A 144,179-nucleotide genomic window follows, 5' to 3' on the forward strand; every position below is an offset into this window, starting at 1 on the left:
CCAGACACCAGTTAAACATTCAGGTTCTTGAGATAAAATCTAAATTTAGAGGGGCGCCTGGGTGGCTCAGTCGGTTAAGCGTCCGACTTCAGCTCAGGTCATGATCTCACAGTCCGCGAGTTCGAGCCCCGCGTCGGGCTCTGGGCTGATGGCTCGGAGCCTGGAGTCTGCTTCCAATTCTGTGTCTCCCTCTCTCTCTGCCCCTCCCCCGTTCATGCTCTGTCTCTCTCTGTCTCAAAAATAAATAAACGTTAAAAAAAAATTTTTTTAAATTTAGCAACACTTCTCACAAATGGATGTTGGCAATAAATTGAGGAGTGTCTTATTGTTTGTTTCAATTGGAAGTGTCTAGGAACACGTATATGTCATTCTTTTTGATAGATTCCACTGTGTGCAAGACAAGAGACTGGGAAGCACTGTTTGGGTTCAAAACCAGTACTGTACTTTATGACAAATGTCTTTAAAATGCATATATAATAAAGGCTTAGTATCCAAAATCTAAAAAGAATGTATCAAACTCAACATCCCCCCAAAACAAGAAATTCAGTTAAGAAATGGGCAGAAGACATGAACAGACATTTTTTCAGGAAGACATCCAGATGGCCACGAGACACATGGAAAGATGCTCAATATCACTTATCATCAGGGAAATACAAATCAAAACTACAATGAGATACCACCTCACACCTGTTGGAATGGCTAAAATTAACAACACAGGAAAACAACAGATATTGGTGAAGATGCAGAGAAAGGGGAACCCTCTTACACTGTTGGTGAAAATGCAAACTGGTGCAACCACTCTGGAAAACAGTATTGAAGTAAAAAGTTACAAATAGAACTACCCTATGATCTAGCAATTGCACTTGTAGGTACTTATTCAAAGGATACAAAAATACTGACTCAAAGGGGCACATACACCCCAATGTTTATAGCAGCATTATCAACAATAGCCAAATTATGGAAAGGGCCCAAATATCTATTGCCTGATGAATGGATAAAGATGTGATACACACACACACACACACACACACACACGCATATACACACACACTGGAATATTTCTCAGCCATCAAAAATGAAATCTTGCCATTTGCAATGATGTGGATAGAACTACTAAGCAAAATAAGTCAGCCAGAGAAAGACAAATACAATGTGTTTTCACTCGTGTGTAGAATTTAAGAAACAAAACAGATGAACATAGGGAAAGGAAAAAAAAAAAGAGGAGGCAAACCATAAGAGACTCTTGATAATAGAGAATAAACAAGGTTGCTGGAGAGGGGGAGGAGTGGGGAATGGGTGAAATGGGTGATGGGTATTAAGGAGAGCACTTGTTGGGATGAGCACCGTTATATGTAAGTGATTGAATCACTAGGTTCTACTCCTGAAACCATTACACTATATGTTAACTAGAATTTAAATAAAAACTGGAAACAAACAAAAAAAGATGAACTTTATTGTTTTTATTATGCAATAATAATAGAAAATTAGGATTGCATTCAAGATTTCTGTGCAGATCCTTAAATGCCCACCCAACCTTCTGACAAAATTCAAATCCTTTAAATTCTTACCTGGATTCCTTCCTGAGAATTTACCACTCTCTTTGCAAACGTGACAAATCTACCACAAGAGGGCACTGTGCTCCTAACCGGCTCCAAAAAGAAGCTAAAATCAAAACCGCATTTGGCATTCTGTCTTGGCTCATACACAAAGGTTCCAGCTGTTGCAAAAAAAAAAAAAAAAAAAAAAGTTTACATGGGTCTATTGTATCTGGATGGTGATAAAACAGATGCCATTATGAACTCAAAAGTTCCAAATGCAAGGAAATAAATATGTAATGAGAACTTTTGGCTTTTCTACACTTCAAATCATTTTTCATTTGTACCACAAGATGGCGCCTCCTTCCTGCTCATAGCTATGTTGACAGCGCTGAGCCAGCAACAATTTCTTTTTTAACACTTTGGGTTGAATAATCAGCACTGTCATTCTGAAAGTATTTCTTACAGGTGGAAGTTTTATTAAGAAACTTTGTTAACTGTTACTTCAGCTTTTTCGCATTTTTCATCTATGAAAATGTGTTATTTGTAGAGAATGTGTTTCTGTTAAAGATGAGCAAATGTTAAGACAATAAAATGGAACTATTTACTATGTCTGAGGGATTTTCACTAGTCCATTGAAAATAGGCAAGGCTGTGTTTCACGTGTCTTTCATGTCCAGTATTAGCTTTAAAATCTGTCCACAAAACTGATAGAAATCTTTCTTTCACACAATCAGCAAAAATTCTTCCATGAACCATGAGGAAGATAAATTATTTTTTGAGGAAAATGATTTCATTTCTTGGTGTTGCAATTGGATTTTGGGCTCTGAGTTTCTGGATCGTTTTCTAACTCAGAAGGCTTGCCCGTGTTTTGCCTTTTCACTTGCGTGGTCCATTGTTACAGTTCTCAAGCTTGAGGCATTTCTGGGTTGTCTTGCAGCATCTTGAACTGTGACTTCTTTTTGTAGCATGAAGGTGATGTACTTTCCTCTCTAGGAAGAGGGAGGAAGAGGGCAGCATGAGTGTGTGTATGTTTATTAGAAATATAGACCAAGGGGCGCCTGAGTGGTGCAGTCGGTTGGGCATCCGACTCTAGCTCAGGTCATGATCTCACCGTTCGTGAGTTCGAGCCCCGAGTCGGGCTCTGTGCTGACAGCTCAGAGCCTGGAGCCTACTTCGAATTCTGTGTCTCCCTCTCTCTGTGCCCCTCCCCCACTCACACTCTGTCTCTCTCTTTCAAAAATAAAGATTAAAAAAAATTAAAAAAAAAAGAAATATAAACCAAGATGATATAACAATAAAGAATTTTGATGAGTATTTTTGAGAAGCTATCACATTGCTTTAATTAACCAATTGTGAGCATTCCAAGCCCATCCTCTGAGATTACGCTTCAGTAGGTATGACATAGGGATGAGACTGGGAAGTTTTATGTTAACAAATTATTCCAATATGATTCCGACACATCCAGGTTTTGGAATCACTGACAAGGTAACTGGCAAAAGACCAAATAAAAGATAATAAGAATTTGAATTGGGGATGCCTGGGTGGCTCAGTCCATTAAGCGGGCTAAGCGTTGGACTCTTGATTTTGGCTCAGGTCACGATCTTGCAGTTCGTGGGTTTGAGCCTCCAGTCAGGCTCTGCACTGACAGCTCAGAGCCTGCTTGAGATTCTCTCTCTCCTTCTCTCTCCCTCTCTCTCTCTCTTTGCCCCCCTCCCGCACTTGTGCACACCTACTCTCTCTCTCTCTCTCTCCCTCTTTCTCTGTCTCTCTCTCAGAATAAATAAATAAACTTTAAAAAATACAATTGAACTCATAACACTCAAGGATCTATGAGACACAGGGACAGATGACTGTGAAAATTGAAGAGGTGGGTGAAATCTATGATGAGTTCAAATTTTCCAGTTTAGGTGAGTGAGAAGACTGTGGGATCTGTTCACGAAAAGGAAATAGATAAGAAGATGGACTTTTTGGAGCAAGATGAGTTGTAATAAAATTTGACCTAATATAGATGCCATATATATTCTTACAAAATATAGTATATACCTATATAACATAACATATAGTATATGTTATATATTATATAATATATAATGTAACACCATATATATAACAATATAATTATACACACACACACATATATATATATATATATATATATATATATATATATATAAATCCATGTTGCTGTACCTAGTCCAATATGTTGGAGGCCAGGAATTATCATGATACAAACAATAATGAACCCCAAGAAGGACAGAACCCTAAAGAGCACCAGCATTTAAGCCTGAAAGTTGCTAGATCACATAAATCCATTCTGTATGGCTGACTCAGCATTTTCTAAATTTAACTTAATTTTAAAAAATTGAAACTTTTAGTTTAGGCTTGTGTTCTTTAATTTGACCAGAGACTTCTTCTTTCCAAATTTCCTAATAATTGGCAAGTACAATGCTTATTTATATTACTGGCTTGGCCACCATAGTTACTGAATTTGCCACCTTAAATTCAAGGAGTGGGTAGGGTTTAGGAAAAGATGGAAGTCTGGGGAAGAACATGAAGAGAAACTCTGAAGAGAGAAGGAGGTAGTGATCCTTGCATTAAATGTGATTGGGAAGTGAGATGAGACTGGTCTTGGAAGCAACCTGGATTATCGTCTAATAATTTGTAAAAGAATCCATTTATTCAACAAGTGTTTATTGAGCACTTTCTCTGTACCTGGTAGTATGTTGGGAGCAAGTGAGAAAACAATAAGATGGTTAGAATTCTTATCTTTGTGGACTTTAAAGGTCAGAGGACGTAGAAAATGATGCAGGGAATATATAGTAATGAATCTTCTGAAAAAGGGAGCACATGATATTATTGGGTAATAGAAGAGGAACCACCAATCCAGATGTGAGGGATGGGAAGAGTCAAGAGACCCCTGGAGAAGTGGACACCTACAGCTGGCCCCTTCTGTCTGGATGTCTGACTTCCTGTGGCTTGAACCAATCTGCTTCAAACTCAGAAAACTCAAGAGGTTTCTGCTCCTCTTGCTTCTACACTCTTCCCTGACCTTACTGTTCCCTTTTCAACTGGGCCCCATGAAATGGATGGAAACCTCCCATTCCTGCCCCACACCCAAGGAACCCCGTTGACCAGGTAGGTAGGATTTTCTCCTTCCTTGTGGGAAAAGTAACAATTCAGGCAGAAACAAAGTCATTTCAGATATCAACCCATAATGAGATTTGTTGACATATAAGCTTACCAATTTCATAAGTATTTATCTAGGCTGTCCTGTTCAGTGTCAAAGGAACCCAGTAATCTCCCTGAGTTGAGGAGACAGAACGGGGCTTACAAGAAAGCCAAGGATGTTAGTATTCACAGGAAGGGTATAGAGTGGAAAGAGATGAACAGAGAGAAAACCCCAGGCATCTGCAGGGGTCCTCATTAAGCATTCAGTTGACTACTAATCAGCTCAGCTGAAGCCAGGGGAAAAACCATCTGAATTGTTTGGAGGGAATAGTGCCTGGAGGTTACACTACACTGAAAGTAATGCTAGAGTCTGTTTCCACCAGTCAGAGTGAAAAACTCATAATTAATGGGGGCATTGGTTAAAATGCTGAGACATTTCTTGCTTCAGAAGTGAGGAAAAAATTAACCCTAGGCTAGATGTTTCCACCAACAAAACTTAAAAGATCTGGGGATTGAACTGTTTCCAAGTAACTTAAGAGTGATCCAGAACAAAATTCAAGAATATTCATAATAACACAAAAATATCCAGCAACCACTACAGTAAATTTCAAAGTGTCCAGCATTTAATCAAAAATTGCTGCCAAGAAAGTCCTGTAAGGATACAAGAAGATACAGTCCATAGTGGGGGGTGGGGGGGGGGTGGAGTCAATCAGTTGAAACTGATCTAGAGAGGGGAAGGTCATGGGATAGTAGCCAAGGGCATTACAATAGTTATATCTATATTCCATATGTTTCAAAAACTAGAGGAAAGATAGAGCATGCTAAATAGAGAAATGGAAGATATAAAAGATTCAGTTAAAATTTCTGGAGATGAAAACTATAATGTCTTTGATGAAGAATACAAAGAGTGGTAATAGAGGGGCGCCTGGGTGGCTCAGTCGGTTGAGCGACCGACTTCGGCTCAGGTCATGATCTCATGGTCCGTGAGTTCGAGCCCCGCATCGGGCTCTGTGCTGACAGCTCAGAGCCTGGGGTCTGCTTCAGCTTCTGTCTCCCTCTCTGTCTGCCCCTCCCGCTCTCTCTCTCTCTCTCAAAAATAAATAAACATTAAAAAATTATTTTAAAAAGACAAGTAGTAGTTAATAGAGTGTACATTACTGAAAAGACATTACTGAAAAGACATAGCAATGGGAAATGACCAAAATGAAGCACAGTGAGAAAAAAGACTGATCTGAAAAAGTAAATACATAAAGCACCAATCACCGTGGTACAATTTCACGAAACCTAATATACAAACAATTGGAGTCCCTAAAGGAGGAGGCTGGAAGACAGAAAAAATATTTGAAGAAACAATAGCCAAAATTTCCCCAAATGGGATGAAAACTCCAAATCCCAGATCCAGGAATCTCAACAAGCCCCCAGTGCAAAAAACATGCTGAAAAATACATCAAGGCATATCATGATCAAATTGCTCAAAACTAGTGATAAATCAAAACCAGAGAAAAAGACCCACTATGCACAGAAGAATAAAGATCATGATAGCACATTTTTGTCAGAAGTAATGTCAAGAGCAACCTGTTTAAAACACTAAAAGAAAGAAAAGAAAGAAAACTAACAGCCTAGAAATCTTTACCCAGCAAAATGTCTTCCCAAAAGAAGGTGAAACATAGACTTTTTCACAATATAAGCTGAATGAATTTAATGCTCGAAGACCTGCAGTGCAAGAAATGTTCAAGGAAATCTGACAAGCAGAAGGCAAATGATACCAGATAGAAAGCTGGATCCACATAAAGAAAGGAAGATACTGGAATGTTGATTGCATGGGTCGAATGCTTTTTCTTATCACCGAAATTTCTTTAAGGGTAATACACTGTTAATGTCACATATCATGGGGTTTATAATACATGTAGAAATAAAGTATATGACAATGACAAAAAGGTCTCAAGAGAAGAAATGGGAACATACCGTCGAGAAGTTCTCACACTATACACAAAGTAATGAGAAATCACTTGAAGGCAGAAGGAGAAAAGTTAGAGACACACACTCTACCCCCTCTAGTAACCACTAAAACAACATAACTAAGAGTCCTAAGTCGCCAGCAAGAAAACAAGGTGAAGCTATAAATAAGATTCAGTTAATCCAAAATAAGGCAGAAAAAGAGAAAAACGTGAACAAAAAACAGATGGAACAAGTAGGAAACGGTAAGGTAATAGGTTTGGAACCAACCATATCAATAATGGTATTGAATGTAAGTGGTCTAAAGACACCAGTTACAACACAGAAAGGACCAGATTGGATAAAATAGCAAGACCCAACTACACACTGCCCCAAAGAAACCCACTTTAAATATGAAGACGCATATCAGGGAAAAGTAAAAACACGGAAAAATACAACACCATGCTAACACTAACCATTATCAACTAAATAAATGAAAATTACTTTGCCAAGAATAGCGTCAGTCTCCTGACTAAATTTATTTATGTGAGGAACAATATATAAGGGGGCGGGCCATGGAATATGTGAGGAATTTCTGTACCTTCCTCCCAATTTTGTTGTAAACATTAAAGTGGTCTTTATTTTTTTTTTAATTTTTTTTAACGTTTATTTATTTTTGAGACAGAGAGAGACAGAGCATGAACAGGGGAGGGGCAGAGAGAGAGGGAGACACAGAATCTGAAACAGGCTCCAGGCTCTGAGCTGTCAGCACAGAGCCTGACACGGGGCTCGAACTCACGGACCGTGAGATCATAACCTGAGCTGAAGTCAGATGCTTAACCGACCGAGCCACCCAGGCGCCCCTAAAGTGGTCTTTAAAAATAAGGTCTTTATGGGGTGCCTGGGTGGCTCAGTCAGTTGGGCGTCCGACTTCAGCTCAGGTCATGATCTCGCAGTTCGTGAGTTCGAGCCCCGCGTCGGGCTCTGTGCCGACAGCTCAGAGCCTGGAGCCTGCTTCCGACTCTGTGTCTCCCTCTCTCTGGCCCTCCCCTGCTCACACTCTGTCTCACTCTCTCTCTCAAAAATAAACATTAAAAAATGTCTTCTAAATAAAAGTAAGGTCTTTAAAAAAAAAAAACAGTATCTACAATTAAGTGTCTTCTGTTAAGCACTTCTGTTTGTCCCTTAAACATCATCCAAATACTGTTTCATATATTTCCTAACTGTAGGAGAGATGAAAATGTTGTGTTGTTAGGGCGTAGTGACATTTTAGAGCAACCACGAAAGGAAACCGAGTGTTAAATGAGAGAGCGGACCTGAGCAGCGGTATATGTACTGTTGGTATCCAGACATTATCAAGGGAAAACGTTGTTATTTTGCCCCCGTACACTCTGACAGAATCAAGCTGGCAATGGTCTTTGAATAAGAAAGACTGTTCTGCAGAAGTTGAGAAAGTCTGGCTTTCGGAGGGAAAGGTTTTCATTAAAAATCACATCAGCCCTGGCAACGAGGCTGAGACCATGGAACATTCTCAGACACACCAGGGGCCCTCGCAGCTTCAGCTGAGATGAGTCACCAGACAGCAGAGGCGGCACAAATGAGCTCAGCCGAATAAAAGGGCGCAGCGGCCCCCGTCCTCGTTGTAACTGCAGCTGGCCCCAAGCTGGAGCAAAGCAGACGTTCCAGATGATGTCTCTCAACTCCCATTCCTGAAACTGAACGTTCTCCTGACACTCCGCACTCCCCCACTGAGGACAGATCCCAACCCTAATAGTATTTATTTGTGTGACTTCTCCAACAAACACGCAGTGAAATGCTTCTGGTACTTAAACATTTTTCATGTACACTTTTTTTTATTTTGGAAGAGCTTAAGATTCACAAGGAGACGAAAAATTAGTACAGATAGTCTGTGTACCATTCACCCAGCTTTCCCGAATGACGACACCTGACATGACCATAGTGCATTGTCAAAAGGAGCAAATTGATGCTGGTATAATACAATGAACTAAACTACAGACAATGTTGGTATTTCGCCAGTATTTTCATGTTTTCATGAACTTTCTTTCTTTCTTTTTTTTTTTTTTGGAAGAGAAGGGTACATCGACTGAGAGATCTCATCACATGTATATATTTGTGTAACTATCACAATCAAGAAGAAACAGAACTACTCGATCACCACAAAGAAACATCCTCACTTTATTCCTTGATAGTCAAATCCTACACCCGACCCTAATTCCTAGCAACCACTGGTCTCTCTTCCACCGCTATGGCGGTGCCATTTTGATAATATTATATAAGTGGAATTGTACATTGTGTAACCTTTCTAGATTGCCTTATTCGCTGGGCATAATGACGTGGAGAACCATCCAAGTTCTCATATAGCAGCCCATTCCTTTTTACTGCTGAGTGGCTTTTACAGTGGTTGCATGTACCCCAGTTTGTGTTTCCATTCATCCATTTAAGAACATTTGGGTTGGGGTGCCTGGGTGGCTCAGTCTGTTCAGCGTCCCGCTCTTGATTTTGGCTCAGGTCACGATCTCATGGTTGGTGAGATCGGGCCCCACATTGGGCTCTATGCTGACATCGCGAAGCCTGCTTGATATTCTGTCTCCCTCTTTCTCTGCTCCTCCCCTGCTCGTTCTCTCTCTTTCAAAGTAAATAAATAAATGTTATAAAAAAAAGAACATTTGAGTTGTTGTTTCCAGGTTTTAGTTATACTAATAAAGCTGCTACGAACATTCATGTAAGTTTTTGTGTGAACACAAGGTTTCCTGTCTCTACTATAAACACCCAGGAGTGTGAAGCCTGAGTTATATATTAAATGAATGTTTCCTTTTATAAGAAACTAACTGCAAACTTGTTATCAAAGTGGCTGCACCATTTTATATTCCTACCAGCGATGTGTGAGTGATTGATACATTTTTGCTGCATATCCTCATTGTCATTTTCCCAGTGTATTTTTATTTTAGCCATTCTAACATATGGACAGGGGTATTTGTATGATTGTTGTTCATTATATTTCTCTCCCATTAGGTGGTCGGTTCCAGAAAGTTAGGAAATTTGTCATGTTTCTGGCCTGATCAAGTTGGTGCTAAACACATACTATCCAGCTGAGAGGAGGTAAACAAGAAGAAAGACAGGAAGGGAGAGTCCTTCTTGTTTAAGGTAGAAGGTAGCAGGGAGGGTGGGGAGACATCAGGAGGGAAGAAGAATGACGAATCTAAGGGGCCACAGTGTTGGCTCAAATGGCTGGATCCCCCAGTAATGGAGAATGTTCCTGCCGCTGGCTGGGCATCTGTTCACACAGTGGAGGCCACGTCCCTTAAAAGCAAAGGAGGCCTTCGACAATATGTGGCTCCTTCCGTTCTTCGGTAGGAAGAAGGTCACACCTACCCCCAAGGGACAGGAGGGAGCCCCTCTTTTCCCTTGACCTCCCTCTCCGTAACTTTGTTCTTTATTAGTCAAGCCCATTTCTTCTTACAGCAGACTGAAAGACAATGCACCTGCTGTTTAGAGGGCGCCCGTTTTCAGCTTTGCACTAGATTCTCCTCTTAGGATAGAAGCCTCTTGTTTTCCTTCTTGTTTTAATACGGATGCCGCTTTTGTGGGTGACAGGAGAGGATGCATTAAGGGCTAATTATCTTGCCAAACCTTGGGTATGGCTTATGCACACACCTACTGCGGACGAAGAAAAAGGGAGAGAAGTTTGCTTTCGACTCCTTTTTAGCGCCTGTTACCTCTTGTAGGAACACACGTTCGTTCTTTTACCGGAAGACCCCTCCACCCAGCACATCTCCTCAAATCCTTTTACTCCCACCACATCCTACTGAATTCCTTCTCTTTTCGGAAGGAATAATAAGGTTGGCTGTATTATTTTCCCCGTGACCAAATACTAATGTTCTATTTTTGAAATTTTAGGCAGCAGCCAGGGGGGCAGAGTTTTTCCCTTCATCCCATACACCTTCGAATTCATGAAGCTGGATCACATGAATGGTTATCAATTTTGCCTATTTACAGAATGAGCCCTGCCTATAAAACCTGGCCTTATACTAGTTTTGTTTGCTGTGTTTTTCCACCAGAAATAAGCTATCCCATGAAAGAACTTCACACGAAAACTATTTATTTTGTCTGATGTTACATGCTTTGTGTTACATTCGGTACAAAACACTCTAAGTTCAGAATTTTTTTTAGAATTTTAAATACTAAATATATTTAGCTTCTTGGGATTTGGCAACCTACTTTAAATTTTTTTTAGGGGCGCCTGGGTGGCTCAGTCAGTTGAGAATCTGACTCTTGATCTTAGCCCAGGTCGTGATCCCAGGAGCATGGGATTGAGCCCTACATCAGGATCTGTGCTGAGTGTGGAGCCTGCTTGATTCTCTTTCTCCCTCTTCCCCTCTCCCCTGTTTGCTCTCTTTTTCTCTCTCTAAAATATTTTTTTTAATTTTTAAAAGATTAAAAAATTTCTTTAATGTTTATTTTATTTATTTTTGAGAGAGTGGGCAGGGGTGGGGCAGAGAGACAGGGAGACAGAGAATCCCAAGCAGGCTCCACACTGTCAGTGCAAAGCCCAACGAGGGGCTCAAACCCATGACTGTGAGATCATGACTTGAGCCCAGATCAAGAGTGGGACACTTAACCGACTGACCACCCAGGTGCTCCAAAAAATTAAAAAAAAAAAAAAAAAAAAAGCATAATTGGAGAAACTCTAATCTACATATTTCACAATTATTCAACAAACATTTATAATGAAAGGACTAAAGACAATTCGCTGTGCTAAAGTCTAGAGGGGTTACAAAGGGAAACGATAAAAACTTTTCGGCTAAATCACATTCTACAGTCTAGTGGATGTGGATTTTTCAATAACCATCATAAGAGGATTTTTTAAAATTCAATATTGTATCATACCTTTTTCATTGTACTTGGGTCACCTTTAAATCAACCCTTTGTTCATTGTAATGAAGTAAGGCAAAGATTTAAAGTCAATTCCTCACGTCAAAATAGGTTCTTAGAGCTACTGTGAGCTTCAGACTAAGCATGCACAATTGTCTTCTGTAGATACACAATATTGGCCAAGGGACACAGTCCAAGCTCTCTTCCCCTGCAGGCTCTCTGCTCACACATCCCGGCCCCCAGTTCCCTTTTCATTCTGGTAGGTAGAGTGTTCAAGAATATAATTTATAAACTAGATAGAATAGGATAGGACCAAATCACATGAGAAAGAAAATTTTTATTAGAGATCCAGGCATATCTTACTTAAAGAAAGCTCTTTTATTTTTTTAAGTTTATTTATTTATTTTGAGACACAGAGAGAACATGAGTGAGGGAGGGGCAGAGAGAGAGGGAGAGAAAGAAAATCCCAAGGAGTGCTCTGTCAGTGCAGAGCCCGACGTGGCGTTTGAACTCACGAACCCTGAGATCATGACCTGAGCCAAAACCAAGAGTCAGATGCTTAACTGACTGAGCCACCCAGGTGCTCCAAAGAAAGCTCTTTTAAACTATTGATTTAAATAAATTCATCTACAGATAATACCAAAAATAAGTTAAAATTTCTAAAAATACCACTCACATTGAGGGGAAATAGAAAACTTAGCTGTATACAATATACCTGTCAAATATTGCAAGTAAAGATGTGTACTATAGGTGAAAAGAAACTATGTCCTATGGCCATCAGAATCGATGCTATATTAGCTATAAAAAGGGGCTCAAAAATTAGAGTCATAAAAATCCAACCTACAACCTCTGTTTTTCTCACTATATTTGAGTTTCAGCTTTTTTTGTTTACCAGTGTATTTCAAGTCTGTAGCAAAGTGTCTGACTCAAGGTTGAATGACTGATGAAAAGTTAAATTTGTTTAAAGGATGCATAGAGTTCTTGCAGAGCCCATATGTACAACCACATCTCAAGTAAGAAAAGACGGACTGCAGGAAATCTCTGTTAACCATAAAAATAGAGATTTTAAGAGAAGGAGAGAGAGAATTTCTGTAGCTAATGAGGAATCACAAAAGCAACAGAAGAAAACTGGCAGCCTGAGAAGTAGGCTCAGTATACCGTATTTGTCCAGTTCTCCAAGTGCAATGACTGTATATGGCTCCTGACCAGAGTATGAAATTGTCAAAATTAACTCCAAACCCTGTGGTTTTATAACTTGGAGACTATGGAGTTTTAAAGAACAGAGTACTTCATATGAGGACTGAATGGATCTATGGAAAGCAACACCATTCTTACAAATCCATTGTGCTGAGTGATGGAATCTATGACTCTAGCATCTGTGACATTAAGCATTGGGGAATTTTCCTCAATCCCTGGGAAATCCTTTACACGGAGCCAGTGATGTAGATTCAGAGAGTTTTAGGGGGGAAATTCCTCCACTGCTTCTTGTTTGCAAAGTGCATCCTCACAACTGCTCATGATTTCTGCTGAAGGGCTTCAAGCTGTTAAAGTTTACTTTTAAAGAATAAAGAACTAATGGACTAAGTAATAAAGAGACTGGGAAGTAGTGATCAAGATGGTTAGATTCAAATTAAAAGTGGAAATTAAATTAGAAAACAAAACCAAAAAAGTGAGAAATAAGAGAACAAAAGGTTAAAGAACCAAATAATTTCAAAATGGAAGGTGAAGTATGAAAGGCAAGCTACAGTAAAACAGCAATTTGGAAATTTTAAAAGGAAGCTTAGAATCATCTCTGTAAAAGCTTAACAGACTTAAGATTGATCTTGGAGCTAAACCCTCAGAAAGAAAGTTTAAGGTTCAGGTAATTGAAGTTAGAATTAGCTCCGATAGGAGCACCTGGGTGGCTCAGTTGGTTAAGCATCCACCTTCGGCTCAGGTCATGATTTCGTGGTCTGTGAGGTCTGTGCTAATAGCTCAGCCTGGAGCCTGCTTTGGATTCTGTGTTTCCCTCTCTCTCTCTGCCCTCCCCAGCTCTCTCTTGCTTGCTCTCTCTCTCTCTCCTCAAAAAATAAATTAATTAAAAAGAAAGGAAGAAAGAAAGAACAATAAAAGTAATAGGGAAGGAAGTAGAGTTGGTGTGAAAAGTCAGGCCAGGTTCTGTAAAGACCAGCAGATACACGGAACGCCCTCTAGTGGCTAATAGAGAGAAATACTTTCCTTGTAATACAGATCCCTCCCACACCACTCTTTAATTTCTCCTATCTTTCCTTATTCTTGCTTAACAGAATATCACTATATGTTTGGAAAAGCCTGTTTTTCCAGATATACACTATTAAAAGAAGACAACTTATGGAATAATTGCTCAAGGTGACATGAAGTTACTGGTAATCAAATATGGAAGAAAACGTTTCACAAAGCAATAAAAGAGCAGAATTTATAGCCATTCACATACAAAACTAATCATATGAAAGACAAGAAAGGTAAACTGGTTCATTTTAACTCTGAACTAGCATTTCAGTGAGAACAGATTATTTCCAAGAGGAAAAAAAAGCAAAATATGATGTTTTTCCTCCTCAGAAACATAAGACATAACAAGCAGTCATTAGAGATTCTTTTGAGTGAGTGATTGTCAAACTCACTCATATCTAATATTCATTTGATTAAGTATCATTCACTCAGCCAAAGTAGTTTGGGTAAAGTCAAATTTTAGTTGATTATATCTGAAAAGTAAGAGAAAAAAAAATCTCCATTTCTTGTCAGAGAGTGTGCATCTCAGTGTGAGATCTTGAAAAGAGAGGAAGAAAACTAACCTTGACAGCTCGGTGTGCCAGGTGCTATATCTTCATCACCACTTTTAGTCCACAAGCAACTTTATAAGGTTAGATATTATTATTCCCACTTTATCAGTGAGAAGACAACAACTTAGTAAGTCCAAGTAATTTGGGTCTGACTTATCCACGTGTAGTTTGTAAAGTGATTGAAACGGGTCTCCCATGATTCCATGCTGTCTATTTAACTTTTCTGAATATAAGCAATCACTTATAAGAGCAGTTGTAATTAAATGAGAAATGTTGTGAAAACACTGCAAGTTCCAAAGCATTATATAAATGCACAGCATTATTTTGCTTGTGGATATTTAATAGGGTTATTTAAAATTATTAAGGAGGCAATTGGTTCAACTCAGGCTTGCATCCTACACTTGTAGATTATTCCCCACCTTTTCCAATATCTTTTTTTTTGTATTCCGTCAGTTGCACACCATTAGTCTATGTCTATCGATCGTGAACTTTCCAAAGACATACAGCCTTATTTGTCAACTTTCCTCAAATACCTTATTCATCCCATGTAATTCGTTTTAGTATATTTCATTTTACTATTTCCTCTTAAATTCCTTTTTAAAATTCTCTCTATGTATTACACTACCTCTAGATTGATAAAAATGTAGTGTTTGTGTGTTGGCAAAATAAGAACCGGAAGGAAGGAATAGACCAGTGGGCACACATGAAAGGCCTAGGACTGTCGGGCTATGTTTTGTAGTTGCCCATGAACAGTTTGGAATCTTCCAAAAACTTGTTACAGAAACCTGAAGATGTTCTGCCAGGAAGGTAGTGTGCCCCAAAGCATGTTTCTTGGTGAATGTTGCTTCACCACAGCATGGTACATTGGGAGATGTTTCGTACTACACAGCTTCTCTTGGACTTTCAAATGTAGATTTATATTTTATTTTATTTTTTTAATGCTTACTTATTTTTGAGAGAGAGAGAGAGAGAGAAAGAGAGAATGCAAGTGGGGGAGGGGCAGAGAGAGAGAGGGAGACACAGAATCAGAAGCAGGCTCCAGGCTCTGAGCTGTCAGCACAGAGCCTGATGCAGGTCTCGAACTCGTGAATCACGAGATCGTGACCTGAGCCGAAGTCAGTCGCTCAACCAACTGAGCCACCCACGGGCCCTTTGTGTATTTATATTTTAAAGACTCTGAAGAGTTCTGTTGTAAGCCTGTTTAAACCCTGAAATAGTTTTCCCTGACTTTTTATATTTTCCAGAGAACACAGCTCTAGCCAGGGGAGTAAGGGTTGCTGCCATCAGTCTATTCAATTATCCGTTTTCTGCTCATGAAGTACCAGCTTGACTATGCTGGACTTGGGAGATGTTTCATAGTACACAGCTTGATTTTGTAGGGCTTAGATGATCAAACTAAGATATAAACTAGATTCATGGTCCAAGTCTATGGAAAAAGGATGGTCCTTGATGATGAATAAGCTTTTCACAAAGCTCAATCTATTCAAGTGGAAGGACTGGCGTTTATTCTGAATACTTCCGCTTTTCAAAGCCAAATGTTGGTGATGGGAGATTTTAGCTGACTCAGTCAGCTATGAGCCTCATCACAAGACTATCATCTCCATCACGGCAGAGACAATATCTGCTTTTGAGTTCTGAGGCCAACACTCTAGGGTAGAGCCTGGTTCCAAGCAGGCTTTCAATGGCATTTGTGAAACAGCAGTTATTCTGATTAGTGCTCCATTTGACAAAATGTGTAGTTGGCACCCCTCTACTGGTCTGATTGTTTCCAACTCAAAACTCTTGGAATCACTGAGCTAGATGAAAGTCAATTGTGCTAAAAATATATATTTCAACAGAGACAGCTTCTCCTCTATTTTGCTACAGGCAGCTTATAATTAAGCATTATACACCCAGCCCCTTTTACATCCTAGTGAGGCCATGTGACTAATTTTAACTGACAGAGTGAATCTGGAAGTGATTTGTGTCACTTTTAGATCATGTGTCTCTCCATTAGCGAGGTGAATGCACAGGACCCGTAGGACCTGGGGTTGACGGAGTCACCAGCTCTCGAGTACCTGAATCACCTTAACAAGTAGAGTCCGTTACCAAATGAGTCACATGCATTGAACTATTAAATAAACATGAAACAAACCTTGTTGTGTTAAACCACTCATATTTTGGCATTTGTTGCATTAGCTAGTGCTAGCTTGTATCAACATACGGATTCCCACAGATATCCTTTCATGGGCATATACTAGAAGCGTATGCACCAAAAGGTTAATTCTCTAGGTAATAGGGCTAACAGATTTTGCTATTTCCTTTTTCAAAGTTACCATATTTTCTAGATTTCCTTCAGCGAATAGGCATTATTACACATTAGGTTTATAATCAGGGAAAAACACAAATAAATTATAAATATTTTTGAATGATTCCAAACTCCAAGACCTCTTGCTCTTTTGTTTTGGGGGTCCTTCTTCACTCCCTGGATTTTTCAAGCCCTTTGTGCTGGACCTCCAAACTAGGCATATGCCCATCTGTAGCCAGAACCGGCAAACTGAGGAATAATCCCCCAGCGGCATGTGAGGAATAGTCCCAACCCAACTTCTCTTCTCGCCTCTCCAAAATGGTGGGCTAACGCCTAGTGGAGGAAGACCACATGGGTCACTGTACTGTCGGTGGATCCTTAATTATTTCATTCACATTTGTAACTTTGAATTCTGAAATAATTTCAAACGCCAAAGAAGAGATTTTTAAAAACCCTTCACCCAAAGTCTTCAATTGTGATCATTTTACTATATTTGAATTATCATTCTCTTACTGTAGATACATAGATAGATAGATAGATAGATAGATAGATATAGACAGATGATAGAATTCTGAACCATTTGAAAAAACTTAAACAAGTTGAAGACATTTGGCAATATTCATCTAAGTTCAACTTACAGTTACTAGTTTAAAATTCGTGAAAAATACAACTATTAATTCTGTAATTTCATTCAAAGTAATTTATTGGAAGAAGATACTTATAATCACAGCAAAGTTTATCATAGTGAAAAACAGATGGCCTATGTGTCCAACAATGAGTTTGGGTGAGCAAATCGTACAGTGTCGTCATGTACAGAGCACTTACAGTGCTTTTCTACGTCGTCCTGTTTGCTATTCATCATTGGTCTCCATAGCCATTAAAATGAAGTTCAAAGTTCTTAATAGGTCTGCCTCTGTGCATTGCATCTCTTTTATTATCACTTGGACTCTCTTGATCCTGCCTGAGACCACCTCAGAAAAAAAATGATCACCCCAAATACCCTCAACCTCACATGGCTTTGATGAATATTGGCCTTATCACATGTTTTTCCCACCCTTCCTGCATTAAGAATCAAAGCAGGGATCACCAGATGTGGACACTCCATCCTCCACTGGTCTCAGGCACTCCTTCCTGCTGGCCTAGGAGACAGGTAATGCAACTTGGCCAAGGGCAGCAGCAAAAAAGCCGGGGCTGTTCAGGAAGGTCTGCTCGTTGTAAGAACAAACTAATTTAGAATTGATCAGAATCTTACCAGATTTTCAACAGATAGCCTATCCTAATTTCAAATAGAGAGTCCTGTGCCTCAAACACATACATATTCATGAGAATTCCTAAGAGAAAAAGAATGTCAGCTTTATTCTTTGCAACATCAGCTGAAGAAGTTGATTCCCTGGTTCCACCAACGCAAGCGGCCAAAAGCTGTGTATCCCTTTCTAGCCTGTAGATTCACCTTCCTGACTCAGAACACTGAAAACAAACATATCATTATGGAAGTTCCAAAGGAAATCACTTTACTCTGACATCTCAAATTCAGACATTCTGCAGTAAAATAAACACGAAATTTCAAACAGGGAGAGTTTGGGATTATCGTGTTCCTTGTATAAATATCTGTATGGAAAATCACAGAATTCGATATAGCACTTATGAAATAAAAACAAGTAAGCTATGAGATACGCCTCATAAATAGTACAAACATTTCAGTAAGTGGATAAATTCTGACAACCAGAAAGGAAACACTCTAAAATACGGTATTTATTCAAAAGACGATATTGTTTGCAGGAGAGAAAGGGCTTAAAAGAATGGAATACAAAATGCAACATTTTCAATCAATTTGGCTGGAAACGTCAGTACTGAATCTCTTGGTTCTCTCAAGGAGCGTGCAAGATACCACACAAAAACTTAATTTTATTGAGTGTATTCATACGATCCCGAAAGACTTTGCTTAAGAAATGAGGAAAGGACACACAACAAGATTTGGCTGAACTATACCAAGGGAACCTAAAAGGAGACAAGATCTTCCACTGGTGACATTCTACTAAGGAAAGTTAGTTCATTAACTAATATAAAAAATAAACCTACAACAGCAACTGCGACTCAAATTGAGCCAGGATGCGGCACGTGTGACACCCAACGTGGTCAGGGAGGTACTGCAGGGACCTCACGCCCTCCTAGGTTGGCTCAGACTATCCCCCTTTGACCTGACACCTCATAAAGGACCCCTCACAGCATGGGGTTTGCAGCCAGCTACATCTTCTCCTCGGCCTACAGTCCACCATATACCATTTCCGTGTTTCTTATAGCTTCTTTCTTTTTAGAGAGTGATAGAGCTCAAGATAAACTCACCTGTCCAGTGAAGGATAAAGAAATGCTTTGAGATGGGTTTGGGGTCATTTGGGGGTACCAAGAGACTCAGATAAACCAAGAAACTAGAATGGGCATCTTCAAAAAGCACAGAGGTAAGGGGCCCATTGGTTTTTCCCAGAGGAAGACGGAGCTGGATTGACAATGAAACACAGAAAGAACCATTGTTGCCCTGGGGAAGTCACACCCAAAGAACAAGAAAGAGGAAGGAACACGGGAAGAGAGAGTGCTTCCTTTTACGCTGTTAAGATGGAAGTCTTCTGAGAAAGGAATATAGAAGCCAAATGATGAAGTAAAAAGTGAAATGGCGATGATGAGTGTTTACATAAAATGAAATATGGAAGGAAATCAGACACTCTGTCACTTCCACTTGACTTTGTCCGAATTTTTTAGAAGGTGGTGTTAAGTCAGTCCAGTTTTGCTTTATTGGCAATGGATACATTTTATCAGACGTATCTGAGCAAAAAAAAGAGAACCCAATCGGCTTCTCTCGGGTAGACGGGGAAGGATGGTGTAGGGAGGAAGGGCGTGTGTGACGGGAAAGTCTCCACACTCCTCACGCTCTGCTCTTCATGTCCAAAGTGTCTTTGACCTGACACGTTCGGATCACAGAAAACCCTGTCCCCCAGCACAGAATTATGACCACAAGTGTGTGCTGTGCAACAGACTGCAGAGTACCATGAAACACACGAGCAGCTCAAGAGGGTGGTTTCTGGGCGGAGAAGAGGAAGAAGAGGTTCCACACACCAAGGGCTCTGCTTTATACGGTCTTTCCACGTGTGGAGGTAATGCTGTCATCCCTTGAATCTGAAAATGAAAAAGTAAACAATGCCAGTGATTGAAGAGCAGGTTCGCGGCCAGGCTCGCTCAATACCCCCCCCTCCAACTTCTGCAGGGTAAAAGGGGTGGGTGGCATGGGTGGCTGCTTAAGGAGTCAAAGGTCAAAGGAGTTGGAGCCTGAGGGATTCTAAGGGACGTGGAGAAGAAAGCCAGATGCGCCTTTGGGATGGAGAGACACAAACCAGGCTCTGTCGCTTTTCGAAGCTCTCATCTCATCCTATCCCCGCTTCATTCCAGCCTTAGCTTAACAGCCAATCTCCCTCTTCAAAGGGAGTGGAATCAGGAGTTTTCGGTCAACCCGAGCAGTTATGGAACAAGTAAATTATCAGACATATCAAACGACAACTGAAACATCGGATTCATGGATATTTGTCCGTTCCTTAGATTTTGCCTGGAGGGGATTAGGTAACATGTGACATCTGGCTTCTCCGAAGATTCAAACAAAGTAGGGCTCACCGACCACTCCGCGTTGTCCGTCTTGGAGCATCTCACGTTCACCGGCAAGCTAAGGACAAGCTTGTTGAAGGAGAGACCTTCCTTTTTAGCCCATTTAAATTTATTCATTGCGTCCATGAAAGAGAGGTTTTTATACTGCTTGGGGCTTTTGATAATGAAAGGCCAGGTCCTGAAATTCAAATAACCACAATTAGTCAGGTTCAGAACAAAAGCATGACACGTTTCCAGCACTTTTCAACATTCTAAAATAGACCTCACGCTGGTCCATTTTTACACACATAGAAAACCTAACGCGAAGGATTGATAAACCCATCAGCAATTGCCAGAAGAAATACATGCCAAGTAAGGAGTCTTTTGGAAAGAATGAAATTCCTTATTGTAGTACCAGATGGGTAATACCCTAGACAAATAATTTTGACTCAGAAAGCTTCCCCAGCCTCACAACTCCTTGCTTATTTGTTTTGGCTCTAGGTAACAATGTAACTCAGTACACGTTCAGTTCTGCAGAATGTAAGGCGAATGGCGTAATGAAGAAATCTGTAGGCTTTTTTGTAAGAGACAGAAATTTCAATTCCACACAGTTGAAAAGCCTGACCCCTGCTGGCTGCCTTGTTTTGGCTTGCCTAAGAGATAATAAATGTAACAAATCTGGAACTGAACCAGTGTTCTAAAAATTCTACTGAGAAAAAAAATACTCTTGCTTCTACTTGCCACTCTAAAAAAACACATTAATGTCCAAGAAAGAAAGAAGAGATCCCAGAAGAATGACACGATCTGCTTGAAAAGATACTCTTCAAGTGATGTCTTTGATTAAATGTTACGTTTTGTGTTATTGATTCCTGAAAAAAAGAAGTGTAAGGAAGTGTTGGAACACCACCAGGATTTACATGAATAAATCCATGGGTCTTCCCAGAGATTATCATGGGTAACCAGCAGGTATTTGGCTCCCACAACATCCCAAGAAGCTATTTCAGTGGTTTTGGTAATTGCCAACCAATTAATTTCCAGTTGAGGCATTTACACTTTTAATATTGGATCTTCTTCATTTATTTATGCCTTTAATTACTCTCTCTTACACACACAAGCTACTCAGGCACTTGGAATATTAGCTTTTTAATTAAATTGAACATCTTTTATTGACCTTTTAGAGAAAATAAATTTTTAATGTCTAAAATAAAATTATTTCCCCCTTACTCTAATAAGTGAAACAATGAGTAAAACATTGGGTAATATACAAGGACCTTTACATTCTTCATTTCTAACTTCTTTTTTCTTTTAATTAAAATCAGTATATCTTTGTTGAGTTTTAAATGCATTATTTTGTGCAGAGACCTTAAAGTACCTAACTTTAAATAAAGAAAAAGCATTTGGCATCACACTACACTAAACACAGCTAGCAATGACCTAAAATCTGTAGCATTCAAAAATTAAACATCCTGTGAAGACTTGTAGAGATGTAAATCAGAATTCGTATAAAATAATAACTTGAAAGGGGCCCATTATGTTTACATACAAAGTCCTTTTAAACACACGAAAAATTACAGCTAGGTTTTATTAAAAATAAAAGTTTTAAAATCAAATATTAAAGGGGCATCTGGGTGGCTCAGTCGGTTGGGCATCCGACTTCAGCTCAAGTCATGATCTCCTAGTTCATGAATTGGAGCCCTGCGTTGGGCTCTGTGTTGACAGTTCAGAGCCTGGAGCCTGCTTGCGAATCTGTGTCTCCCTCTGTCTCTGTCCCTCTCCCGCTTGCGTTCTGTCTCTCTCTTCACAGAAATAAATAAACATTAAAAACTTAATTAAACATTAAAAATAAAATTTGCTTTTCAAAAAAATAAGATGTCTCTCTTGAAAAAAAGGAAATCAATTTCACAACCAGGGAGAAATGCTGGGAGGAAATCATCAGCCTGTAATTCCCTAAAACACCACAAGGTGGCACTGGAATCTGTACTAAGGCGCTAAAGCGGCTTAAATCCGCTGCGCTGTCTGCTGCCTTGCAGGTAAGAGTGAATAGAGTATTACACGTAGATGAAATCTTTAAAAAGCTTTGCTGCTAGAATAAATCAGGAAACTAGTTGTTGGTTTTTGTTTTTTTTTTGAGATTTCACAGCATAAAGTAACAGAAGTGCTGTCAGCGAACTTGCTAATTTACTGTAAATATATGAAAAAGGATCTAGAAAAGGGCAAACCTAATGGCTCACGTGGAGACAGCATGACTGGGGCTGGTGACCTCGGGACATGGCTGTGAGCCTCTCTCGTATGGCAGCTTGACTCATATTTATTGTCTCCTCTCCATTCCTGCTGACGTCGTTCAGGCCTCTATTCTATAATGACATCACCCCAACAAACCTCCCACCCTCTCCAGCCTACACTACCCCATATTTCCTGATTACCCCTGGAGAAAAAAGAAGAAGAGACAGAAAGAGGAGAAATCCTGAAAAGGTAAATATTTTTCCTTAAAAGACTAAGCTTTAAACCAGAAACAGGTAACTTTGAAGTAGAAAGTTCTGCTCTCACCTGGGACCGGGAGCTGGTTAGGAATATTGGGAATGGTCTAGAAATTCAGTTACATTTCTGCATATCTGAGCAGTGTGTAAATGTCTACCCAGATGCATCTATAAATAAGAGGGTATTATTTATATATCACTGTAGTTGATAAAAACAAACTATATTAACATGATGATTTATTATGGGTGAGAAGTCTTCCTTCGCAAATTTAATTGACAAGTTGATTTAACTATATATATATATATATATATATGAAATGAACTTAGACTACCCTAAATAATTCGGGGAAAAGGAAAAAAAATGACAAAATTTTGGGACTTACATGCTCTTATTTCAAGATCTATCATAAAACTATGATAACAGAGTGATACAAGAGAAAGGCTAAATATGAACATCAGTGAAACAGAATTCAGAGTCCAGAAATAGCCAGTATATGATCTAATGATTTTCAACAAACATTCCAGGGCAATTTAATAGGAAAAAGGTAGGTTGTTTTTTTGTTTGTTTGTTTCTTTTTTTAGTCAAATCGTTCTTGAATAACTTGATATTCATGTGAAAAACAATGAACCTAGATATTTACCTCTTAACACACACAAGAATTTACTCAAAATGGATCATCAACCTACATATAAAAGCTGAAAACTGTAAACTTTTTAGTGAAAAAAAAAAAAGGCTATTCCAAAGAAAGCTCCTATGAGCATTATTGTATTAGTCTTTGTTATGGACACATGTTTGGCATTTTCTGAGCTAGCACGTAGTGGCTGAATGACTGCATTGGATACTAAATTTATGTTTACCTCATAAGACTCTCAAAATATTCTCCAAAATGATGTACGCTTTACATTCTTTACATTCTTTACAAAAAAAAAACAGGAGAAAGAAATCTTGGGTAGGCAAAAATTTCCTACACAGAATATCAAAAGCACAAAATAAACAAAAATGATAAAACGGTCTTCAAAAAATACAATTAAAAAATAAAAATGAAAATCTCCACAGACTAGGAGAAATTATTTGTAAAATGTATCTGACAAGAAGCTTCTATCTTAAGTATAAAGAATTCTTTAAAAATATAAAGAACTTGGGTGCCTGGGTGGCTCAGTCAGTTAAGTGTCTAACTCTTGACTTTGACTCAGGTCATGATCTCACGGTTCCTGAGTTCGAGCTTTGCATCAGGGTCCGCACTGACAGCACAGATTGTGCTTGGGATTCTCTCCGTCTCTCTCTACACCCCGCCCCCTTTGCTTGCTCTTGTGTGTGTGCTTTCTCAAAATAAATAAATAAACTTAAAAAACTTAAAAAAAGAAAACAAGTAACCCAATGAAACAATGAACAAAAATTTGAACAATTAAAAAGAAACATATATAAATGACCAATAAGCATATGAAAAGTGGCTCAACACTGTTAGTCATTAGAGAAATGGAAAATAAAACCACAATAAGGTACCACTACATACACATTAAAATAAATAAAATCTAAAGTATCAATAATACAAAACACTAGGCATAATGTTAAGCAATAGGAGCTCTTACACATTATTGGTGAGAATGTAAAAGGTACATCATTTTGGAGAATATTTTGAGACTCTTATGAGGTAAACATAAATTTAGTATCCAATACAGTCATTCAGCCACTACGTGTTAGCTCAGAAAATGCCAAACATGTGTCCATAACAAAGACTAATACAATAATGCTCATAGGAACTTTCTTTGGAATAGCCTGAGACTGGAAACAACCCAAATGCCTTTTTTTTTAAATTTAATGTTTATTTACTCTTTGAGAGAGAGACATAACAGGGGTGGGGGAAGGGCAGAGAGAGAGAGAGAGAGAGAGAGAGAGAGACAGAATCGGAAGCAGGCTCCAGGCTCCGAGCTGTCCGCACAGAGCCCAATGCGGGGCTCGAACCCACGAACTGTGAGATCATGACCCGAGCCAAAGTCAGATGTTTAACTGACTGAGCCACCCAGGCGCCCCAGACCCCAAATGCCTTTCAACTGGTGAGTCAATAAATGAATTTTGGTGTGTCCACACCAAGGAATAGAACTCAGCAATAAAATGGAATGGAATTCTGACACATGCACCAGCATAGATGAATCTCAAAAACCTCCAAATCAAAGAAGTCAGGCATGAAAGAGTACATGCTATAAGATCCCATTTTTATAAAATCTAGAAAAGATTGAACTAATGTGGCGACAAAAAGCCAGTTTGCTGTTTCCTGGGGTTTTGTGTGGGAAGTGGGGTTGTCTCCAGATAGCAGAATAGAACTTTTGGGGGTGATGAAAATGTCCTATATCTTGTCCGTGCTGGGGTCAAGTAGGTATACACATCTGAGAAAACAGTATAGTTAAAACAGGTGCATTTTGTCGTGTGTAAGTTCTACCTGTAGCAATTGGACGTTAAAAAATAAATAAGAAAACAGAAATCAAAACATACCAACAGGCCGATGAAAAAAAGACGATAGAATGCCATACATTTTATAATCTAATTGTTAAAGAAGAAAGCCAGGAAGTCTGACCTAACAAGATATAACTTCTAATCCTTTTGACACCCCAAGAATATATGAATATTGGGAAGCCCACAGTAAAGTTGTCTCCCTAACTGTAGAGAAGACCCCATGATGTGAGGCCTCAGACGTTCCTCTGTGAAAGGGGATTCAATCCCAACCAGTTAGAAAACTTCCTTGGGGCGCCCCTGGCTCGCTCGGTAAAACACGTGACTCTTGATTTCTGGGTTGTGAGTTCGAGGCCCATGTTACGTGTAGATTACTTAAAAATCTTTAAAAAAAAAAAAAAGAAAGAAAGAAGGAAGAAAGAAAGAAAGAAAGAAAGAAAGAAAGAAGAAAGAAAGAAAGAAAGAAAGAAAGAAGCCTTCCTCAGTAGATTTTCTAAAAAACATCCGAGAAAGGAATAACCCATGCACTGTAATACAAAGTTAACAGTCCCACCTCTATACCCACAGCCCTTTACCCTCAAAATATAGTAAGGTGTGTACATAAAATATGTGAGCTGAACCTCAGACTGTGGTGTAGAAAGATAGAAAGCTACTGTCAGATTTGTTTAGAAGGCAGACAAGAATTCACTCATTTTTTTTCAGACCAAAGAGAAGTGTTAGACAGAATTAGCTCAGCATAAGCAAGAAATGACATAACAACCCTGCAAACATAGGGTAAAGAACTTCTATTACATTTCATGAAAAGAGACAGAAAAAGTTGACTCTAGTAGAAAATATAAACCAGTGATACTGGAGAGAATTCCCATAAGTGTTTCATGTTGTAAATTTATTTAATAAAAACATGAATTGAATTAAATAAGAGCCTGCATACAAGAATTTAGAACAACTGAATGAGATGAAAAGGGAGATAGCAGACCAATGGAAATAAATTTAGGACAAACCAAATTTAACACCAAATAAATCAGAAAAAGCAAGAAGCAGAAGAACCCTTCCAAAAAAACTACAAGAGAAAGTACTTGTGAAAAATTCCAAATAGATTTTCAAAAAACTTGGTAGATATAATATAAGAAAATTTCCCTGAAATGGAAAAAAAACAAGTGAATATATGAAAAACACTTCATGTTTCAGGAAAATTGAATGCAGATGTTCCACACTGAAGTATGTTCAGTTTAACTTATGAATTCTACAGGTAGACGAAGAATGCTCCCATTCATCCAAAGAGACTTCCCAAGGGAAGGGGAGGGTATGACCTCAAAACGTTATATCCAACCAAATGCTGTCCAAATATAAATGCAGAAATTCTCAAATACAAAACAAAACAAAACAAAAAGCCCCAGTCATAAAGCATCTGGAAGCCCCTCTTGATTAACTAACTTGCAGATAACATTCTGATGAATCCAACGAAAGAACTCAGAAATGCAGAAATCCTATAAGATTAGGGATTACCGCTGAATCTATTTAACTTTAAAATTTTCATTAAATATTGTGGGACTTTGGTTTGAGAATTATATGCATAAATTTAAAACCTTGCAAATACAAAATTATAATATGAGTAATAAATACTTGGAAGTACGGAAAGGGACATGGGAGAAAATATAAAAGTATGAATGTCCTCATCTTTTATGATCTAAAATCGAAACATGTAAAGTGTGTGGGACATTTTAATGTCTTTTACAATCTATGTTCTCAACATTTAAGACCCGTTTACAAAATATTACCCCTTGTGGCTAAAACCAACAGCACCAACAGCATTCATCTGAAGTTCAACAACTGTTCAGTTTTAGTTTAGTGGTTTTTAAAAAAATTTTTTTTAATGTTTATTTATTTTTGGGACAGAGAGAGACAGAGCGTGAACGGGGGAGGGTCAGAGAGAGAGGGAGCCACAGAATCTGAAACAGGCTCCAGGCTCTGAGCTGTCAGCACAGAGCCCGACGCGGGGCTTGAACTCACGGTCCCCGAGATCATGACCTAAGCCGAAGTCGGATGCTTAACCAACTGAGCCACCCAGGCGCCCCTAGTTTAGTGTTTTCATATAAATTAAACAAAATTACAATTTAATGTTTTTATTTTAAACAGTACACAAATTATAATCTTTATTACAGTTAATTTATTCATCTTTATAGCAACATCTCCATAGAAAGATATCTGTAATAACCTTCAATTAATGTTAATATTGTTTATTTATTTTCTTATGTATTAAAGTTTATTTCTTTTGAGAGAGAGAGGGCGCGTGCACATGCACATGTTGAGCAAATCAGGGAAGGACAGAAAGAGAGAGGGAGAGAGATAATCCCAAACAGCCTCCATGCTAGCACTGAGCCTGACTCAGGGCTCAATCTCACAAAGCATGAGATCATGACCTGAGCGGAAATCAAGAGTCGGACACTCAATGAACTGAGCCACCCAGGAGCCCCAGTATTGTTTATTTCTAACAGAATTTGAGATGATTGCTTGTGTCTTTTTTTTTAAAACCTTTTCTTCTGCACTCCTTAAAAGCCCTATAATAAGCATGTGGGATTTTTACACATTGTAAACATAAAGTGACTTTTCCTACAAAGAAAAATACAAACACGACCCTTGATTCTTTTTTAGAAATAGAATAAATTATATCAAACTTTCCATCACATAAGCCTCACTGGAACTACATCGTGTTGATGTGTGGTGCAGCAGAGAATACAGAATTTATCTAAACTCATGATCTATTCTGTTATCTGATCTTTATGAGTGTTTTGTTTTTCCTTAAGCCTCACCAGATCTGTAGGAGGCAGAGAAAAACTGCATCCCTTAGAACAGACAAATCCTGAGACAGGATGTAGTTGTCTCTATGTTTCTATCAGCTCCTCCTCTAATCCTAGGATTGTTACTGAATGTTTGAAATAAGACAAAGCACCTAACTAATCATTATATTCAAAGCACAGAATATGAGATTTGGGGCTACGTTTTAAGTGATATTCCTCTTGAGTACTGTATCCTGAAACCAAATTCACAACATTCTCTTAAATAAAACAGAAAACAAAATCACCCCAATTGTCTCTCTTTCTGATCTTTGAGCCAGCGCCTTGTTGGTTTGGCTTTCAATAACATTTATGTCAATGTGATAAGCTAACTTGAAAGACTGATTTAAAGCCTAAACATAATTTTATAACAGAGCCTCCTTTTCACTTGTATTTTTGAAGAATGCCTAAATTTAACCATGTAGTTCAATGGTTCTGTGTGGGCAATGACATCTCAAAACTGGTCTTGTTCTGTGAAGCAATTCTCCTTGTCTTTTTAAGAAATGAAAAACCCAGCTTCAATATTTCCTGGGGGAGACCAAAGGTGTGGACTCAGAGCTCTCTGTAACTTGGAAGCGGAGCATTTTCAGAGGATCTACACAAGTTGAACACCAAAGAAAATAATGAGGCCGTAGAATACACTTTTGAACCTCATCGCTTTGTAAAACAAACAGCTTTCAATGTCCATGTGTTTTCAAGATTCTCTCAGATTAACCCTTGAATAGGAAAAGTTTCTAGCCAATATGTAAAAACAAAACAAAACAAAAACCAATATTCTAAAGGGGAAAAAAAAGACTACTAAGTCTTTGTAAGAGATAATGATATTTTAAACAAGACTATCCCCTAGTGTTTTTAGAATGACATTTTACATACTGTTTTGATATTCACTACTATTTTATTTTTTGCATATGTAATTATTTATTTTGAAGAAACAGGCAGATATCTAGCTACCTACCAGAGGTAGGCAAAAAATGCAAACACTAGCTCCTTCATTGCTTACGTAGATATGATGTTGAACAGCCTCTTAATCCCTGAATTTCCATTTCCTCTTCTATAAAAATAGGATTGTAAGCCCTACTCTACCTATTGGAAGTGTGTGAAAACAAATTAAACGAAATTATACATATGGAAATACTTTATAAACTACAAACTAATTTACACAAGCATTTTGTTATTTGTATTTTAGTAGATACAGATTTCTGACGGTCATTGGGTTGTCTGGATAGGAACTCACTAGAATGTATTCACAGATAGTAAGTATAATTCAAAAGAAGAGTGCTCTTAGTTCATAATCTACAATCTCTATAATATTTTGGAATAAAAAAGTAGACCATAATTATATTCTACTCAGTGAGTGCATTTACCACATTCTCATTAACGGTTTTTTAATCCTTAAACACACTCCCTCAAAGATCTATGTGTTTCTTTTGCCCAATTTCATCAGTCTCTTCTATTTTGAAAAGTCCTAATCATTAGAAAATTCTTCCTTATATTAAAACAAAACCTATGCTCCAAAATTTCTACCAGCCACTCTAATTCTTCTTTGCGCTATTACCAAGAATGAATAAAATCATTTTTCCTACATCAGCCCTAATATATTCAAAGCAGGACTTTTGATTTCTGCTTCAAATCTGTTTCCCTACAACACTCACACATCCTCATTTTCCCCTTCCTCTTTTTTTCCCCTCATCATCTCCCTGAAATGCCATCAACCAACAAGTCCAGTGTGTGCTATCTTGAGAAAGTAACCTGCTTGCAACCATTGCTCATGAGTTCTACTGCTATCACCTTGGTCCCAGACACATTCACCTCTCAACTGGGCAATCACAACAGTCTCCTGGTTGGTATTATTATTTCCAATCTGGTCCTCCTAGAGTCCTTTCTCAATTCAGCAGCCAGATCAATTTTGTTTATATCCAATAGCGTTTTCTTTGCACTTAAAACCCAAAGTCTTTATGTCACCTATAAAGTCCTACATGATCTTTGTGTCACCTACAAAATCCCACTTGAAGTCAGACCTCCTCACTTATTCTCTGCCGTGTTTCACTCTGTTCCAGCCAAATTCACTTTCTGGCTGTTCTTTGAACATGCTACCTTCATACCCACCATAAGGTCATTACAGTGGCTCTTCTGTCTGCAAACAGTATACTTTAGATCTTTCCATGGCTGGCTCTTCATCGCTGAGGTCTCTGCTCAAACATCACCTCCTGCCATGGATTGAATGTTTGTGTCCCACCCACCACCACCGCCCCTGCCCCCCTGCCGCAAATTCATATGTTGAAATCTTAACACTCAAGGTGGATGGTATTATGAGGTGGGGTTTTAGGGAGGTGATTAGCTCATGAGGGCAGAGCCCTTATGGGATTAGTGCCCTCATAAAAGCAGCTTGAGAAACCTCCCTTGCATCCTCTGCTATGTGAGGTTACAGTAAGAAGATGGCCATCTCCATCTACGAGGAAGTAAGTCCTCACCAGACACTGAATCTGCTGGCACCTTGATCTTGGACTTCCCCGCCTCCAGAACAGTGAGCAATAAATTTCTATTTATAAGCTACTCTGTCTATGGTATTTATGTTACAGCAGCCTGGACAGACTGAGATATCTTCCCAGAGAGGCTTTTACTACCCTACTGACAACAGCTACATACCTTCTTCACTGTCTCAATTATTTTCATAACATTTACTAATATCTAAAATTTTATATTTATATTATTTATTCCCTCTCTCCCTCTGTAGCGTATATTCCCAAGAGGGCAGGAATAATATGTATCTTGCTAATTATTTATCTTAAGTAGTTTCTATGATGTGCAATTGTGCAGACAGAGTGAACCTAGCAAGCCTGAGACTTCCATCCTTAGAAATGCCCATTTGGAAGGCTGGCCTTTGGCTGATGTCAAGGAACTTAATTAGTAAACAATTTCCTATACTGATATAAAACTTTCTCTAAATGAAGAGTGACTCATTGCGCCTAGAGTATTTGTACAAACAATGCAATTTATGTTGACCATCTGCTTTCCTTCTAAGAGTCTAGATTTTGGTACTTACTAGGCATAGAACACCTATGTAACCAGCCCTTCATAAAAACTCTGAGTATTGAGTCTCCAATGAGCATCTCTGGGTGACAACATTTCATGCATCTTGTCATACTTTGATGCTAGTGTTATTAAGTACATTCTGTGTTATTCCACTGGAGAGGCCCCTTGGACACTTGTACTGGGTTTCCTCTGGACTTGGCCCATAACCTTTTTCCTTTTGTTAATTTTGCATTGTATTCTTTCTCTGCAATAAATGTCAGCCATGAACACAGTAATAGGCTGAATCCTTTTGGTCCTTTTAGAAAATCACTAAACTTGGCAGGAGTCTTGGGGACCTGGACATGCCAACCAAGAAGCTCACCTTGTCACCCAGCTAAAAAAAAATTAAATAGGATAGGACTTGAAAAAATTCTATAACATGGTGATAAATCCAATATGAAGACAAGCCCATCCTTCTCTGAAGTATACTATCCCACTACGAAATCCATTTACTACTTACGTGACTGGCCTATAGATCTCCTTAACGCCAATGAACTGAAGTTGTTCCATAATGTCAGGAATACTTGCACATCGAGTAAGATTAATTCTTGGGTAATAAAGAAGGTATGAAAGACACATTTCATTCCTGGTGCTTAATCCTCCCTGAAAATGGAGATGTTTTATTTAGAAAAGTATATGTTCCACCAACTTTGACACAGCACCCAAGCCACCAATGTCATACAATTCCATCCAGCTTTAATAAATCTTAACCTGAAAAATAATAATCTCCTTGACAATTTGATTTTTAAAAAAGGTAGACACACGTTGAAAAATTAATAGAATTATTTCCATCTCTTTAAAAGTTGCCTTTCTTTAACAACCTAATAATCTCTTTCAAGTTCTGTTCATATGATGTGAACTTCTCACCACAGTGAGGATTATGGGGCTGTTTGATTAACAAACAGGTTATGAATCAGTCAGTTTGATGGAATCTTTGCCCTATTGCACTGAATTTTCTATAATCTTGTTTTCATGTGTATCGACATCAGCAGATGTATACCACAGGGAAGACAGGTTTCACATTTTGCATCCAGGTAATAAACTATCTACTGAAATTAAGATCAAAGCTTCTCAGAAGAACAGAGTCTAGAATAGAATCTAGAGTTGCTACAATATATTATCCACAGTGTTGAATTTTCAACCAAAGTTTATTAAATATAAAAAGAAACAGGAAACTGTGATCTGTGCTCAGGAGAAAAAAAAAGTTAGCAACAGAAACTGATTGTGAGAAGATACAGATGTTGGATTTAGTAAAAACTTAAAAACACATATAAATATGTTCAAAGAGTTAAAGAAAGATGTTCAAGTACTTAAAGGCAAATACGTTAAAAATGAGTAAACAGAGAGAGAAAAAAAAAAAGTACAGAAAATGAAAATATCCCAGAAAACATCTCAAAATGCAATATTAAATGTTCTAACATACATGTAATTAGAATTCTACAATGAGAAGGAAGAGAAAAAAAAGGTAGGAAAAATATTTGGAAAAATAATGGCTGAAATCCTCCCAAATTTAGTGAAAAACATGAACTTACAGAGCCAAGAAGGTCAACAAATTGCCAAAGATAAATATGAAGAGAGCAATACCTAGACACATCAGTCATACAGATGAAAGACAAAGAGAACATTTTGAAAGCATCAAGAGAAAAATGACACATAGCATACAGGCGAACAATAATAAAAATGACAGATGACATTTCGTCATAAGTGATGGAAGAAACAAAAAGATATTGGGATTATAGGAGCTCCTGGGTGGCTCAGTCGATTAAGTGTTTTTCTCTTGATTTTGGCTCAGGCCACAATCTCACGGTCGTGAGATTGAGCCCCATGTGGGACTCCTCACTGGGCATGGAGCCCGCTTAAGATTCTCTGTCTCCCACTCTCTGTCTCTCCCCTGCTAGTGTTCTCTCTCATATGTATACCCAGATGTGCTAATATTCTTTAATGGAAACTCCATCCTTTGCCACTTAAATCAATGCCATGTCTATTCTAAACCAAGTTTCCGTACAGGGGGTTTATAGGCCAGTCTCCAAAGTTCCTATTATGTTCTACTGTTCTAACTCTGGACCCAAGTACACTATCGATCACCATAGCTTTAAAATAGTCTTCATATCCAATGGCTTGTCTCCACCTTTTACTTTTTAGTAGTGTCTTGCCTATTATTAACCTTTGCTCTTCTAGGTAGATTTTAGAATCAACTGGTTCCATATAAAAGCTAAAACTAAAATTTTTAGAAATACATTTTTTAAAAAGAGAAAATCTTTGCAACTATGACTAGGCAAAGATTTCTTAGGATACAAGAATCTAAAGTCATAAAATTTCTGTGAATTTTTTATTGGAATTACATCAAATTTTTAGGCCAATTTGAACAGAAAGATTACTTTATTGGGCTTTTCTATCCATGAACATAGTATCTCTTCATTTCTTTTGGTGTACTGTAGTGTTTTGCAATCATGATTTATAATTTTTTCCAGAGACCAAGTAATATTAGATTTTAAGTAAATATTAGGTTTTATTTCTATAGAACTTCTTGAGATAGTTTCTTATATACTAAAATACAGTTAATTTTAGATACCAATTTTCAGGGGGGTTTTGATGTAGAAAATTACAATGTCTGTGAATACTGTATTTTGCTTTTTTGCTTCTTCCTTTCTGATCCATAGATATTTTTTTCTTTCCCAGTAATATGTTGCATAGAAATAGTGATAATAAATACCTATCTTCTTCCTGATATTAAATTAGTACTTCCAATATTTCATTTAGTTAGATATTTGCTACAGATTTTTCATAGGTAAGCTGTATCTGGTTAAGGCACTTCTCTCCTATTCCTGGTTTGTGAAATGTTCTTTTTTTTTTTTTTTTTATGACTGACTTAAATTTTATGAAGTCTTTTTCTGCCCCTATTGACGTGGTCACATGTCTTTTTCCTTCAATCTCTTAATGTAGAATGGTATTAATATATTTTCTATTTTAAACCAATTTTACATTCCTTAGCTAAATTAATCCCAAATTTGCTCTAACATTTCATTTTTATATGATGCAGAATTTGGTTTGTCAATACTCTGTCAAAGATATTTCCATCAGGTGCATGTTGCTGACCTCTTTCATACTGTCATCATCAAATTTTAGTATTAAGAGTATGCTGACTTCATAAAATGAGTTGGTGGGAGATGTTCTCCGGAAGAGACTGGGTAAGGCATGAATGTTTGTCAGGACTCCCCAGTCAATCTGTTTGGTCAGAAGATCGACCTTAGGGTCATACAATTCATTCTTCCTTTTGAAGTCTTGATTCATCTAAGTCCAGACTCAAGCAGATGGTCATTTGTGATCACAGGTCTTTAATAAGTTTTGGTGAGGAAAAACTAAAAGACTAGAGATAGCTTTTCATGAAAGAGCAAATAAATTCTACTGCAAATATTGCTATAGTATCACTAGTTAACCTGATAAAATGCTAAAACAGTTCTAACTTCTCTTTTATGATGTTTCATGCTCAAGAGGTTCAGGAATTTTGCCTCTAAATTGGAATGCTTTTTACTTTTTCTCCTTCTCCACAAATGAATTTTAATAATAATAAAAATTTTCTTACCCAAGTCATCCGGGCTCTATCTTTTGTGTTGTAACGGCACTCAGTAATGAGATTATCTCCCTAAAACATAAAAATAAAAGCTTTCAGATTGGAGTTTAGTTTGCTTTATTTATGTAATCCATTTGTAGGCCAATAGTTTTATTTCCTACATGAGTAGATTCATTAAGCAATTTGATTCAGGGAGACCTTTGATCTACTTAATTCTAAGAATACTAGTATAATAAACAAGCAAACAAACAAATAAGGCTCTCTCAGGCCATACTCCACCATGTTCTAGCTGAATGACCTTAAATAAGAAAAGAATTAACTGGGCAAAATTTATTTATTTAAAAAGTAATATAGGGGCGCCTGGGTGGCTCAGTCGGTTAAGCGTCCGACTTCAGCTCAGGTCATGATCTCGCGGTCCGTGAGTTCGAGCGCCGCGTCGGGCTCTGGGCTGATGGCTCAGAGCCTGGAGCCTGCTTCTGATTCTGTGTCTCCCTCTCTCTCTGCCCCTCCCCCGTTCATGCTCTGTCTCTCTCTGTCTCAAAAATAAATAAAACGTTAAAAAAAAATTTTTTTAAATAAAAAAAAAAGTAATATATAAAATAACTGTTATTTTTGCACAGCTGTTGTGAGGAGATTAAATGATACAACACACACTTAGCTCTTAGATTAAACATTTCATAAATGTTAGCCATGGATACTAGTCATTGTGTTACCTCTTCATTTATATTGTTTTCTTTAAAAGTCTTTAGTCATGTCTTTATTTCCTTACAACAGAATTCTGAAGTAAAATAATAGTAATTTATTGCTCCAGTGTTTTCTAACCTTTTGAACAATTCAGTACGCATAGAAAATAATTTTTTTTTATGGGTCACCCCTCAGGTAAATGGACAGACGGCTATTCATAGACCAAAGACAGCTCGCTCTGGGTGTTGGTCCCTAGATTTGCTCTCCCTGGCCTACTGCTCAGAAGGTGCAGAGATCACTATCTCAACACATGCTCTTCCATAAACCCAAGTATTGTTGCAAGCTGGATTACAGAGTATAGTATAATTAGTTCTGTCCAAAAACTGTCAAATGAAAGAATTATCCTTATATTCATTTTCACTGAACTGTAACTTCCCCAAACCATCCTATGGTACAAAAAAGATCTCTGATTTTTCCCATCACCAGAATTGCCATGCAAAGGTTTCCTGGAAAGTTAAGTAAGAAAAGAGTAATGTTTGGTACTCAGAAACCAAGTTTTCATTTTCTTCTTAAAACAACTTGAATTGCCCGTGGGAATAGTAAGAAAAATGAGTTTTGATTTTGGAAAAGAGATCAAACACATTCCATCTGGGTTGTGCAATACCCACAGTGGGTGGTTTAAAGAATGTGAATACGATGAGCAATTCATTTTACACATAGAAACCTTGCTAAGTCTCAGCTGATATATGTCTTGACTTTTCTAATATTCAGTGAAAGAGAAGAAAGCATTCATACTGGTAAGATTGTTTGTTCTTCCTTTAGATACTGAAACTCCTGAAAATTGAAGTCAAAATCATCATCATAAGCCAGTAATCTCAATTCCTCCCCTTTGCGAAAATGACGGAGCCTGATGCCCCTGCCCGCCAGGTGAGCATGAAGAAGCACAGCAAACACATGGATTCCACTTGGCTTTTCAGCTTCCAGAGCCTAAGGGCAGGGCACACAGAGGAAGACACAATTAGCCCAAACAGGCGCATGTTCAGACAGTTCACAGTAAAAGAGACTTGGAGGGACAACTAAGAAGAAAATCTAAAGCAATTTAAGTGAATGCTTGAGCAGCCAAACATTTTGAACTTGGATTTTTTCATGACTTATTCCTAGCAGGGTTATTAGCTTTGTGAAGTAACGTTTGTAGGCAGAGAAGAAAGGGAACGAATGCTTACTGGGGGCCTACAGAACCACTCCTAAATATTATCTTTCTTTTTCCTTCTTTTAGGAGGTGAAGAGTCAATCAAAGCTCCTGGCAAAAAGACTCCAGTATGTTAGTGACCTGTAAATGGAAACTCTTAAAAGGACAAGTCATTCCCACTTTTTAAGATAAGAAAACCAAGTGGAAGGATGGAATTATGTGAATTGTCCATGGTCCTACAGCGAGCAAATGATGTCATGGCAATTTGCATCATGGTCTAAATAACTCAAAGGGCTCAATCTTTCCACTTCGTCCATCTGCCATCTGTCTACAATTCTTTATGGTTCATAAAGAATATGATCGAATATGATTGAAATATGTTTGCTTAAGAAAAAAAGAACTATAAATGGAAGTAGCCATTATTAAATACTTAAAATATTTTTTTTCTTATCCAATATGTATTTTTATATTAGGTATTCTTGCTCTTTGGTTTAAGTAGGGAAACTATAAGCAGAGAAAAGGAGAAAAAATTGGAAATGAATAATGGAAAAAAAAACAAATGTAGATGAAAGGTAGAGAAATGCAAAAGACACTAGATAACTAAAGGTAGAAATTGTAAAAGAGAAAATAAAGTGTCCAATATGAAATAAACAAAAGAAGTAGGTCAGGAAGAAAAATATCCTGGATATTAGTCTTGTCCAGAATTCTACTCCTATAGACTTCAAGATTTAAAAAACCATCAGATGTCTTCCCACAATGATAAATAATGGCTTTAAAACATGACAACAAGAAAAAGATTGGTAATAATAAACATGAGATTTTCCAAACATAGTTTTCTAAGAGCATTATTCTGTAAGTGGCAGCTTGCAGATTCAGATGTTCCACATACCTCTTCTAGGCATTCCAGAGTGCAGTGACCCTCAGACCGAAATTCAGGCATCCCTGGAGGGATGGTATGGAAGAGGCTTACCCAGAGGCCAGCCTCAATCACCCCAGCATCGTATTTCCTTATATCTGTTGTATGAAATAACCTCAGTCCAGAATTATCTATTAAGCCTGGAATGCGAGCATATAGTTAAAAGTGAGTTTGTGTTCTTAAAAAAATAAAAATAAAGGTTCTCCACATTCAGTTGAAATGGGTTTATTCATTTTCCTTAAAACTTCATAAGGGAAAGAATTACAAGTAAAGATCACTGAAATACAATATTCAGTTTCACAAATGGGAATTAAAAGACAAGTCGCCATACTGTCTGCAATCATTTTTGATTTCCAGAGCATACCATGGGAAAAATGTTTGTGTGGTCTAGCTGATATAGTCCACAATTATCTAACATAAAGACAAAAGGGAAATTCTAAAGTCACTCAATAGAATGTAGAATAACTCAACAAAAGTTTTATTTTATATTGTTTTCAGGTAAAGTTCAGTAACATTTCTACAAAGAGAGAAGCCCCTTGGCCTAGAAACCATCTGCTAACAGAATAAATTACTAGTGATAACGTTCTTTATAGTTTGCCACCATTCTTTTAATCATTCAACAATGGTCATTCTATCAACAAAAAATAGTAAGAATCTATTATGTGAATAGCATGCATGATAATAGGCATGGGGGATCAACAATGAGTAAGACACATTCCTTACTGTGACAGTTTTCATAGAGGGGAAAGTATGACCCAAACCCTTCATAAATTTGTTCCACTGACTTGGGAATTAATTGACTCCTTTCTGGAGGGTTGACTTACCTACCTGTGACTACCAAATCAATGGTTTGGAACAACTGACATATACATAAATTTACATTAATTGGTGTGATTAGTTTTATTGTTTCTCTTTCCCACCACACTATAATTTCCATGAGGGTGGTTTGGTTTGTATCATAAAGCACAGACCCAAGACAAAGTTGGTGCTCAGTATTTGCTGAATAGTTGCATAAATCAGTGGAAAATAGTAACTTTCATTTGCTTCTTTTGATAGCTTCATATTGAATCTTTCAACTTTTTGGTTTTGGAATATTACATAAGTCGATTTAGAAAAGTAGATTTAGAAATCAAATGTAAATACGCTCATCTCTTCATTTCAATATCATATTACGCAGTGTCACTGCATAAATATTTCTTAAGCATATTTATGGTTTTCCTACCATACAACAAAATCTTAATATTATCTAGTGATGAATGGCAGCTTTTCATACGTGCAGTTAGAAAGAAAATGTTTCATCAACACTGTGTATTTAGGACTAATTTACATCGCAAATAGAAAAATCTATTATTCTACTTTCTGGAAAGTAGCATGCAAATTGTTTTTTTAAGATCAGTGACCACACATGCCCATTTGCCTGGTACAGTGCTGGTTAATCACTTTTGTCCCAGTATAATTATTAATAGTACCCTCTTTCGCTCTAAAGAATATCCTAATTTGGATGACAAATATATAGGTTAATTCTTTCTAAAATGATGCTAGTTTATTTCAACTCTGTTAAGTTAGGTGTTCTAAAACTTTTAAAAATCAGAGGTAGAATACACGAAGAATAAACTCACCCTCCTTATATGTCGGATTGTCATAATGGACTTCCAGGAGCACATAACGAGGATCTAACGGTGTGCCAAGGGACAATCCAACATGAGGTGGGTAGGAAAAACCCTAAATAAGGAAAATTCCATGAGACGTGCCCTATGAAAGTCCCTACAAGCTCTGTTCTTCCAAAAACCCCAACCATTCTCAAAGATATTTCAACATTCTGGAACCCCATAATCTATAGTGGATAAAATAAAGGGGCTTAAGGAAAGAATCCCTGCCAGTGGAAAGAAAAGTAAGCTACCCTCATATCAGAAATAGTATATAAAGCGGGGTGCCTGAGTGGCTCAGTCAGTTAAGCATCCGACTTCCGCTCAGGTCACGATCTCACGGTTTGTGAGTTCCGGCCCCGCGTCGGGCTCTGTGCTGACCGCTCAGAGCCTGGAGCCCGCCTCAGATTCTGTGTCTCCCTCTGTCTGCCCCTCCGCTGCCCGCACTCTGTCTCTTACGTTGTCTCAAAAATAAATAAACATTTTTAAAAATGTAAAAAAAAAGAAGAAATAGTGTATAAAGCTTTACTTGTAAGTATGAGAACCGTAGGGGAAAGACATGATCAATGAACAGTGTCACATCTCCATAATCAGTCATTGGCCCCACCTCTCCACCAATGGCCCAGGCAAAAATCACAGTCTCGCAGGTGAGGAACGCATCAGGCATGTTAGGATGGTAGCACTCATGGCCATAGTCCAGAACGCTGTCATTAAAGCTGCTACTGCACTGATAGAGCAGGATGTGGTGGACCAGACTCTCGTGGCCTCTCTGTATCACTGGCTCCACCTAAACGAGCACAAATGAGAGGGAGGATGTGACAAATCCAACCACCCGACAACACCCTCCGGTAAGCATGAAACTAGCATAGAGCATTAGCAGTTTTGCGAAGGGATCGTTTGCTCAACGATGTAAAGGTTACGATGGGGTTCAAGTATAATGCATTCTGGATATGAAAACAACGATGGTGATGGGAACAATGGCAACGGCAAAGATGAGACAATAACCTGTTCCTCCAAGAATCACAGGATTTACTAATCCGTTTGTGTTTTGAACTCACTTTTGTTTTCCTGATCATTCTGCATGGCAGCTGTTTCAAAAATTGCTTTCTTCCAGGCTACTTTGCCCTTGGTCCCCTCCCTTTTTTCCTTTCTTTTCTCCCCCGCCCCACACATAAAAAAAAAGAAATTAAGGCTATAGACAGGCATAAACTCCCTCAGTCTCACTCTCTTCCACCTCAAAATATTTTTATCCATCCCTACTGAAGGCAGTAGATGATGCCTTATTCATCTATTACCTATCTATCAATACCTATCTATCATATACATATCTACCTGGTGCTGAGCATAGGGCTGGGCACAAAGTAGCGTTCAATAATGGATATTTTTAATTTTTATTAAAATCAAATTGTAATAAGAATCTTACCATTAGAATTTAGGAGAGAAAACAACACGGTAGTGATGTGTTCCTGTGACACTGCTGAAATTAGGAGAGGGGAAGTAGAAACCAGCGAACAGAGAAGGGGCAGTAAAGTCGGTTCTAATCTTGACAGCACAATGCATATGAACACGTTCCTTCCGTTGTCCTTTCTGTAAGCTCCCTTCGTAACGCTTGCACACCTCAGCCCAGGGAACTCACAGCGAGCTGAACACATCCTAAGGTCCCAAAGTGCCTTACCTGCAGAGGACGTACAGGAGCCCTGTCTGTACCTAGTGTAGCTGGGCTACAGGTGTTGCCATCAGCCACAGGGTTCTTTGAACGCTCCATTCATCTGCTAAAGAAACCATGGTCTGTCCCTAAATTTCCAAGGCTTGACCTGTCTTAGAGCTCAACACCTTCCGCCTTTAGCCCTGACTACTCAAAAGCAGGCGAATGCATTTTGAAACCCTTGCTTGTCCTCCAATTTAGACGTGCTTATGAAGATGAAGTGTTTTCAGCTATTGTCTCCTAAGGCTTTCCATTTTGATTTTCTACATAGTTTTTCTTTCTTTCCTCCTCGTTTTTAAATCAGAGAATCTAAGCAGCCAAACAGGGAAGCGGTAGGTAGTAGGCAGAGATCTGAATAGGCAGCCGGGGGTTCGACTTTTTAAATCCAGCTTGCCTTTGTGTTACATAGTGAGTCATGCCATAGCTAGCCCACACGTACATTTTAACATCACATTCACAGCAATGACACTGCGCATGGCTTTGTTTGCACTTGTCTCTCATCTCTAAAAGACTGCATGCCCTGAAGGCAGAACCTATTTTCTATTTTGCCTGAAAACGACAGTTATTGTTCAAGCATGGTTGCATAACACATTACACAGAAGGGTAGCCTAGGATGCCTATTAGATTTTAGTTTCCGTGTCTAGTTTGAGCTCTCTTGTGAAACCTGACTTATTCGGGCACCTCAGCACTCGAAGGGGAACAGGGCACTGCTAATATGTCCAGAGTAAGAGAGGGACGTGAGGCATTTTCACCAAGTGCCTTTTCAGTTCTGGCAGAACCTGTAGGTTGCACTGAGCTCCACAAGGTAGGTCCTAGAAAGGAGCCATTAGGGCTTTAAAGAAAAGCTGGCTCTTGCCAAGGCAGCTACAAAGACAGACGGTCTTCATCGAGGCACAGCAAGAGAAAGCTGAGAATGTGCATGATGAATTATATGTGGCTGGTGGTGCCTGCTTTGAGGAGCATCACTAAACTTCTTGAGAGAATCTTTGAAGAGCACGCGTTGTTGTTGCTGTTTTTAATATAGGAAACGCTGAAACCAACCCCAGGCTTCCCAACTACCAATGCATTCTAGTAATAATAATAGTAACATCTGCATTTTACTTAGCACCTACTATCTGCCAACCACTGTATTAGCCACTAGCTACATTTCATTTAATATTTACAACGAATCTATAAGGTAAATATTATTGTCTCCGTTTTACAGATGAGAAAATTGAGACTCAGAAGATTAAGTAACAAGCTCAAAATATCATAGCCGGGCAATCGTAGATGGGGATTTGAGACTAGGCAGGTCTGACCCCAAAGTCAGTATTCCTCCCACTGCAACACATCATTGGAGGAGGACACGTTGGAGATGCATCGGGACCTGGAAGCTTCTGCCTGTGAGCGGGGGGGAGGAAAGAGTGGGAGCCTTATGTCTGGGGGGGGGGATTCCTGCCCTCACCCCAGTCGCGTGTCCTTTGGCCCTTAGGGAGAGAAGACAGAGTGTGGCCTTTCAATATGTTCTTTCCTAAGGAGAGCAAATAGCAAGGTCTCTCCTCAAAACCTGGCAAGGTCTTCAAAGAAAATTAAACTGTAATCTGACCTCCAGATTACAAACTGAGGGTAGAGCCTGGAGGCTTTTTCTAAGAAAACAATACATGTATACAACAACAAGAAAACGTTCTGCATGCAAACCTGAGCACTGATCACAGGAGAAAATAAGAAGGCCGGGAAGAAGCAAAGCTCTTGGCAAAACAGAGAGGATGTGAGAAATGAAAGGGCAGACTGAGAAAGAGAAGCGCCCCCAGAAGGATAACAACTGAACTAAGGAGCCACTGATGTCAGAGGAAAAGCACAGGTTACCAAATTCTTGAAGAACAGAAGAATTTTTGGAGAAGGAATTTTAAGATGACCATGTAGAATACTTAAGGGGAACCCCAAGCATATTCTTATGGGAAGGCATAACCTGCTCCGTGCAGGGGACACGTTCCAGGGATCGGGAGCACCTTGACCAGAATGGGTCTGGCTCTCGGTGCCCCAGCACGGAACAGAATTTCCCACAGAGCTTCCTGCCACGTTGACCGAGCATAGTGATGCCAGCGCACAGCTACCCATCCCCAAAACGCCTGCTGGTCATTATCTGCTGCTTCCTCAACCAGTTCCACAAACCTTCGAAGCAGTCACATCACCTGTTGTGACATTCTTCTTTAGCCCAAATAAGGCTGCGGCAGAGACCGGAGGGCACTAGAGGAGGTTAAACACTGCTCTTTCTTGGATATTCAGTAATTGTCCGCACGAGAAAGACTTTTCCTTTTGCATCATTGCATCATTTGAAATAATGGTGGTGTTATACATTTTTACATTAAAAACCTTTCTGAGACAAATAAAGCTATAGTGCAGTGAATCACTGCTGTAAGAGGTAGCACTTTAAAAGGGCGACTTATTTTGGTTGCTTCAGAGATGTCACATTGTAATCACAATCTAAATGGGAATGCCAAAGGTTACCTCTATTAAAACAAAAATTAAACTTATAGAAATTGCCAAAGGAGGTCATGGCAACATAAAGTATACCAATGCGGATTAATTGGTATTTCTGAGACTGGAACAAACATTCAATTTCATTTTTGTTTTAGGCCAGCTGTATGACTGCAGAAGGAATAAATACAAAGGAATCGAAAGTAGTGCTTATGGAAGTGGGTGGCAATGACACAAACACCTGATGACATATTAAACTGTGCTATTAACTACAGTGTTCTCATACACAGGTGGCATTTACAGACCAGAACGGATGACAGTTCCATACACCCACCTTCATATGCAATAGAGGCCAGGCAAGGATGGCCTGGCAGCTGTGGGTTACCTGTTAGCCCCAGTGCCTAGTAAAGGAACAGCCTAGAAAAGAAACCACAGGTGGAAGGGAGGTGAGGAGGAAGCCTTCAACCTGAAGGATTCTTAAGAGTAAAATGGTCTCTTCTTGTACCCTATGTCTTCAAAAAATTAAAAATAGAACTACCCTATGTATGACCCAGCAATTCCACTACTAGGTATTTACCCAAAGGATACAAAAATGCTGATCTGAAGGGGCACATGCACCCCAATGTTTACAGCAGCACTATAGACAATAGCCAAAGTATGGAAAGAGCCCCAAAATCCATTTACTGAGGAAAGGATAAAGAAGATGTGATAGATAGATAGATAGATAGATAGATACAATGGAATATTACTCAGCAATCAAAAAGAATGAAATCTTGCCATTTGCAACAACGTGGATAGAACTAGAGTGTATTATTCTAAGCAAGATAAATTGGTCAGAGAAAGACAAATATCATATGCTTTCACTCCTATGTGGAATTTAAGAAACAAAACAGATGAACATAGGGGAAGGGAAGGAAAAATGAGATAAAAACAGAGAGGGAGGCAAATCATAAGAGACTTTTAAATACAGAGAACAAACTGAGGGTTGCTGGAAGGGAGTCTGGTGGGGATGGGCTAAATGGGTGATGGGTGTTAAGGAGAGTGCTTGTTGGGATGAGCACTGGGTGTTATATGTAAAGTGATGAATCATTGGGTTCTACTGAAGCCAATACTATACTGTATGTTAACTAACTTGATTTTGAATAAATTTTTAACAATTAAAATAAAAAAAAGAGTAAAACAGTCTCCAGTCAGTTCAGATAACTGGACCTTTGAGGTACTCTTGAGAAGACTTAGCAGTAAAAAGCAAACAATGAGAACTACTAAGCATAGTCAAGACCAAGGTGGAAATTAACATCAACTATAAACTGGGAATTGAAAAGCTCCAAATATTATACTGTTCTCATGACCTCATCACCTTCTCTTACTCTCTTTATCCAGGTCAATATGTCTAGCATAATCACTGCAACACGCAGACTGCTTAATAACTATTTATTGAATGGAAATGAAGCCTTTCCATGAATGAGACTGAGTCATCAAATTTATTGCCTCCTAATTTCTTGATTGTCTAAACTCCAGTGACCCACCCTGCACCCCACTTCAGCTGCCCAATCCCACCGTCCCAGCCTTCACTTAGAACCACTCAGGACTGTGCTCCTCTGAAACTCTCTTTCAGTGCTTTTTTCCTGCTCTGTTGGTTCTCTCACGCCTCCCCAGCCTCTCAACATACCACTTTTTCCCAGGAGGCTACTTGAACTACTTGTGCACCAGCCCCTCACAATGGACTCAGACACTCACAGCTGCGGATCAATCTGGTAATCTCCCCCTTCTGATCCTCTACTTGGGATACTGAAGATGCTTGCACAACCATTAAGAGCTCAAAAGTCATGATTCACATTTGTACTTCCAGGCATCAATCTTTCTTTATTTTGCCATGTTCTGTTCCTTGGCTACGGATGAGCATAATCTGTTCGGTGCAGGGCACACGTTTCAGAAAAATGAAAGCAGTTTGCTCCCATGCAAACCTTTTAGCATCTATGTATACTTGCTAATCAACTCTTGGTAAATGACTCAATTATTTTGCTAAGAGAGGAAAGAATTTCAGTTCACTCTGTCACTGAATGAGGGCAGAGTTGGGGTGGAATTTGATACAAAGGACACAATATGGTTGGAAAATTTTAAAAATTATATAATATAATGAAATGAGGCTAAGAATTTTACTCGGTGTGACCTAGGTCTATAGAATAGGATTAGATGGGGATAAGAAAAAAAGTTCCTAAGTGTCTCAGAAATCCTTAGAACCTAGAACCAAGACCACTGTATCAGAATAGAAGGTAAGAAAATCTTAGTGGAAATGTATATTATCTTTCTGACATAAAACATTTGGGGTCCTTGACAAAACTGTGCCTGCCTGATGGTCTCGTACCTGCACCTACTGTGAAACTGATTCAGTTTCAAAAGGACTTCTCCCAAAAAGCCACTGAGCATTGGCAAACTGAAGAATCCACATGCTTTTGCAAACGTCAAATACCAACTACCTTAACAATAACAATAAAGAAATATATATAAGGGCACCTGGGTGGCTCAGTTGGTTAAGTATTTGACTCTTCATTTTGGCTCAGGTCATGATCTCATGGTTCGTGAGTTCAAGCTCCAGGTCGGGTTCTGCATTGACAGTGTGGAGCCTGCTTAGGATTCTCTCTCTTCCTGTCCCTCCCTCACTTGCACGCGCATATGTTTGCTCTCACTCTCTCTCTCAAACTAAATAAATAAACTTAAAATTAAGAAATATGTATGTTTTTAATTGTTTATTTAGTTTGAGAGAGAGAGCAGGGGAGGGGCAGAGAGAGAGAGAATCCCAAGCAGGCTCTGCATTGACAGTGCAGAGACCAACACAGGGCTCAAACTCACAAACTGTGAGATCATGACTTGAGCCAAAATCAAGAGTTGGATGCTTAACTAACTGAGCCATCCAGGCGCCCCAAGAAATAGATTTTTTACTTACTTCCCTTGTGCTGGGTTGAATAGTATCCCTCCAAAATTCATGCCCAACTGGAACCTTGGAATGTGACCTTTTTTGGAAGGAGGGTCTTTGCAAATGTAATTAGTTAAGATGAAGTTACTCTGTCTTAGGATGGGTCTGAATCCAATGACTAGTGTCTTTATACAGAAAAGAGAAGGAGATTCAGATTCAGACACACACAGAGAGCAGATGGCCATGTAAAGATAGACACAGAGGTTGGACTCAAGCTGCCACAAGTCAGGGAAAACCAGAGACCATCAGAAGCTGGAAAAGCCAAGGAAGGATTTTCTCCTAGAGACTTTGGATGGACCATGGCCCTGCCAATGCCTTGATTTTGGACTTCTGGCCTCCATAACTGTGAGAAAATAAATTTCTGCTGTTTCAAGCTGCATGGCTTGTGGTCACTTATCATAGCATCCCCAGGAAGCTAATACATCGTCTGCTCTCAATTGTTATAATCATAAACTAACAATTCACAGATTTGTACATTTTTACCTAGGTCATGAGTATCCCTGCATTTGTTTGTGACAAAAAATTATTACAAATATACATTGTTTCCCCTTACATGATTGATGTTGTATAATTCCATGTACTTACATAGTCATAAGGCTATTTTACTTGATAAATATGCAAGTGCACTTGAGAGAGTTAAACAAGTTTTATTATCTGTAGCTAAGTATATGTGTACCTTACTTTAGTTTTTACATTTGGAGGGTAAAAATAAGTGGGCGGGAAGGGTGGAATGCCCTTCTTGACTTGTCCAAGTACGAGAGAAAAACAGGTGTGAGAAAAACAGGAGGTTATTAGAGCTCTTATAAGCAATTTTCCTACACTTATTCTTCCAAGTCTACCCATTTAAGATGTTGCTTGTTGAAACATGAGTAGAGCATAGCTCTCCAAAAACAACTTGCAATTCAATAAATTAAAAATTAAAACAAAAGGAGAGAGGTGATGGGTGAAATCTGTAATGAGCTGGAAATCTGGTAAATCTCCATCACTTTTCTTCCTGCCCATTCTTGTTCTTGGCACCCTGCTTTCCATACACACCCCAGGCACAGGTTGCTGTCCATGTAAAAGCCAGGAAACCATCTCTGACAGAGGTTATCCAAAGGGCATCTGGTTCATAATGCAATGCTGCCTATGAAAACATTTCAGCCCAAACTAGCAGTGTAGACAGACAATTACAAAATCATGCTAGTATATGCTCATGGGATTATGGTAGGATAGGATAGTAGATGGTATCTACCTGTCCCTCTTTCCTTATCCTCATCCCTAATGGGGAGGGCTCTTTTAGCATGACAATATATCCAACTTATGAGAGGAGACAACCAAATTGAGCAAGAAAATGATATCATTGTCTCACAGGTAATCCACTCTGAAAAAGGTCAGAGTTCAAAGCAAAACCCAACCTGCTGATATGGGGCTCAAACTCAGGAACCATGAGATCATGATGTGGGCCAAAACCCATGAGTCCCTGTTTCTTTATATTCATGCAGCTTTATGACTTTGTGATTTCCAGCTATACAAATGAGTCTTCCACCAGCACTGTGAAACAGTCAACAATTCTATTTTCTTCAGTCTCAAAGACTGGGACGGTCACCATCTTGACACCTACAGCAATATCTAAAATGACAACACCAGGGTTCTCAACAAATGTAACTTTCACCACCTCAGTTTCACAAAAAACATACCCCAGATGCCATCGACAATGACCACAACCCACAACAGTTCAGTGACATCTGTTACTTCAGCAGTAACAAAGATGTATCAAAACTGACCTGTTTCCTATGCTGAAAATAGTTGTTAAATGCCACATTTATGTCTTTGTTGCATTCTGAAAAAATAGAAATGATGTCATATTAAATAAATTAATGGTATAGATCCTAGTATCCTTGTCCCTGTGGAAAATGAGTTTCCAACTTCATCAGGCCTGCTAATGAGTGTGAATAAGTGACTTGTCCTACCAGGGAATCGTACTTGGATATGATTTGAAATGTGCCACACCTTTCCCTCCTGGGCCCCTCATTAGACAACAGAATTAGGCAGCATTCAGTCTACATGAGTTCTAAACCAAATGGTTAGCTTTGGTTTTCATTCATATGTGCCATAAAGATATTTTCCAATGGTATTAGATACAGTGTAGTAACAGAGTATCAGCACTCTTCATTTTCTGCATTTTTAAAAAACATAATGCCTGTGAAACTACAAATTCAGAACCTCAACATTTTCTTTTGAACTTATTCAAAGTTCAGTTCCACTTAAAAACTAGTTATTACATTCGTGATAACAGCAGACTTTATGGTATTTTCAGTGTATTTTTAAAATTTGTTTAAATGTTCATTTATTTTTGAGAGAGACAGAAAGAGAGAGAGAGAGAGAGAGCAGGAGAGGGGCAGAGAGAGGAAGACACAACCCAGAGCAGGCACCAGGCTCTGAGCTGTCAGCACAGAGCCTGACACGGGACTTGAACTCACAAACTCTGGAATCATGACCTGAGCCAAAGCTGGATGCTCAACCGACCGAGCCACTTAGGCGCCCCTTGTGTATTTTCATATGTTTCTAATCCACAGTTTTATTACTACAATTTGTATTTTAAATCAACTAATTTCTCAAGGTCTCTTGATGCGATAAAACCAAAACAGTTTCAATTTCCAATTTATTCAAAAGGAGAAATTTCAGTTAGAACCATTTATTCAGATTAGATCTAGTTGCAAGATTAGACCTGTGTTGTGCAGACCTATTGTTAAGGCACTAACTCTTTTTTTTTTTTCAATATATGAAATTTATTGTCAAATTGGTTTCCATACAACACCCAGTGCTCATCCCAAAAGAAGGCACTAACTCTTAAGAGGACCAATAAGGGGGGAAAAAAAATCCCCAAATCATACTGCCTCTGAGGTTGTGGTAGGCAATCTAAGTTCAGCATCACAAACAGCTTCAGATGCTGGCGTTGCAGTTCTGGGGATGGGGGTGATTGGGAGATGTGTTAGATCAACTAGAACCCAGCAGTCACTAGACACAAAGCAGGCTGGAGAGCAACCTTCTACAACGAGACTTCCTCTTCCCCCATTCAGCATTCTTATGTAGAAATTCAAAGTTTTAGCTTAGTATGATGTTTTTTAAAATCACCAAAGCATACTTTTTTTGTTTTCTTCTAATCACAGCAACTATTAATTCTAAAGAAAATACATTATCAAAATTTGATATTGGCAGCTTTGTTGGTGGTATTGTATTAACACTGGAAATCTGTCGATTCTTTACATTGGATGCAAAATGTGTTATTCAGGAAGAGGCATTTGGTATGGAACCATGTGAGTTTTGATAGCCAGGACTTTATTATAATTTCTGTGTTTCTTTAAATGTCACAAGAAAATACCAGAACGGGCCACAGATTTATGAATTACATTCCTACTAATCCTCTATGCCCAAAGTAAATTGTTTAAAAACATGGAACGCTTCACAAATTTGTGGGTCATCCTTGTACAGAGGCCATGCCAATCTTCTCTGTACCGTTCCAATTTTAGTATGTGTGCGGCTGAAACACTATTAAAGCTGTTTTACTTGATGAATATGCAAGTACCCTTGAGAGTTAAAAATATTATGATTTACAGTCATCAACTTCTGAATGTGAATTAATTAGGTTCTTTTTTTTAATGTTTGTTTTTTTTTTTATTTTTGAGAGACAGAGACACAGAGAGCAAGTGGGGGAGAAGCAGGGAGAGAGAGAGAGAGAGGGGGAGAGAGAGAGAGAATCTGAAGCAGGCTCCAGGCTCTGAGCTGTCAGCACAGAGCCTGACATGAGGCTTGAACCCATGAACCGTGAGATCATGACCTGAACTGAAGTCAGACCCTTAACCGACTGAGCCACCCAGGCACACCAAATTGATTAGGTTCTTTTTGCCAAACACCTCAAGAATATAAAAATACAGAAATATAAAATATTTTAAAATTACTTTTAAGAAAGTTTATAACAGCATTCTTAATATGTATATTGTTCTTTGAATTTTTAATAGATTATTCATGAATTCTAAGGTTGCTTTTAGCCTTACATTAACAAATATTAATGTTCATTTAACGGAGATATTCAGTAAACTAGAGGTCACCTAGCTCCTCTAAGAAATGTTACATTAATACCAATATGACCCGCAAGGCATAGTGAAAGATCTGATGGTCAGGAGACTAAGTTCCCTTCTTGGTTGTGTCACTAAATAGCTGTGTGACATGACTGTGAGCAGGTCAGCAGGTCATAGCACACGGGCTTTTTTTCCATCATTATATATATGTGTGTGTGTGTGTGTGTGTGTGTGTGTGTGTGTGTGTGTGTGTGTTTGTATTTATATATGTATTGGAGCTCTGAAGAGCTCTAATAATCTATTTTTCTCACACCAAGCTAGTATACTTGGACAAGTCAAGGACATTCCGCCCTTCCCACCCACGTTTTTTTTACCCTCCAAACGTAAAAACAAAAGTAAGATACACATATATTTAACTATATATAATAAAACTTCTTTAACTCTTTCAAGGGCACTTGCATATATATATATATATATGCATATATATATATATATACATGCATATATATATATATGCATATATATATATACATGCATATATATATGCATGCATATATATATATATACATGTATATATATATATATATATATATATATATATATGCCTTCATCTAATTCTCAAAACAAGCTCATGAGTTTAGGTAATAGAATTATCACCTATTTTATAAATGCAGACAATAACGCACATGTAAGTTTAAAAATTTATCCAACTGTCAGAGCCCAGATCTCACCACTGGTGACTTGGATCAGGAATTGGTGCCCCTAAACCAGCATGCTGATATACAGGAAAACCTTGGTTTGCGAGCATAATTTATTCCGGAAACATGCTTGTAATCCAAAGCACTTATATATCAAGGCAAATTTCCCTATAAGAAATAATGGAAACTCAGAGGATTCCTTCCCCAACCCAAAAATTTTCATATAAAAATAATTACAATACTGAATATAATACAAAATAATAAAGAAAATACAAAATATAAAGAAAAATAAACAAATTAACCTGCATTTACCCTTGAAAACCTTCATGGCTGGTGTGAGGGAAACAAGAGAGAGGAGGGTTATTGTGTAGGATGACTTTCACTACCACTAATGGAATCACTGCTACCCATAGGCTCAATGGAATCTTTTTCTGCATGGGGGCCATTGCATACATTCACACAGGTGTTGAGCACGGTACAGCATTAACAAGTGCTTAACATATACTGTATTTAATGTAACTGGCAGTAAGGCAGCAAAGGATCTGTATCTGCAGGCAGCCTGATCCAGAATGAAGCAAAGCATTCCTAAGCTGACTCTTGTATGGAAAAGCAAAGAACTGTCCATAGGTGCTTTGAAGTGACAAAAAATTCACTAGTGCCAGTTGTGGGCACCTTCCAATGTTCTGAAAAATCACTGATTTCTGCCAAACACCTCAGCCTGAGATGGAGCATCCAAGCACGGGAGAAAACCGCCCACAATCCCACAGCAAGATAAAGAGACAGACAGAGGCAGAGACAGAGAGACAAGAAGCATTGGTTCAGCTGTGATCATGTGACATTCGGCATCACGTACTACTCATATGGCAAGACCTCATTCGTTTATCAAGTTAAAATGTATTAGAAATGTTTGCTCATCTTGCAGAACACTCACAGAACAACTTACTCGCAATCCAAGGTCTTACTGACTCCCATCTTGAATGGCAGGGGAGTGAATGAGACAGTGTCAGTGCTCCACCAAGGTCACTTTGGGTTTCTTTAACTTTTTCTGGGGGCCTTACTTCCAATCACTTGCACCTGTAACTTTCCTCAAAGGCCCAATCTTGGGCTCACTTTGCAAGGAGCAAAAAATGCCCCAAAATGTACATTAGTCTGAAGAAAGTGAAATGGACAACTCTAAACAAAATGAATGTTTTCCATGGGTGCTATGGACTGAATATTTGTGTTTCCTTCAAATTCACGTATGGATAGTCTAACTCCAAAGGTGAGGGTATTGGAAGGTGGGGCCTTTGGAGGACAATTAAGTCATGATGGCTGATTTCTCATGCATGGGATGAGTGTCTTTACAAAAGAGACCCCGTGGAATTCCCTTGCCCCTTTCACCATGTAAGAACAGTGAGAAGACGGCTGTCTATGAAGTGGATCTCACCAGACACCAAATCTTCTGGTATCCTGATCTTGGACTCCAGAGTTGTGAGAAATAAATTTCTGCTGTTTATAAGCCGCCCAGTCTATGGTACTCTGTTAGAGCGCCCCGAGTGGACTAAGACAATGGGATTAAGTTACAGCTGGAAGTACAGTGCAATAACACCCTTGCTTGGCTTTCTCTTCCTCAGTCTTACTCTCCCACCTCGTGTTTTCTCCTGGCACTTCCTTAGTCATTTGTACACACATCCTTCTCTCAAAGGACTGCAGTTGAGAACCCAATAGAAAACAAGTAGCATAATGGAAGTGCATTTTATTGGACCACATGTTTTGGGGTTTGAATCTAATCTGGGGGGTTTAAATCTTGCCCCATTATTTTCTATTTATTTATTTTCTTATTTATTTACATTGAAGTATATTTGACATGTAACATTGTGTACATTTTCAGGTGGACAACATGTTGACTTGAAACATTTATATACTGCAGGGACACCAGGGTGGCTCAGTTGGTTAAGTGTCTGACTTCCGCTCAGGTCATGATCTTGCGGTTTGTGGGTTCGAGCCTCACATCGGGCTCTGTGCCGACAGCTCAGAGCCTGGACTCTGCTTCATATTCTGTGTCTCCCTCTCTCTCTGCCTCTTCCTCACTCTCACTCCCTCTCTCTCTCTCAAAAATAAACATTAAAAAATTGTTTTAATATAAACTCCTTAAGAAAAGAAATATTTATATACTGTAATATGATCATCATGATATGATCATCAAACATGCTAAAAGACTAGGTCTTAATTATCTCTACCACAAAAAAAAAGAATTGATAGTTATGTGATTTTTCCATCTCTTTTTCCTAGTTGCTCAACTTCTCTCTGTCTCAGTTTCCTTATCAGTAAATCAGTGACAATAAGGTTTACTTATAAAATTACTTGAGAATCAAATAGCTGGCACATCAGAAGCAACAGACGCCTTGTAGGTGTTCAAAGAATGATGTGACTATATTTATTAAAAGTTGGACTCTGGGTTTTAAATACGATTTTAACATTGCACCCAAATAAATAACGTCTATACTGGTAATTTATTCACAAAGTCCAGTGTTTCAAAATCTAACTTTAAGACTTTTATGTTACAAATATTCAGGCAAAAAAAATATTGCCATGGTCACATGCTGTATTGCAAAATACATAATCATATGAAATATATATTTATGTGTGCCATGTCAATTTATTTAGGATTTAATTTGTATAATAGTATGTTCTTTACAGAGAAGTTTTTCTGAAATATGACCTCCCCCCTTCCTCTAAAAGAAACATAGCTACACTGACACTTCATTTTTTAATTTTAATTTTTTTTTTTTTTTTTTTAGAGAGAGGGAGCAAGCACACAAGCTGGGGAGAGGGGCAGAGAGACAGAGAGAATTTTTTTTTAAGTTCATTTATTTTGAGAGAGAGAGAGAGAGAGAGAGAGAGAGAGAGAGAAAGCATGAACAAAGGAGAGCAGAGAGACAGGGAGAGAGAGAGAATCCCAAGCAGAAACCACACTGTGAACACAGAGCCCGATGTGGGCTTGATCCAAAGAACCATGAGATCATGACCTGAGCTGAAATCAAGAGTTGAACAATTAACTGACTGAGCCACCCAGGCACCCCGAGAGAGAGAATCTTAAGCAGGCCACATGCTCAGCATTGAGCCAGACACAGGGCTTGATCTCATGACCCTGGAGTCATGACCTGAGCAGAAATCAAGAGTTAGATGCTCACACGACTGAGCCACCCAGGCGCCCCTACACTGACACTTCTCGTGTGTATTTATGCACAGTTTTGAATACACATTTCCCTTACTATTTTGCTCTGAAAATCTTTTCATCTCAAAGAGATGTCTTCCATTCCATTCATTCATTCTTCATTCATTCATTCATTTATTCACTCAACTAATTAACTAAAGAAAAAATACCCCACCTATTTGGCTCTTTATCCGATGCCAAGAAGTAAACAAACATGGGTCTGACAATCATACAGTTTATATTCTAGAAAGGTAGAGAAGTTAAGACCAGAGAATGATAATTTTTGGTTGCCTTCCAGCATCAGTTCCCCCAGAAGAACTACCAGGATCCTGAATTGGCTTAGCCACACTCTTTGACTAACAATGATTCCCACTTCCCTTAAGTGGCCCAAACCCATCTATGTGGTCCCAATCTTGAACTTAAATTGGTCAAATCACAGCGACTTTCAAGTGGTGGCTGGCAGAAGAGCTGTCCTCCCAAAATAAGAGAGAAAGTGCTATTTCAGGAGTTTGGGCTGTCATTTTTCTACCATAAGGGAAAATAGCCTAAGGCTGAGGCCCAAACAATATTAAGGGCAAAGCTCAAAAGGAGCTGTAGCTCTTGAAACATCATAAATCTCTGGACAAAGGGATTTGCTTGAAATAAACCCAAGTGACGTTCAGCTGAAACAAAAAGAAGTTCGGTGCTGATAGTAATTATCAATGACAGTTGTTTTCTTCAGTCATCTTTGGTTTCTTTCCCCTCTTTAGTCCATGAAAACTGAGATGACTACCCAAACCTGGATTAAGTCAGAAGCTTTGTTAATTCAGATTTCTGAAAAACACAAAACGAAGTTCCCCAAATAACTAGTTGTGTTCTGTAATGTGTTTGGAAACCACATTTTTTCATGAGAACACGGAATACTTAGAGCATGCCAAAGCAATATGACTCATCCTAATTTATATTTCTCATCTTCAAAATGTTTCTCATGTTACACTCTAGGCACGGCATTCATCCCAGTCCACACTTCTATACATCCCACCTGGGTTCCACCAATAGCCACCAACTAATCTTCTTGGATGCTTAGGGGGTAGCTTTCTAGACAACACCCCATATCCCAACCAATCTTCCCAAATCACTTTTCATCTTGGACATCTGACCGATAATATTCAGTGGCTCCACACCACCCTTTCTATAGCGATCAAGTCCACACTTCTTTTTCTGACATTCAGGATCCTATGTGGTTTGCTGCACGTTACCTACACGGTGCCCTGTGCATGAATTCCCAGTCACAGGGATCCGTTCCTTTTACACACCATGTTGTTCTTACCTCCATGGTTTCATTCCGTGTTTTCTTCACCTAATATGTCCTCCTACTCGCTCTTGAAAGCCCAGGTTTTGTTTCCCCTGGATGCCTTCTCTGATTACTTTGGCAGACATTTGCCTTGTTTCTCTAAGCTTCTTTCAGGAGGCAGTACTGTGTGGTAGCATGAGGCCAAAGACTTGGTTTGGAATTCAACATCTGGCACTTACTAGCTGTGTGATCTAAGACAGATTGCTTAACTTTACTGAAACTCAGTTTTCTTATTTACGAAATAAAAACACAAATCAATTTTTAATCCACTATAAAAAGTAAAGGAGAAAATGTGTCTAGCACATAATCATTTGTATCAAGCAGTTGAAAACGATACTCAGTTCTGTACAACTTAGTACTTTTATATCGAATGTAATTAGTGCCTACATAAGAGTTTTTCTTCTTATTTGGAGTAGCAACGCGCTGTTCTGCTAACTTGTTGACAATTCATTACAGGGAGCAGACTTTTTCAAGGCCTTTATTATTTGCAGTGATTGTTGTAATGAAAATACAACATCAAGACTAAATCTTGCTAGTTATTTTTTGGTATGCTCTTGCTTACGTCTTTATAAGTATGAGCTGTTTTTAAATGATAAATTGAATTGTTTTTCAGGTTAATCTGCATTTCACGGCAATTCATGGAATTGAAAGTTCATAGAAAGTAGATGTGATTTTATTGTTTCACACTGAAGGAAATAAAGTTCTCTGAACTAATTTTATTACTTCAACACATGACTTTCAATGCAGCAATATGTATATCAGAGGTATGAGTATATATGGATTTCTTCCAATCTTATGCAGAGCAGAGAAACACGCGTAGATCAACATGTTTTACACAGGATAAGAATGCAGGAAATGGGGAACTTCTCATGGGAACATAGCTCATCACAGAATGACAGAGGAGATAGATCTGTGCAAAAAAATGCATAGACAGTACAACTTTATTTTACATGACCCATCTCTTATCCTGGAGAAGTGAATTAAAGGTTAATAGAGGAAGGAACTGGAAGCAGCACGCACCTGAGCAAAAAGATAAGTAAACATTACGTTACCAAAACCAAGAAGAGAAGAGTTGTAACATTTATGTCAAGTAAAGGGCCGGTTCCTTTAACACAGGGAGAAGACAGCCATAACTACTAAGTCCAGATACCAGTCCTCAGAATAAAACCTACCTTGCCGGACCTTGATCTTAGACTTCTCCACCTCCAGAACTATGAGAACAAACTTCTGTGGTTTGAGCCATCTCGCCTATGGTATTTTGTTATGGAAGCCCAAGCAGACTAATACAGAAAATTTGTAAATGGCATAAAATTGAAAATAATTTAATGTTGCTCTTTATTAAATTACATTAAATTTAGACAATGGCCTACCAGACAATCATAAAAGAATAGGATAGGTCTGTACATAATGTAGTGGAACACTTCCAGGACATACCGTTAAATGTAAAAAGCAAGTGTCAAAATAGATGACACTATTGTCTCATATATGATCCTGAGATCTAAAAATAAAAGCAAGAAAAACCACATATATCTATATAAATATATACTTATATACATATATAATATATATTATATACTTATAAGTATATAAAGTATATAAATATATATTATATAAGTATAAGTATATAAGTATATAAGTATACTTATATAAGTATATAAGTATATAAGTATATAAGTATATAAGTATACTTATATAAGTATATAAGTATATAAGTATACTTATATAAGTATATAAGTATATAAGTATACTTATATAAGTATACTTATATAAGTGTATAAGTATACTTATATAAGTATAAGTATATAAGTATATAAATATATACTTATATACATATATAATATAAAGAAAGACGGATGAAAATATACACAGAAGTAAACATAAACATAAAGGTACATGATTGCATACATATAGAAAATTTCAGGGGTACCTGGGTGGCTCAGTCAGTTAAGCATCTGACTTTGGCTCAGGTTAAGATCTCACAGTTTGTGAGTTCAAGTCCCCCATCAAGCTCTGTGCAGACGTTTCAGAGTCTGGAGCCTGCTTCAGATTCTGTGTCTCCCTCTCTTTCTTCCCCTCCCCTGCTCATGCTCTCTCTCTCTCTTTCTCTCTCAAAAATAAACAAACATTAAAAATTTTTTTTCAAAAAAAATTTCAGAAAAATACAAGAAAATATTAATTTGGCTTTCAGGAAGTAGAACTTGAGTGGTAGAAGTTAGAGCTTTTTGATTTTCACTTCATGGCCTTCTGTATTTGAATTTTTTACAGTGAACACATATTAATTTTATAATATATTTTTTAAATTTTGTTTTCATCACCTACGAGCTCAATGTCCCTGACAAGTTAATGAATATGTGAGACAGAGATTATCTACATCCTACCTCACAAGGTGATCTTGAGAATTACATAAGATATCGGGAAACCCCTCACAGTGCATGGTATATACAAAGTATACATCACATGTTAGTTTTCATATTTTCTATGCATAATCTATCTACGGTATTACATATGAAGTAGATATATCCTATGCTATTATATACTTAATCGTATAAAACAAAGTCTCCAAGAACCTTCAAAATTGTTTATTTCCCTACACAATGCAAAATAATCTATTTTGTTTAAATTAAATCTGTTATTTAGAGAAATAGTTGACCAGGATGTATTTGGCGCTAGGTTTCTAAAACAACATGTTGATCCTCTGCAAACTCAATTATATCTTCTGCGTTTGTAGGCTCTTAGAAAAAGAAAAAGAAAAAAAAAAAAATAACCAGAAGAATTTTCTACCCCAAACCTGTTGTCAAGACTTCATAGCCCAATGGCAGATGTGAGTATATGTGGTTCACCCGTGACAAGGGGCAGCTGCTGCTGGGAGGGTCCCCACAAAGACAGTGAGACCTTCCTTGGTTCTGCATCAAACGTTTTCTGTCTCTGGATTGTTTTTCACTTTGTAATCTCCTTTGAAGTAATGGTTGCTAGTCTGCTTTTTGTTGTTGTTGTTGTTGTTGTTGTGTGATTTTTTTTTTCTTTTACAGTTTAAAGGACTAATAATTCCATCCATGGAAGGACAGAACTCAATTACTAACAGATGATCCTTATGATAAAATGTCACAACCCCAAGTTAGAGGAAAGAAAAACAACTTCATTTTTCATTTACTCCAATACAACTTACACATAAAAGGAACTAATTTAAATGTCTGTATAGTAAAACTAACTTTTAAAAACTTATTTTCAGGGCATGTGGGTGGCTCAATCGGTTGAATGTCCGACTTCGGCTCAAGTCATGATTTAGCAGTTCGTGAGTTTGAGGCCCGCGTCAGACTCTGTGCTGACAGCTCAGAGCATGGAGCCTGCTTCCGATTCTGTGTGTGTGTCTCTCTCTCTGTCCTTCCCCTGCTCACGCTCTGTCTCTCTCTGTCTCTCAAAAATAAATAAACACTAAAAATTTTTTTAAACTTATTTTCATATCCTAGAACTTCCAGTACTTGTGTTTGTATATAACTTACTCTAATAATTTGGCAGTTTTAAATAAAGTATATTATTTTAACATTTATTTGTCATGATTTAAGGATTATACTTCCTGAAGAAATTTAATAAATGAACCATCTTTGTCTTCTTCTAAGAGTAGGGAAATCATCATTGAATGGCATTTCTTATTCCCTCAGGCACAATTTAAATATTAGACCTAATTGTAGGCAACAAATTAATAACACTGCCTCATGCAGAATTCTTGGTTGGCTTTTATCCAGAGATCTTGAATTCATTGCTCTTTCATTTTAAATTAAATTTGAATGTAAAGTATGTTGTTTTATCCTGTAATGAAAGGAGAAACTGATGTTGAGTGTTTTTCTCTATGATATCGAACAATGCTGCTTTAGAAGTGATAATAAATGCAGGTCTTCAAATCCTACTTAATTTTATTGAATTTTGGTCCTCTCTATAAAGCGTCTGCAAGTAGCCCAGCAGGACTGTTCAGTTCGGCACTTAAGTTACTTACAGACTCACAGTGTCACACACGCAAAATTCCTTTGTCCTGGGAATGAGATAGATTTTCAGAACGTTGTTCACAACTCACCATAATTGAATTAGGTCTAGATTCGAGTCATTAATCCAACAAGCACTCACTAAGCACCACTATCAGGAAGTGCGCCCCGAGCTGAAAATCCAAGGACGTGCCTGGCCCAAAGGGAGAGAGCCTGGCAAAGAGAGGAGTCCCATAGCCAATACAGGGGTGTTATGACATCAATAATAACTACCACTGGTGAGCATTTACGTGTACCAGGTACACTGCACATATCAACACGTTTAATTTCATTTCATCTTCCTGCATTCTGGAGAAAGGTATTACTCTCTTTGTTGCCCAGATCAGGAAACTGAAGCACAGTTACGTAAACCAAGCAAACTTGCAGGGCTGCTGTGTAGCTGGCTTGAACCAGCACCGGGGGCTGACCGCTAAGCACCATTCTCTGGGAAAGCGTGCCTGCCTTTGTGATCTGCCGTGGAGGTGTGAAAGGGCAGTGATGGTTAGAAGGGAGCTGAAGTCAGTTCAATCATTTTGTACACTAATGTAACAGTATGCTTCAGAGAGCCATTTGATTTTTTTTTTTAAATCTTTATTTACTTTTGAGAGAGAGACAGAGTGTGAGCAAGGGAGGAGCAGAGAGAGAGGGAGACACAGAATCCGAAGCAGACTTCAGGCCCTGAGCTGTCAGCACAGAGCCCGACACGGGTGCCTGAACTCACGAACCGTGAGATCATGACCTGAGCTGAAGTCGGACGCTCAACCGACTGAGCCACCCAGGCGCCCCTCTATTTGATTTTTTAAATGGAGTTTTGTTGTCTGGTTGGAAAAGGGATAATAAAATAAAAAAAGAAAAAAGAAAAAGACTATTTTTGCTTGACCTCATCCAATTTGTTTAACCATGACTATAATTAAGAAATACAGTCTTTTATATTTCAAGAAAGTGAAGCAAATAAATGAATATCAGTGGATGGCTTCTGTAATTCTGGCTCCTTTCTTATTTTCTATGTGTTTCAGACATGAGTTCTCCATAAAAAGAAGTCTTAGTTTGCAGGGCAATTCCATGAAAATGGGGAAACAAAAAACTGAAGTGTGTTCAGACTATGACTGAGTTAAACACTGGTCTTCTGTGGGTGAATCTCCAGTCTGGGTGGATAACCCCTAATCCACGAAGCCTTTGCTCAGCTTAGTAAACAGGTTCACACTGAATTCACCTTTTCAAAGCCTGTAAGTCTCCTGCTGCCTTCCAGCTATTTAAATAAAGAAGTCTCCTCTAGATGTAGGTTTCTGGAAAGCAAAGCAAATGTTTTATTAATCTTTGAAGTTATTCGTTTGCTTGCTCGCTTTTGAAAAGTTTATATACAGAGAAAATAATATAACATTATTCATATAAAAATCATCCAGAGCTAGTTAACATCTTGTCATTCCTACTTTGCTCTCCATCTTTGTCCCCACTTACTCCAGTACATCTCTCTGTTCCCTCTAGGTGCTCATGTTGACCTCAATTGCCAACCGGACCATCAAGGTGAGAGCCAAGTACAAACTCAGGTACTTAGTCTTAACAAGTCTGGTCTGCCTTTTTTCCTAAACATGCCAGCCAACTCCTTTAAATCAAACCTAAAATAACTTTTCCATTCAATACTTTTTATCAGTTTAAATAGTCTCAGGTCTGCAGTTATAGAAATTACATTCAAAAGGGATCTACTTATGAAGGAAACATAAAAAGTATGGGTGATTTATTCCATATTTGCTCAATCATATAAAAGCCACACTCAACTGAAATGTCATAATTTACAACCTGCGTAGATATTCAAAGAGAATTTTGCAGTTTCAGAAATGTGGCCAATCTCCTTTCTTGGCAGCTGAAACAAGAAACCTGAAAAGGATCTGATAAATTGAGTTGCGATAATAGTTCCAAAAGGGAACACACCATCTTCTCTCCCCCATGAAACATCACTTCTTTCAGATTTGTTTAAAAGTCTTCACCCCTAACATCAAGCGAGTGGGGAGGATTTCCATCTCTACTGCCACAATAACCCTTGTGGGCATTCTCTCCTTATTTCCAAAGACACTTCCCAAATACGGCTGCTTTTCCTCTCACATACATTTTCCTAACATGTCCAGGCTAAACTCTTGGCTCTAATCCTCTGTATTCTAAAATCTCCACAACAAATCATGCCATTTCTCCAGCCAAAACCCAATAGTCCCACGTTGCCTCAAGAGAAACTCACTTCTTGGCTTACAATTCCTGCTCTCTGTGGTCCTTTCACAAGATCTCCAAACATTACTAGGAATACGTGTTCTCAGTGTCTTTGATCATGGCATTCCAGCCTTCTCATCCTGAACCTGGCAAAACTGTATTGTATCCATCAGAATTTGTACTTCCAGTAGGAAAACTAAATGTTCAGAACACCTCTCAGTTGGAAGACTGATTTTCATTATTTCCATGATTTTCAAAACTTAAAACCATGTGTCTTGAAATATATTGATAAGCTCAGTAAGAAATTAAGGAAGACCAAAGGTAAAAGAAGAAGAATATAAAGTCAAAATCAAGTGATAAAAATAGAAACTAAGGCTCCCGTGGGAACATATGTCATACTATGATTCTAGAGTCTCCAGGAATAATGGTCACAGGATAGGATCATCAAATGATGTGGGACTCAACTTGACACACACCTCTCCCTCCCACAGCCCTCAATTAAATACAGAACCGGAACCCTCTGAGCTCATACCAATCCAGTAAAGTGAAGAACTAGAAAAAAAAAAATCTAACTGCTAACAAAGGCAGCTGATGAAAAAACTTGTCTGTCTCTGCCACAGTTCTGGATTATTATGGATCAAATGTTTTTGTCCCCTCCCCCCCTTCAAATTTATAGGCTAAAGTCCTAACTTCTAATGGGATGGTATTTGAAGATGGGATCTTTGGGAGGCAGTTAGGGTGCATGAGGTCATGAAGGTGGGGCCCTCATGATGGGATTAATACCCTTATAAGAGACACCAGAGAGCTTGCTGTACTCCTCCTCTGCACCCCATCCTCGTGCATTAGGAGGTCATATGAGCACACAGTGAAATGGCAGCTGTCTACATGCCAAGAGAAGAGGCCTCAGAATGAAACCCACCTTCCAGAACCTTGATCTTGGCTTCCTGGCCTCCACAACTGTGAGAAATAAATGTCTGCTATTTACCAGTCTATGGTATTTTGTTATGGTAGCCAGAGCTGAATAAGACCTGGTTAGAAGAAAATAATAACAATATTCTCCCCTGGAGGTGTGTAAACAAAGGTCCAGCCTCATGAGACAGTAAGATTTGAATTTATAGTCCTGTACGGTTGGGGAAATTCCAAACCAAGAAAATAAAGGATCCCTCATGGGTTGCCATCCCCTGGCATCTGGCAAAAGTAAATATAAATATAATACCTCCAGGAGGGAGCATCCTCTCCTCCGGTACCTTGTGATTTCCATGGATGACATTAACTTGGCAAAACTTAGCAAACACTTGGGGAAACAAGAGACTATCCACGACGTATTTAGATTCCCAATGACTTGAGCCATTGGAATTATTAAACATAAAATCAAAAATAACAATGTATGCTTCATTTTTTAAATGTTATGCATTATATTTATGTGGTTAAAGAATAAAGATGAGCTTGAAAAGAGCAAGAAATATCAAGATTGAATCAGCATATTTGAAAAAGAACAAAATAGAATTTCTAGAAATAAAAAATAATTGGGATTTAAAACTCTATGGGTGAGTTAAACAGCACATTAAAAAACAATTTAAGGAAGAATTACTAAATGTGAAAATATTCTGACCTCAAACTTCTCCAAGACAACATTTCTTTCACTTTTATTAAAGTGTCATTTGACAAGGGCACCTGGGTGGCTCAGTCGGTTAAGCGTTCAACTTCAGCCCAGGTCATGATCTCATGGTTCGTGAGTTTGAGCCCTGCATCAGGCTCCCTGCTGTCAGCACAGAGCCAGCTTGGGATCCTCCATCCCCCTCTACCTCTTCAACCCTCCCCTGCTCACACTCTCTCTCAACAATAAACACTTTTTTTTAAAAAGGTATAATTTGACATACACTAAGCTGCATATATTTAAAGTATAAAATTTGTTGTTTTGACATACGTCCATACTCATAAAACCACAGGCTAGATAATGAATATGCACATTATCCCCCAAAGTTTCCCCAGGGCCCTTGCCAACCCCTCATTGTCTTCCCACCTTGCTTCATTCTCATCCCTGGAAACCACTCAATGGCTTCCTGTCACTATAGATTACTTGAATTTTTTAAAATTTATAAAAACTAGAATCATATTATATGTAGTCATTTTTTTCTGGCTTCTTTCATTCAGCATAATTATTTTCAGGTTAATCTATGTTGGTTTTATGTATCAATAGTTCGTCCATTTTAATTACGGAGTAGTATTCCACTGTACATATACACCATGATTTGTTTATCCATTCACCAATTAATACACATTTGGACTGTTTCCATTTCTTAGCTATTATAAAGTAAGGTACTACAAAAACTCTTTGACAAGTCTTTGTATGATCATACGCTTCCATGACTCTTGGATACATAGCTAATAGCAGAATAGCTAAAGTAAATGACAATGTATGTTTATTATTTAAGAAACTGCCAAATGATTTTTCAATGTGGTGTACCACTTTATATTCCCATCGGCAGTATATTAGAGTTCCAGTTGTTCCACATCTTGCCAACCCTTTAATTTCCATATGGCAATTCTTAAAAGTGGTATCCCAGTGTGATTTTAATTTACACTTCCTTAATCAGTAATGATGTTGGGCATTGTCTCAAGGAAGTGGACTGATATCAGGCAGAGAAGGACACTGATCTCTGAGAAACAAGAAACAAGTGAGGTTAGTCCTGTGGGTTGTTCAGATGGCTGTCTATAGAGAGATTTTTCAGGCTGTTGCATAGGAAAGTGAAACTCAAGCAGGACCTGCCATTCTCCTTGAGTTGTGGAGATTGAATTGGCCCAATGAGGCCAAGTAGGTTACAGTTCACAGAATGTAATATGGGAAGGGAAGAGATGCACAGAGAGATAACTCAGGACACCTATATAAAGTCTGCTTCAGGTGAGCTACTGAATACTGATCCCTTTACAACAGGTAAAATCACCCTAAAAAAATCCTACCCAAGACCAGGTAAAAATTATTCGAAAGGATTAAAAGAAACCATGATGGAAATATCACAATGCAGAGAATAGAGCCTTTCCCCAACAGAGTGGAAAATCTTGTAATTCACACAGCATTAGGTAAAAGTACTCAGAAGGGCTTGCCTTGCAGTGGGTAAAATGAGGATCTAACAAAGCTCATAAATAAGATCTGAAAGGTCTGATTTCAAGTAACTTAACTACGTCCCAGAACAAAGCTCAAAACTATTTACAGAAGTGCAAACATAACCAACATCCAGTAAGGTAAATTAAAAATGTCTGGCATCCAACAAAAGATTACTAGTTACACGAAGAATTAGAAAAATAAAACCCATAATGACAAAATTCAAACCAAATTAACCCAGAACTCACGCAAATGAAAGAAGCAGATATTATAACTGTATTTTATATGTTCCCAAAGACAGATCAAAGACTGACTACGTTAAATATAGACATGGAAGATACTTTTAAAATACTTAAATCTAAATTTTAGAGATTAAAACTACAATGATTGAGGTGAGAAATACAGTGTATAGTATTAAGAGCAGAGTAGATCATAAAGAAGAAAAGATTGGTAAATGTAAAGACAGAATAATAAAACTACCCAAAATCAAAGCAGGCTAAAAAAACGAAATGCAAATGAGTTGCAGGATAACTTGAAACAGCCTGATATACTTACAATTGGAGTCACCATAAGAGGGGAATAACTGAAAAACCTATAACTAACAGCATACCTAAAGATGAAAGACTGAATACTTTTATCCTAAGGGAAGGAAAAGGCAAGGAATCCACTCTCACCATTCCTATTCATCATTATACTGGAGGTTCTATACAATGCAATAAAGACAAAATTTTAAAAAGAAAGAAGAAAAGGCATCAGATCAGAAAGGAAGAAGTAAAACTGTCTTTAAACTGAAATGGCATGATGATCCCTGCAGCAAATCCAACTGAATTCTAGCAATGCTGCTAGAACTCATAGGTGTGTTTAGCACATTTAAGGGCCAGAAGATCCACATACAAAATTCATTTGTACACATTGGTGACAAATAATCAGAAAATGAAATGTGAAGGTGAATACCATCGAAAATACCATCAAAATATTAGATATTTAGGAATGAATTTGACAAAAGCTGTATACAAACCCCTACGTTAAAAACTAAAAACACTGCTTAGAGAAATCAAACTAAATATTCATGTCCTAGAGTTAGGCAAAAATGTCTTATAAAGCCAAAAGCATAATCATAAAATTTTTAAAATAGACTAGACTTGGCCAAAATTAAGAACTTCTGTTCTCCAGAAATACTGTTAACCGTGGAAAGACTAACCACAGATTAAGACAAAACATCTGCAAATCAAATATGTGGTAAACAAATTGTATCCAGGATATTAAAGCATACTCAAGGCTCAATAATAAGAAAACAAACATCCAATCTTAAAAACGGACAAAGATTTGAAGAGGCTTTGTTTCACCGAAGTAAATAGAGGAACGGCAAATAAGCACACGAAAAGGTGCTCAACCTCCTTGGTCAGTAGGGAAATGCAAATTTAAACCACAATGAGATACAACCATTAAAATGACTAAAATTTTAAAAGACTGACTATTCCAAGCGACGGTGAATATATGGAGCACCTGAAACTCACTTATTTTTGCTGTGAATGTAAAACAGTGCAACACTGGGGAAAACTGTCTGGGTCTGACAGCCTTTAAAAGTGTTGAACACAGGGGCACCTGGGTGGCTCAGTCGGTTAAGCGGCCGACTTCAGCTCAGGTCATGATCTCACGGTCCGTGAGTTTGAGCCCCGCGTCAGGCTCTGTGCTGACAGCTCAGAGCCTGAAGCCTGTTTCAGATTCTGTCTCCCTCTCTCTGACCCTCCCCCGTTGTTCATGCTCTGTCTCTCTCTGTCTCAAAAATAAATAAACGTTAAAAAAAATTTAAAAAAAAGTGTTAAACACATTGCATTGCATTCCACTCCAAGGTATCCATCCAAGGGAAAAGAAAGCACGTGTTCATAGAAAAAGTTGTACCCAAATGTTCACAGCGACTTTAATGGTCATAGCTCCAAAATAAAGATACACAAATATCCATCAAGTGAATGGATAAACCAGTTGTGCTATATCCATACAATGGAATGCTATCCAACAATAGAAAGAATGAACTATTATGGAAAACTGTCTTGTATCTGAGTTAGAACTGCTTCTTGGGGCAAGAGTACTGGTGTGCCAGTCCCAAGACCAGGCTTTAAGTGGCTTTAGAGTTTCTTCTCTCTCATTTGGAACCTTGCCACCACCATCTGAACAAGTTTAATCTAGACATCTGCAGAACATGCTCCATACTATAAAGGAGAACCCACTTCTCAGCTGAGGACTCCTAGCCCCACCTACAAACTGCTGACTCCCAACCATACGAGAAAGCCCAGCCACCATTCAAGAACCTGCCTACACAACCCAAGCTGGTTACAGACATAGGAGTAAGCAAAGCGACAAACAGAAGAACCCCCTGGTCGATCTGTAAACTGCAATATGTGTGTATGTATTTAAAGGCTTTGAACGTTGGGTGGTTCGGTGCACAGTAATGGCTGATACAAAATGAATAAAAAATTCTGGTATATTCAGATAATTAAACTCTATAAAAGATGAAAATGAACACATTTTTTTGACACACAAAAGCATGGTAGACTCACACATTCTGCTGAGCAAGAGAAGCCAGACACAAAAGAGTCTGAGGTTCATAAAGTTTAAAACAGGCAAAAGTAACAAGTAGAGATCAAAGTCAGAATAGGGGTTAGGTCCAGAGACAGGTAGTTACCTGGAAGGGATATTGAGGGCCACTTTTGGTGGACTGGTAGTGTTCTATTTCTTGATCTTAATTCTGATTCCATGAGTTAGTTCACCTTATGAAAATTCAATGAGTTGTATACCAGTGTTTTGTGAATTTTTATGTATGTAACTCAATAAAAGAGTTTTTAAAAAATGTTTTGGTTGAACAGGAAATTCACCGAAGGAAATATAAATAAAAAGAGCATCAGTCTCACTGGTAGTCTGAGAAAAGCAAGTGAAAACAATCATAAACATCAGTTTTCACCCATCGGTAGACAATAAGTTTAAAAGATGGCAATACTCAGGCTTGAAAGGAAGTGAAGAAATATTCACACATTGCTAGTGTGTAAATTTTAGAAGGTAATCTGACAAATATATTAAATTTTTGAATGCATATAACCTTAACTCAATGCATTTAGAAATCTTTCCTACAGAAATGAAACTGCTAAGGATACATATAAAAGAATATTTATTAAAGCATTGTTTCCAGCAGCAAAAACATTAAATCACCTTGAAAGTGAATCAGCTACAGCCGGCTGCCAAAAAAAATGTGGTTTATACATATTAGGGGATTTCATTATGCAGATATTAAAATAAAGGTGTTATTATGTTTTGAGCTGCACTTCTATGGGTGGCAATTTGAAAAAGCAAATTTCAAAGTAATATGGACAGTGATCCTACATTTTTTTTAAAAAAGAAGGGTGATTAACTCAGTAAAATCCTATATAATTTTGTAAGGGTTTTCTTGAACATAGATTATAGAAGGACCCAAATAAATGTGTTAACATTGGGTACCTCCAAGCTGGATTTTAGAGAAATGGGGACACCACTATTATACACATTTCACCTTTTTTCCTGTTGTAATAAGCATATGTCACATTAAAAATGAAACAATTACACGTTAGATAATACTTTTGTAAATTTCCAGCATTTAATTTTTTTTCTTAATTTTTTCTAATGTTTATTTATTTTTGAGAGGGAGAGAGAGAGAGAGAGAGTCCGAGAGGGGGCAAAGAAAGAGGGAGACACAGAATCCGAAGCAGGCTCCAGGCTCCGAGCTGTCAGCACAGAGCCTGACGCAGGGCTCGAACTCACAAGCCGTGAAATCATGACCTGGGCCAAAGTTGGACGCTCAACCGACTGAGCCATCCAGGACCCCCAGCATTTAATTTTTTTAGAAAAGAACACCAAGTCACTTAATAAATACAGTTTTCAAATCTTATGTCAAATCAGTGCAGGTAGACACAGGCTTCGTACAAAATGGACTAAAAAAAGGAGAAAATGGGCATCCGGGTGGCTCAGTTGGTTAAGCGTCTGACTCTTGATTTAGGCTCAGGTCATGATCTCACAGTTCATTCTGGGGGATTGAGCCCCCACCTCGGGCTCCCTGCTGACAGCAAGGAGCTTGCTTGGGATTCTCTCTCCCTCTCTCTCTCCCCCTGCATTCACACTCATGTGTGCTTTCTCTCTCTCAAAATAAACTCAAAAAACAAAACAAAACAAAAAAACAGGAGAGAAAAGCCTAAGCGTTCCCTTCAGAAATAGTTTACAGTCTTGGGGCGCCTGGGTGGCTCAGTCGGTTGAGCGTCCGATTTCGGCTCAGGTCATGATCTCATGGTTCATGGGTTCGAGCCCTGCATTGGGGTCTGTGCTGACAGCTCAGAGCCTGGAGCCTGCTTCGGATTCTGTGTCTCCCTCTCTCTCTGCCCCTCCCCCGTTCATGCCTTATCTTTCTCTGTCAAAAATAAATAAACATTAAAAAAAAAAAAAGAAATTAGTGCACAGTATAAACTCCTTAACCTTTCAAACAATGAGGGATAAAAATTTAACAGTTGTGATCTCTTTTCAAGATTATTAGAGGAGCATCTCATATTACATATGAATTTCATATGATTATTAATTCAAGCTGAGGAACACATAAATTATTCCATAAAATATCTTTTAGCAACTTGGAATAAATATGCTTTGAAATAATGTGACTGAACCAACAATCTGTTGGAAAATTTTATTTGCTATATGAGTGGAAAATATTACTCAGTACTGACATTTCCTGTTTATCATTAAAAAAAGAACTGAGCTAGCTAACCTTGCAAATTTAATTCAGTTGTAAATCTTACAACCTCTTGCAATAAGACCTTGCCTTACATAACAAATAAAATGTATCTGGCAGGCTCACTCTTAAAAGAACTAAGCTTTATATCTTAAAAGTGAATATAGAAATAAAAAGCAAAGATAGTGAAATCCAAGATATAAAAAAAACTAACATACCAACGAAACCCAGTTGGATATAAACAAATCTATCTCAATGCTTTCCCTTTTTAATGTCTCAAAAAAGTCAATGAAATCAAAATGAGTTCCACGACTGCTCTAAATTACTGGATAATTATATCTAAGTAATTGTTAAAGTTTGAAAAAGCTTTAAAAGTTATTTCATTATAGATTATTAAAATGACAGAGCAGAAAGGGATATATATCTGGCTATATTTTTTTTTATCTTGAAATTGTTTTCTATTTCATATGTTGAAAAAAAAAATAGACAAGTAATAGCAATTTGGAATTTATGACCTAAATTTGAATTCTAGCTTCAATTAATTAACTAGAGGAGACAAGCAGAGTTTTTCCCCTAGACTTCACTTTCTGCAACCATGAAATAAAATGTTGCCAAAAGTAAACAGGTTTAGAATGTCAGAGTAAAAAGAAAGTGACTGCAGAATGACAGTATTTCACATCTACCATGCTTCAGATGCTTTATAAAAACATCTTCAGATAATTTTCCCAGCCATCTTCTAAATAGGCAGGATCTCCATTTTGCCAGTGAAGAAACTAAAATTCCGAGTTCTGTTGAAATTACCCAAGTTCACATGAGTGGTAAATGAGCCAGGATTTGAAAACAGCTCTAGGTGACCAGTCAAACAGGCACCTCCAAACTTAGGCTCATATAAATTAAATGAATTGTACAAGTTCCCACTGCTAGACTACATGAATGATGTTTTGTAATACTAAGTACGCTATGACGTTAAGTAAAACACGATTTTTCCTGAGCCTCAGTTTCCTCATCTGCAAAATGGCATAAGGAGTAAATAAAGCAGTGTCTATTACATAATGAGTAATCAACAAATACTTGTTTTCTAAAATTCAATGTTTTTAAAGCACTTTCAGAGTAATCTTGAGAAGACAGGAATTGTTATTTCCATTCTGCATATGCGTATATAGTCTTACCAAGATAAAATGTAAGAAAAAAGCAAAGGGGCATGTTCAATAACATGGTCCTGATTGTCATAATGTGAAACAACGATGTTCAGTTTCCATCCAAAAGGACCAATTTTGCCTTGAAGTCATGAAGTTAAAACCAGCTATTGTGAAGGACCTACCCAATTTTATTCATAAAGATGAGTTTAGAAAATGGAAAATTTTAATAATTATAAATATCATCATCTAAATTTGAAGCCTAGTTTCAATTAGTTAACTGGAAGGGGAAAGCAGTTTTATTCACTAGACTTCATTTTCTGCAAATGAAAAAAAATGTCTTCAAATGATAAGGGTTATAAAATTTAATGGTTGTGGTCTCTTTTCAGGATTGTGAAAGGCCATTCCCTGAGCATGTCATGTCACATATGAATTTCATATGATTATTAATTCAAGCTGAAGAAGAAAAAAAATTAGTCCATAAAACGTCTTTCAGGGTGGTTTTAAAGCAACATTTTTTTTTTAAATCTTGGACCGTAAGTAAATTATCTCTTGAGATCTTCATTAGGCTCATAGTCCAATAAATTGAAAAACTAAATGATATAAACTTCTTCCACAAAGAAGCTCACATACATTACATACATTTAAGTTATTAACAACACGTAACTGACATTGACAATGGGAACAGAGGTCCAACAAACTCAACAGTCAATCACTCTACAGTGACTGCAGCTCTAGGGAAGTCCTCTTCATTTCCACAGGAACTGAAAGGCCATCACTCTCTTCCCAGGAAGAGCCTGCAGCTTTCCTTTCAAGAACTAAATGGTTACAGCACATTGTGCGATTAAGAGGTAGCCTTGATTTCTATTTCGGAGACTATGACGCAACTTGCCAGAGTTTTCACATTAAGTGAAACTGGTAAGTTCATGTCTGGGGATAAAGCCACACAATGGTATCATTCAAGATAAAAATCAGTGACCCCATTTAGGTACTAAAGGCCACGGTCTGCAGTTCCTTTCAGTGTTTCACACTAGGGGCTTTGGTACGATTCAGGCATTCTCTGATCAGAAAATGCAGTTACCCTGACAACAAGTAACTGGAGAGATTCTGCATTCTAATCTGACACGACTCTAGGATGGATTTCAATGTTAGGCAGCAGCTGTGAGCTGGCTGTAGCACAGGCAGATGTTGGTTTCAGCATCCTGTATTCTCTACCACGTGTGGCACCAGATGGAGCTTCCGCACAGACAAATGTGTAATACTTGGGAATTCTAACGTTGAAGCAAGAGTCTTACTTTTGAGCCAATGAATGCTGCTCTCCGCAAACCTAAAAGTCATGTTTTGAGGCTAAACTAGCAAAAGTGCTCATACATGTTTATTTAAAAAAATATACTGTCTTCTTCGGGGAGAAGTATACAAACAGGAAACTTACCAACAATGCGCAAGTTACTTAACTTCTCTGGGCTTCAGTGTCTTCCTCTGTAAAACGAGGATATTAATACTACCTACTTCCTAGTTTTTTTCTGATGATTAGTGATCCACAAAATGGACAATGCTCTCAGTTTTATCACGTGCTTAAGCATGGGAACAGTTTGTGTCCTAGGGATCCTCACCACACATCCCTACCTCCCTAAGATCCATTTAGTTGTACTTTCCCCAAATTGTTTTCTCCATATGGCTTGAGATGGTGCTCAGACCTTCACTCCTTTCTTTTGCCTATACTATGTACTTTGACAGCAACGTTCACTTTCCACCGTTCGGGTTTCTCGGTTACTCAGATGTGCATGTCTTCTCCCCATCTAAACTGGGAGGTCCTTGGGGTGAAAGACCATGTCTTATATTGCCTTCTATCTGACAAAAGACATAGTACGGGGGCACCTGTGTGGTTCAGTCAGTTAAGCCTCCAACTCTTGTTTTCGGCTAAGGTCATGATCTCACGATCCATGGGATCGAGCCCAGCACCCAGCTCCGGGCTGACAGCACACAGCCTTCTTGGGTTCTCTCTCTCCCTCTCTCACTGTCCCTCTTCCGCTCACTCTCTCTCAAAATAAATAAATAAACATTAAAAAAAAAAAAAAAAAAGACTTAGCTGAGGCAACATATCATCTGGTAAATGTTTCTTTAAAAAAAAAAAAAAAAAAGACAGTACTGAGTGCTGTCCAAAGCAGGCACTCATTAGACACTCTGATTCTTCTTTGCAATTGGGAGGGTAGTGCAAAGGGATGTCTCCAGCTGATTATGATACATAATATATTAAATACACTGATTTCTGAAACATACCACAGAAGGCCTCTCCTATATTCTCAGGACTTCCTCATGCCAAGCTAAAGCCTGAGAGGCACTAGGAAGCATTTACATAATCATTAACAGTTATTTACATGGTCTTGCCCTTACTTAATATTTAGAGTCCCACATAGACCAATTCTGTGAGATTTCAGCGATAAACAGATCGCTCTTTATTGGTAATGGAATGCATTTAGAGTCAGCAAGGTCGCCTTCAGTATACAGTTTCTAAAATGAAGCCATTACATTATAAACATTAATGTATAGAGTTTACTTCGATGTATATATTTCACTAGGTCATAAATCTTCTCCCTTCATAGAAGAAAGTATCCCTTATATCTGAATTAGTTCATGTTGAAATTTTATAATGAAAGTCAGCTGTGGTTCCAGGAAACAGCTGGTGTTTTTGCCTCTCTGCTTCCATGAAGAAATATGCAATGCATCAAGGAATGACTTATCTCATAAACTGCCTAAATTTTTTTCATATGCAGACAGCTAGCAGTGTATTTTGATAGGAGATGTTCGGTGTGAGTTCAGTTTTTACAATATTTGTTGAATAAAACAGCATATTACTATAAAAATGAGTATTGATGCTACTTAACATGAAGAACCTTTTACTAGGTGCTAGAAAATATAACCTAAAAACAGTCTTTCCCAATCTGCTGGGAAGTTTTAATAAACGTAAAACAATGATTCTCGCTCAAGGAGCTTGTATCAAGATCACTTGGGGACCTTTCCAAAGGACAGCAACCACCACCAACCAACATAAGGGGCTCCATCCCTAAAGATTCTATCAAGATGATTCATCCCAGGTTATGAATCAAGAAAAGTACAGTGATTCAAGGAAGCAAGATTCAACCATAATGTTTTTGATACGTGAGAGTAAATTTTTCTTTATAAAACAGATACATTATTAAGCTTTTTGTATAATCTAAAGTTTTAAATTTTTAAAAAATTTTTTAATGTTTGTTTTTGAGAGGGAGGGGGGGAGGGAGGGAGGGGGACACAGAATCCGAATTAGGCTCCAGGCTCTGAGCTGTCAGCACAGAGCCCAACAGGGTTTGAACCCACAGGCTGTTAGACACTCAACCGACTAAGTCACCCAGGCGCCCCTAATCTAAATTTTTGATATAGAAATACATTCATTTGGGAGCGCCTGGGTGGCTCAGTCGGTTAAGTGCCCAACTTTGGCTCAGGTCATGGTCTCGTGCTCCAAGAGTTCGAGCCCTGCATTGGGCCTCTCTGCCCCTCTCCTGCTCACACTCTGTCTTTCTCTCTCTCAAAAATAAATAAACATTTAAAAAAAATTAAAAAAAAAACCACATTCATTTTAAATGCTCCAAGAGAAGCTTGATATTAAAGAACACATCTATGCAGTCCTTTATAACTTGATTAGGATTATATAAAACTAACCTTTGATTTATGAGTTTTATAAACTCGAATAGTAGATATCTCATTTATTTAAAGTGAGATCCTACCACATACATAACCTTTTCCTGCTAATTACTAGAAGTCCCCTTCATAAAAACCATAAGAAAAGTCATTGTTGCAATCAAAAAGGAAATGATGGACGTCATCCTGTTTTGGTAAGTATATAATTTTTTACATTGAAAACAGACACCAACATAAAATTGGCATATTATATCCTGTGGGAACACACACACAAATTATCATTTCCTTCACGACTTTTTAGGACAACCTTTTATCACAGTTTATCTTATAAATTTTACACATATATCAAATTTATAGATTTGTTTTATAAATTTCTGGTTCTCTTAATTCCAATATTTGACGAAAGTCATAGAATTTAAGAGCGAACGAGACTACTTAGAACAACCTCTCAGTTACACAGATCTACAGTCTTTGAACTGTTATCAATCTCAATGAGTCTCTGGAAGCGCTGTGGTGTGGCCACATTAACTTTCAGCTGAGCGAGGGCTACTGTAGGATGAGAACCGTGCTCTCAGCTGGTTCATAGGCCACACTGAGATGCCAGCACTCCTAGCTCTTTCTCCAACAATGGAGCTCTTCTTGTTTTTAGGGTACTTTTCTCTGGGTATTTTGCCACAAATTTAACTTCCAAATTAAAATGTTAGTACTTCGGGGCACCTGGGGGCTTAGTTGGTTGAGCATCTGACTCTCGATTTTGGCTCGGGTTATGATCTCATGGTTCGTGAGACTGAACCCCAAATCGGGCTCTGCACTGACAGTGTGGAGCCTACTTGGGATTCTCTCTCTCTCCCTTGCTCTCTGCCCTTCCACTGCTCTCTCTCTCTCTCTCTATTTTAAAGTTTAAAATAAACTTTAAAAAATAAATAAAATGTCAATATTTCTTTCCACAAGTCCCTTTTTATAGACAGTTACAGTGAAAGGGGATAAAATAGGTCATTACCATTATTTTTACTTAACTCCAAAAAGGACTGTACCTGCTCAAACAGGAGGCTATGGTCTTCTTCTCAATGATCCTTATGCTACAAGATGTGTCCCATAAGATTAGCAGGCCACTCTTTTCAGTGAAATTATTTCCAGTTCCTATCTCCCTAACGTCATCTGTGAGATTTAACACTGTGCGCCTTTTTATAGCATGTGCATAATCTTTCACCTAATCATCTTAACTGGTCTTATTTAAATAACTTCCTAAATCACAAATGACATTTTATATGTGGCATTTCCTGTTAAGGAGCATTTCCAAACCCCACGTGTGAAAAGAGCAGAGTTCTGTGTGCTCAAAATGCTGTCGAAGTAGGTCTAAATCAATTCCCAGGATCTTTGAACTGGTATCTCTGGCAGGTTCTGATGGGATTATTCACATAGCACTTGGCCTATGCACCAATTCTGTAAGGATTCAAAAGCAGCCTTGGCTCTGAGAAAGTGACTCAAAGGCCCTGTGGCCGGATATAAGCTACCCGACATCTCTCACCCAAATTATTTGTCACTGCAACATATACCAGCTAGAAGGCTTGGACTAGTAGAATTGCATGGAGAAAGGTCCACTACTTTTGCTCAGAAGATCTGTGCTCAGTCTTCGCTCTGTGTCACAGAATTTGTGAATAGGGTTAAGCAAGTTACTTATGCAAGCTATGCCTCAGTGGGTTCATCTGGAAAGTGGTGGTAATTCAACTTGCCTTGTGGGAGGCTGTGAAAATCTAACAAGAGAAGCTATTTAAAGTAGTAAGAAACAGATAAACATATTACCTGCATATCTCCCTGCATTTAAGTAAAAGTCATTCCTATCTTAATATTCCCATACTTCTTCTGAAACCTACTTTGCCATCAACACCTACAATCCAACATAAATATCTTAGTATGAAGTTAGTGCTTTTGATAAAAATGCTGCTCATAAATGATTTACCAACTTTTATGGCCAATCATTATCAATAAATGTGCTAATGCTTTTCAATTTTGTCATCCAATGTTTTAGACTACTTTAAAAAGATGTCCTAGACTGAGATTAGAGTTGGGCAATAGAAGAGTAACAAAGAAAAATATCTCTTTCTGTCTGTCTGTTGAAATGGTATTACTTAAGACCAACTTAAGGAAGGCTAATGGGTGACCTAAGAATGTGAAAGAATATTTCCCAGAGGATAGTCACCAGCTGGCTTTTATCCTTACTCAGACAAGAACAGGAGGAAATTAGGTTAAATTTCATTTGGGTTAGAATAATGAGAGCAAGCTATGAAATCTAATTCCCAGGGAATCTTTCCTTCAAAATAAAATAAAAACTGACTTCCTACTGTGGTTTCAGTGCAGCCCTGATAAGTATGAGAAAATACTGGATGAAGTTTGAGTCGTCTGTCTCTATAATCCCCATCAAGAGAAAAAAACGAAAAATTACAAGCCCTTTACGCAACAGGTGTTGTCACTGGTACTCATTACATCTTCACTGGAAATCATTTTTCCTGCTTTACGAGTAAAGCTATAAACTCTGAGAGTTGAGTTTGCCCAAGGTCATCAAGCTAATGAAAAGCAGAGTTGGAATACAATCCCTACCTATCTCCAGAGCCCATACTACGTGCTATATCAACCGGTCAGCCTTGCTCGCCTTGGCACTCTTAGGTCCTATCCTTATTTAAAATTTACATTCTGTCCAAGATTCCGATTTAGATTTGGATTTAGATTTAGATTTAGATTTGGATTTGGATTTGGATTTAGATTTGGATTTGGATTTGGAGTTTGGATTTATTTCTCTTTCTTTCTTCCTTTCCTTTCTTTACTTTTTCTTCCCTTCCCTTTTTTTCTTTCTTCCTTGTCCTCTTTCTTTCTCTTTCTTTCTTTCCTTCTTTCTTCCCTTTCTTTATTTCTTTGTTTCTTTCTTTCTTTCTTCCTTTTTTTTCTTTCTTTCCTTACTTATCTATTTACTTATTTATTTACTTATTTATTTGTTTACTTAGATTTACTTCATTTAGATTATTTTCCAAGATTTAGAGGTATCTGAAATCCAATGTAAATTGGAAATATAGCCGGTATTTATGAGCTACCTAATATATGCCAAACATATAAGAACTCTATGGATATTATTTCATTTGATAATGGCAGTTACCATTTGAGACAAGTACTATTATTATCCCCTTTACAGATGGAAATCTAGGCTTCCAAATACATGCTAGAAGAGCCCAGGTCCAAGGGATTAAAGAAAGGGGCTTTTAAACCTCAAGGGAAATCGTGGCGTCCTAAGCATTTTTACCCAGGTACGCCTAGGGATAGTAAGAAGCAAGCGTATCAGGAATTCAGACCACAGGGCATCCAAACCCCAGCACATATTTCACTTTTAGTTTTAGCAAGTCATAGATATTTAGAAGTAAAAAGAGCCATTTGGAAACATCGGGTCCAATCCCTTTATCTTACAGACAAGGAATCTGAGGACCAGGGTGAGGTTAAGTACTTTCTCTAGGGTCAGAAAGCTAATTAGTGACAGAGTTAGCAATAAATCACTTCCATGAAAAAGCATGCTTTCAAAGTGAATTCAATTACCTTGTACTCTCAAGTGGCTATTAAGAACACCCAAGTAGTTAGACAATCTCCAATGTTTCTGTGAAGTAGATGTAACTCAAGAAGATCGAGAAAGAACTTTGCAACACTGAACATTCTAAGTCAGCAAGCTTTAAAAATGTGCTAATTTGAATCAACTTATCATTGACAGGAGCAGTGCTCTATTCACTTTTTTTTTTTTTTTTTTTTCTGTACAAAGTTATAATTTCAGCCACAGTAAATGGCCAAGTATTCTTCATCTCTTGGACAAAAGATACATGTAAACTTTCAGATCCACTGATACATGTATATATATTACATATAATATATATAATTATGTTAATAATTACAAACTCTAGATGACAAATTCCCAAAGAAAAGGATGATTCTTATGATTTTACAGCATAATTTTTCTACAAGATAAAGAATTATCCATTTTGTCAATGGGTGACAGAATCCACAGGTGCCAGTAGTAATGCACTGGTATTAAGAATTTAATAACCAAATATAGTGCTGCCATGTACTTAAAACGAATGGAAAGTACTTTCACAAAAAGCATACTTTGAAAGTTAATTTCTTTCAACATACTAAATAGATCTAGCTAAATATCCAAGATTTGCCTTTGTGAAACATGGTTGAATTGGTAAATAAATAAATAAATAAAAGGGAACATTGGTAAGCCAAAAACGTTCCAAAGAATTGTAATGTAAATGAGTGAAAATACAACTATTTGGTTAATAGTCAATAGCAAACACCTGTTAGTCTGCCACCTAATAGAGGGAAACTGAAGGTGAAGGCATGAAAAAAAAATGAGAACTAAAGCATAGAGTCTGTGGAAATGCATCCTGATGAGAAACCAATTCTATCAGGGAAGAAAAAAATCACATCAACGAAAATATATTTTGAAATATTATTTCAGGGAGAAAATGGAAGACGATATACTGACAAAGAGGAGATCATTCTAATAGTCAAATCATGTAGCTTGACAGTGAAAATTCTTACAATTTACTAAATTTAACCTGGAAATCTTACACATTTTCAGAAATAGAAGTCCTCTATCACACTTGACATTTCAGAATATGTTAATGCTAAAGTTTCCCATGTGATGGTGTTCTTATATTAAGAAGAAGAAAGAAGAGGAGGAGACGAGGAGGAAGGAGGAGGAGGAGGAGAGAGGAAGAGGAAGAAAGAAAAAGAGGAGAACAAGAAATAAACACAATAGGGAAACTGACCAGCAATGTTGATTTAACATAGTGCATAAACCCAAATGTTCATACTACGTGTCTAGGATAGGAAAATCAAAGTTTTGAAGGACTATTTCATGGCTATACAGTACTCTGGCTTCAAGAACATTTCATGGTCATTCAATATCAATTATCCTTAGATTTTCTTGTCCTAGGAAACATTCCCCCAAATTAAATCATTCAGATTTATGAGTGCCACCAAGGGAAAAAAACAGCAGCATCTAATATCAAGTCAAGAAAGATGTTCTGTTCAGTAGCAAGTGACAGCACAGTATCTCATTCTATTGGTGAATAGAATAGAATAGAATAGAATAGAATAGAATAGAATAGAATAATGATAGTGTTTTGTTTATCTCCACTTCACATTTCTACACAGGAGAAAGTTTTCACGGTGGCCTCCCTACATGAAGAGTGAGAATCTAGGTTTTATTTGGAATTCTGACTCTCTAGAAGGGATTGGCAGGCTTGGGATCCCTCAGCAACCTAGAAACCTAACAAGATGATCAATAGATGAGCAGTTGTGTTTATTGCTAGTGATCTACATAATTTTATTTAGTTACTTTATTTAAAACTATGTGCCAGGCATTGTTCTAATTACATATGTTAAACTCCTTTGATTCACTTAATAGTTGTAACAACCCTATTAGTTGAGAACTATTATGCCCATTTTCCAGGCGAGAAAACTGAGGCACAAGGAAGTAAATAATTCGTCTGAGGTCACACAACAAGTAAAGGTAATCCTCTCTTAAAACTCAGCAATGGTCAACCTTTCAGCATGATGCTCTTTGCTTTTCTGGGTCTCTTTACTAAACAGCAGTTTTCAATGAAAAGTCATTCAGACAATAATATTGAAAATAAATGGCCTGATAATAATAGTTGGGTTTGTTAACAGTTTTCTATGTGTCAGATATTGTGCTAAGTGGTAATACAATTTTATTAACTACTATTTAACCTTTAGTCTAAACAATTCCATAAGGAAGTTACCATGCAAATTTAAATGATAAAATTGACATGTGAGTGACAAATAACTCATCCATGGTTAAATGCCTGATGATGGAAAGCAAGGATCCAAATCTGGCCCATCAGAGTGCAGAACCCACCTATGCTACCATGAGGCTCACTGTCTCCCTATTAGAAAGGTGGGCCTTTAAGGCAAGATGGAGATGGGATGATGAGTCAGCTTGGATGTTTTTCTTGTCTAACCCTAACCCTAACATAATAGGCAGTCAGCAATTATTTATTAAATCAAATAAGATAGATCATGCTTAAACCGATGAGTTAGGAGTTTAGTTTATCTATGAGGAGAATTCTCTGACAATAAAAGCTACACACGCATACATACACACACACACACACGGGTGTGTTACACCAGTTGATAACCTCAGCTTCTGGCAGAGTATATCCAGTTGTCACCATCAGGTGATAATGATGTTACTATTGACTACAGAGAGCGGAAAGAATCACTTTCTCTAAAAAATTTTAAATTTAGGGTAAAGCTATGTATTTGGCAAAGCTTAAATAGGGTCATGTTTAAATATGGAGATATGGGCTGGACAGTGGGTCTCGAGAGTGAGAGACACAGAGGTGATCTCATATGAGGAGTGTGGTTTCGATATAAATTACCAAGAGCTTTCTTTTTCATAATCTCCATTTCTGTCTTCTAGTGTGGCATGCTGTCATCTGACAATACCAATATTTTGAAATCACAATTTTAAGCATTTTTCACAAAAACCAAAATACAAATCAATAAATGTGAATCCCAACTGAACTGAAACCCCAATAATTTTTATCATAATCCCATTATTCCTGTGGATGAAATTATTTGCCTTTATTAGTTTATAATTTTAGAAATTATTTACCTTATTATTTCATATTTTTGGTAGTAAATAATTTTTATCATTATATGATTAAAATTTAAATTAAGTGAATTAATATGTTTAAGTTTACTCATTCACATTAAATATATTCACACACAGCCACTGATATATTTCATTTATCTGCTTAGTTTTATAGTTATTACAACTACAAAATGTATGTTGGGCAGCACTATTAACATTTAATTGCAATTACACACTTTTCTTTGTTTGAAATGAGAGTGCAGACAACAAAATTGATTTCTCGCCATATTACTATTATCAATGTTCTTAAAACTTGCTGTGAACGACACATAATATAATACAATATAAAAGCAATGTTCTTTTTTCTGAGAAAGTACTTTTTGGTTTTTGTCTCAGAGAAGGACTGAGGCTTTTTGATACAGTGATTCGCTGGACATAAAATACAGAATAAAGACAGGCACCTAGCTGATGGCTCTTCAAAACAGGCGTCTTTGATTCTATGGAAAGAAGATATATTTGCCTTAAATTACCAGAAATCATCTCTGCTAAGGAAAAGAGAATGGGAATTATGTAATTTCTTAAGGTAAGTTTTAGATCTATGAATTCTACCCTAGAAATGAATTGACATTTTATTATAAACTGGCATGAGTTGCAAACGAAAACTGTTTTTTAAAAACTGTCTCAAAACGTATACAACCTGAATTTTTTTACAACATAGATATTTTGAATTTATTTTCCAAGTAGAGCTTCCTCTTCTCTCTTTTAAGATTTCATTTTGAAGTAATCTCTACATCCAACATGGGGCTCGAACTCACAACCCCAAGATCAAGAGTCACCACATGTTCCTCCGACTGGGCCAGCCAGTCTATTTAGGCTCATTCTTTTTTGCAAAATGTTCCATAGTACTTGACGACCTTTAGGATATTTTAGGATTTAACAACAAGCTCAGGAATCTATTCTGTAAGTGGTATTCTTAAGTAATAATAGAATTTTAAATGCCAGCCACCAACCCTCTGCCCCTGAAGCAACCAAATTTTGTATAACCACCCCCTCCTCTCTGACTTGCAGCCTGTACCCCAAACCCCCTCTTGCTAGGAGTAAAGAATTTCCATCGTCCTACAGAACTCCAAACATTCAAATACATGCCCACATATCTGAGTATTACTCTAAAAGCATGTGCCGGGAAAGCTAGCTAAGAATTCTCAGATGGGATACCAGGTAAGTGTCCTACGTACAGAGTTAGAACATATACTGACCTCCCTTAAGAGCAAATACTTTTATTTCATTTGACTTAATTATTAGCATTAATAATAAGAAAAAAATGCATTAATGTCAGTAGTTAAGGGCTTTATATCCTATCCGTTAACATTTGCTGAAAAATGAATCCAGGACCCATTTTGTGAAACATGTGCTTTTATTTCTGAACCTGTAGTTTTACATTTGTCCCTTAAGCCGAGTTCCCATTAAATTTGCTGCGAATGACACACAGTATTATATGGCACATAGTCTATATAAATATAACATTCTCTTTTCTGAGAAAGGCTTTTCATTAGCATAAGGGAAGGCCTTAGGCACTGGTATTAAGGCACATGCAAGAAACAGCAAATAACATTGCACAGAGGTAAATGGCTTATCCAAAGTCTCATCGTTGGTAAATCTTCTGATTGCAAAAATATTCTACAAGTATTTAGGACTACTTAGTAATTCAAAAAACATTCCCTTCCCCTGCTCTTCTTGCCTCTGTAAGTAGTGATGAATCATATCCGTAAGCAAAAGGCAGCTCTGTGCCACTAGACAGATATATTAGAAACTAACAAATCTAAGTCGCTTTACAGAATGTACTCAGTGTTTCCAACTCTGCCAAGAGGTTTTGAGGTTAAGAGGGAAAGTGTTATGGTGACCACCCTCTGCAGACGAAGAAACCAGGGCATTACCCCAGAGCAACTTACCTGAGAGCACGCAGTGAGCTAAAGAGACGACCTGCGAGTCAAACCCATGCATTTCCCTCTCGATTCTAGAATCCACACGTTTTCTCCTTTCTCACATCCACACTGCTTTGTTACAGAGTCTGAGGACTGACAAAAAGCTGATGATGTCTGGCCTTCTGAACGTTTAGAGTATTTGTATGCATGATTTAATTCTATCTTATTCTTTCCTGTGTCAAGGACACTTCTCCTACCTTCTTACTATAGTTTCCTGGAGAGTATGGATTATACATTCAGCCTCTGTGTAACTACCAAGCAGTACCTAGCACAGAACCAAGGACATGGAATTCTTTGAAAATACCTGTTTCTCCACTAGCTAGATACAAAAGTTTGGGGAAGCTATTCCCGGTGGAGGTGGGAGGGAGTTAGGTGCCACAGGCGAATTCTGTAATTTTTAATTTTGTAGGAATCCACCAATTTTCCTATTTTCTTATTTTCAAAAAATCACCGTAAAAATAGGGTTTTTTCTACAATATCCAATGTTTACAATGAAACAAGCCATTCTCAAACAATCTTGGTGGGAATGTAATGTTCCTGTATATAGTTTATCAATATGCAAATACATTATTTAAATTGCAAGTCCAGCAATTCCAACTGTACACAATGTTGCCTAGGAAATAGGCAGCACTATTCAAATGCATCCTTTAACTTTTACCTTAAAATGTAAAATTAGGAGCCAAAAGCCAAAATCCTAGCTACAATCCAAGATTTCCCTCTAAATTCAGTAACTCGTAAGACAGGGTGTGAGTCAGAGAAGCCAGTTACTTTGCTCTTGAAATAACTTTCATACAATTGAAAATCATTTCCATTTTTTAAATAATTTTCATTTTAACAACAATTTCCCCTCCATTTGTGCAAATTAAATTTGGCCTGTGAGTGAGTCACATACCTTTATTACATGATGCTTTTCCTGGAACACAGGAATTTTAAACATTTGGCACCAGTAGGTCGTACCTTTGTTTGGGATGGGGACCTGTCTTAATAAAAAGGGGAGGGGGACACAAAGTCACATTCTCTTGACACACTATTAAACACAAAAGTGTAAATAAAAACTCTTACATGCTTTCCATAAACCCACCCCTCCAGTCATAAAACCTGAAAAAACTTACGTCCTGATTAACAAGGTCAAAGTATGGTATGGCTGTAGACAACACGCTGGTTTTCTCAGGATTCAACAGCCGCAGACTCTTGGTGCCACGATTGGAGTCGTGGTACTTGGGGCCGGCTTCTCCCACATCTTCATGGTGGTAAGCCCAGATCACTCTCACTGTGCTCTCCTAGTGAGCAGACATGGGCACCATTATGTCTCATGAGAGCACTTCCCTTACCACTGAGCTGAGTTTAAGGAATTCTATTTAAAGCAGGATGCAGACGTGAAAAAAAAGAGAATAATGACATTGGGAGCTCTCAACATGGTCTCTAGCATTAATTGTGTCAATTTGATTCAATCATTAAGTGTCCAGATAGATGAGTTTCTTTTTGGAAGAAACGGTATCTCTTAGCACGCAAGATTATGGCTTCCAAGGCAGAATGAAAGGCAACTGACTCAGAGGTTATGCTTCCGTGCACATGGCGACGGTAAATCGTCGTCACGCCAGGTCTGCGCGCCAGCAACTAGTAGTCGCCAAGCAAATATTCTTGTTAAGAAGCAAGGATTCTGGAAAACTAAAGTCACCTTCCAGGTTAGCACCTTTACATTCACTATAGATTTTCCCCAGAACTGGCCCCGTCACATGTACGAATTGACAGAAAGTGCAAACACAGGAGGAATTTCTGATTCTGGGTTTATTATCCTAGAATCTAGCGTTAGTCATTTTATGAATCCTGGGAATTTCCAAGGGACTAGGGTATCCCAACAAGGGAAAGTACTGTCAGGTGAAATTGGTTTCCATTTAGCAAACAGGAGAGATTGCCCGAGGGGTGGTGGGCCAGGGGGAGGGCTTGGTGAGGTATGAAGAAATTGTTCAGTCCTCCCACAGAAAAAGGTGTCTTTGCCAGATCTCTGTAATAAGAACTTTGAAAATAAATAATAAAGCAAAAGCTATTTATTTTAAAAGCTATATTCTTTCTTAATAAGTCAAATGACTATAATTATTTTTCCAATTAAAGTATAATTGCACAGTATATTACATAAAAAGTGATCCACGTTTTTGCATGTGGTTTTCTTCTTCTTTTACTCTTTATGCTGAATGTTAATCAAAACTGGCTTCAGATTTTTACATTCCCATTTTTAAAGCTTTGATTTATCAAATAAAAAAGATAATTTGATTGATTTATACAAAATGAAACTGATCCAAGGAATTCATGGAAATTTCCAAAGTACCACATGAATTATATGCTGTCTAAATATTTAATTTACATATGCATAAAGATATTAATTTTTGAATGAAATCTGACAATAACAAATCTTGTGTCGGGAGGCAATTTTAATCAGTCTACTATTCATCTTGATTTTAGAAATTTACAAAAATAAATCACTCACAAATCAGATGAATTATACCCTAAAATTCAGTATCATAATTCCCTCTTGTGTAATACATTTTTTCCAACCTATATCTGTTGTATAGTCTCAAACTTTATGGAGAAAAAACTGGAAATCTTACAGATAAAATCATACCCACTTTAAATGGCCCTTCAAAATGTTAGATTCACACAAAAATTGCCTTTATTGAAATGCATAGTCTTAGATTTTCTGTGGCTTCTAAAAAAAGAATTCAAAGATATTCCAAAACAGACTGTGTGACTTTGTTTTCAAAGGTTATTTTTAAATATTTGTTCCTTTTATTCTATAAAGTCTTTCACCACTGTAAACAAACGTACAATTTATTCCTGTGGCATTCACTCATAGACTACTCACCGTTATACTCTTGTCATTTATGTCACATGTATGCAGTTCTCTGGTAAATTCAATTATTGTGTGTGTACTATTTTCCATGGCATATTCCAGGTGGTAATCTTGCTGAGCATCTTTTTTTAATTCTCTATTTGCATTTGTAAAATAATCCTGTGGAAAATATAAAAAATAAAAAATTAGGCTATCCCAAATTCAGAGTGGAAAAAATTTAGGTTAAGAATATTTAGGGGCACCTGGGTGGCTCAGTCAACTAAGCGTCCAACTCAATTTCGGCTCAGGTTATAATCTCAGAGTTCGTGGGTTCAAGCCCTGTGTTGGGCTCTGCACTAACAGTGTGTAGCCTGCTTAGGATTCTCCCTCTCCCTCTCTCTCTGCCTGTCCCCTGCTTGCATTCTCTCTCTCAAAATAAATAAATTTTAAAAACTTAAAAAAAATATTTGCAGAACCTGAAACAATTGATTCTGGATTTGCTCACTACAAAATACGGTATCTATAGCCATTTTTAAAGTCCTGGGAATTTTTAAGGAACTGGAGTATCCCAACTAGGAAATCAATTCCCTAAAAGAGTGGTCCATATTTGAATTTCTGGCCCTTCAGGAAAATGTGGGAAGGATTTTATAGTGTCATAGAGCATCAAAAGAAATGGAATAAATAGACATTCAAGATCACTTAGTGATTTTCATTCATACAAAGGAAAAGAGGAATTTCAACACTGTGAAATGGCTTGCCCCAAATGGAATTGACTAGTTTGTGATAAAGACAGGACCAACCCCAAGATAAGGACTTTTCTTACTATTACAGCAAGTGGAACTTCCTTTCACCACTCCTGAAAGCTAAGAGACCCCATCTGAGGTTATAGGCCATTTTAGTATGTGCTTTAATAGTAAATGCATATTAAAATGAAATGCAATGGAAAATTATGGAAAGAAATGAAACTAGTTGAATTATAAGACATCGAAAAACTGGAGAAATTTTGTTTTTATGGATCACCTATGATTTTTGTACTAAACTTGATCAATGGTATGCAGATCACTTCTGGGAGGCAGACAAATGCAATGGGGAGATCATGGGTTTTGAAATAAAATGGCTAGGATCTGATCCCTAGCTCTACCCCTAAATAGCCTTGGAGAATTGTTAAAGTCAAACTCTGAGCTTTTGTTCTAACATTAGTAAAATGGGGATAATACATACCTATTTTATGGATTTTGAAAGATAAAGAAATGAAACCATATATGGGGGGGAACTGCCTATTTAATATTGCCCATTTACTACTAATTTCCTTCCCCCCTTTGCAATATCATTTGGTTTTTATCCAAAATATTTTCCTATATCATTTACCATTTGCTTTCTACAGTAAGAGTTATAAAATTCATGGTGCTAATTTTCATTTCTTAGAGAAGACGCAAAGTTTGCCTTAATTATAATGGTCTTTGCATACATGATGATATTTTATCTCTAAAAACTCATAAATGGTTGGGGTGTCTGGGTTAAGCATCTGACTCTTGACTTCGGCTCAGGTCATGATTTCACAGTTCATGAGATGGAGCCCCATGATGGACTCAGCCCTGTCAGCATGGATTCTCTTTTGGGATTCTGTTTGTCTCTCTCTCTGCCCCTCCTCACCCCTCTCTCTCTCTCTCTCAAAACAAATAAACTTTAAAAAAATATAAAAATTTGTATTTAAAAAATAAAAAGTCACAAATGGTTGATTCAGACAATGCATGCTAAAAATGAACTACTGGGAGCTCATCAAAATAAAAAGCTCCTGCACAACGAAGGAAACAATCAGCAAAACTAATAAGCAACCGACAGAATGGGAGAAGATATTTGAAAATGACATATCAGATAAAGGGTTAGTATCCAAAATCTATAAAGAACTTATCAAACTCAACACCCAAAAAACAAATAATCCAGTGAAGAAATGGGCAAAAGACATGAACAGACACTTCTCCAAAGAAGACATCCAGATGGCCAACCGACACATGAAAAAATGCTCAACATCACTCATCATCAGGGAAATACAAATCAAAACCACAATGAGATACCACCTGACACCGGTCAGAATGGCTAACATGAACAACTCAGGCAACAACAGATGTTGGCGAGGATGCAGAGAAAGAGGATCTCTTTTGCATTGTTGGTGGGAGTGCAAGCTGGTACAGCCACTCTGGAAAATAGTATGGAGGTTCTTCAAAAAACTAAAAGTAGAACTACCCTATGACCCAGCAATTGCACAACTAGGCATTTATCCACGGGATACAGGTGTGCTGTTTCGAAGGGACACATGCACCCCCATGTTTATAGCAGCACTATCAACAATAGCCAAAGTATGGAAAGAGCCCAAATGTCCATCGACGGATGAATGGATAAAGAAAATGTGGTATGTAAATACAATGGAGTATTAGTCGGCAATCAAAAAGAATGAAATCTTGCCATTTGCAACTACGTGGATGGAACTGGAGGGTATTATGCTAAGTGAAATTAGTCAGAGAAAGACAAAAATCATACGACTTCACTCACATGAGGAATTGAAGAGACAAACAGATGAACATAAGGGAAGGGAAACAAAAATAATATAAAAACAGGGAGGGGGACAAAACAAAAGAGACTCATAAATATGGAGAACAAACTGAGGGTTACTGGAGGGGGTGTGGGATGGGGGATGGGCTAAATGGGTAAGGGGCACTAAAGAATCTACTCCTGAAATCATTGTTGCACTTTATGCTAATTTGTATGTAAATTTAAAAAAATAAAAAAATAAAACAAGTTTAAAAAAGAAATTAAATACATATAAAAAAAGAAAATGCATGCTAAAACATAATTGTACCTATTTTTACTAACATTAAAATTACATTTGAAGAAATGATTGCTGTGCTCAGCAAAAATAAATAAATAAATAAATAAAAATAAAGTATACAGGAAAAAAACCTTAAATTGTAAGTGTCACACTCAAATGGATGGCATTTGGCATTTTTATTCCTAGTACCTTTTCAAGGTAGCTATCAAGCATATGTAAATTTCACATGCAGATCATGCTCAAAACCCACATTATTAGTGATGGATGGGGCCTAACTAAGCTTTTTTCACCCTGGTAACAACTACAACTCACTGAGTACATACCACGCACGAGGACCAGTTTAAGCATGTATTAATACATGCACATGTGTTAACTCATTTAACCTTTACGTCAAGTCTATGAGATAAAATTATTTTCCTACTTCACCGATGAAGACACTAAAGCATAAAGTTAAGCATCGTGTCAAGTTCACAGGGCTGGTAAATAGTAAAGCCAGTATCAAAGCCAGAGAGTCTGACTCCAGTCTGTATCCTTCTTCATCGTTATACACCGTAGCGGCCATTGCTGGAAAAGTATGAGTTAGTTTATATTTTCTGTCTACAGAAATGTTTCTGTAAACATTTTTTTCCATGTAAAATGTTACTTTTTCTACTGGTAAAGTTGGAGGCTGTCAAAAAATTTATTCTGAGAGCCGGCTGTAACTGTGAAAACAATTCAAATGAAATACTCCTATCGTATTGTGATTTTCCCACTTGTGATCACATAGATTTTCAATATGTAGATGAGATAGCAATGCCTATGGACAATGAGAGATTCAGATAAATTGCACCTTTATACTAAGTTCACATTTCACTACATGATTCAAGCAATCACAGTTTTTGCAAACAAAAAGAACACAACACAAAATGCAATCAGCCGGAAGAGTAGAATAATTATCCTAGTCTTGCAAACATGCTTCCAAAACCATTAGTCCCACAGAATAGTCAGCTGGCTCCCCAACATTCCATTCCTTCTATTTCTACTCACCAATAACAATTCCTTTCAGCTATCCCACCTTCTTCTGGCTTTTCAGATAACTTAGCTACGAGAATATGGAAGAAACTGCACTCGGGTCTCACTGAATATCCCTTGAGAGCATCTATCCTGTGTAAACTACTGAGTGTCCAATATTTCAAAAAGATGGCTTCCAGACAAGCTCTGGACTCTTGGCAAAATGTGATTGTCTAAAAGAGGCTGGTATCTTCAACCTTATGGAGGGAAAACATGAATGGATTTTATTATAACTGAAATGTGAAACAGTCTAACCACCACCATAATTCCATTATAATTTGTTCACATTTTCTAGTACTTAAGGCCTATTTTAATATATGTCTTCAAATTTGATCACAGTATACCTTACCTATCACAACAGTATTATTGGTTACATGTTTACGTAAGCTGGGCCCCTACTGATGCTTAGAAATCCACATGTTAATCTCTTACTGTTTTCTCAGGAGGCCTCCCAAGACAAATATTCTAACCTTCTCGATTTAAGATGCCAACATTTCCCCACCCTCAGCTTATGATCACGCATCTCACTTCAAGAGAATTTCAGTTTCGACACACGGCAGCCCACATCTTGCCTTTTTTCCATCCAAAATAACATCCACTCTTTTGGAATTATAAAAATACTCAATGTAAAAGAAAGCAGGAGGGGCGCCTGGGGTGGCTTAGTCGTTTGGGCGTCCAACTTTGGCTCAGGTCATGATCTCCCAGTCTGTGAGTTCGAGCCCCACTGACAGCTCAGAACCTGGAGCCTGCTTTGGATTCTGTGTCTCCCTCTCTCTCTGCCCCTCCCCCACTCATGCTCCCCCCCCCCCCTCTCTCTCTCTCTCTCTCTCTCTCTGAAAAATAAACATTAAAAAAATTTTTTTAAAGAAAGCAGGAGAAGAGAAATATAAAGCAAAGAGCAGACGGGACAAGTACAAAACAAATACATATAAATGAAATAAAAGGGAAATATTACAATAGATCCTACAGACATTGAAAGGTTAATAACTTCATGGAGATGCATGGGTGGATCAGTCTGTTAAGCTTCTGACTTTGGCTCAGGTCATGATCTCACAGTTCGTGACTTCGAGCCCCACATCAGGCTCTGCACTGGTGATGCAGAGCCTGCTTGGGATTTTCTCTCTCCCTCTCTCTCTCTGCCCCTTCCCCACTTGCACTCTCTGTCTCCCTCTCAAAATAAATAAACTTTTTTAAAAAGGCTAATAATATTATGCACACCTAGACATAAACAACTTGGATAATTTAGATGAGAGAAGGGCAAAGTTTTTGAAAGACACAAACCAGTCAAATTTATTAAGGAAAACAAATATTCTGAATAGCCCTATAATCTACTCATGGGTAAAAATCTTCTTACAAAAAAAAAAAAAGCTAAGCCAAGGTGCTTCCACTTGGAATTTTGCCAAATATTTATGGAAGAGATAATACAAATCCTTCACAAACTCTTCCAGAAGATAAAGAACAGAAAACACTGCCCAACTCATTTTTTGATGACAGCCTTACCCTGATACCAAAATCAAAGGCATTACAAAAAAAAAAAATGAACAAAGCAGTATTTTTCATGGGCTGAAATGCAAATTTTCTTTATATTGTAGCAAATATAGTGATATATTTTTCAAAGGATAATATATCTGGGCACCTGGCTGGCTCAGTCAGTTGAACATCTGACTTTGGCTCAGATCATGATCAGGTCATGATGTTTTTGATACGTGAGAGTAAATTTTTCTTTATAAAACAGATGCATTATTAAATCTAAATTTTTTTATTTTTTTTAAAAATTTAAATGTTTATTTTTGAGAGAGAGGGAGACACAGGATCCAAAGCAGGCTCCAGGTTCTGAGCTATCAGCACAGAGTGCGATGCGGGGCTCAAACCCACCGACCATGAGACCATGACCCAAGCTGAAGTCGGTCACTCAACCACCTGAGCCACCCAGGAGCCCCTAATCTAAATTTTTGACATAGAAATACATTCATTTAGGGGCGCCTGGGTGGCTCAGTCGGTTAAGCACCCGACTTGGGCTGATCTCACAGTTTGTGAGTTCGAGCCCCGCATCGGGCTCTGTGCTAACACCTCAGAGCTTAGAGCCTGCTTCGGATTCTGTGTCTTCCTCTCTCTGCCCCTCCCCTGCTCCTGCTCTGTCTCTCTCTCTCAAAAGTAAAACAAAAACATTAAAAAAAAAAAGGATAACATATCATTAGCACGCAGATTTGGTTCAACATTACAAAATCAATCAATACAATTCATAATATCAAAGTCTAAAAAAGAAAACCATACAATCATCTTAATAAATGCAGAAAAACTATCTGAAACATTCATTCATGGTGAAATTGCTCAGTAAACAGCAGCAGAAGGGCACGCCCTTAACCTTATAAAGAGCATCTGTAGAAAATCCTACAGCAAACATCATACTAAATTCTTCCCCTAAACTTGGGAACAAGTCTTGGGTATAAGGCAAGGATGTCCACACTGCCAGCTTCCAGACAGCCCCACTATTGACTGTCCATTTCTGACAGTTTATCTCTATTTTTTCCCATTCCTAACCATACACATCAAAGTTCTGTCCTTGACATTATACTCCTCTGTCTTTGTATTTCATCCTTTGGGAATCTCGTCTACTCCAAGAGTTTCCAATCATCACCTTCATTCAGTATCACATATCCAAAAGTCTAACTCCACTTGGAAGTCTTAGTGTCCTTTCAAAATGCAATATATCCAAAATTGTATTTACCCTTTGTCTGTCTCCCTGGTTTTCCAGTTTCCCTGATTTTTTTTTCCATTACACTGCCACTCTCCTATCATCCAGATTCAAAACTGCAATCTTCTTTAACTTCTTCCTCAATTACTCATACCTCCACAGAACCCGTCAGTTCCTTCTTTGAAAAAATAACCCGTCTTTCGCTTCTACTCGATTACAACTTCCTCTACCTCACTTCAGACTATCACCTGCATTATTTCTGTCAAAGTTTTCCTTGAAAATCACTCTCAGTGGATCACTGTGTTTTATTCGATGGTATACGGTAGAATTCTAGAACGTAGATTCAAGTTTTTCTACAATTTAGCCTAACTTGATTTTTCAGTGTCTATCACTAATCCTACCACATGATCTCTACTATCTATTTATTATTCCCCTCAAATTCTGCCCTTTTCCTTTTTCTCCTTTTGTTCACACTCTTCTTCTCTGTCCTCCCTATTCTCTTTACCCCACTGAGAAATCCTCTCCACTAACTCCACCTATTGAAACTTAACTCCATTGAAATGCTTTCTTCCCTTCAAGACTCATGATTCTATCTGCTCTATGAAGTTTTCTTTGATCATTCCAACTGGAAGTGATCATTCCCTCTTAGAATCCTTACTCCTCTTTTGCATTCCCATGTCGCCTGTAATATATTCTAGACATAGAATTATCTTCTCAACCATGTAGTAACTGCCTAAAAATAGAAAGCTAACCTTATCAATCCAGTTATACATCTGTACCTTTAATATAGTTGTGTGCACTGTAAATGGAACAAAAAGAGGGAGAGTGATTATTTTCCCAATTGCTCTCAATTACATTTACATATGGTTAAGATCCATGTGGAATGTGCTTAACCAGATGCTAGGATGAGTTGAGTCTGCATGATCGGCCATCTAGACACATCTGGCACTGAAATCTGGGAACGTTGTTGTGACCTTTTAGCCCCTAAATGGACATGAATCTTATGGAACTGACATCCTCATTTAGAAAAAAGAGTTTATGCATGCAACAGCTCTTTGAAATCCTTTTACACTAAGAAGGCATTCCCCACCTATTTTAAAGAAATAGGACAAAAAAAACAAAAACAAAAACAGATCTAAGAGAGAGAAATCGTGTTTCAGAATCTTTTCTAATGTGAATTTATATCCCGAGTGACTTGTATGTTGCAGATGCTTATTAAATATAGGTAATTTTAAAAGGAGCATCCTGCCTTTCCTTTTGCCAATTCTAAATAAGGGGACAATTATGGAAATAAAAGAGAAGAACTCAAGAACCATAACCCAATATTCACATCTTAATGGTATGAGAATAGATTAACTTGGGAGGTGCACAATTATTCCCCAGAAGCACCTTAATTCTTCCTTCAGCTTGTGTTAAGAAAATACATGAACTATAACCAAACACAGTCTTAATGGTGTCGACATTATACAATAAAAAAATGGCATATTGGCAAACCTTAAAAGGATAATTAAGTGAGGCAAGAGAAGAGAAAAAAACCAAAAAAAAATCTGCATCCCTAATTTCCTATCATTCAACTATTCTTGCCAGGAGGAAGAAAAGAAGTAAGGGAGGGAGAAAAAAAAAGAGCTAAAAAGAAACCAAGTCAGTCAAAGAACAGTCAATCTTGAAAATCCTTCATGCATATTGGCTAAACCTAAAAGAGTACACTCAGTGAAGTTAATGGTTTCCTGACAGTTTGACAAAGGGATAAATGTTATCTGAGTAGGTAATTAAATGGAATAATTATTTGGTACTATTATCCACTTGGAGAAAAAATAAACTAGAGAATGAAATTGACAGTAAAACACCAACCAATTAAGAATCTGATACCAATAATAGCACTTAGAAATTTATTTTCACCAAACCATACTGTGTAGCACTTATGAGATATTTATGGAATTTCCCCAGATCACTATTACTCCCTGGTTTTCACCTTTACAATTAGAACTGAATGGCACCCGTCACCCCCACTGCCGGTCCCAGTTAGCAAATAGAGCCCAGATGCAACACTGTCACACACCCATGGTAAAGACCGTTCCTCAGCCATTGTCCTATGGTGCCTGATATTCCAGTACTTTTAAAATAAAAATAGGGGGCTTAGTCAGAGTGGCCAAAATGAAGAAATCAGGAGACTATAGATGCTGGAGAGGATGTGGAGAAACAGGAACCCTCTTGCACTGTTGGTGGGAATGCAAATTGGTGCAGCCGCTCCGGAAAGCAGTGTGGAGGTTCCTCAGAAAATTAAAAATAGACCTACCCTATGACCCAGCAATAGCACTGCTAGGAATTTATCCAAGGGATACAGGAGTACTGATGCATAGGGGCACCTGTACCCCAATGTTTATAGCGGCACTCTCAACAATAGCCAAATTATGGAAAGAGCCTAAATGTCCATCAACTGATGAATGGATAAAGAAACTGTGGTTTATATACACAGTGGAATACTACGTGGCAATGAGAAAAAATGAAATATGGCCTTTTGTAGCAACATGGATGGAACTGGAGAGTGTGATGCTAAGTGAAATAAGCCATACAGAGAAAGACAGATACCATATGGTTTCACTCTTATGTGGATCCTGAGAAACATAACAGATACCCATGCGGGAGGGGAAGGAAATAAAAAAAAAAAAAAAAAAAAGAGGTTAGAGTGGGAGAGAGCCAAAGCATTAGAGACTGTTAAAAACTGAGAACAAACTGAGGGTTGATGGGGGGTGGGAGGGAGGGCAGGGTGGGAGGGAGGACAGGGTGGGTGATGGGTATTGAGGAGGGCACCTTTTGGGATGAGCACTGGGTGTTGTATGGAAATCAATTTGACAGTAAATTTCATATATTAAAAAATTAAAAAAAAAAAAAAAAATAGGGGGCTTCTGGATGGCTCAGTTGGTTAAACATCTGACTCTTGGTTTGGGCTCAGGTCATGATCTTGTGGTTTGTGAGTTCGAGCCCCGCACAGGTCTCCACACTGGCAGTGTGGAGCCTGCTGGGGATTCTCTCTCCCCCTCTCTCTGCTCCTCCCCTGCTGTGTGCTCTATCTGTCTGTCTCTCTGTCTCAAAAATAAATAAATAAACTTAAAATAAATAGGATTATTGATCACAGTGCTCTCTCATTGCCACAGTTGGATGTCACAGCCGTTATAAAAATCTAATTGTATGATATATATTGCATATATTATAAATTAACATAAAATACTGGTAAATAAAAGTAGGCTTCAATTAAGTATCATTAATAACGGGCTTTATGAGGACAAGAGGGTTGAGGAGGACACAGAGAACCATGGTTCTGTAAAGATTTTGTAAAAGCTAAAAAATAAAATTTGAAGATGTTTTAATTATGTAAATATAAAAGCTGATTTGCAGAAGTCATTCTTCTTTATATTTACTCAGCTTTAATATTCTGTAAAGTGAAATATGAAGTAATGTTACCCAACATAAATGGGGTTATGTGGATTTCAATCATATTCTAACTCAGCTACCTACATGAAGATCAACTTCAATATGAATTGTCAATGAGGTATTATATTTGTTTTTATTGTGGATTACTATTATTTTAATCAGGTTTTTAGCTTGTTTTACTTTTTAAAGATAGAATATTACCTGCTACCCTTGAAAATCTGAGTTGATAATTAGACTCCAGCAATCAAGTTAATCCGTGGTTGTGTCCTAAAAATGAAACATGTTCTCACAGGATATAGTTTCTTTTGAACACCGTGCTTTGAAAAAGATTATGAAATACACCATCGAGGTTTCAAAATGCTGTGTGGCAATAGTAAAGTAAGTGAGCATCAGCATCCATTGACATTTATCAGTTAGCACAACAGCAGGAATCCTGACTGCCACTTTAAAACTAACCTCCTTAAAAAGCTAGCTGCGATAATCTGCAAGATTGCTCTGACCTCGTGTTAAAAAACGTGATTACACAGATGTTAAATTGGTTCTTAAGCATTGCCAGTCTTTTTTCTCTCTCTTGAATAAAATCTCTGCAACAGAAAAGAGCTTCGACCGGCACTGTGTTAAACAGGATGAAGTGAAAACCCTTCTGGGTGTAATAAAAGATATGAATAAACCCGGCCCAGCCTGGAGAACTGAATGTAAGCACAGCTGCAAGGGAACCTTGAGAAAAATGTTACCATCTGTCATCATTTTCTTCAACAGGTGCTTGTAGTTTTTCCTCTTTTTGGAAATCTCAAAAGCCTTGTTACTTCAAACATTTCTGTTTGTAACATCAGCTTCTATAATAAGTGTTATGGTGGTTCAATAATATTGATAGTATAATAATAAATATTTTTGTGTTAAAGAGAATCTTTGATCCTAAAAAAAAAATCCCAAACTGGATAAACAAACTATACAAACATAATCTTCAGATTTCAGTGTAAGCTGGTTTTAAGAAGTCATTTCTTCACTAACCTTAGAAATTGGAGAGGAATGTCAAAACAGAAGGGGCGTGCCTTCTAGAAACCACTTCAGATAAAATTGAAACTCCTTACATCTAATAAGAGATCTGTGAATAGCTACTGGAATGCCAAAATAGGAACCCTGTTAGCTTGTGTTCCAATGAGGGGCCCACCTGAGCAATCTGTCAGTCCTTTAAGTGCCACCTTCTGAAAATACACATCCTGCATTTTCCCCTATAGCCAATCACCTCAGTTCAGTTTTCATGTAGAGTAATTTAATACTTTGCTATAGTTATAGAATTATCAGAGATAGAGTGCAAAATTAACATTTTGACTCTTTAGGTCTAACAATAAACTTCAATGGAAAAAACAATTTCAGATTTTATCATAGAAATAAACTGTATTTTACCATCATTTCATCTTATTCCACTATCTTAATTTTCTAAAAGTTTACATGACTTCTTTTAACTATGACCAGTGAATGCAAGTATAAATTTTGAGAAGAAAACTCCCTTCCTTCCTTCCTTCCTTCCTTCCTTCCTTCCTTCCTCTCTCACTCCCTCCTTCCCACTTCTCCTTTCTTCCAACACATATTTCATTGAGCAGCTAGTATTCCTAAGCTTCTGTTGCAGGGCTGAGGGCACAGGACTATACAGGATAGCAGACAAAGTCCACACTATAATGAAACTTATAGTTTAGTTTGGGGTTGGAGGAGGCAAACAATTTTTTAAAAAATTTAATAATAATATAATCAACATGCTTAGATAATAAATACTTAGAGGACAATAAAACAGATTGTAGAGAAGGATTGGAAAGCCTTCAGGTTGAGTTATCAGAAAAGTCACCACTGAGGCTATGATATTTACTCTGAGAAATTAACTACAATTAGGAGCCAGCCATGAGAAGTATGGATGAAGTAGATTCCAGGAAGAGAGAGCAGTTATTGGAAAGGACTTGAATGGGGCTGGGTATCCATTTTGATGAAGCAAATAAAAGCCAGGATGGTCGAACTGTATAGCGCCCAGGAGAGAGGTCAACAGGAATCAAATGAGGCCCCGGACATCGTAATACCTTATTGGTTAGTGTAGGAAGTTCAAATTTAATACTAAGCTTATATAAAAGTCATCCCAGCTTTAAGCAGCAAGTGATATATTCTGATTGACATGAAAAGTGTGTGTGTGTGTGTGTGTGTGTGTATGTGTGTGTGTATTGCTGTGGCTACCATGTTGAGGATGCTAAGAAGTAAGAGTGGTGGTCAGAAGACAGGAGTCATGCAGTGGTCCCAGTGGTCTGTGCAAATAGTGCAAATAGTAAAACTGAAGGGAAATTGGCAGTTTTAGATTGAGCTTGGAGGAAAAGTCAACAGAACCTGAAGATGTGTTTCATACATGGGGTGAAGCAAAGAGAAGAAAAAAGGATGACTACTAATTCTCGACAGGAGCTACCAGGAGGTGCCATTTACTGAGATTGAGAAGGCTGGGAAAGAAACAGGTTGAGGGTGAATAAGATTAAGTTTGAGAGGCCTACCTCGATATCCCAGTGGGAAGGTCTGGAGACAGAGAACATGCAGACTGGTACGAGAGAAACCAAAATAATGCAGCCACCAAGTTTCAAAAATTCACCAACTTCACATTCAGCCTCCCTCATGAAGCCCTCCATATTCTTCTGAGTTATATACAAATCACGAAGCATTCTTTTTCTTTCTTTTTTTTTTTTTCAGATTTCAAATACACATCCACTAATACACATTCACTAAACATAAATCAAATATAGTGAAATACATAGTAGGGAGAGAAATGAAATTCTCTCAGACACTGTAACAACCTAGGGCCCACCCACCCATGGAGACAGGACAACTCCTGAGACAGGTTAAAAAACAACATCGACACTTTCCAATATAGTTGCTAATATCTTCTCTCCTACTAAGTTCTTGAATAACCTAAAAGCATGAATGCAGAATAAAGTTATTTTCAGCATCTCATTAAAGCTGGAGGAAATCTGAGGGACACCTGATCCTAGTTCCCACCAGAGGAGGATTTCTCTCAGAAACATTTTTTTTAAATTTTTTTAATGTTTACTTATTCTTAAGAGAGAGAGAGACAGAGTGTGAGTGGGGGAAGAGCAGAGAGAGAGGGAGACACAGAATCTGAAGCAGGATCCAGGCTCTGAGCTGTCAGCAAAGAGCCCGACGCGGGGCTTGAACTCACAAACCACGAGATCGTGACCTGAGCTGAAGTCAGACGCTTAACTGACTGAGCCACCCAGGTGCTCCTCTCTCAGAAATATTTTTAAAGAGATGATTACACAGTATTTAATACCTGCAGTGACAAGCTCATGAATTTAGAACTTCACAAGGCAATCTGTTCAATTTTAAGACCTCCCACTGTCAGAAATATATTTGTTATATTGGCTAAAATCTTCTACTCTTTAATGTGTATTAATTGGGTCTTTTTTCTTCCTTCTGGAGCCTAACACGGAGCATCTAATCCCTATTTCTTGCGGAAGACTGTCCACTATTTCAAAAACAATGATCACGTCTTTTCTAATCATTTTATTCTCCAGGCACAACACTGACAACTGTTTCCCATTGCCCAGGTAACCCCGATTTCCAGAGATTTCAACCATGTTTGTAATCCTCTTTTAGAATCTTTTTAAAAATGTTATTCTAGAACCTATCTTCTGATGCGATTAGCCTTGTACAGAGTACTATGTCAATATCACTTTCCTTGATGTAAACAGCAGAGTTTATAGGCTAATATTGCATCTGTGTGTATAGCAAACATATGTTTTGAGTTAAAATGAGCTAATAGTTAGACCTTTTCCATATGAATTCCAATTAAATTCAACTTTATACATTTTTAACCAAGTGTTTAATTCTATTTGTATTCTCAGTGAACTTTCAACTTTTAGTTTCCTCTTATTATTTTAATATATACTACCTTTGAGTCTTTATCCTGTAGTCTAATGTAGACAGTCTGTTATCAACATATTTGGGGTATGAATGTTTAAATATTTATGATTATAATGAATTCAACTTTATGAGTCCATCCTATACAAGAAATCATGAGAAACCTTGCTAGTTACCTTATCATCATTCAGATGCACCATTTATTTAATAGTCCAACTCCACATCCAGCAAATCAAATGCAAGAGAAAATGCAGTCTTGTCAGTATAATCTGTGTCTTTTGAAACCAGGCTGGTCTCTGGTCATTAATGGTTGCAGAGTATTCACAAATCAATTGCTTAAAGTTTGTCCTCAAATTTTCTTAAAAATTGCTATCGATATTCCCCATCTTTACACTTAGCGGATACCTTTTCCCCACGTTGAAAGGCTGCCATATTTGTCTCTGTGTCATCTTCTGACAATTCTGACATTTCACTGACGGCTTGATTGATTATAATAATATGCTGTATTTAGTACACACTTTCAATGTGCCACATACTTTGTGTAAGAGCTTTACATGCCTATTCCATTTAATCCTCACCCAAACCCCGTGCTTTCGATATCAAAAGTCCCTTCTTCATAAAGGAAATTGTCATTTAGAAAGGTGAAGAAGTTTGCGAAGGACCACGCATCCAAAAGGTAGCAAGCAGTGCCAGGATTCACACCAAGGATTCCTGCTTTTAGGTGTTCAACAGTTATTCAGCAGGGATTTCTTGACAACCTGCCAAGTACACGGAATTGGTCTTGGTACCTCAGGAAGATGTGGCAACACTGACAGTCGTCGACTTATAAATGTTCCATCCATACCCTAATAAAATACTAATTATCTACCACTCCTGCTACCTTTTCTCCCTCTCCCTTCTGTGGTGATGGCTTGAGGGCATTTCACTGCTTATTAGTAACCTTAGAGAATGGAGCTTTGAAGGAAGGGAATGTATATATCTATTTACATAACTGGAAAGACACTTGAGAGTTTTCCAATTACAGAGGGAGTCCATTGTGTTACTGTTAATTCTAATAAAAAGATTTTAAAGCAGAACATGTCCCTCGCCCTAAATACAGGCTGAGAATGATCTGGAACTTTCATTTATTAATGCTCCTTTGATGCCCTGTAACCATATATAACTTATAAATTTTAGACTCTGTGTGGGCAGATATTCTTGTTGCCTAGAAATATGGCAGCTAGTACCAACTGGCAAAAGGTGTGTAGAAATGATAGGGGTATGAGGAGGAGACAGATTTCTGGTTCAGCACATGTTGAAATACACCACTGCCCACAGTCCTTCCACTGCTACTCTTGTTTTAGCATTAAGTTTGAAAATATACTTAGAATTGTCAATAGCTTTGCTAAACTCATCTCAGAAGTGTTTCCATTTTAGGGAAGTCCACTTTATTCTTCTATTTTATAAAATAATTGTCAGTATCCAAACATATGCTAGCCTTTGCTTCAAAAAGCACACTTCAAAGGCACTGTGAATTACATTGCATGGAATTCTCCTTTGTATCCCCCTGCCCAATGCCTGGAATCTTCGAAGCTTCTGTAGGTCTACCACAAAGGAGTAGCCTGATTTCTATCAAAGAGCCGGACCACATAAGATCAGTAGTTCCTGAACATGTCTGCTGCTCATAATCACCTGGGAAACTTTAAAATTTATTAATGTCTATGTCCACCTCCTCAGATTGTGATTTAATTGGTATGGAAGAGGGAGGGCGGTTACCTGGATGTTGGGATTTTTTAACAGCCCCCAAGTGATGCTAATATGCAGAGAAGTTTGGGAACTTCCGGCATCAGAAGTATCTTTCCCAGTGCCCGGTTCTCTGTTGGCTCCACTGCTCATCACTGGGCTATAATCTGCCACAGCATGAATCCATTCTGGCCCTGGTTGTCTGAAGTACCAGCAGGCCTAGCTTCTACCCATGAGTTTCCTTGTATGAGTGAGTTTCAGTGCGTGAAATTTGCAGCGGAAAAAAGGGCAGCAATGTAGTTTTATTTAACAAACTGAGATTTCAGAGTTTTAGTTTAAAAATTGCCTAAAAGATAGAAATCTTCCACAGGCACATGTGGTTTTGCTGATCTAGCTTCTCCAAGTTCTTTGGGTCTCCAGTGTTATTGCAGATAAGAAAGAACAGAGGATAAGCGAAAAACATTCGCACCTAGAATTAAGAAAGAAACTCCTATAAAATCACCAAGTCTCTAGATCAAAGCTTGAGAGACTCTAGTTGAGCTTACTAAACATCTGTGCAGCAATGCCACAGAAATAGAAAAGAGAGCTTGTGTGGTTCAGACATTTGTTAAAACATTAATTATATTTCTTCCAGGTAGGCAGTTTCCTATATTCGAGGTCTACTAACTTCTTTGATGCGCATGCCAGATCATCGTCTTCATGGTGTATAGTATTTTGAGTTGTAAACACTATGATTAATCTCCAAAGGCCACCTTTAAGACCTGGGACATTTGTTTTCCTTCATGTCTTGATTACAAGCATCCTTATCTGAAATAACCACATGGTTACTCCTTATCACATCGCCCTATTTTAATCCTCAACATTTCCTCGTATTTTTATTTGTTTATGTACCTGCTTATCCCCCACCAAAATGTGAGCTCCGTGATGTCACTGCCTTCCTCTCACTTAATGTTATACCCTTATGACCACTCATTGGTTAAATGAGTGAACGAACATCCCGATATTCACTGCCTCACTGTGATGTGAGAGTCAAGTGATCCCCCTACTGTGTGACCTGGAGCCCCAAGTTTATGCATCTACAAAATGGGAGAAATAAGACATTGTTCTCACAGGGGTATCGTGAAAATTGCAGAAGATCACACACTTTAAGGACTTATCAAAATGTGGGGCATATATGAAGAACTCAGTAAATGAAAAATCGTATCATAGAAATGAGTATCTATGACATTTATAGTGGAACAAAAGTAAGAGAAATACTCGGATTTTGTCTTGCCAATCTGTTTTAACATGTATTTCATTATACATGTTCTTTCAGTATTAAGGAAGAAAATTGGAATATGTATTTTTTAAGTTTATTTTTGAGAGAGAGAGAGAGAGAGAGAGGGAGAAGATACACACACAAGCAGGAGAGGGGCCGAAAGAGAGGGAGAAAGAATCCCAAGCAGGCTCCATGCTGTTAACACAGAGCCGGACACGGGGGCTTGATCCCATGAACCATGAGATCACGACCTGAGCAGAAACCTGAGTTGGACGCTTAATGACTGAGCCACCCAGGTGCCCCTGGAATATGTTTTTATGTATGCAACTGCTTACTTGAAGGAGAAGACAGAACAGAAAACCAGGACTCAGAGGAAATAAATCCAGGCTGCTGATCTATATGGCCTCCAACAAGCCATTTAACAGGTACCTAACACTCACAGTAAAAACACAGCTCCTCACCTGTAAAAATTGGTGTGGGGAAAGTTTGGAAATTTGAGGGGAATCAACTGAACTCCGAGCTCTTTTTAAATCTGTTTATTTTTTAGTAATCTCTGCAGCCAATGTGGAGCTCAAAATCACAACCCTGAGATCAAGCGTCCTATGTTCTTCTGACTGAGCCAACTAGGCACCCTTGAACTCTGAACTCTTAAGAACAGCAATACACAAAACATCAACTCTTAACTCATAAAAGCAATAACTGTTTAAAGATTTTCTCATAATTTTTGGCTACAGGAGATGAATAGGAAAGGCCTCAATAGCAGATTAAATCTGGTCTATACATTATTTGCATAGCCCTCGATATATAATTCCAACTTTACAGTTAAGAAAATTACCCATTTGAAGTTACTTTTATAGAATTTTCTGCTTATGTGCTATATGCTATCCTTATGAGCATCATTTTTTTTTTTTTTTAATTTGAAAGACAGATTGGGAAGACGTTTCCTGGAAAAATAACTTTCTATTTAAAAGTTTTATACTAGTTATCTTTTTAAGTTACAATAAACAGCCTTGTGGGGCATCTATATGCACTTTTTCTTTACATATGGATCAAACATTTTCAAAAGCATGATGATGTATAATGAATTCATTCCTTTTGCCAGCAACTTTATTGTAAGAGGTCTGTATTACAAAAAACAAACACACAAACAAAAACGAATCAATAAGCCACCATTCACTTTCTTTGAAGTGGACTCTGCCTTCCCTTCCAAGAGTCCAGAAATATGCCATTGGTTGCTTGAAGCCTTGAACACTGTTGGTCAGTTCAGGTGCATTGTACCCTTGGTTCTTAGGTCTGCCCTGTATCCTCAGGCTGGCATTATGAAATCATCTGCTCTGCCAGGGAGAACCACACAGCTGAAGAGGATCATCTTGTGTGAAGCATTACGTTCGTGCATGTGTCCTTATTACTAATGCACAAAGCACGAAGCTTGGAGACATCCCCTCGTCATCTGGAAATTGGGGTGTGTGGTGGGGGGGGGGGGCATAATCTGAAGACTTATAAATATCTCTTAACAAAGCCCCAGCTGAGCTGTGTCAGGATTGTACACTCTCTTCATCTTTCCCTTACAGCTTTTCAATTTGCTTTCCAAACATTTCTTTGTTGCCGTTGGCTGGGGCGCACTTAAAAGCAGCACATCGTTAACCACAAAGAATGCTCACTGTTTTCTGTGATTTCAAATCACAGCACAATTTCCAAGCACTTCCTCAGCGAGCAGCCCAGCAGCAATTACCCTGCTGCTGAAGACTTACTTGTCAGCACAGAAATGTTTCAGTTTTAGAGACAGCCAACACCACAAGGCTGTAACAAATGATGACATATGCTCCAGCTTCCATTCACTAGCGATTTCTACCCCCAAAGGAAGAGTGAATCAATTTTTGTGCAAATTCAACAGGCACATCCGACAATGCTGCCCTCTTCTCTTAACTCACACAAACTAGGCATTCATCAACCCGGATTACTTGCCTCCAATAGGGACTCAGTTGCTAAGTGGTTCGGGTGGGGGTGGGATTGCACTGTGTCAAAAAGGGGCAAAGTACAGGGAAAGGACATGAATCCGTCAGGGAAGTGAGAGTTGAGTTCATTCATTGAGACAAAATAGTGAGGTTTTCAAAAGCCAATGCAAGAGGAAAGACTGCTTCCCACCCCCTCCCCAGGCATTCCTGTGAAAGACAGTGCAGAAACCCACGGCAGCATCCCAGGGGTCACGTCTCCCCAAGAGCAAGCAGCTCTCCAACAGTGTATCTGATGGAGACAGGCTCCACTTCCCAACCACATTTTTCTCTCTCATTTGATGGTACCTGGTTATATAACATGTGAGGAACTCTCTCCAGACTGGGCAGGTGGGTTACAAAATGGACAGGGCAAGTTTCCATAATGCCTCATCTCTGGGCCTATAGGTTTTAAGGGTGGCCAAACCTACTGGCCTGAGGCGAGGAAATCAAAATTTGATTTTTCACTGCACAGGACTACAAGCAAATGTCACACTGCCCTCTGGAGGTATTCTCATTGGGTCCAACCCTGAATTAGTGATTGGCAACCGCTGAAAAATATGGGTTGTAGAGGCTCACAGGTCTTTTTTGGCAGGGGAGTATGGAGGAGGAGAATTAAGTGTTCCCTCACTCCTTGTGAGCGGTGTGAAAGACTACAAGGGAAAAAGGTGAATAAGTCAATATCGCCTCCCAGTCTCAGCAGCATCAAGAGAGATTAGACACATACAGACTCTCAAAAGTGGTGGTAAGAGAGAGACTGTGACTAGTCAGTGGGGATGGGTGTGGAAGGAGGTATTTTGCAAAGATGACCTCACCTGTATATTCCGTTCCCCTGTGAGCTCCTTATGATGTGATACTGAGGTGGAGTCTATCTTCCCTCCTGAATCGGTGGGATAGGGACACAACAGAAGATGACTCAAAGGCTAAGTTACAAAAGCCTATCCAGTTTCTACCTGGGCCTCTCGGGATATTCAGCCTTAGGACCCAGCCACTCCGCTGTGAGGAATCTGAGTAGCTGCGTGGAGTGGCCACTCTCCCACCACCATGGCACCTGCTGAGATCCCCAGCTAAGAGCCAAAGGCAGCTGGCGTCAGACAAGTGACTGAGGGAGCCTCCTGATGACTCCAACCACTCACTTTGGAGTTGGCATCAAGTAAAATAGAGATCTGTCCCCACTTAGCTCCTCCTCAAATTGCAGATGTGTGAAAAACGAAGGGTCACTGTATTGAGCCACTATGTCTTGGGGTGGTTTGTTACACAATAGGCAACCAAAAAAAAAAAAAAAAAAAAAAAAAAAGGCAAGGTCCCCTCTGACACGGGACATTTCTTGGCACAGAATAAGCTGGGCCTGAAGAGAAATGGGACCTTGCCTCTCTGCCTTTCATGGCTTTTCATAATCTGGGTTGATTCTTCACCAATCTTAGCTTTTTCCCCTCTTGACCCCAGATTAAGTCGAGCTCTATCTCAGCTAGAATTGTGTGTACATGCATGCTCTACGTGGTGCTTTGCACAACATGGAATTGTGGCCAGTATTTAGTGATCATCTTTACACACATCTACATTTCTGTCTTCCCCCCCAAAAAGCAAAAACAAAAACAGAAGATCTGCCAATACTTGATTTGCATACCCACATAACAGTAATTTGGTCACAAGAACTCTTTTTGTCCTCAATCCTCTGTCCTGTCTGTTGCATTAGATCAAGCCCGTCACTTTGTTATACTTGCTGTCTGATCTCTATAGGCATTTGGGTTTGTGGCATCTATTTTAACCAACAATTCTTTACTGGTTGGCTGGAATGAATTCTCACACAGTTATCCAGGAGTTCATATCCTATTGAAAAGAAAAGCTTAAGATAATCAGCAAAATAGAAGTCAGAAGTCAGAATAAAAAATATATATACCTAACGGTCAAGTTTTTGAAAGTTAAATATATGAAAATATATTTCATAAAATATATGAAAAAATATATTTCATAAACTATATGAAAAAAAGCCACAAGGGGAGGTGACTGGGATGTCACCTTGGGTTATTACCATACAGCTTCATGCCATCTGTAACCATCAGCAGCCGCTACATATACATTAGAGCCCAGAAGCCAATGAATGCTCTGTCTTGCAAAGTTTGTTCGCACTGGAAGCAAAATTACCTGAAATCCAGTCTACTAACTGAATCGAATACACTCTTTAAGAACCCTATTTACCTTTTGGTATAGGTGCTGAGGAGGGCCTTACTACACCACTGTATAAAGACTCTCAAGGTGATAGTTTCTAGAGAGAAGATTCGATTTCAAGTTTTGGAAAATCACCTAACCTGGATGACCCAGCTGGAACTGATACATTTCATTTTATTTTCAGTGTTTGGTGTCTTTCATTTGATTAAAGAGGTTGTTAATAAATTTTTTCCCATATAACTGACTAGCATAATTTTTACTGTATTTTATATGTCCTGTAATGAGTGGGATTAAGGAAATGGACCAGTAAAGGATGTCAGTCCACTAAGAAAATAATTACCATTTGTATATGGAAATAAGAATTTTATCTCCTGAGGAATAAAACTGAAAAGGAATATCCTATTGCTTTCTCATTAACTATGTTGGAGAAGTGACCATTTTCTAAGGTTTATCTCATAGGGATCGGTATTCACTGATTATTTTAAGAAAAGTTCCACGGTTCAAAGTCAACCCAAAGAGCACTTAGTTAATTCTCATGCAGTCTTTATGAGAATCACCAGCAGTGTGAAAACACTCTGTAGTTTAACGAAGTCTGTTTTTGTGGTGGGCCAGTTATGGCATGTTGAAACACTACTCTACGCTTGGTCTTTCATTTGATATCAAATTGGATGGGCTTTCTAGAAACACTACTCTCTGGCGGGAAACAATATCAAGTTATCCTTTAAAGTATACCCTGTTTAGGGGTGCCTGGGTGCCTCAGTCAGTTAAGCGTCCGACTTCAGCTCAGGTCATGCTCTTTTGGGGTTCCTGGGTTCGAACCCCAGGTCAGGCTCTGCGCTGACAGCTCAGAGCCTGGAGCCTGCTTCAGATTCTGTCTCCCTCTCTCTCTGCCCCTCCCCCACTTACACTCTGTGTCTCTCTCTCTCCTCTCTCTCAAAAATAAACATTATAAAGTATACCCTGTTTTATGATATTACCATAGTAAGATTTTCCATGTCCCTTTCAACAAAACATGCAAGGATAGTTAAGAGGCATAGTACCCTCCCCACCCAAAACAACCAAACAAACACAAAGACTTGGCTCACACAGATATTTAAACAAGGTATTTTCTACTTCATATCAGAAGAGAGTTACGTTATTCAGCTAGTGAGGCCTGTGTTTGGGGTCAAATTCATGGTTTACAAATTCAATGTCTGAGATGCCGCTGCAGGAAGAAATTTATACATCAGTGACCTCAACAAAGTGCAATCCTCATAAAACTCAATTTTATTGGAGCTGTGGAACACTTATTTTGGGAGGAAAGGACTAATTTATGAAAAACCAGACAACAGGATGGTTTTGAACTTGTTATTACTATCATTTTCTTTATTTCTACCCAGAGTTAATAGCTCAGTGCCAGAATTAGGGTTAAAATTGGATGGCTTCTCAGCCAGAAAGTTGTGGAAATCAAACTTAGAAGTCAGGAATAAAATTACTGAGAAATGCACTTTGAAATCGATCGGGTGCTTTGATTTTAATATCATCAAAACCTTAACACAATGCAAAAACAGCAAGGAGTTTTCATTTGGAAGAAGAGACTTTTAGCAAAGGGCAGTATTTTTGGATGAACTTTTATAAGTAACAGAGTATACTCACCACGATGTTATGTAACTGCGGAAAAGTGTCCAAATGTTGTCAAGATCAGATAAACAAAGATGTCCAGAAGACCTAACCACCTAATCATTATGGTTACTTCACAATTCTTTTTTCCCCCCTCCTATGCATGAAGTTATCTATGAACAGGCAACATATCTACTCTGACTCTTTCAAAGCAAATCAGCAGCTGTCAAATCGACTTTGTTGGTTATTACAGTAAGCGAAAAGTTTCTCCACTTAATAGAGGATTTTGCCGGGGAAACTAAAGATTTTGCAGGTCTCTGAATGGGGCATCCTAACGGGCTCCCAGAAGAGCAAAGTTCCTAAAAGATTCTTAGTGGGGGGCCTTTCATTCATCTCTCAGATAAGGCAGCTGACCCCAGCTCCGTGCCTGGGACCCTAGAATAGCTATGATTTGGGAAGTTCTGGGATCCTGGTCCCAGGCAGCAAGACAGCAAAGTGCTATAAAGCTCACAGGTCCCTCCAACCCTGAGAGCCGTCCTGCTAGAGCCCCAAAGGGTCGTTCTCCTTTCCCATTAGAGGTGAATAGGGATGCGTGGCAGGTGTGTATGCAGGGGATCTATTAAATGGGGTGCTGGGGACAGGAGAGTGTTCAGAGACAAGCTGCCCGAGGTCACCCGTGCTCAGCTTCCCGGGGCGAAAACTCGGGGCCAGGCGGCGGAAGCAGGGAGCCCAGCCGCAGGCGCCTTCGGCTCCGGGGGTGCGGGAGCTGACCGTCCAGAGGAGCGCGTGCCGGGCGGGGGCTGCGGGGGGGCGGGGGGGGGGGCGGTGGCGTCCAGCCTCCGCCGCAGGGGACACCGGGTGGCCCCCGGGACGCCGGTACTCGCGCCTGCCCCGAGGGCGGGACGGGACGGGGCTCGGTGGGGACGCGCTTACCTGCAGGTAGGGCCGCCCGTGGGCCACTCCGCCCACGACGATGTCCGCCGAGGCCATGGCCCCGGTGGGCGAGAAGCCGAAGCCCACGTAGCCGGCGGTGCGCACCTCGAGGAGGAAGGCGAGCCCGCCGCCCCGCGGGCCCCAGCTCAGCCAGTACTTGCCCTCGGAGTCGAGGAGGGTGCGGTGCGGGAGGGCTCGGCCCGAGCCCCCCGCCGCCGCCGCCGCCGCCGCGCCGGGGAGCAGCCCCCACAACAGGAGCAGCGGCCAGCGGCACATCCTCGGGCGCCTCCTGCCCGCCGGCACCTGGGTCGCGCAGACTGGCGGAGCGAGGAGGCGGCTCGAGGGGCGGCGGCCGCGCGCGGGAGGCCTGGGCCCGCCCCCTCGGCCCGCCGCGCGCCCGCCCGCCGGGAGGGGCCCCACCCGCTCCCACTCCCCCTCCCCGCCGCGGGCGACCCCCGGCCCGTCGGGCTGGCGGCCCATCCACCTGCCGCCCCGCACCCGGGGCTTGGTCCCCGGGGTCTAGGTTCCGTGGGGAGGGAAGAGGGGGGCGTCCTGGATAGCGGAGGCAGAGAAAAGGGGGCTGGGACCCAGGGGAAAGGAGAGGGCAGGCTGGTTCTGGGAGACCGTGGGCGCTGGCTGGGACCGTAGGGCGGGGGGGGGGGGGGGGGGGGGGGCGGTGAGGGGGTGGAGGAGGAGGGGCAGGGGTGAATCCCTGGGGAAAGGAGAAATTGGTGTGGGAGGGCAAGTTTAATCTGTCAGAGAAGGGGAGGAGTTGAGGGATCAAAAGGGATAATCCTGGGTTTGATGGAGGGAAAATGAGGGAAAGTCCCAGCCAGAGCAACTCTTCTAACATTCCTGTATCCATTGCAGTTGCTTTTCCGAAGCCATTGTACTCAGGGATCCCCCTACCCCACAGAGGAACACCGTTCATCTCTCCCAGGACATTTCTCTCACCCTTTCACCCTGTGGGAGTCCCAAGGTTGGGGAAGTCTTGTTCATGATGGCAGGAGTTGGCTCTCTGATGCTTGCCTTCCGCCTGGGTTTGGTGTAGTTTGGTTTTGATGGGACAACTACTGGCCAACTACTTTGCTATCAGTGGGGTAGGTCAGGGATAAAGTATCACTTAGAAGATACACTATAATTTGAAATCTTCTTTTCCTGCTATTTCAAGTTTTGATCGTAGTCCTGCTCAGCAAAACGTGTTTTCGCCTCTACCTATGACCACATCACTCCTGTCTTCAGAGTCTTCAGTCACATACACCCCCTCTTCAAGTTTCGTAGTTCAGCCTGATTTTTCTTCCTCCTGTTTTCTCTTTCCATTCCTCTTCCCAGAACTTTTCCAAAGTTACCAGTCCCCATCAAAACTATGTTCTCCCAAGGATTCGGGCATATTTCACCATGTCTGGAAGGAAACCAAGTGGATCGGCTCACCAGAGAGTTCAAGGAGTGGCCTGAGAAGAGCCAATCCCAGGAAGAGAGGAAATACAGGTCTACAGGTTTAGCCAATGACAATAGGGCAGCAACAGAGAAGAGTGCCATTGAAACTGTCAGACAAGGCAAGAAATAAAAAAGCCTGAGATGCCTTAAAAGACCTGAGGCAACAAGAGCATGAACTATCAGGAGCAGTGGGGGTGCACTGCCCAGACATCAGGGACAGCAGGAGAAACCGCAGCAACCTAAGAACTGCAATATTGGAGCTGAGTTTCGACAAGCATCAGGGACTTGGCTAGTGCTGCTGGCTCCAGCCATGAAGAGAAGAGGAATGTGGAGAGAGGGGAACAAAATGGTGGACAAGGGGCCGAGAGGAATGGGTCTTGGCACCCTGCAAGGCACACTCACCACACTGAGCAGGATTTCATGGAAGTTCAATTATTCCAGAGCCATCAAAGGCCAACTTCCAGCTCTGTGACCCTAGTGTTATTCCTAGCATGGAGGAACCTGGGACACACAGCTATATCTGCTTCCTGAGGTTTGTTTTATAAGTCCCAAATCCCCATCTAGAACCTGACCCCCGTTTCGTGTTCTAGCCTCACCTTCCCTCACTCTCATCTCACTCACTCACCCCAGACCCTCTAGATACATGAAAACTACCTCTAGAATTTTCAAAAGAGAGCCCTGCTGTTTCCCATCACTTTTTCAGATGTGCCTTTTCAGATTGCTCACTCTGCCACATTTGCCTTTTCTCCCCTTTGTTCTTTGAAGTATTTTCTGATCCTTCCTCCCGTGCTCCTGCCAGATGGCATCGGCCCCTCCATGGTGGTGTTCATGCAATGTTCCATCCAGGCTTCATGATTGCAGCCCTAACACCTCGGTATCTTTATATGTTTGTTTTCCTCTATTAGCCTCCTTAGATCAGGAACTGCTTCTGGTTCCTGGTTATAAACGCATTGCTTTGAGTGTAGACCACCATGCAACAGGTGCTTAACAAGTATTTGCAGAAAAAGTGAATAGATGCATTTCCAGATCTTCCTGGATCCTCCTTACAAAGTTGGACAGTGGGGAAAAAGCTTGGCCCCTAGATGTGTTGAATGTTCTGCTCTGCATTAGTATTGAAGCAAAAGCAGGAAAAAAAGACCACACGTGGATGCACAAAAGAGAAAGTCTTAAATGGTGTTTATTATTTCATTAAGTAAAATCATTGAGAGTGAAGTTTATTGTCTTCTGTTTGTCTGTAACTGACATCGTATCTGAAAACCCCGAGTGCTCAAGAAATATTAAAACTAATAAAATCATCTTGAGATTAGCTCAATAAACAGATCATTATTAGCATAGTTCATATGCAGGAGACCCACTCTGCTTTGACTTGAATTACCTCAGTAAATGAATTTTATCTAAGTGCTTCACACGCTGCCTGAGTTCCTTAGATCAGCACTAACTGCCCACTCAGTTGCACAGAGGACTCACTTTCCCAATTTGGAAGTTAATTACTATATAACTTCTTGTCTTCAATTTGTAAAGAAAGCAAGGTGAAAGCATAGGTCTATTACAAATTTGGACTATTTGGCAAAGAGGAGAATGAAATCAGTGGTGAGGGCTTTCAGTGTTATTATTTTTTTAAACTATTGTTTTGGTAAAAATGATACTTGCTCCTTACTTAGAGGGAAAAAAGTCAGGAAATGCAGGAAAGTATGAATAAGAAAATAAACTAAGAAGATCACCTGAAATTCCACCATCCAAAAATAATCCTTGTATGCATTCCGAGAACATCATTCCGGAACTTAGTCCCATTAAAATCTTGGAGGAACAGCCTCTTGGACAAGAATTTGCGAAGAAACAGGTGAATTAATTTTGGAAGACTCCACTTGAAATAAACAGACTCTAAACATGCCAGTTACAATCCCATTTTTTAGGTTTCTTCTCTCCACATGTATCCAAAAAGGAAACAGAACCAACAGCAGTAGAGATTCAGTAAGGTCTTACTCAAGTACAGAACATTCAACCAAATTACTCATTCTTAAAATGAATCATTTTCTCACACTTTTCAATCAGGAATTTTAAATGTAATGTTTATTTTGAATCCTCACCCATTCTGATACACAGCTTGAGATCAGCCAGTATGACTACACCCATGCTGAGCTCCTCACCTTCCTACCCTCTGCTGTGGAAGTTTATTTATATTTCCACATTCATCAACTGCAAGAGGGGGAAGAGGAGACAGGAAAAAAGCCCAAGGGACTCTAACAAACCAATGCAAAGTTGCTAGGGCTGAATGGGAATTGTCTGAAATAGGTTATTTCTTCCTTAAATATGGGAGTATCATAATTTTCCTGTCTACTCGTACCTAAGGTGCAACGATAATACTAAATATTTATAAAGTTCCTGTCTTCTAGGGAACTCAAAGAAAAATATTTATATAAGTGATCTCAGTAGTTCTCCAGCTTCAAATAGGGAAACTGAAGCATTTTCTCGCTCTTAGAGGATAGGCTCAGTTAACAGAGGATGAAAGCTGGTCATTGTGATGTGGGAAACAAAGGCAGAAGGAAATGATAGATAAAGTTAAATTTCTTTATAACCTGCAGCCCATTGACAAATACTTGAGGCAGGCAGAATATAGCATTCCTCCAGGAACTCCCCACTCTCTTAATGTTAATGCTTTGCTAGAGGGAAAAACAACCTCAGTTTCACAATAGCCAGGCCTCCAGGAGCCTATAAGTCTTCTTTAGCATATGGCAATCCTTTTGTAAACCTCCCCTTGCCTTAACCTCTCCCAGCTCCCAAGTGTATCATCAGTCCCTCCTAACAATCCCAGGGCCGCTCTTTCTGCCCACAGGTCCTGTCCCTGTGATTTAATAAACCACCCTGTTTGCACCCAACATTTCTCTTTCTTGGCTGTGGGCTCTGAACCCCCACCACTACTCCAAAACCGCATCCATTGGTTCAAGTTAATACTATGAGTCAGTACAGAAAAGCCAAAAATAGAAATAGAACTTTGGTTCCTTCCTTCCTTTCTTTCTTTCTTTCTTTCTTTCTTTCTTTCTTTCTTTCCTCCCTTCACTTTCTTTCTTTCTTTCTTTCTCTTTCTTTCTTTCTTTCTTTCTTTCCTTTCTTTCCCTCCCTTCCTCCCTCCCTTTCTTTCTTTCTCTCTTTCTTTCTTCCTTCCTTTCTTTTCTTTCTTTCTTTCTTCATTTCTTTCTTTCTTTCCCTCCCTTTCTTTCTTTCTTTCTTTCTTTCTTTCTTTCTTTCTTTCCCTTTCTTTCTTTCTTTCTTTCTTTCTTTCTTTCTTTCTTTTCCTCCCTTCCTCCCTCCCTTTCTTTTTTTCTCTTTCTTTCTTTATTCTTTCCTCTTTCTTTCTTTCTTTCTTTCTTCCCCTCCCTTTCTTTCTCTTTCTTTCTTCCTTTTTTCCCCTTTTACCTCCATATTTTCTCTAGCTCTCACCTCACCTTCAATAAAAAACAGTAATTTTTAAAGCCACCAGGTCATCACCATGACATTTTCTTCCAGAAGAGCTGATATTTTTCACATGGGCAAGACACTATGATCCACTATTAGCCCAATGATACACTCCTCACCTCAATAAGGGGTGAAAGTAATGATGACTATGAAGTGTAGGACAAAGGTGAGGCTATAGGGCATGTACTTCCATTCTCAGGAAAACAAGATGGCCTTAATGGACTTCTTGAGGTTACTTTGAAGTGGAGGGCCAGTTGGCATTGGAAATCACCGTTAGGCTCTGACATAAGAAAACAAAAATCACAGCAAGCCAACCACGTTCTCTGCTGCAAAACCTACACTTTGATATTATCTACAAACTATGCTCTGAAATACAACTGTTTCAACTAAAAAAAAGTCTGTGAAAGAAAAAAAATAATATTCTATTTTATCGCTAATGACCATCTGTTAGTATTTCCCTTTATAGGGAACCATGATGTATTATCAGTAATGCGGTGAAGAAAATGATCTATACTAGTATTTAGCCTATATTATTATAAAGCCATGCTTAAAAAGTTGTTTGGGTACTGATGACAGCACTAGGCTGTGGAATTATGCCCTTCATCAGCGTGATCTGTAGCATAATGAAAATAACCGTGTCCTCACATTTTGGCAAACTGCCCTTCCATGGGGAGGAAGCCATATTAGCTGTCAGTGATGGTGGGAGGAAAATGAGGAGTGGCAAAATGTGCCAAGTTAATCCTAGGAGTGTCAGTTTTGAAAGGAACCTAGTCAGTACGCTCAGCCTGCAGCTGGGGAAAGTAAGTCCTAGAGAGAAGTGAGTTGTTCAAGGTTACAACTTTTTTAATAGATGCCAGCAGGATGCTGGGTGCCTGGCACAATTAACAACGTTTGACTCCTTCCGCATCCTTCTCTTAACAGTTAGTTCTTTTAGATGTCTCGTGTTCAATTCACGTTGGTATTGGTTTTACCAAGTTCTAACTTCTGTAAACATGTCTGGAGAAAGAATAGAGAGGAAGAAGACATGTGAATGAGTGCTATTCTCCCCAGGCTTAGGGCTCCCTAGATATTATCCTTCTGGTTATGCAGTGCATTTGGCATATAAGTAAGCGTGCTTATACTTCTGTGGACATCAATTTAATGAAAAGCCTAAGTGCTTAGATGAAATGAGCAACCAGTATCAATTCAAAACTGAATATGAAGTTGGTTCCACACCAAGAATGAGATGATTCAGTACCACTTGATTCCAAAGTTCTGCACGTGGTTTGGGAAAAACTTAAAGAAGTATGTACTATAATGAAAAAAACATAAAGACCAGAAATATAAATATGAAAATGTAATTCTCCAAAAAGTTAATTGAAGTCAATACAATACGTAGGCATAATAAATAATAAAAAAATAGGCATAATAATGAAAATAATAGTAAATAATGAAATAGTAAATAATGAAAAAAATAGGCATAATAATGAAAAGAGGTTTCCTTAAATAAAAAACTGGAATAATTAGCAATTTTTTTTTCCATGTAGAAAATGGCAAATATAAGACATAGTCTGGGAATGAATGTTAAATAAGTCTTTGATGCTCTCTAATCAATACTTGGATAATGGGAAAAAATGTAGCAGCAGGGCGACAGGGCAGGTCAGAGACCCCAGCAGGGAAGCATCGTGGTGCCAGAGTCCTTGGGCATGATGAGGAGTGGTGGGACTGGACAGGATGCTTCCCGGCCCTTCTGGGCCCACAAGTCTGTCAGAGACAGTGAACAGGCCACAAGAAATGGACCAACACCATCCCAGAAAGCAATAGGAATTGAGAAAGGAAATTAAAAAGGGTAAAGGGCCAAAGCATGGGAACCAGACAGATGGGCAGCGCTGGCAGGCGCACCTAAGGAGATGACTTTTGAGCTGAGACCTGGATGATGACTGAGAGATGGCTGGGGAAGATCCGCAGGGCAGATTTCCGGAAGGAACGGCAAATGCAAAGGCCCTGTCTCGAGAGGTTGACTGGAGCCAGAGGTTGCAAAAACTGAATTGAGCACAAAGCCCCACAGGGAAATGGAACCCTAATTCCAGCCCAGTTCTTTATGACCCACAGCCCCATGGTCTTCCTACTACATTGCCTCTCAACACGATACTTCTGGTACCTTAAAATTCATCTTTGCGATTCAGTAGAGGTAAAGAGCTCCTTGGAGGAGGCTGCCGTGTGGCCTTATTGACAATAGTGAAAGACTGGAAAGCACCAAAGCCCAACTACAGAAGAACATCTAAGCGAATTATGTCCCACTTCAAAAGGACTCTCTTGCAGTAGTCAAAAGTGTTAATTATAAAGATGGAAACCCAGGGAAAGGCTGATGGTAGTACATGAAGTAAGAAAAAGCCCGGTGCAAAGTAGTCTGCATGCCATGATTACAATTGTGTCAAAATACGGCCTTGTGTAGGGACTTGAGGAAATGTGAAGCTGAGAATACTTGTGCGTTTGGTTGGTGGAGCCTTTTTCGTCATGCTCAAAATTATACTTTACAGTTGGTGTTAATTTGTTACTCCAAGAAGCCTGTGTGTCTAAATCCACCCCACCCCCAGAAGCCTAGTTTAGCCCCCCGCCACCTCCATAACTTCCAGTAGGGCATCACACACCTTCTTCATGGAGTTGTCGTAAGGATAACGTGTTACACCTGCTCATAGCAGCCTGTACTTTTTCTTCATGGCGCTGGAGGCAGGATAAGTTACTGACATGGCAGCTTGTGCTTTACGTGTTCTACTTCCAACCACTCATTTAAATATTGTAATTCCTCTTCTTTTTTTTTAAAGTTTATTTTATGTTGCGAGAGAGTGCAGGCGAGGGGCAGAGAGAGAGAGAGAGGGAGAGAGAGAATCTCAAGCAGGCTCTGGTTGTCAGCGCAGAGCCTGATGTAGGGCTCGAATTCAAGAACTGTGAGATCAGGACCCGGGCTGAACTCAAGAGTCAGGATGGAGCCACCCAGGCACCCCTGTAATCCCTTTTCACAGAGATTTTAGCCTGTTCCTCAAAGACCAAGAATCAAAAGCCCCAGGTCTTCTTCACTCTTCTCCGATTTTGAAAAACTAAACTCATTGAAATGACTGCAGTGGGGGTGAGGGGAGGAGGAAGAGGGCTTGGGAGAAGCCAGGAGCAGTACTCCATATACCGTTCTTACAGCATCCCTACGACAGGCAGGGACCCTGTGCCTGCCCTCAGAAGGACTCCAACTCAAAGGATATGAAAATCCCTGGGGCTCCTGGGTGGCTCAGTGGGTTAAGCATCTGACTTCAGCTCAGGTCATGATCTCCCAGTCAGTGAGTTCAAGCCCCACATCAGGCTCTGCGCTGACGGCTCAGAGCCTGGAGCCTGTTTCAGATTCTGTGTCTCCCTCTCTCTCTGCCCCTCCCCCACTCATGCTCTGTCTCTGTCTCTCAAAAATGAATAAACATGAAAAAAAATCCCTTTGATTAAAAATCCCTTTGATTAGAGGTACCTGGGTGATTCAGTCGATTAAGTGTCTGACTGTTGGTTTTGGCTCAGGTCATGATTTCACAGTTCATGAAATCGAGCCCAGTGTCAAGGTCTGTGCTGACAGAGTAGAGCCTGCTTGGGATTCTCTCTCTCCCCCTCTCTCTAACTCTCCCCTGCTCTCTCTCTCTCTCAAAATAAGTAAATAAATAAACTTTAAAAAAATGATTAAAAATCATTACAGCAATATAACCAACACAAAGAATTTATTATGAGCCAGATAACTTTCATGGGAAAAATATATATATATACACATATGTATGTAAAAAAGAAGAAGGAGGAGGAGGAGGAGGAGAAACATGTGTGTTCACCTCCTATGCTGCAAGATTTTATTTCCGCTCATTTGTAAATGGAAGCTTAGTCTTAATCCTTTGGAAATGTCTTCATTTAAAGGTTCATATTAGGGGCACCTGGGTGGCTCAGTCAGGTAAATGCCAGACTCTTGATTTCATTTCAGGTCATGATCTCGCAGTTTGTGAGTTCAAGGCCCAGATTAGTCTATTAGGCTCTGCAGTGACAGTGCAGAGCCTCTTTGGGATTCTCTCTCTCCCTCTCTCTCTCTCTCTCAAAATAGATAAATTTTATTTAAGAAAAGATACATATGTTAAAGAAATGAAAGATTAAACAATTTTGCCTTACAGGGGCACCTGGGTGGCTCAGCTGGTTAAGCATCTGACTTCCAGCTCAGGTCATGAACTCATGGTTAGTGGGTTTGAGCCCTATGTCGAGCTCTATGCTGACAGCTCAAAGCCTGGAACCTGCTTTGGATTCTGTGTCTCCTTCTCTCTCTCTCTGCCCCTCCCCCACTCACTCTCTGTCACAAATGAATAAACATTAATTTTTTTTTTAAATATTCTAAAAATAATTTAGCCTTACATAAATGCAGCTTGGTCTTCGAAAATCATCTTTTCCCTTACTTAGATAACTTTTAAAAGGCTATGCATTTATTTATATATTTGGTTTTGCTGATATCTACTTTTTTTTCCAAATTTGTATTTTAAATTCTAGTTAGTTAACATATAGTGCAATATTGGTTTCAGGAGTAGAATTCAGTGATTCATCACTTACATACCACACCCAGTGCTCATCCCAGCAAGTGCCCTCCTTAATAGCCATCACCCATTTTAAACTAAACAATCAGATTGACTGTCACTGCTATAATTGGCCAGATAATTACTGTCACTTCACTTACCGCAGAGTTTACCAAAACAGAGTCTATTAAAACCCCAGGACATTAAAAAATTAGCCATAGGAGTAAAACTACCAATAATAATGAGAATGCAAGAGTATGACCAGAAGGGTAATTTCTAGAGAGCCCTAGGCTTGGGGAGAACAGCACTGTATTCACAATGCCTTCTTCCTCTCTACTTTTTCTCCTTCCACCATGTGTGTGAAAATTAATAAAACCAATTTCAACAATGAGCTTGAGACATTTAAAGAATAAAGAATAACAATTAAGGGGAGGTTATGGACAAAGCCAGGTATTATAATCAGTGGGAGTAAAACCACAATAGTGGTAATAATCATAGCAATAATAACAATAAATTTATTGAGTGCTGCAAGTATGTTACATGAACCATCTCATTTAAGCTTCAGAGTAATTATATGAGGTCAGTGGTGTTGTCTATTTGGAGGAAATTGAGAAAGAAAATTGCTTTTTGATGTGTGTAAGAGCAAAGACAACAAACAAGATCTTCTCTCAATTGTGAAGGAAGAAACCCCTTATAATATTAAATGTTTATTAATACCATACACTGCTATGGATCTTAGAAAATTCTTTATATCTCTTATCAAACCACTCTATTGGTAGTATTTTTAATGAAAAAAAGTAAAATAAACAAACAAAAACCCCAGAAAACCAATTTGCTACAGATGTTTGAAGCTTTTCTTGACACAAATCTCTAAAATTTTGTGTGGTTACTGTGTCCCCAGAGGAATGGTTATATACTGAAATTGGTCCTATGGCGATGGAACATATAAAAATTTAATTGAGGGACGTACGCGAAGAGGTGAAGTGAGTTCAAGTGAAATTGAAGGAAGTGAGTCATCTTTTTGTTTTTTATTTCTCTGTTATTTTCTTTCTACACTCCTCCCCGCCCCCCACCCCCCAACACACACACCTTAAGATAATTCAGTTATTTTTGCTAGGGGGAATGGTAATTATAAATTCATTTTTCTCCTGTCTTCAGATGTTAGGAAAAGGAGTAGATGTATTGAAAACTCAAACTTCATGCAACGTAAAATGAGAGAGAAGATAAAATGTTCTCGCAAGGAACAACATAGAAAAAAATAAATAATCAAGCTCTCTCAAGTATGTAATCAGGGCTTGGAATTCACAGCAGCAAAAAGTTATGGAGAAAATTGCCCCGGTCACATTTTTTTTTTTTTTTTTTTCAAATTGTAGGCTTATTTTGTGACTCCTAGTGACATTAGAGAGTGAAGGAATTTAGATAATTCTGACAGTGACTAAAAGCATTAACCAGTTAATGGGTATTAAATATTTTGAAAGCCTAATTTTAAAAAGAAAGCTTGTTTTTTGAAAAAACTGACAACATTTTATTATTGCTACTTTTATTGCAGGTCTGTAAAGTCAGAAAAAAAATATTCAGGAGACTAAAAAACTGCCACAATTTTGTACATAAACCAGAGAAATCAAAATATTGTTTCTGTATCTCTAAATTTTTTTCTTAACGTTTATTTATTTTTGAGACAGAGACAGAGCATGAACGAGGGAGGGGCAGAGAGAGAGGGAGACACAGAATCCGAAGCAGGCTCCAGGCTCTGAGCCATCAGCCCAGAGCCAACTCGGGGCTCGAACTCACGGACCGCGAGACCGTGACCTGAGCTAAAGTCGGACGCTTAACCGACTGAGCCACCCAGGCACCCCTGTTTCTGTATCTCTAACACTGCTGAAAAGCATTTTTCACAATCATAACCAATGTTTTGATTTGAAACTATTTCAAAAATATCTACCCTTGTAAGGTAGGCTCATTCATGTAAAAAATATTTAGAAAGTCTAAGTATTCCAGGAAAGGGAATTGACCTGACCTATCGGATCACTTTGACCTGCCTCCCGCAAATAGGAAGTCACATAATCAGTCAAAACAGACCATCCTCTGCTCCATTCTTCCACCCTCTTTAAAAGTGATACCTTGGGGGAGAGGTGGGGAAAAAAATAAAAATAAATAAAATAAAATAAAAGTGTTACCTTAATTCGGTCTTTCAGAAATTCCTGGATCAATACATCTCCCAAGGAAATAATAAGTAATACTGAGAAAAGAATATTAATTTTAATTCTCTAATTCACTGTGAACAAGAACAAACACCATGCAATAAAATGTATGTTATTTGAGAGTACCGAAGTTAGGCAAACTGATAAGTCATATGGCAGTAATCTCCTAAAGCATGTTTATTGCCAATTCTGAATTACCTAAGGAAGCAAGTGACCCCTTTAATATGAAGAAGTTACCTGAAAAGTGTTTGTCTAAGGTGGTGTGAATTCTAAATGTTTTTTTTTGAAGAAGAGGAACACCTGGGTGGCTCAACTGGCTAAGTTTCGGACTCTTGGTTTGGGATAAGGTCATGATTTCACGGTTGCAAGAGTGGAAGCCCCTGTTGGGGTCTTTGCTGATAGTGCGGAGCCTGCTTGGGATTCTCTGTCTCCCTCTCTGCACCTACCCCACTCACACTTTGTCTCTTTCAAAAAAAATAAAAAGTCTTAAAAAAAAAAAAGAGTGGAATAAGAGAGAAGTAGAAAAAGCAGCAGATGGAATCCCACTGAATGAGTCAGAGGAGTGGGAGACGTAAGGGTCAGGGTGATAGGGAAATGCCAAAGTCCTGTCAACATCAAGCACATGGCCTCTGCCTGCATTGTCTCCACCTCCCTCGATAGCCCATTTCAAGATAACTCTCCATCGGTTATGGCCACTGCCCGGATTTGGCTAGTTTGTGATTTTTCACAATAAAAATAGAAAGCTTTCTTTCTAAACCCAGAGAGTAGAACCTTGGGATGTTCCAAAAGAAAGCAGAAACTTAACTAGATTATCCAAGGCTACTCTGCCCCAGCCAACTATGATATTGATGAGGAGGAAACCAAGTTGGTGCAAAGAAACGAGACTAGGAGTAGAGCTTATCTAAAGGAAAGTTAAAGATCAAAATAAAATGTGAAAGTATTTGTTAGATATGAAGTGAGATTTATGAGAAATCTCCTCTGTAGTTTGGTTAGTAGAATGATCTCTATGTATAGGACAAATTTTAGTCTGGGGAGCACCAGAACTTCAAAATCAGAAAGTCTAAGAAAGAACAGTTTAAAAATGAAGAAATACACCTCAAATATTTAATAGAAAGAAATGTTCACAGTATGCATTCTATAATGGAGAAGGTAGTTTATTTAGCTTTTTGTGAATAGCTACCAGGATTTAGAAGCTTCTTACCAATGTTTAAAAATTATTAGAGCAGGGGCACCTGGGTGGCTCAGTCAGTTAAGCATCTGACTTTGGCCTAGGTCATGATCTCACGGTTTGTGAGTTCAAGCCCCACCTTGTGCTCTGTGTTGACAGCTCAGAGCCTGGAGCCTGCTTCGGCTTCTGTGTCTCCTTCTCTCTCTGCCCCTCCCCTACTTGTGCTCTGTCTTTCTCTATCAAAAATGAATAAATTAAAAAAAATTTTTTTAATTATTAGATCAGCTGATTTTTCTGAGAACTTCTAAATAAGTGAACATAAAAAGAAAACTCACACGTACTAGAAAACAAAACTTTATTTTTTATTTCTTTATTTTATTTATTTATATTTTTTTTCAGAGACAGAGACAAAGGGAGAGAGTGTGAGGGGAGGAGAGGGGCAGAGGAAGAGAGAGAGAATCCCAAGAAGGCTCCTCACTCAGCACAGAGCTTGATGTGGAGCATGACCCCCCAACCCTGGGATCATGACCTGAGCCAAATCAAGAGTTGGACACTCAACTGACTGAGCCACTCAGGTGCCCTAGAAGCAAAACCTTTCTAAGAAACCATCATGTTTACACAACCTTATCAGAGGACACTTCCTTAATTCGTTGGGATTAATCCCTTGAAATACTTTTTGTTTGAAATTTGTGATTTTTTTATTTAGATTGCATCCAGGATGTTCTTTTACTTACTTATTCACAAATACTTTTGAGACCCTGTGTGCCTACATATCTAGACCCTGGTGATATCTCGCTGAACAAAACTAATAAAAACAAAAAAACAAAAAACAAAAAAAAACCCTGTCCCCTCATGGAGCTTGCATTCTAGTGATTTAAGTAACTCAGGAAGCATCAGAAGAATCAAATTCTATGTAGTCAAAAATGGGACAGGCTCCCCCCTTTTTTTGATAGCTATAGAACACATTTTTCTTTAATATAAAACCATTTTTCAAATACTATCACTTTCTTATTTTGAGCTCTATCAAAAGAAAGAACTAAATAAGGGCCTCTGTTTTCCTACGTAAATAAAGTGTTGAAATGTTTTGCTCCATGTGGTAAGAATTATCGGAACATGAAGAGTAACTAAAACAAAGCAAAAATTTGGGGGAAGAGTATTTATATAAGAGAGAACTGCATCAAGATACTTTTAGTGGTGCCAAGACACAAAGTTTAAACCACCATAAAGAAATAATGCGTCTAAGGTCTGAAGAATGGAGATGTGCTGTCCTGAGCAGGACTAGAGTATAATGTTCACAGAGGTCTAAAACCCTAATGAATTTTGTTATGTGACACCTCAAAGCATAGCTGTCTAAATTATCAAGTTCATTTATTAGGAAGCAAATTCAGTCAACCAAACAAATGTTTGGGTATGACATTTTGAATTATTAGCTTTGTTCCATAAATATTGTCATCTCTTCCTGTCTTATATTTACTCAAATCTCTTCACACACAATTATTCTTTGGGTCCCGGGTCCCAGCATTCCAGCTTCCCTTCCGGACTCTTATTTCCTCTGCATCCTGACATCCTGTTCCAGACCGCCTGCCTCCTACACACACACACACACACACACACACACACACACACACACGCACACACACACACACAGTTAAAGGGCATCTCTAATTTCATAATGCATTTGATAACCACATATTTAAGAATATGTATATGTTATGAATAGCTCTATGTGCCTAGAAAATACACACACACAGAGAACATCTTTCCAATGTCTATTTAACACACTTTTGCAAAAGTTAAAACTCTGTTATCGATACTACATTTGAAAACAGAATATAATTTTTAGGAACACAGTAGAAACTGAAACCTTTCTTCGAATATACATTTTTTTCCCTTAGCCAGTGGTTGAGAAACTTCTGAACATCCTGAAAAATATTCCCCCACAATCTTAGTCTACTCAGCAAATTAATATGTTTGGTTTAAAGCAGATGCAGGAGACACCTGGGTGGCTTAGTCGGTTAAGCATTCAACTTCAGCTCAGGTTATGATCTCACGGTTCAGTTCACAAGTGAGTTTTTGCCCCTCATTGGACTTTGAGCTGACAGTGCAGAGCCTGCATCAGATTCTCTGTCTCCCTCTCTCTCTTTGCCTCTCCCAGCTCACACTCTTTCTCTCTCAAAAATAAATAAATAAGCATTAAAAAAATAAATAAAGCAGATTCAGATTTTCATGTATTATTTCACTGCTTACAAGTACAGGTACCGTTTGCTTTGCAGCATATATAAGATTATATTGGAAGCATTTGTAAATGGTACAGACTTTAAATGTGTGGAATCAAATTGAATAAACCCAACTTGTGATGACAGTGACTGATCACTGTTATTTATGATTTTCTTTCTCACTCAGTCCTTCCTCTTTCTCTTGTCTCCTTCCTTCCTTCCTTCCTTCCTTCCTTCCTTCCTTCCTTCTTGCCTTCCTTCCTTCCTTCTCTCTCTCTCCTTGCCGTTCTTCCTTCTCTTTCTATAAGCAGATTGTACCTATGGGTAACAAGGTATGGGTTTAATTTTTTAGAAAATGAAGAGCATGGATTTGGGGGTAGACTACCTGGAATTGAAATTCAGCCCTGCCGCTTGCCAGCTGTGCAACCTTGAGGAAGTTTGTTAACTTCTCTGTATCTCATTTCTAAAAAATATTCATTTTTGAGAGAGAGTACGTGTGAGCAGGGGAGAGGCAGAGAGAGAGAGCGGGACAGAGGATCTGAAGCAGGTGCTGCGCTGACAACAGAGAGCTCCATGCAGGGCTCAATATCGGGAACCATGAGATCATGACCTGACTTGAAGTCAGACACTTAACCGACTGAGCCACCCAGGCACCCCTCTGTGTCTCACCTTGTATCACTTATAACATGTGGGTAAAATTAATCATTATCTTATAGGATTGGGCTCATACTTACAAAGCCCTTAAAGATTGGCACTAGGAAGTATGATAAGTACATGTTAAATAAAACAAGTTCACAGGCCTAAAGACAAAACTATTCTTCCCTCCTGGAAATAATTTCTCAAGAACAAAACCATGGAATGTTAGTCAAGCCACCCAGTATTTTTGTTTCTGTCGTCCAATTCACCTGTTCTTGCATGGCAAATATACTTTCTCAAGAAATTGAAACTGATTCCTTTTTGCCTATTTAATTCACACTGGTAAACAAGAACTCCAGAAGTTATCTACTGTTTCCATTCCATTGGTTGTTAATGAAAGGGAGGATTCCTTCTGAATTAGATGTCAGTGGAGAAGTAGCAGGGAAAAGGAGAAAAGTACAGCAGGAGTGACTGAAAGTAAAATACAGGAGAGCTGAAAAAAAACATTGAAAAACCCTGTAATTAAAAGCATGCAAAGGGTGCTGTTGACCTCGGCTGACTCCAATAACACGGTTACAAGAGAAGTGGTCTACTCCAGCGTGTCGTTAACCGTAAATACAGAGGTGAAGAGTTCCAGAAAAAAAGAACATCAAAGGGAAAGACCAAGGAGACCAAGAGGCCCCACCCAACCTCCCTGGATGAGCTGGGTTTAACATAATTTTCCAGCAGACTAACCAAACCAGCAGCTTTGACCCTAAGTGTGAATTTTCACCAACTCTGGCAGACGAGCCTCCAAGCGGAGTTACGGCAGTTGCCTGGGATCAAGGCGCACCCTGAAATTAGAGATAGACCTTACATTCCCTTGTCTCTTGAGTGACGACTGCTTGAGACCCTTGAGTAGGACTTGTATGAATAAAGCCCCTCTCAGACTTGCAGACCCCCCCAAGGCTTTTGACATCACTTGCAAAACACTCACTTTCCTATGAGCTGCATCGCATCGCCCTCTGACCTAATAGAAAGATCTAGTTCCTGAGAGAGTTCTGAAATAGATATTCATTTATAAGAAAGTTAAAATACAAGTCTATAGACCTAGGAAATCATTTTGAACTAATCATTAATTCTGCAAATGTAAAATGCAAATATTGGGGGTTATATTTTTATTGCTTCTTAATTCCTAACTTACTAAATCACTATTCATTCAATGCCTATTCTCAAAAAAAAAAAAAAAGAGTAAAATGCATAGCAAGAAAAAAGTCAAAAAGTATTTTTATTTATTATCTATATATTTGCCAAGAAAAGGAGATCAGGAGAAACGTAATTTCTCTGTGTGGCAGAGATTGGTGGCTCCATATGGTATGCTGACAATACAGTGTCACTCTTAGGATATATAAATCCCCTTACCTGTAACCCACCACCAGGCTTGCCCTGAACATCTCCATTTCTAAGCATGAAATCTTTCCAATTAATTAATTTAAATTATGAAAGCTTTCTGGCACACAAAATGACAAAGAATAATAGAAAACACTTTCAGATGAATATGGGCAACTGAACACTTGATTTGCCTGGACTCCCTCCTTCCTGAAACTCACTAACACAAATTTTCAAAGCCCTAAACCCCCAAAGGAAAAGAGAATGCAAAGGGGGAAAAGAGCAGGAAACTCTTGGAAGCCATAAAGCATCTAAATCATTGGAAACGACTTAGCAGATCTGAGAAAACTAAAACCCAACCTGGCAATAGAGAAAGTCCAGGAAAAAGGTGACTTGAACCCCAGAATCTCCAAATGGCCTAGCCCTACAGACTTCAGTTACTCCTGCAAGTGTAGCTGACTGGTGGGGAGAACAGTGAAACTATGAAGGGTGTTTGCAAATTCTGGAAGCTGGAGGCAACCACATCCCCTCTCTTCCACTCAGCCAGACCCAAGGACCCTCTTTTGCTCCAGCCCCATACTGAAGGTTTACTCTGCAGAAAGGGTAGCAGAGCAACTCTAAATGGAGAAGGGGGTGAGGGGACCAGGCAGTGCTGAGGGCAGGAGTCCTGGAAGGAAAGAGGATGAATAAGTGAAGTGCGGAATGTCAGATGACAGTCCTCTTTCCACTAGCTTCTAGAATGCTGAGCACTGACTTAAACCCTCCGGACAGAAGGTTATTCACTGGAGAATGTACTCAACCTAAAGATATTCTTGTTGAGGACTCCCCAGTAAAACTGCCCAGTCAGATCACCCCACCATGAAGACCATGGTGTACAAATCCAGCTAGGTTTTAGAACTTTAACTTGAACTCCAGGGCTTTTGGTATGAGTGAGCTGCAAAGGATCACAGGGTATTTGAGGAAATTCTCTACTATTCTAAAATGAAAGAGACCAAAGGAGGGAAAAAAAAAAGAAAACAAAACAAATCATCAAAACAATGCAACTTGAGGAAACTGAAACTATTCCTAATAAAACAAAATACAACAAAAATCTATCATTAATGTCCTCAGAGAGCTAAGAAATAATATAGCATCTGTGAGATAATAGCAGGATGCCATTAAGAAGGAACAATCAGCTAATAAAAGGAGTCTGGGAGATTAAAAATAAAATACCATAAAAGAAAAGCTCAAAAGAAGACTTGGAAGATAATATTGAAAAAAAACAAAAAACAAAAAACCTAGAAAAAAAATAAAACAAAAAAAAAAGGAGAGAAAGATGAAAATAAGATGCTAAATAACTATTTTTAAGAACACCAAATCAGCAAAGAAGTTTCTATATGAATAATAGAAGTTCCAGAAATAGAAAGCAGAACAATTTGATTGGAGAGGAGAATTACCAAGAAAATTTCCCAGAGGGCACTTGGCTGGCTCAGTAGGTGGAACATGGAACTCTTGATCTTGAGGTTGTGAGTTCAAGCACCATGTTGGGTACAGAGATAACCTTAAAATAAAATCTTAAAAAAAAAAAAAAAAAGAAAGAAAGAAAGAAAGAAAAGAAAATATCTGAGAACTGTAGACTTGGGGCCACTGGGCTAAGAACTACACCAAACATCATCATTATGAAGTCACTAAACATGGGGTGAAAACAATCTAAAAATTGCCAGAGAGGGGAGCCTGGGTGGCTCAGTCAATTAAAGCATCAAACTTTAGCTCAGGTCATGATCTCATGGTTTCTGAGTTCAAGCCCTACATTGGGCTCTGTGCTGTGACAGCACAGAGCCTGCTTGGGATCCTCTGCCCCTCCATCTCTCCCTGCCCCTGCCCTGCTCATGTTCTCTTCTCTCAAAAATAAATAGGCATTAAAAAAAAAAAAAAAAAAAGGAAAAGGAAATTGCCAGAGAAAAGGGAAGCATTGCATAAAAGGGTGAGAGTCAGATTGGTTCAAACTGCCCAATGGCTGACTGGAAGCCTGAACTCATTAGAGCAAAGCCATCAAATGTCTTATGGAAGATTATTTCCCACCTAAATTAGACCCAACAAATGAATAGTTAAGGATGAGGGTACCAAGAAAGAACCTACGAACTTGAGGAATCTCAGAAATTCCTCTCCTTTGCATCTAAAACGAGAAAGAGGATGGTTATGGAGCCATGAATCAGAATCCCAGACATGGGAGAGACAAAGGGCGACCTCCCACCCCCCACCAGAATTTGATGGAGAGAGATCCAGAGATGACAACTCTCATAGAAGGAAATCAGTCCACATTGGCACAGAACAGAAGCCTCCAGAAGAACTTCCAAAACTCTGAAATTGACAGGGTACCTGATGTGTTCAAGGTATTGAGGGAATTTATACTTCTGGGATAATTTAAGGATAGATATATGACAAATACATAGGACGCTAAGTGAACAACGTGCATAGGGCAAAAATTAAAAATTTTGGCTTTTACATTTAGGTCTGTGAGCCATTTGAATTCCATTTCCATTTGAATTAATTTTTGTGTGTGGTGTGAGATAAGGGTCTAGATTTTCCTTGTGCATGTAGTCGATTGTCACAGCATTAATTTTTGAAAGGACTATCCTTTCTCCCCAAGGAATTACCTTTGCACTATTCTTGAATATCAGTTCATCATAAATGTAAATCTTTGTTATGGGACTTCATATTTTGTCTCATAAATCTATAGGCCTATTATTATGCCCATTCTACATTGTCTTGATTATTGTAGTTTTATATATTCTTTGAAATCAGGAGTTCTAAGTTCTCCAACTCCTTTTTTTCTTTTTCAAAACTGTTCTAGGCATTCTGGTCTTTTGCATTTGCAAATATATTTTAGGATCAAGTTGTCAATTTCTGCAATTCTTTTGCTAGGGAGGATTTGGGGAAAATTGCCATCTTAACACCGTGTCTTCTAATCCATAAGCGTGAAATGTCTCTCCATTTATTTAGATTTGCTATATATTTTCTTTTTTTTTTTTTTTTAACGTTTATTTATTTTTGAGACAGAGAGAGACAGAGCATGAACGGGGGAGGGTCAGAGAGAGGGAGACACAGAATCTGAAACAGGCTTCAGGCTCTGAGCTGTCAGCACAGAGCCCGACGCGGGGCTCGAACTCACGGACCCCGAGATCATGACCTGAGCCGAAGTCGGCCGCTTAACCGACTGAGCCACCCAGGCGCCCCTAGATCTGCTATATATTTTCTAAACCAAGTTTTGGTTTTTTTATCTACCTACCTGGTACTTTTTTTGTGAGAGATTGCATGTGTGTGCATGTGGCACATAAGTGTGGGAGGGGCAGAGGGAGAGGGAGAGGGAGAATCTTAAGCAGGCTCCATGACCTGAACTGAAATCAAGAGCCTGACACTTAACTGACTGAGCCACCCAGGCATCCCTGTCTTGCACTCTTTTGTTAAGCTTATTTTGAAGTTTTTAATTCTTTTTGATAAAATTGTGAATGGAATTGTTTTCTTAATTTTATTTTGAGATTGTTGGTGGAATATAGAAGTCAAAATGAATTTTGTGTGTTGATCTTATATCCAACCTTGCCGAACTTGTTTATTAATTCTAAGGGCATCCCTAGGGCTTTCTGGATACAGGATCATGTCCTCTGAATAAATACAATTTCACTTCTCCATTCCAAGGTGGATGTCTTTTATTTCTTATAAGAACTTCCAACAGTATTGAGTACAAGTAATGAGAGTGGATATCCTTGCCTTGTTCCTGCTCTTAGGGAAGAGCATTCAGTCTTTCTCCACTAAATATGATGTTAGCTGTAGGTGTTTTATAAATGTCCTTTATCAAGCTGAGAAAATTTCTTTCTACCTATGATCTGTTGAGATATTTTTATAATAAGTGGTATTAATTTTGTCAATGCCTTTTCTGTGCTTATGGAAATGATCATATGGTGTTTTGTCCAGTGTTATGGTTGCTTTTTAGGGACAGGATTCGCTTATCTCCTCACTCTGACATGCATTAAGTAGGAGGCCAATGAGATTGTAATTCTGATTATTAGTATTTATTCCTAGTTTATTATTATTTATTCCTAGCACACAAAGAAACAAAGCTTTGTCAGTATTGTATTTCTTATTAAATCTGACTGATCATTTTTAAAATTTTACTTAAGGGAGAGAGAGAGAAAGAGAAAGAGAGAAAGAGAGGCCAAGGGAGAGAGAGGCCGAAAGAATACCAAGCAGGCTCCACTCTCAGTGTGGAGGGCAATACAGGGCTTGATCCCATGAGACTAGGATCTTGACATGAGCCAAAATCAAGAATTGGACGCTCAACCAACTGAGCCACCCAGGAACCCCTGACTGATCATTTTTTATATATTTGTTTCATTTTAAAATTCTTTTACTATAATAAAAATAGTTAATTAGATTTTTGTTGTCATAATTGTTGAATCTGAAATCCTGGGTGTTCAATTTTGTAGCTTTTGTTTCTCTTGAGTGTCACTCATAAAGCTTTGTTTCTTTGTGCGCTTTATAATTTTTTAATGTATGCTCATATCTATTAAGCATATACTACATGGGAATCATGGAGGTCATAGTTTGATCCTCAGTTCCTCTAGAGAGGATTTAAGAATTGATTCTGCCAGACACCTCAACGCTACTAACTCAAGACCACTTTTTGTAACTTTTCTTTAGTCTGGCGTTCTTGGTGCCTACATGAAGTGGAAATCCAAACCTCAAGCTATGTGAGGGTCTGACTGTGGCTATAAATTCATGGAACAATTTCTTTCCACCAGAACTCAGCCCAGTAAAAATGGCACTTACTGTTTTCCTTTCTCGGTGGGCAGATTTTTCTAGTTTCCGATTTGCTAAGGGTATAACACATTCAGGGTTCCAGCTATACTGTTAGATTCTTATTCCAAAATCTTTCTGAACCTAAGCCTTAGTTGTTAATAACTGTTGTAGTTAGGGTGGGGAGTGGGTTAAACGGGTAACGGGCATTAAGGAAGGCATTTTTTGGGATGAGCACTGGGTGTTATATGTTAGAGATGAATCACTGGGTTCTACCCCTGAGGCCAAGACAACACTATCTGTTAACTCACTTGAAAATAAATTAAAAAAGAAAGAACTGCTATAATTAGAATACGCCTCAGACCCAGGAAGATGGAGACTGGTAGGCAAATCCCCTGGGGGTAACTATTAATTCAGTGCAGCTTAGCACTAAGGTTTTTATTTCTTGAGTGTCCACCTATATATAGGCAGTGGTGTTCTATCTAGATTCCAAAATGGCCTTCAATGATATCTCTCTCTGGTATTGACATTCTTGTATAGTTCCTTCCTACATTCAATCATGATTGTTGCCACAATGTGCCCATTAGGGTAATGTGGAAATGACAATGTGTGTCTTCCAAAGATAGGTCATAAAAACATTGCAGCTGCCATCTTGGCCTCTCTCAGGGATGGCTTGCCCGAAGGCAAACCTGAGTCATGTCATAGGGACATTCAAGCAGCCTGTGGAGAGGGCCACATGGGGGATGAACTGAGGCTTTCCACCCAGCATCGACTTTCCAGCTATGTGAGGGAGCCACCTTGGAAGCAGATGGCAGCTATGTTGCTCCTGAAGTCTTGGTTTACCAAAGCTATGAGAGATAATGAACATTTACTATTATTTTAAGCCATTAGGTAATTTGTTACATAGACATACACAGATCTAATACAGGTGGCATTTATTGTATCATATCCGGCATTTAAAGATGTTTCTAAAGGGAGTGCTCACAATTTTTCAGTCCATCATATTTCTGAGAACAGAAGTATTAGCTATGAAATAAACACAGGTAGCGTCCTGCCTCAAGGCTTTTTCACTTGCTAATCTCTTCCCTGGTCACCTTATCTAAAACTTAAGACTGTTGTTTAAACTTCATGTTCTCCTTTACTGCTTTCTTCCCCCTCCTTAACACATCATCATTGAACACACTAATAATTTCATTTATATCTTAAAAATTGCCTGCATTACAACTAGAACATACACTCTATTAAGAGCAAGGATTTTGTCCTGATTCATTTACTGCTGCGGCTCATGACCCAGGAATAGTGACTGGCAAATAGTAAGTGTCTAATAAATATTTGTAGAATGAATAAAGAAGTAGATGAAATTTTAGACTGAACTTCTTTCACATTATCTTGATAAACCCTTCATCTATTGTAGTCTTCTACCTCCTCAAAGCTTTCATAATCGCCACTAGTATCAGCCATGAAATCGCAGTTCTCCAGATCCGGAGGTGGAGCGTGCCATGTTCTCCCTCCCATTCATTTCTATTCCTCTTAATGTCTGTAGCACTCATCTGACTCTTAATTGCTGAAAATGTTTGGCTAGTCAAGTCCCTGAGTTTCACATTTTTCTAGATAGGGTTTGCTTTGATGCAAGTTTTCTATCTCTTACCTGCTTCTTGAGAAATCTTATTTATATAGAACAAACTTCCATATTGAAACCAACCCTTTTCAGACCTCTAAAATGAGAAAGGGGGTATACATTTCACAACCAGATCTTTTATCTGCCTCCAGCATTTTCTCTGTTACCTCCCTTAATTTTTTAACTTAGACACTGTGAGCCCTGTTCCTCTTAACATTGAACTTAAAAAATCAGACTCCTACACAAAGTAACATTAGAAAACTCCAGCAAGAAGCTCAATGCAAAGGCTTTTAAGAATTTTATTCTTCCTTGCATACTTAGCCAAAATGGTCTTTTTTATGTTAGTTTAAATTCCATAAAAAGATTATGTTTATTTGGTTATTCTTCACTAAAAAAGGAAAAGTTGTGTTTGTTATTGTAAGTATTAGAGTGGGGAAGAATGCTAGAGTTTCTAAGTAACAAGAATGTGACCTAATTAGACTTATTCCTTGTTTTCGCTCTTACAGATTTTTGTTGTGCCAGCACACTGATCAAAGCATACCTACTTATTGTATTAAAAAGAATACAGAGGAACAGTTGATTTTTAACTTAAGCAATATTGTCTTCATAAATATTACTAGGAAATATTTGCTTGGCTAGAGAATGAAGAAGAAGGTTATTTCTGTCCTTAGAACGTATGGATGTTTTAAATATGCCATGAGACTGTCATTTGACTAAAGTCGTCTCTCCACATGGCAAATGAACCAAACCAATTACGCTAGAAAATGCCTCTTGGCTTTACATTAATTCAGCTGTCAGAATGGTGGAGTGATACAAAAGGGAATCAAAAATCACTTGGAGTCAACAGTCTGTCTACCAAAATAGAATAAATTTTTCGTTCTCAAGGTTGTTTACGATAACATAGAAACTTTAAAAAGAAAATATGGATCAGTTTCCCCTCACGTGTTCTAACGATGAGGATACTATTACCGTTATTGTCAATTCATTTTTATTATTTAAAAAATATTTTTAATGTTTATCTATTTTTAAGAGCAAGAGACAGAGCACAAGCAGTGGGAAGGGTCAGAGAGAGAGAGGCATGGAATCCGAGCTTCAGGCTCTGAGCTGTCAGTGCAGAACACGACGCGGGGCTCAAACCTACTAACTGTGAGATCATGACCGAGCCAAAGTGAGACAGCTAGCCAACTGAGCCACCCAGGCACCCCTGTGATTGCCAATTTAAATGGAACATGTTTGCAATTCATAACTTCCTATAAAACATCTCAAATTCCCCTTTCTTTGAGAGAGTCATATTTTGTTTTACTGAGACCAACTTGCCCTTTCCGAAATGAGTTTAGACTGTTTCCAATTCACTAGAGAGAAGTGTTTCAGAGTATACACAGGGGCAAATGGAAGCACGTGTGTGAACAGGCATGGACAGAGGGAGAGTAGATGAGCACAACTTTCATTTGTCATTCTACCTAAAGCCCTGAGATCAAGCTGTCAAGCTTGTACCTTTTCAAGACTTGGGGGGGTGCCTGGGTGGCTCAGTCGGTTGAGTGGCCGACTTCAGCTCAGGTCATGATCTCGCAGTCCGTGAGTTCGAGCCCCGCGTCGGGCTTTGTGCTGACAGCTCGGAGCCTGGAGCCTGTTTCGGATTCTGTGTCTCCCTCTCTCTGACCCTCCCCCGTTCATGCTCTGTCTCTCTCTATCTCAAAAATAAATAAACGTTAAAAAAAATTAAAAAAAAAAAAGACTTGGAACATCTTTCACTTAGTTTGTATAAAACCTAAATGTATGTAAATTTTCCTGGAAAAAGTTCCCCTGTGCACCTGTGCTGGATATGACACAGTAGTACGTACTCAGTAAATGAAATAAATGAAATGAAATGAAGTGAAATATTTCAATAAAATGAAATATAAAATATATAATAAATATATATATGTATATATATATATATATATATATATATATATATATATATATATATAATATATAAGTAAAGATAGCAAAGTTGTTAAAGGGATGGAGTATTGCAATTGAAAAGGGGAAAGGTTGTAAGACAACACCAGACCACAGGTACAGTGGGATGGCAAATGCTTAACATCAAGATATCATCCCTTTTAGGTCTCTGGGCCACTGCTTCCATCAAGCTTAAGCCTGAGAAGAGCTCAAGATGTTTTTGCTTAGGGCATCTTCTGAAATACAAGAGAAAGAAGTTTATTTTCTCACCCATGGAGTAGCAGTCCTTTACTCCGACTCATATTTGCACCCAGCAAGAGTCAATTACTCCTGGATCTGTCCCCACTTTTAAATTGAAAGTCCTGGAACATGAGTGTCTGAGACACATCACTGACCAACTCACTCAGCTGCTCCCTCCAAACCAAAAATGATAAATATGCACCAACTGACTACATATTAGTCACTCAATAAATGTTTTTGGTGGTTGGTTTTTGTTTTTTTTTTTTGAAGATGGAAGTGAAGAATAAAGGTTCACGAAAAGCATAAATATAAACATGAATCTCAATCTGTAACTGAACAGCTCATTCCGTTTTGAAGTTATAAAGTTCCAAGTTCAGATTGGTAAAACATCTGTATCCATAACGTATTCTGTTGGGCACAAGATTTAATACCATATTCTGTAATCAGAAAGTCAATAGGTTAACTGAGTAAAATATTTTTATGTGTTTCTTTTCTTTGTATACCCTGGATATAAATTCACAGCCTTCTTTTTCTCTACTCCTAAATTGTTTCCTAATTATGAACCTATCAACTATTTCACCTTTTGTTGGCCTTTCAAGTCATTTGTAAATGGGGAAATGGTTTGAACTTAAGTATAATGTAAAAGAATTATGATCATTGCCTGCTCTAGAAATACGCCTTCATTTAGAGTGTTTATAGTTATTACACTTTAGGGAAACTATAATCGAAGGGAGGTAATGTGAACAGAGAAAAAAATTTACTTGTTTATAAATCACTTTAAGTTCACTAAAAACAACCTACAGTGAATTTTCTTAAATGTAAACAGTGTTGATTTTCAAATGTCAAAAGTTGCTCATTCAATCATGTTCTTTCTTCAAATGGAGCCAAATGGTGTAGTAGTCATCACTGTGCAATATTATTTTAAACAAAATCTGAGGCTACAAACAGAAAATGTATTATTCCTATTCTCTTTAAAGGTTCATCACTAAAAGCTTAGAAAGCAAATTTGATATTTTCTAATATTTTATCCTTTTGCTTTTATTCTAGATATTTGATATCTCTGTTATTTATTCATTTATATGCTTTTAAATATTTGGATAGGTCATTCCTGGACTAGTTCATCGAATTCACTTTTTTCTGTGAAATCCCTTCTTTGTTCTAAAGTAAAATATGTATTAATTCTGTGTCAGCTTATTCCATTCTTCTTCCACAAGCTTGATTCTTTAAACATAGATATACTGAAGGACCATAATACCACACAAATATCCTCAAAACCATAAACCAGTTCAAACAAGTTTTCTGATCTTTCAATGCTAAGATTATAAATGAATCTCTGTAAGCGTGGCCAAATGTATCCACAGTCATGTACCTCTACAGGAGCCAAAAAGCATACCTCAAAGGGATCCAAATGAAGGCGGGCCAACATGACCCAAAAGCTATTGCAGTGACGTCATCAGGCAGGTCTTCGGATTGAAAGGAGAGTCACTCTGTTCACTGAAGCTTTCCTTTGAGCCAATAATCTGTTTAATTCTTGGGAGATCCTCTACTGAAGCTGAGAAGGGAAAGCTACCCTTTTTTCAGCTGAACTCATTGGGGAAATCCTGTTCCATAGAAGAAAGTCCTGTTTTGAGGTTTTGGAACCAAGTCTTCCATTTAAGTCATAGCGTTTGATTCTATGTTGGTTATTTTTTTTTTCAGCTGTCAGTTATTACTGCTATTATTATTATTTGAGAGGTGATGGTTCATGAACCCCATGAAGATTCAAGCACGATCAAGCACCAACAAACAAGAAGGATGTCATAAACACCACATACCCACACTTAACATTCACAAAATGTGTAGCAGGGTGACAGGCCTGGCTGGCTTAGTTGGCAGGTCATGTGACTCTTGATCCTGGGGTCATGAGTTCAAGCCCTGCATTGGGCATAGAGTTTATTTAAAAAAAAAAAAAAATGTGCTGTGGGGGAATGCTCAAGACAGAATCCAGGGCGAATCACCTTTGTCCCAAGAGGGAAGAATTCAGAGCTGCATATCCTTAGTCACTGCAACCACAAAGAACCCCCAGGGATATGTGCAAGGGGAGAAAAATTTCATCATCCAGTCTTATAATCAATTTAAGTGCTTTTCTAAATATATGAATAAATACAGATAAGAGAATCTAGTCTCTAACTGGTCACTTCGTTCTTTGGGTCAGGGCTACCTTTCAGTGAAGTAGACCAAGGTCTATGCTAGGATTGGAATTGGTATGCATTAGAACATGCATGCGAACTAATATGTATTTCCTTGCCCAAATGTATAGTGTTATCTTGGGGTTTTTTTTGTGCTTTTATTTTTATTTCTGAAACTGTGGAAGATAAGTGTAGAAAAATCAAAATGTAATTTCTCTCTTTAAAAAAATTTTTTTAATATTTATTTATTTTTAAGAGAGAAAGAGACAGAGTGCGAGCGGAGAAGGGGCAGAGAGAGAGAGGGAGACACAGAATCTGAAGCAGGCTCCAGGCTCTGAGCTGTCAGCCCAGAGCCTGACATGGGGCTCGAACTCACCAGCCATGAGATCATGACCTGAGCCTAAGTCAGACACTTAACTGACTGAGCCACCCAGGTGCCCCATCTCTCTCTCTCTCTCTCTTTTTTTTTTAATAGAAAAGATCATTGATAATGGCTTTTTTTAAAGGGGGACCTTAAAAGTAAGGCCAATTTGGAATTTGTGAAACATCATTGGCATTCTCTTTTAAATAAATGGGTGGATGGGTGATTCAGTAGAGAGTCAGGAAAGGCTTTCTTTTCTGAAGGTTATATGATTCTTCCCAACATTTTTGGTAAATTAAAATTTAAAAAGATGACTTTAACATTAACTTATTTATTTGTCTGTTTTTGCTTTTCTAGACCTGAAATGGGCTGGGGAGAAGTGCTATAGAACCAGAGTCATATGTCATGAGAGGAATATGATGTAGACATTGGTGATTTGGGGCAAGGAAAGCATTGGTGAATGCTTCTGTTCCTCTCTAATTCTTTATGCCTCTTCCAGTGGTGGGTAGGCTGAGGATGAGAACAAGAGTGTTAGGGAGAGAATGGTGGATGGGGAAGAGTCACTGAACCACAGAGCTGTTGAGCGACAGCAAAAAGCTTCTGAACAAACCCCTCCTCCCTAAAAAAGTCAAGTGGTGATATGAAGCATGCAGAAAAACGGAAGTATAAAAAACAGAAGTCCGAGGGCTCCTAAATGATCACAGGCTTCAGACAGCAAAGCTGAGATGCAGAGCCAGGGAGCCCAGGGCCAGGGAGCAGAGGCAGCCCAAGTGCCAGTAACGCAGGGGTAAGAGACAAGGTGAAGGGACAGCAATCCGAGAAAATGATGGTCTAACCCATGCAGTCCTGTGGAGTTTCCTGGGGAGTTTGTTAAAATGCAGATTCCCTGGCCACAAATACAGGGGTTTCGAGCACTGTAGGTTTTGTATAGGCTCAGAAACCTGTATTTTAACAAGTACCAGAGGTTATTCCAATCCAGGATTTATCACCTACACTTCAGGAAACCCTAGTGCAAGGGATCAGAGGTACAGTGCCTTTGTCTTTTGGCAACAAGGCATGGACTTGACCTTTTTTCAGAGTTTTCAGAGTGTATGTAAGTTTCTGCTCTCATCCTACTGTGTGGTCAATTTCTGTATTCTTTGAGAAGTATGTGGGTCCATATACTCCAGAAGTTGTGAAGCTGACCGAATGGGCATTGAATGGTGGCTTTAACCATTCTTCACTCTTTGAGTTAAAACGCCCTAACTCAGGACAGTAGGGCAAGGCAGGAAGAATATTGGAGTCAGAGAAAAACCTTTGCAAGGTCTATTCCTTCTTCCCGAACATATGACTACAGGATTTACATTGTTGTAGGCAAAAGAAACATACAGTTTTTATATCCTATTTTTTTACTTACATTACATCTTTTACCTCATTTCATACTTCTATAAAATCTTTCTGGGGGCACTTGGGTGGCTCAGTCGGTTAAGCATCTGACTTGGCTTCAGCTTAGGTCATGATCTCACGGTTTGTAGGATTGAGTCCCACATTAGGCTCTGCGCTGACAGAATGGAGCCTGCTTGGGTTTCTCTCTCTGCTTTTCTATTTCTCTTTCTCTGAAGATACATAAATAAACTTAAAAAAATCTTTCTGTCCTGCATAACGTAAAATATGACACAGGCTTTCAATAATTTAAATAACTACTCCACTATGTCAGCATAGTATATCACTTCAAAGTTTTTGCTGTTACATTAACAATCCTTGGTGATACAGCATCTTCTCTTGTTTCCTCAGCTAAATTCTCACAAGTTCCAGAATACAGGCTGGGATCCTGACCAAATGGCACACGCCTTTTTGTTTCTTTTGATACATACTGCTAAATGCTGAGAGTTGTTTCAGAAAAAAATGCAGCCTAACCCATGTTTTCAAGGAGATGCTTCCATCTGTAGTCCAAAAGAGTTGTCCTAAAAATCCTCTTTGGAAGACATTGGTTCATAAGTCTCGGGATCCAGTTTCAAAGCATCTGTGACATCATAGTAGATTTCTCAAAATATGCAAGTACCTGGGACTCTATGAAGGAAAGCTAATATCATTCCATCTGGACCCACACTTTGATTAATTCACTTGAAGTCAGAAATGACTTGCCCCATGAAAGAGAGGGGGCAAAAAAGCCAAACAAGATTTGTCAGACCAGCTGCTGGTGTCTACCACACTAGATAACTGCAACTTTGCTAACACTTTATGATAAGTGTGTATTTGTGAAAACAAATGCCCTGTGACAAAGCACTAAAGCATTCATGTCCAGAGTCTACACTAAGCCAGCTCACTGCACAGACACCATTCATTGTCAACAGCACTGCCAAAGATGTCTAGTACATCAAATATAAAGTCTTCCATTTGGTATTTCTGTGGCTTCTGGGGTTTTCTCATGCTTTGTACAGATACTGATTTCTAGGGTCCTCCAATGAGCTGCCCTTATAGAAATAGGAAGGTTTACAGCCTGGAAAACAAGGAAAAAAGAGATGATAGAGAAGTCCCAGAGCTGAGGAAGTTTAATACAGACATTGATTTGCCTTAATGCCAAGGTTGAGTCTTAAAGGAAAACTAAGGGACATTCAAGCTCATTCAAGATCATTAAGGCTAGAATGACAATTGAAGAAAAGGGGGATTGGTTTGGAGGGAGATTGTAAGAATAAAAAAAGAAAAGTTTCGCAAGATGAAGATATAGACCACAGGAAAGTCCATAGCTACCAAGTAGGATGCAATCTCAGTGAAACTGATATCTGTGAAAACCAGTAGTAATTACTAGGATGGATACTGTTTATGATAATTACGAAGGTATGGGGGCAGAACAGCACCGTGATTGTGAACCCACTGCCCAGGTTCAAAACTGATCCATATTTTAAGTTAGCTGTGTGACCATGGATAAGCTAACCTTCTTTGATCTCAGTTTCCTATCTGTAAATAATGATGGTGGTAATAGCTGCTTCTCAGGTCAATGTGAAGATTAAGTAAGGTAATGCATAATAGTTCTTAACACGATGCAAGGCCTCTCAAAGCACAATCTGAATTTAGCCATTGAGGATCCTGTGTATCGTAGTGATAATTATTAATAATTGCCCACTAAGAGTGCAGGACCATGAACCAGAACCAACCAAAAGTTAAATGTAAAGCACAACATACACAAGGGTTAATTTCTATACCTTCTCCCAAACCCCAAACCTTCACTAACATTAGATGCCACACAACAGTACCTGTCTAACCAAGGCCTTGGAAAACAAGGAGAAGAGAAAGGCTGGAGCAGTCAGCGGCATTAAAGAACAGCCGATACAAATCAATAACCACTTGATTTCAGAACAGGATCCAGAGGTAGCCATCCCCCACTATATTAGCATCCTCCTCAGGAGTGGCCAAAACAACTGGAGAAAATGCCGGATCCCCAAACTACTTAGGCTGATATTTTATTTGCTTATTGATATAAAAGGTGACCCCAATATCCTGGAAAACTTAGAAAGATTTGAGTTACATACATATAGATGTGAAATATCTATCTACATAAAAAAATTCTGGAAGGCTATAAATCAAAGTGTTAAACAACGTTTCTTGAGAAGGGAGATACTTGGAAACCTTCAGTTTTCTGTTTTTTAGATTTTCACATTGTTTAAAAATAAGCGTGGATTATCTCTATAAACATGACGACCAGTAAAGATATTTTCCTGTCCATTATTGTTCTGTACCTAGCGATAACTTATCTGATGGTGTGGTTTAGAAGGTATGAGCTTTACATGGCTTGTGAGTTTGAGCCCCGCATCAGGCTCTGCCAGCACAGAGCCTGGAACCTGCTTCAGATTCTGTGTCTCCCTCTCTCTCTGCCTCTCCCCCGTTTGTGTTCTGTCTCTGTCTCTCTCTGAAAATTAAATAAACATTAAAAAAAAAAAAAAACAACCTTTAGAAGGTGTGAGCTTTGTTACTCTCACTCCTTCTGCTGGCTAGCCAACGGGAGCACCAAGGCACCCTTCATCCCTGCCACATGTCTCGAAGACTCTTGTGGGCAACAGGACACTAGCATCTCCTCGTTACTCTTTAGAGGCTGTCAACTGCTGAATCAGGACCATTCCGCTGGTCATTTCTTATTCTGGAAGGAACCAGTGACTCTCAGTGGAGGTGACTCTTCCTGGAGAATTCTTAGTATGAAAGCAATTCAAAATATGTCATCTGACGGTCCTCTAAATCCCACCAACAGTAGTATCTCATGTATGGTTACTTCTAACCTTATATTTGATAGATGAATAGATAAATAGCTTCAATTTATCAAGTAACAAAATCTCAGTCTTTTTTCTTGTGTCTGTCTGGAATTCTCCAGGAAAGAGAGAGGTGCTGCTTGCAGTTGGAGACAGCTCATTGGCTGCTTTGCACCAACTGATGCTCTGCCTTCAGGAAAGCCTGCTGCACCTGGATCCCCAGCACCTTAAACACATGCCCACAGGCTTGTTAAGAGACTCACGGGGTAAATAATGATTTCAGTGTGATCTGTGGGCATTCACTTTCTCTCCCTACCCCTTACTGCCAGACTTCTTCCTACCTGCCTCTGGGTCCTCGAACTTTCTTTTTCTTTCTCTTCCTTTTTTTCTTCCTTCCTTCCTTCCTTCCTTCCTCCCTCCCTTCCTTCCTTCCTTCCTTCCTTCCTTCCTTCCTCTCTCCCTCCCTCCCTCCCTCCCTCCCTCCCTTCCTTCCTTCCTTCCATCCTTTCTCTTTCTCTCTCTCTCTTTCCCTCCCTCCCTCTCTCTCCCTCTTTCTTTCTCCCTCCCTCCCTTCCTCTCTCTCTTTCTTTCTGTCTGCCTTCCTCTCTCTCCTTCCTTTCTTCCTTCCTTCCTTCCTTCCTTCCTTCCTCTTTTCTTTTCTCTTTTCTCTTCTCTCTTCTCTTCTCTCCCCTCCCCTCCCCTCCCCTCTCCTCTCCTCTCCTCTCCTCTCCTCTCCTCTCCTCTCCTCTCCTCTCCTTTCCTTTCCTTGTCTTTTCTTTCTCTGCAGATATAACCTGAGGCCTTCAGACTCTATTTCTGACTTCAAGAAGGGCCAAGGAGATGGTTCCCTGTCTGTGGGGCACTATGACTTTTCTGTCCACCATCTCAGGTACTGCCCAGTGGGAAGAGGGGGCAGCAAAGACCTAACCAAATTGGACCATCTTCTGCGGCAGGGGCCATCAGGTTCCATACTCAGTAGTAGAAAGAGGCTGGAGTTTTGCCATGATTTTCCTGATCACTGCCTGAGCAAGAAACTCAGATGTGGCATCACCACTAATGAACGATGAGGTTGCAAGAAAGCTTTCTACTCTCTCAGTTTCCATCTATCATGATAGAGGAAAGATTGAATTATATTTTTAGTTTCTAGAGAAAATATTACAAAATTTTTCATATTAAGAGATAATCAAAGTGGGTGCAGCCCAAAAATGTAGGAAAAAAATTGCTATAGAGGTGTTGGGCCAGTCATCATCAACATTACTAACATCACTATTTTTTTTTTTAGATTTTGTGATGTTTTTACTATTTTTCAGCTTTGAAAAAATGAAATTTTTTGTGATTTACGTTCTTATTATAAATACTCCCTTTTATAATTAATTTTGTATTCATAATTTTGTGTTTTTTCTTTTTTTTATTAAATATAATTTATTATCAAATTGGTTTCCATACAACACCCAGTGCTCATCCCAACAGGTGCCCTCCTCCATTCCCATCACCTACTTTCCCCTCCCTCCCACCCCCCATCAACCATCAGTTTGTTCTCAGTATCCAAGAGTCTCTTATGGTTTGCCTCCCTCCCTCTCTGTAACTTTTTTCCCCCTGTCCCTTCCCCCATGGTCTTCTGTTAAGTTTCTCAGGATCCACATATGAGTGAAAATGTATGGTATCTGTCTTTCTCTGTCTGACTTACTTCACTTAGCGTAATACCATCCAGTTCCATCCACATTGCTGCAAGTGGCCAGATTTCATTCTTTCTCATTGCCTAGTATTCCATTATCCATTCATCAGTTGATGGGCATTTAGGCTCTTCCCATAATTTGGCTATTGTTGAAAATGCTGATATAAACATCAGGGTGCATGTGCCCCTATGCATCAGTACTCTTTTTTTTTTTTTCTTAAAGAAGGTCCACCCACCTGGCTGTGGTCTGTCCAACACTAGCTGTTGTCTGGTTCCCATTCAAGCTGTGACTTAGCAAAAGCTGATCCTGTAAAGGACAGATGCAGAAAACACAAATGTTTTTAATTTTTATGAAGCTCAAATTAATTAAATCAATTTACCACAGTGTAAGGATTTATATCTGGTCTCTCAAGTCTCTTCCATTGATCTGTATACCTATTCTTATGCCAATACCACATTGTCTTGATTACTGTGCCTTTACAGTAAGCTTTGAAACCAAGTAGCATATATCTACCAATATTATTTTCCTTTTTCAAAATTGTTTGGCTATTCCATGTGTTTTGTATTTCCACATAAGTTTTAGGACCAGCTAGCCAATTTCTACAAAAACTCCTATTGGGATTTTGATAGAGATTACATTGAATTTATAAATCTATTTAGAGATAATTGCCATCTTGCAAGACTAAGATTTCTATCAATAAACACAAAGTACATCTCCTTTT

At 38.7% G+C, this 144,179-nt stretch overlaps 1 protein-coding gene, 1 long non-coding RNA gene and 1 other non-coding gene across 3 annotated transcripts; 1 reads left to right on the forward strand and 2 right to left on the reverse strand.

Annotated features, from left to right (window-relative positions):
• Positions 1-17,328: 17,328 nt before the first annotated feature.
• On the reverse strand, positions 17,329-109,719 carry MOXD1 (monooxygenase DBH like 1). Its single transcript, XM_042939850.1, has 12 exons — positions 109,430-109,719; positions 85,881-86,027; positions 84,133-84,300; positions 83,913-83,996; positions 39,691-39,870; positions 39,057-39,159; positions 37,411-37,577; positions 36,128-36,319; positions 34,661-34,720; positions 31,538-31,680; positions 20,276-20,444; positions 17,329-19,786 (listed from the first exon to the last, which is right to left on the reverse strand). The coding sequence occupies exons 1-12, from the start codon at positions 109,703-109,705 to the stop codon at positions 19,616-19,618; spliced, it is 1,860 nt and encodes a 619-aa protein (XP_042795784.1). The 5' UTR covers positions 109,706-109,719; the 3' UTR covers positions 17,329-19,615.
• LOC122220388 lies at positions 22,483-37,441 on the forward strand. Its single transcript, XR_006202829.1, has 3 exons — positions 22,483-22,717; positions 36,155-36,259; positions 36,609-37,441. It is a non-coding gene; the product is annotated as an uncharacterized LOC122220388 (long non-coding RNA).
• Positions 49,649-49,751, reverse strand: LOC122220786. The gene has a single exon (XR_006202970.1). It is a non-coding gene; the product is annotated as a U6 spliceosomal RNA (small nuclear RNA).
• Positions 109,720-144,179: the final 34,460 nt, after the last annotated feature.

This window comes from Panthera leo, chromosome B2, assembly GCF_018350215.1.
Source record: "Panthera leo isolate Ple1 chromosome B2, P.leo_Ple1_pat1.1, whole genome shotgun sequence".
In the NCBI taxonomy this organism is placed as follows: domain Eukaryota; kingdom Metazoa; phylum Chordata; class Mammalia; order Carnivora; family Felidae; genus Panthera; species Panthera leo.

Coding starts and splice junctions, on each gene's coding strand:
- MOXD1 (XM_042939850.1), bottom strand. CDS start 109,705: ATGTGCCGCTGGCCGCTGCTCCTGTTGTGGGGGCTGCTCCCCGGCGCG. Junction 37,578..39,056: donor CAATCCGACATATAAGGAGG/GTGAGTTTATTC, acceptor CTCGCATTCCAG/GCTTAATAGATAATTCTGGA. Junction 20,445..31,537: donor GAGATCTATAGGCCAGTCAC/GTAAGTAGTAAA, acceptor TTTGAATTTCAG/GACCTGGCCTTTCATTATCA.